Consider the following 106398-nt stretch of genomic DNA (forward strand, 5'->3'; position numbering starts at 1 on the left):
TGTCAGTGCCCACAGAGCAGTATTTTCTCTTTCTTATTCACTACAATGTCCCTAGCACCAAGAACGGTGCCTGGCACATAGAAGATACCCAGCACATATTCAGTGGATGGAAGAATGAATGAACAAATAAATGGATGACACAAGAAGCCAGCATTCAATATATATTCCAGACCAGGATAACATTTTGCACGGACAGTATCACCACACAATGGGTGGCATTTGGGTTCTCTATATCACTTCCCTGGGTATCATGGAGACCTCTAGGAAGCCACTGTTCTGAAATAAAATTACAGGGGAAAAATTAGTTCAAAAGTATTCATGATACTGAATAAAAATTCAATGTGAACAGAAAAAGCAGGGAGATAGCAGTCTACTGTCAGCACCCTTTTATTCTCTTAAGTTTTAAAAATTCATATCTCCTCGGTGCTTGTCTTGCCACTTTCTCCATCAGATTGAGAGCTCCCCAGAGGAAGAGGCTGGGGCAGAACTTAAATGAATTATAGGACATCCAGCTGGTGTCAGAATTGGTCCATGAGAGAAAAAAAGCTACACACCTGATCACAGAAGTGTTCTGTGTGAGTGGCAGAGGAGAAACACAAGTTTTTTCTCTTATACAACTAACTCAGGATGGCTGAAGCAGCAACTCTGGGCATGGGGCCCAACAGTCTGTGTTCTAACAAGCCCAAGAAGTCATAGTGGTGCAAGTTCAAGTTTGAGACCATTGCCTGCTTCCCTCTGGGAAGTCCCTGAAGTGTCTAACCCTCCTCCACACCTTCCCCCTCCACAGAATCATTCCATCTGAGCCCACAGTACCAATTTCCAACTAACCCCAATGCTCTATAGCTCTAAATAGCATGTTTATACCATTGTTTCCAGATTTAGGCGACATATATTGCCTCCCCCAGCAAGAGGAGTTAGCTCATAACTTCCCCTCTCCATTTCCACTTTTGATATTTATAGCCTGAGTTTTTAGTTCCTTTGTGATTCTTCAGAAATGCAGATGATATGCTGAACTCTCTATTTCTTGTTCCATCAACTTTCTGCAGGATCCCCTGACCCCCTGTCTTTGTAAGATACTCATTAGCTCCCATTCCCCTCTCTCAACTCCTCATCCCTCCCATTCATTTCACAATGTTTTGTCAAAACACCTTTGCTTTTCTGTTTCTAAACAGTTCTGATTTTCAGTTCCTTCTGACCTCTGAAAACAAAAGCTAAGTTTTTCATGCTTGGCCTAGGAATCCATTCTAAATGTTGAAAACCAAGAAAAAGCATTTATATTGTTATAGGATTGTGTGTGTAAAAAATTGTGGCACAGTGTTTAGCACATTGTAAGCCCTCTACTAATAGAAGTTATTACCGTTATGACAAGGTGAATGGTGTTCATGTGGTAGCCAGCCTCCAGGATGGTCTCCAGTGATACCTCCTAGTATTCACATTTTTGTGTAATCCCAAAATGCATCACAATGAATCATGTTGACCTATTTGGCCAATAGGTCAAATAGAATATTGTAGAAATTATACTGTGTGATTACCAAAGGTAGGTTACAAAGAACATTGTAACTTCTACTTGTTCTCTTGGGATTATTTGCTCTGGGGAAAGCCCGCTGCCATGTTGTGAGGACACTCAGGCTGCTCTATGGGGAGGCCCATGTGGGAAGGAACTGCAACAGTCAGTACCAACTGGCCTGCCATGCGGGGGAGTCATTTTGGAAATGGATCCTCCAGCCTCAATCAAACCTTCAGATGATGGTGGCCCACATGTTGACAGCAACCTCATGAAAAGTCTTGAGCCAGAACTACCCAATTGATTCTGAATTCCTGACTCACAGAAACTATAAACAATATGTTTATTGTTGTTTTAAGCCACTAAGTGTTGGGGTAATGTGTCATGCAGCAATAGAGAACTACTGCAGTTTACCACAGAGTCAGCCATCCTGTTGAAGAGCCATATTTCACAGTCCATGGCTAGTTCCAAATGGCAGTATTCCAAGTTAGATAAAGAGATGGATCTCTCTAAACCAGAGATCATCCTTTTAGCCTAAGTAAAGCTATGGTTTTAATTATCTGCAAAATTATCTCCTCATCCTAGTGGCAAAACCAAAGCCAATTCTCTGTATATTCTAGGCTATAGCCAGTATCTCACTGAGACCTTTAAGCATTGACATTTTAACAAAGAGGATGGCTTTCCAGAGCTCACTTTTGCACCACACTGCCTGCTGCCCTCCCCACATCTTAATGCACTGCCAAACACACACACACACACACACACACACACACACACACACCACAAACAACTAACTGGCTTTTTAAAACCATAGATCCCAGGTTGCTATTGGCAGGGATTCTTAACCAGTGTCTTTAATCTAGGCTCAGGAATCTGCTTTTTAAAGGAGGCATCCCCCAGGACATCTCAAATGTTGGTAAGGATGCAGAGAAAAGAGACCTCTTCTATACCATCGGTGAGAACGTAAATTGGTACAACCATTATGGAAAAGAGTATGGCAGTTCCCTCAAAAATTAAAAACTGAGCTACTGTATGATCCAGCAATGCTACTTCTGGGTATATATTGAAAGGAATTGAAATCGGATCCCATGCACTCCCATGTCCACTGCAGCACTATTCATAACAGCCAAGATGTGGAAAAAACCTAGTGTCCATAAATGGATGAATGGACAAAGAAGATGTGGCATTATACAATACCAGCCAACCACAAGAAAGAAGGAAACCTGCCATTTGTGACATGAATAGATCTCGAAGGCATTCTGCTAAGTGAGATAAGTCAGTGAAAGACAAATACTGTATGACTTCATTCATTTGTGGAATCTAAAAAAAAAAACTGAGATTGCAAAAATAGGAGTAGAATGGTGGTCACTGGGGGCTGGAGAGTAGGGAAATTGGGGACAAATTAGGGAATTTGTCTAAGGGGACAAACTTCCAACTTGTAGATACATAAGTTCTGGAGATCTAACATACAACACGAGGATTACAGTCAATAATACTGCATTATAAACTTCAAAGTTGTGAGGTGCCTGGGTGACTCAGCTAAGCGTCTGCCTTGGGCTTGGGTCATGATCTCAGGATCCTAGCATCAAGTTCTGCATTGGGCTCCCTGCTCAGTGGGGAGTCTGCTTGTCCCTCTCTCTCTCTACCCCTTCCCCTGCTCATGCTCTGTCTCCCACTCTACTCTCTAATAAATAAATAAAATCTTTTTTAAAAAATTTAAAATTAACTTCAAAGTTGCTGACAGACTAAATCTTAACCATTCTCAACACACAAACCCAATGATAAATATGTAACATGATAAAGATGTTACCTAATCCTACCATAGTGATCATATTGCAATATTTCAGCCTGTCAAACCAATGCACTGCACATCTCAAATTGACCCAATGTTATATGCCAATTATATCACAGTTTAAAAAGAAAGCCATCCTCCTACCCCCACTCAGGTGATCCTGACGTTGGTAGTCCTCATCCACACTCAGAGAAAAGATGCTCTACAGAATGGGGTCTCCTCTCCCCTCATCCATTAGCTGAAGTGATAGCAGCTTGTAAAGCAGGACTAACACTGAAAGTATTTGAACATAAAGGAACCAGACTTTCTCCAAGTCTGAAGGCAGAATGGCAAGCTGAGCTCCATTATGTAAAATATATACAATCGCAATCCTTTCTCAGCCTCATAAAAGATCCCCCAGTGAATAACTACGAGACAAATTCCCCTAAAAGACTCCAGGGCTATTCCTACCTGAAAAAGAGGCTTTTTCTTTTCTTCCCCACGTTTGCAAATCTGAGGGAATTATATCTGGTTCATTATATCAGGTGTTTAGGACCAAGACTGTTTTAATGGATCTTTAAAGTCTCACAGACAATGCAGGGAAAACAATTAGGAAGCCTTGAAAATCTTAAAGTTGAAGCAAGAGTCTGGTTCCTTCCCGCTGCCTCGCTTGGCTCTGCTCAGGGACACGGATTCAAAATACTCATTTCCTCCGCCTAGTCAATACCCTTGATTATTCGCCACTGAAGTTATTAAAGCAGATTGATGTGCAGAAGCTAAAGCTCTGCTGGTGCCCCGGCTCACTGCAGTGGGTAACAAGATTAGGACTTTGTGCCTTACTGAAGCATAAAGATTCTATTTTTAAACAGGACCAAGAGACAACCTTGAACAAAGAAAACTACAGAAACTAAAGTTGAAATTCCTTATCCCAAGAGGAGAGGCCACAGAGATGGGTGTCCTTGGAGAGTTGGCACAGTGATTGTCCTCCACACTACCATTCAAGTAGTATTTATGAACTCACTACGATTTACACGGGCAACATTACTGCGGTAGCAAACCAAGATTTATTTCTATTCCAGGGCTTGCCAACCGGGGATTCCTGGAGCCCCAACCTGGAACTCAGAAATATTTGGTTCAACTTCTAGAGGTTTGGTTTGATATGTTTGTTTGTTTTTAATTCATTGCCAGCATATAAAAATCAGGAGGTTTTACAGGTGCCTGGGTGGCTCAGTTGGCTAGGCATCCGACTCTTGATTTTGGCTCAGGTCATGATCTCTGGGCTCTGGGATCCAGCCCCACATTAGACTCGTGCTGAGCTTGGAGTCTGCTTGAGATTCTCTCTCTCCTCCCCCTGCACCTCCTCACCACTGCTTGCGTGCACACTCTCTCTCTCCCCCTTTCTAAAATAAATAATCTTTTTAAAAATTTTTAAATAAGAAAAATCAAGAGATTTTACATTCTTAAAATGCAGAGAGTAGGCTCGGGTCAGTTAGCATTTTCTGTGTAGCAACTACTTGCCGTCTCATGATTCTGGGGTTTGGCAATTTGGATTGGGCTCAGCCAGAAGGCTCTGCTGGTCCGGGCTGGCTTGGCTATTGTGGCTGGGTTTGTTCCTGTGTTTATGATCCACTGGAGCTCAGATGGGGCTGGCTGGTCTAGGATGGCCTTGGCTGGGATGACTCACTCTGTCCTACGTGGGCTCTTCTTCCAGCAGGCTAGGCCAGTTTTGTTCACAGAGTGATCACAGGTTTTAGGAGCAACAGCGGAATGTGCAAGGCCCCTTGAGGCTGGGCTCCAAACAGACACACCATCACTTCTGTGGCATTCTACTGGCCAAAGCAAGTCACAGGCCGGCCAGATTCCAAGCAGGGGAAATCATGCTTCACCTCCAAATGGGCAGGGCCGAATCTGTAGCCACCTTTCCAATTTACCTCACAGCTTATCTTAAGAATTGAATAGAAGGAAGCCAGATTGGCTCAGAGGTTGAGCACCTGCCTTCAGCCCAGGGTGTGATCCTGGAGTCCCAGGACCGAGTCCCACATCAGACTCCCTGCATGGAGCCTCCTTCTCCCTCTGCCTGTGTCTCTGCCTCTCTCTGTGTGTCTCTCATGAATAAATAAATAAAATCTTTAAAAAAAAAAAAAGAATTGAATAGATGTGGCCATGTTGGGCACACATGTGCTAGAGCACACAGCTGGCCCCTTAGATGGGTATGGCTGTGCCCTTGTCCACAAGCCTTGCCCCTGCTGACTCACTTATGCCCGGTCTGGCTCTGTGGGCCTGGAGGGTTTGCCATTCCTGATTCCAGAATGACCTCCCATCCCACAGATCCCAAAGATCTGTCCCCGAGTCATGAACACAGCTGCTGTGATCACTTTTCACTTCTCAGAAAACATCTCCTTTCTCTTTATCCTGTTTCTTCCCCACCCCCAACCTCCTCACCCCTATACCAATAAATATCCCATTTGCTTCTGGGAGAATCCATGAGGGGAGGGGGAATTGAGAAGTGGGAAACAGGATGATTACTCAACAGCTGGGAGACTTAGAGGAAGAAGGGCCCGGAGCCAGACCACCTGGGTTCCCCTCCAGGCTGGACTGCTCCATTCACGGAGTCTGTCCAAGCCTCTGTCCTCTCCCAGAAAACTGTACCTGCTGTGCTCACACACCTGTCCTGGAAGATATGATGTCAGTTACCTGTTCGTGTTACTTAAATGTGGATCCATTTGGTGTAGCAAAAAATTTAGACACAAAAGCACAACGACAACCCAAAAAGCACTCAGAGGAGTGAGCGGTAAGGTTACTTCCATGCTCACCTCTGAATCTAAGGCAGGTTTCCCACAAAAGGGAACTCGAGACTCAGCCTCGGAAGCATTTCTCTGAACGGTGGGGACTCGACTGCGGCGGGGAGGGGCGGGGGTGTTGACTTCAGTAGTTGCATTTGCACCATTTGCACCCCCTAACTCGCCCCACACCTGCGTCCGTGCAGGTGCCTCACCTCGGAGCCCTCGGCGCCCTCGGAGCCTCGGGAGGGCCTGCAGCGCCACCTGCTGGGCGAGGACGCCCAGAACAGGGTGAACAGTGCGCCGGGCCGCGCTGTGGAGGGTAAATCCGCGACGGTCTGAACCACCTGCACGCATCACCCAGCTGCAAGCCAGCGGGGCGCGGGGCCCCTGACCAAGCTGAGCTCTGCAATCCCAGCGACCTTCGGGGCTCAGGCCACCTTCGTGCGCGAGCGCGCAGTCCTCGCAGCCCCCACTCCGAGCATGCCCTAGATGCTGCGCGGGGAGGGCTTCAATGAGCTCGCATCTTGGGGGAAGGAGGCCCCCCAGCCCCCGCATCACGGAGGGGCCCTGCAGCCCCAGATCTCCCTCCCTGGACCTCCCTAAGTCTCAACTGCCTCATCTACAAAATGGAAAAGATAATGCCAACCCCAGGGGTTGAGGTTAACTGCAAACGTGACAATCCCTAAGAAGCACCCAGAAGCGGCAGCAGAGTGTGCAAGAAGGAGCAGCATTCACGTCAGGCCTGAACCTCCTCTGCATAACAGTTAATATAAAAAGAGGAATGAGAAGTCGTGGTCTTCTCATCCAGCAGCGGCAAAACAGCAGATACCGTGGATTTACTCTGTACCAGGCTCTATCTACTCCTTACCTGCACTGAAACTTGAACATTTTCCACAAAGACGATAACATTTATTCTCTTAACTCAGAGAGTTGTTAAGTAACTTGGCCAAGTCAGCTACCAAGCAACTGGCAGGACTAAAATTCAAATGCCAGCAGCCTGTGTCTGGAAATAATTTTAAAAATATAGATATAGGGCAGCCCCGGTGGCTCAGCGGTTTAGCACCTGCCTTCAGCCTGGGGTGTGATCTGGAGACCCAGGATCGAGTCCCACATTGGGCTCCCTGCATGGAGCTGCTTCTCTCCCTCTGCCTGTCTCTCTCTCTCTCTCTCTCTCTCTCTCTCTCTCTCTGTCATGAATAAATAAAATTTTTAAATATATAGATATATATATAGATATATCTTCCTGGATATTTATTGGCAAGCCAGCACCCTCCCCACCTCCCACCTGTTTTCCTCTAATCCATTAAAAAGGGGGAAACTAAGCAACCAAATGGCTTTGCCCCACCACCACCACCACCACCACCACCACCAGCACATTCCTCCAGGATGCTTTTGGGGCGGGCTGATTCCTCACTGGAATGGTAGGCAGCCCTGGATATTTGTTCCCCATCTCACAGGGAGAAAATGATGAGGATGTATGAGGCTAATGACTTCAAATCCCTCGCCTGTCACTCCCAGAAGCCAGTCAGTGAAGGTGCCAGCCTCGAGCCCAGCGTTCTGGGCCACACTGACCTGGGTCAAAATCTGCGTAGGCCGGCAGGCGAGGGCTGATGAGCAACACCTCCCTCCACACTGCGGGGAGACGAACGAGAGACCGGTGCGTGCACACACGCTCCCGGCCACCCACGTACAACATCACTTTGAAAGGTCCCTGCACGTCGAGGTCTGAGACCTGCCCCGCGTGGTTTCCAGGCCGAAGGGAACTCGGTTTGCCCCTGACACCTCGCGACCCTCGATAAGACCCTGGCAAAGGGGGAATCCCGACTTACCCCACAGGCCGCCTCTTCCTGGGCTTCCCCCCCCCACCCCCCGGGCGAGGGCCAGCCGCGCCCCCCCCCCCCCAGGTCGAGGTGAGGTCCTGCAGCCACCTGTCCGGGTTCCAGCGCCAGGGGCCCCCGAAACTGGCCCGCACGTCGAAGACAGGGAGGCCACCCATGGGCAGGGGGCAGTTTTAGCAGCAGGGGACCCTCGGGAGGGGTGGCTCTCCGCCCCCACCGCCAGAAGCCCGAAGCTTCTAGGGCGGCCCCCGCTGGCCTCGGTGGGTCCAGGTAGGCTCCCCAGGGGCCCCACCCTGAAAACGGCTCCCTCCCCAGGTCGGCGGGCGGGGGCGGGGGCTCTCGCGACCTCCTAGCCCCACCCCAGGCTTCCCCCGGGCCTCGATCCTCGCACGTGGCCCGCAAGTCCACGGGAGCCCAAGGCACGTCCTCCCTCCCAATGCCCCTCTCTCCCTCTGTCCCCCTCTCCTTTCCCCCTTCCCCCTCCTCCTCCCCTCCCCCACCATCCCTTACTCCTCCCCCTCCCTTCCTCCTCCTCCTCCCCTCCCCCTCCCCCTCTCTTCCTTCCCCCACCCCCTCCTTCCTTCCCCTCCCGCTCCCTCCCTCTCTCCTTCTCTCCCTTCCCTGCCCCCTCCCTCCTTCCCTTCCTTCCCTTCCTTCCCTCTCCCTTCCTCTTTCACTCTCCCTCTCTCCCCTCCCCCTCCCTCCCTTCCGCCTGCCCCCTCCCTCCTTCCCCTCCCAACTCTCCCTTCCTCTCTTTCCTTCTCTCCCTCTCTCCCCTCCTCTTCCCCCTCTCTCCCTTCCTCCCTGCCCCCTCCCCCTCCCTCCCTTCCCCCTGCCCCCCCCTCCTTTCCCCCTGTCCCCTCCCTCCTTCCCCTCCCAACCTCTCCCTTCCTCTCTTTCCTTCTCCCCCTCCCTCCCTCCCTCCCTCTCTCCCTCTCTCCCCTCCTCTTCCCCCTCCCCTCCTCTTCCCCCTCCCTCCCTTCCCCCCTCCCCCTCCCCCTCCCTCCCTCTCCCCCTCTCTCTCTTCCTCCCCCCTCTCTCCCTTCCTCCCTGCCCCTCCCTCTCTCCCTTCCCAGGCCCCTCCCTCCTTCCCCTCCCTCCCTCTCCCTCTTTCCCCTCTCTCCCTCCCTCTCTTTCCCTCTCCATCTCTCCATCTCCCTCTCCTACTCTCTCCCCCTCTCTCCCATTGGCTTGTCTCACACCTGGTATAAAAGCCCTTTAACTTTTACCCACTGCATCTAGAATGAAAGCGACTGTTCTGGCAACCCCCACCGCCCCGTAACTTTTTCCAGCGCTGCAGTCCCCCTCACTCCTTGTGCCTTGGCCACTCAGGCCTCCTCTGAGTTGCCTGCCCCCCAACACACCAAGCTCACCTCTTTGGAAATGCACCCGTGCCCTCCTGTCCTTCTGCTCGGCGGCCTCTGCTGCTTTGACCCTTCAGATGGCCGATGCCTCTTTCTTGAGGAGGTCCTTCTGATCACCCAACGCCCAGCACGCACAATTCTGGATGCTCTCCTCACTTGTTCACCGTCCATCAGCCTCACCCATCAATGCTCCATGAGAGTGAGGACCATGTTGAGCCATCCACCCATAAAACTGGCTCAATACTGGGCAGATCATAGATGCTCAACAAATATTTGAGAGAGGAGAGGGGCAGAGTGGAGGAGGGACAGAGGGAAGGAATGGGAAGATAGCTATACCCCTGTGGGAGAACAACCATTAACTTTTTAATATCATTCATAGTAATAATAGCTAACGCCAATATAGGGCTGCTCTGGGCCAGACAGTATTCTAAGCACTTTACCCTTGTTAATACATTTACTGCTCACAATTACCCTATCATGTACCTGCTGTGCATATCCCCATCTTGTATACGCAGAAACTGAGGCACAGGTTAAATCATTTCCCAGTGTCCTACAGGAAAAGCTTGAACCTGGACCTCACGCCAGACTTCTTACTCTCAACCTTCACCGCAAAGACCCTAAATGTCCACTACATGGGGAAAGGAGTAAACCATTTCTGGTGCAACCACCACAGGTAATACAATGTAGGCATTTCAAGAGAGATGAGGCTGCTCTGTATATTTACCGACACAGACAGATGTCCTTGACAGGATAGTGGCTGAAAAAAACAAACGAAGGACACATTATAATCCCATTTGGGGAAAAAAGAAAGTCAAATAAAATAACTAGATGCCATTGTTTATACATAGAAACCTTCCTGGAAGGACGCAAAAGTGCTAACGGCTGAGGCTAGGAGGTCCTTCCCTGGTTCTCTTGCTGCCAGCTCAGGGCACACGGAACCCTTCTGTGACAGCTACCAACTGGCCTATCTAAAGCCCCCCTGCCTGCCACCCCATTACTCCCCAATCTCTTACCTCACTTCCATGTGGTATTTACTGCTGCCTGACATCAGAGAGTATACTTACTTGTTTCATGCCTGTCTGTATAAGGGTGAAAACAAAATGAAAAAAGTGAATTTTCCATGGTGCTTCTTAAAGCACTTCCTTTAAAAAACTTGAAAATCCCTTTTCTGCCCCGGTGAAATGCCTGCAAACCTTTTTAAAGGTGAAGTAAGCTCTTGACAGTTTTACAACCCAGAAACATGTTTCTTAAAAAGCTGAGAGCTGTATCTTTGAAATGTAAACATGAAGAAAGATAGTATCCTGAACTCCCAGTCTAGGGGAGGGTCTCACTTAGGTGACTAGCTCCCTGTTACAATTACATGCTTGTCTTAGAGACATGACAAGTTTATTATTGTTCTCAGGAAGATAATTAGCAATCACAAATGGCCATCCCCATTACCAGGGGATTTAAGGCGAACTATGTGTGACAAATGGTTCTCTTACTTGAGAACTAGTTACCGTTTATCTTGAGGGCATGGATGCAATGCATTATATCTGCTGAGCTGCATAAAAGGGCAAGATTTCTGTCTTTGCCATCTCTTTAGTGACTCGCCTGCCACAGGTGTCACATTCCAGCTTAATGTTTACTCAACAAAACTGTTTTCTTTCTCTTTTCTTTCTGTGGAAAGATTTTCTGGATCGGCAGGAGATTTTGTTTTGAATTCTATTTCCCCAACATCTCTTCCTTAGAGGAGCATGAGCTCCGTGGGAATTTTTTTTTTTTTTTTTTTTTTTTTTTTTTTTTGTCTTCCTAGCTCAGGTGTCCACAGCACCTGGAATGGTCCCCAGCACCGAGTAGGCATTCCAAACATGTTTATTGAATGAATAAACAGATTAACCCTCCATCTTTTTTGAATTCTATTTCTTGCAATGAGCAAGTATTTGTTATAATCAAAAAAATCAATTGAGCTTTTAAACTCAGCACAATTGCCGATAGAACAGGTAGGCGCTGTTTGCTTTATGGATATTGATTTTATGTCCTGTGAGTCCTCATGCTTCTCAGACATGAGTTGTAGTCTTTAAATCATTACTAGGAACTACTTCAGACATTCTCATTAGCAGCCATTTCAGACAGCATACAAAAAAAAAAAAAAACACCAAAAACAGAAACAAAAAGCCTTTAGACCTCATAGTCCCAGTTAATCCAGATCCTTCCTGTGCACTGAGAATGATCTGTTTTTATCTCAAAGACAGTCAGGAGGAGATTCTTTGGTGCATCTCAACACCTCCATGCAGGGTCATGTTTTCCCCTCTGCCCTCCTTCTTTCGTTATGTCTCCCAAGGCCACTTGTGTCCAGATGGAGGGAAGGAGGTTGGGGGTGAAGCATATGGGGCTTGGATACCACATCTGTTGTGCACACATGGGATTCATTTCCATTATTCTAGGAAGCCATAGAGGACATGTTGTTATTCCCATATTACAGGAAAAAAAACCTGAGTTTCCAGGAGGTTGCATACCTTCCTCCGGGCCACACGGCTAATGGTCATGAACTTCAGAACCTACCTCTGACCTATTTGCCTCTGAAGACTCTGCCTCATGGAAGAAAAAGAACCAGTAGTCCTGGTGTAATGGAAGCAAACCTCACCACGTCATTAGTACCCAGTAAGTACACTCTGAGTAAGCCATTAAATGAATGGATGAGATTGTTTCAAGGAGAAGATTACTAACAGGATCTATTGCTGCAAGACAATACAAATAATGGGTATTAAAAAGAGGGCTAGAAGGATGCCTGGGTGACTCAATGAATGGTTGAGTGTCTGCCTTCAGCTCAGATCATGATCCCAGAGTCCCAGGATTGAGTCCTCCTGCAAGGATCCTGCTTCTCCCTCTGTCTCTGCCTCTCTGTGTGTCTCTCATGAATAAGTAATAAAATCTTTTATAAAAAGGAGGGGGGGAAGGGGCTGGGAGACTTGATCATTAAGTCCAAGTTATTTAAAAAAAAGAACAAAAACAAAAAAAGGAAATCACCTATATATATCCATTATAGTCTACATTAGTCAGCTTGGGCTCCCATAACAAAATACCACAGACAGGGAGACTGGGGAACTTAAACACCAGAAATTTATGTCTCACAGTTGTGGAGGCTGGAAGTTCCAGATAAGGGTGTCAGCATGAACAGGTTCTGGTGAAAGCCCTCTTCCCTGCTTGCTGACCGCCTTCCCACTGTGGCCTCACATGGCAGGCAGAGAGCGAGTTTGGACTCTCTTCCACTTCTTATAAGGGCAGTAATCCCATCATGAGAGCCCATGCTATAACCTCACCTAACCCTATGTACCTCCCAAAGTCCTCATCTCCAAAAACTATCATACTAAAGGTTAGTGCTTCAACATAGGCATTGGGGGTGGGGGTAGGGGGCTGGAGTGGAATACAAACATTTAGTCCATAACATCCAGTACTAGGAGACTGGATTAAATAACTCATGGTGCATCAACATTATAGAATGCTTTGTGACTTTTAAATAATATTCCACAATTGTGGTTTCAACAGACAAAGACATCAGTGACCTATGAAGTGAAAAGGTCACGTTATAATACAGTTATACAGCATGATCCCATTCTTATCAATACCAGAGGCAGTGAGGCCTTTGACAAGACCTGGGTCCTGTGGCCAGCCCCTGACCAGAGGGCAGGTGGAGCACTGAGATTTGACAGCCTCACCCAAACTACAACACGAAGAAAGGGGAGCTCTCTTCAAGACAAAGAGGGACTAGGCAAATGAAACAGGAAGAACTACCAGCCATGTTTTCATTTCTCGAATTCTTCTCCATGCCAGGCCCAGTTCTGTAAGCCCTGAAATATGTCATCACATTTAACCATCATGGTGCCCTCTGAGATGAGTCCTATTACTCCCACCTATAAGGGAAGAAGTAGAGACTTAGTTGGAGTCACGTAGCAAAGGTTCAGGCCAGAGCCAGGTTCTAAGCCAAGCCTGTAGTGCACCAAAGCCCTGAGGCCATCCACCAAATCTTGAGACAACAGGCCTTCCACTGTATCACTCGCTGCCAACACAGCACCTGGCATGCCCCGAGTCATCAGAATAATAAATGCTGATTGGAAATGAACAAAGAAGAAGAAAAAAAAAAAAAAAAGGAAATGAACAAAGAGAGTGCAAGAAGTGATGGATGGGCAGGAGTGATTGGGTTTGCCTTGGAAAAAGGGACAGAAACAGGGCAGAGGGAGGACTCCAGACAGGCCACAAACAGTCGCTGCATCTTCTAACAAAGTGAGAAAGAGAACAGGAATAAAAATGCTCTTGTCCACAGGAAGACTTAGGTATGTAGGTATGGTCAGAGAATATGCATTGCACAGCAATTGCTCCCAAACGCTGCCCACTTGCCAGTTGAACACTGCTTGTGCTCAGGAATCTATCCCCCACACTCCTATAGAAACAAGCCATATGAGTAATCACAGGCCCCCAACCCCAGAGCACTTTAATGACATGTTCCCTTGGAAACTGGGAAAAGGGGTTCCTCTGATGGAAGGGAGGAAACTTCTTGCTTCAGCACCTCACCCACTTCCTCCTCAACACTTCACACACACACAGACACACATGCTGGTTCCAACTTGCAAACATACATTCCCGTGTTATTCACTCTGCCACACATGCACACACCACCCTGTGGCACCATCTGTGGGTTACCACCTCCCACCACCTCTGCCAACAGAACCTCAACTCTGTTAGGAAGACAATATGCCTGCTCCAAAGCCAACTCTGCTTCCTTTTGCCAGATCCTTGAGTTTCAGACTCCCTTGCAGCTGAGAGTGATCACGTGGCACAGTTCTAGCCAATGAGACCTAAGGGGCTTCCCGTAGTAGGGGCGGGTGTGTTCCAGAAAAGGTTTTTATTTGCTGTCCTACTGAATTTAGGCATATTGATCTCATCTCTTTCCAGAACGTTCCTGGCAGAAAGGCTAAAGTTTCCCAGACTCCTTCACAGCTGGGCTTCTGGATACAAATTCGTTTCTGCCAATTGGATGCACTTGCACAATATTCTGAAGGCAGAAACTAGGCAGAGGCATCTTCCTAGGGCTTTGGCTTTTTGCTGCTGGTAAGCAGGTTTGCAGAGATTGGGGGTTTTCTGAAGAATTCAGGTGTCCAGTTGCCAAGCTATGGGTGTGGACAGGCAGTTGTGGCAGAGACAGCAGTCACACTGGACCAGTTTTGTGGGAGCTGGAAGGCAGGTGCAGTGGTGGCAGTTTCCTGAACCCTGGATCACAGCTATGGCAGCATGTTCTAGAATTCATTCATTCCACTGGCCAACTCCGGATGCCCACGTCCCCAGATGTGGCTGGCGGGTGTTGCTGTGTCCAGGGAGTCTTTTCTGGGGGCCCAGTCTAGTGCCACTCTGCCCTAGCTTTTCCAGTGGTTTTCCAAGCACTAATTCCCTGTGGTAAATTCTTTTCTGTCTAAAATAGCAAAGATTTAAAAAAATAAAATAAAGTAAAATAGCAAAGATTTAGAATCATTTAGAATCCTCTAGTTTCAACCAAAAAATGCTGAAGATGTCAGGCAATGGAAAGTGTATGAAGATAAGAGGCCTCGGGAAAGGCTCCGTTTCTTTGGGCCTCAGTTTCTTCTTCTGTGGAATGGAGACCAATGGAGTCACTATCATCATTATCATCAGTTAATAATTATTGAATACTGTGGCATACTGTATCTCTCAAAGATGGTCACACCAGTATTTCCCATCCCATAAGCCTTCCACCGGTGACCTCGTCCCTTCCCATCACGCAGGAGTCCAACTCCGTCACTCTTGCACCTGGGCTGCCCGCTGACTCTCCTGTAGCCACCAGAATACGGCCGAGTCCACGCAGCCTAAACTGCAAGGACAGGGACAGGCACGAATCTCCGGCCCCGCGAGCTGCGCGTGGGGGGCGCTCCGGGTCCCAGGCCGCCCACTGCGAGGGCTCGGGCTCCGGGGGCGGGGCGGGGCCGGGGGAGGGATCGCGCGGCTCCGGCTCCGCCCACTGCGAGGGCTCGGGCTCCGGGGGGCGGGGCCGGGGCGGGATCGCGCGGCTCCGGCTCCGCCCACTGCGAGGGCTCGGGCTCCGGGGGCGGGGCCGGGGAAGGATCGAGCGGCTCCGGCTCCGCCCACTCCGCGCGAGGCTCGGGCTCCTGGGGCGGGGCCGGGGAGGGGCCCGGAGGGATGGCGCGGCTCAGGCCCCACCCGCCCCGCGTGCGGCTGCGGAGGGGCGGGGCCGGGGGCGGGGCCCGCTCGGATCTCGGGCTCAGGCGGGCCCCGCCCCCCGGTGCTCGCTGCGCGTCCGGCCCGCTGCGCCCGCGGGAGCGCTTCTCGGCGCGCCATGGCCGGGCTGCTGGCGCTGCTGGGCCCCGCGGGCAGGGTGGGCGCCCGGGTCCGGCCTCGCGCCGCCTGGGTCCTGGGCGCCGCCGCCCCGTGCGCGCCGCCCCCCCTGTTCCTGCCGCCGCTCCGGCGCGGGCCCGACGCTCTGCTGCTGCGCGCGGTCCGCGGGGACAGCGGCGGCCGCCAGGTAAGCCTCCCCGCCCCCGCCCCCGCCCCCGCCCCCGCCCCGGCCCCAGGCTCCCTGATCCCGGATCCCGGATCCCGGTCCACCTCCGCCCAAGGAGACCTGCACTCGCCCAGCTGCCCAGACCGAGCGCCCCCAGGGTCCCCAAGGCCCCAACCCCTGCAAGCCAAGGAAGCGATCGTCCCAGTTAACGGCTGGAGAAACTGAGGCTCAGGGCGGTCTGGCGATCTGCCCAAGGTCACACAGCGTCTGGCCGAGCCCCAGGTTCCCCAGGCGTCGGCCGGTGGCCGAGAGGACGGTCGCCGGGGCCCGGACTGGCTGTCGGCGCCCTGTCACATGGTGTCGGGTTCTTCCCCCTCCCTCCGCCCGGGCCCCAGGGCGCAGGACCGCGGCCGCTCACGCTGCTGCTCCCTGTGTCTAAGCAGAGAGCAGGCCTCCCCGCCAGACTCCAGTGTTCCGTCCTGCTCCCTTTCTGTCGCTTTCTTCTATGGATGGGAACTGAAAACCGGCCTCCCCACAGAAGGGTAATACGGACTTTCCTAGAAAAAGAAAAATCTTTTCGTTTCTCTCTCTCTCTCTCCCCCGCTCATCTCCTTAAAGGAAAACAGTGGTAAGTAGCACAGTCTGGAGACACAGGGCTAACGAGGAGGGACACGCAGGACCGGGCCGCCTGCAGCCCCTTTGCCTGAGGATAGGATCCCTGCCCTCCGCGCCGCAGCCCGGTGACCTCACCCCAAGCAGGCTGAAGGCTCTGAGCCTGTTCGCTGACCTTTCCGAGGGCTAAAAATAGCACCTTCCCAACAAGAGTTTGGGGGACAATTCCGTGAGCTGAAGCGGGGCTGAGCGCTGTGCCAGTGGAGCTTCCGGAATGAACGTTCCTTAGGGATTTGACTCCCGCCCTCATCATGCCTCCTGCCTTCCGCTCCCCCATCTGACAGGCTGCAGGTCTTGTCTCTAAATCCCGAGCCCTCTGCACCCATCTGGCTGCCTCCTAGCGATTCTTTGTGGATCAGCCCACTTGTCCCTTCCTCCAGGAAGCCTTCCCTGACCATCTGTGATGCCTTGGGTGCCTCCACTGACCCCCTCCCCCCGCCCAGTCCCATGGATGTGGTTCCTCCCTACACTTATCATCTGGAATAGTCTCCTGACTTGCTTGTCTGTCCCATCAGCCACATCAGTTTTGTCCCTAGCCCAGGGCCTGGCACTGGCAGGTGTGTGGCACAAGAGCATGCATGAATATGAATGTGTATACAGAGGTGACGAGTGTGGTCAGACTCCCCATATTCCTGTCTCTACTCAGTAGTTCTGTGGCCTTGGTCAAATTCCCCCACTTCTCTTTTGGTTTCCTCGTCTGTAAAATAGGATGTCAGTAATTCACATTTCATGGAGCATGAATGTGAAATCTGGCATCAGGTACGTTCCCAGGGCCTCACGGGCTGTGCTTGTTTCTCCTGCTGCCTGGTAGATGGGCAGGATCCGGGTGGGATCAGAACCTGACAGGCTGCTAGGAGAGAAGATACTCATCACTCAAAGTGTCATCTCCCTGAGAAAATACATCCCTGGCAGCAGCTGCAGGGGTCTCCCCCATCAGCTGTTCCTGGCTACCCACAGGGCACCGTGTTTTTGGCCACTGGGAGGAGGGAGTGCTGTTCGGGTCTCCATCAGGTACCTGAGAGACCTACTCGCATCTGCCTTTGGTGGGGTCTCCACTCTAACCAGAGGGAGGTGAAGCCGCAGGACAATCCTGACTTTGTCACTTAACCTGATTCTCGTCTTGTCAGCTGGCAGCCCAGCCTGCCTACACCTACACTATGGGAGGGAAATCTTAGGCAAATGATTTGCTCTCAAAAGCCCCAGTGTCTTTTGTCAGTTCTTGCTCACATGCTGCCTTTTCAGGAAGCCCCTCCTTGGTGCCCTTATATAAATTGGCAGTGTCCCTCCCCACAGTCCTACCCGTCTACCTCTTCTCCTTGAGGTTTCTCCATAGCACTTGTCATATCTGGCAGTCCTGATGCTGTCCTTTACTGTTTCCTGTCCCCACCCTCCCCACTGGACCACAGGCTCCCTGAGGTAGAGTTTTGTCTGTCTCCTTCATCGCCCTTCCCCCCCGTACTAGGAGCAGTGCCCCGCACAAAGCAGGTATCCGTGAATAAGTGAGGAACATAGCATAGTTGTTTAGAGCAAAGCCTCGGAACCAGACTTGGCAGGTTTAGATCCGAGCTCTGACAAGTAATTCCTGTGTGACCCTCCGAAAGTTACTAAACCTCTCTGGGCTTCCAGGATCCTCTTCTGTTAAGGGAGGATGACGATAATACCTATCTCACAAGGTTGTTGTGAGGACTATATGAATTAATATTTTCAGAGTACTCAGAATAGTGGACTACACTGTAGTGTCATGTTTAGGATTATTATTATTTATTGAATGAATGAATAACAGGTGTCACTCCAAACATTGTGAGCAACAGCTTTGGCTCATTCCTCAAAACCTCCCTGCCTCTTCTAATTTAGCCTTTTATACTCTAGTAACTGTTTGGCTTGGGGGCGGGGAGGCAGTCACACACATACAAACACACAGACACACAACACATGCAGGATCTAAAAGCACTTTGACTAAGTACAGACATCAGGGGGCGTATGATGTTATGTGCACCCAGGGCAGTGCCTAACATAACATCACAGGCACTTAGGGTGGTATTTCACAAAGAAAGGAATGTCTGAAAAATAGCAAGCCACCCCCTCAAAAATTCCTTTATTTTAGCTTCTTCAGTCTCCTCTAGGGTTAGTTAGGAAGAAGACCAAATGGCTCACAATGTTTAAAGAAACTTCCCTTTACCACGATAAAAGGAAGAAAATTGTCCCAAGAGTCTAACTCTAGAAAGTTAACAACAGACTCTGCGGCTGGCTCACAGCAAATTGTCCATTGTGTCTGCATATTTTATCCCTCCCATTGTTTTGCAGTAGATGCTGGTTATTCTGTAGCTGGAAGTCTGGCCGCCTCTTTGTTTTTCTTTTTCTTTTCTTTTTTTTTTTTTTTTGGCCAAAAGGCCTTTTGCCAAAACAGAGGTTGTAAAGAAAAGAGCCCTCAACAGAGACAGGTCCCTCGGCTCTGGTGAATGGACAGATGGGGCATAATTAAGTCTGGTCGGGCCAAGTGTCAAGGGTGGGAAGTGAAAAGGGGTTTCTGTTCTCAGCCTCAGAACGTCGTTGGCACTTGGACTGGAGATTGTAGATTATTGCCCTATCAGCGCCCGACGCCTGGCAGCCAAAAGGCGGGTGGGGCCTTGCTTATCAGAATGAACCTGAGCTCTGAGCAGCCATTCTGGGTGCTGGGAGGCAAGCCAGTGAAAAGCTTTGGGGGGAAGAAGTCACGTGTGCTAGCCAACCTAAAGGAGACTGGTCTTCTTCTCCCCACCAAAGCCTTGAAATCCCGGGAAAGTGTTCCAGAACTTTAGGAGTGTTCAGCTCTGAACAGGACACAAAGGCCAGTCTGACTGCAGAAGCCGTGTGGCCTCCTAGTGGCCACTGCAGTGACTAGGCCGGGCACTGCCGCCCGCTCACCACCCCCACACCCTCACACCCCCACACCCTCGGTCTCCCGCCTGTCAAAGTGGGAGCCACAGAGGTGCCCACGTCATCGGGTTACCACAAGGGGTTTTATGAAATGACACCTTTAAAGCACTAAGCCCAGCACCTGGCTCAATAGAGGGAGCCTAACCTGAGGACACAGGTGGTTTCCTTTAAACCTTTCAAAAGAAGTTATGGGCTGCTGCCTACCTGAATGCAGTCTAGGAGGGGTGCCTGGCTGGCTGGGTCAGTGTAGCACTTGACTCTAGATCTCGGGGTTGTGAGTTCGAGCCCCACGTCGGGTGAAGAGATTAAAGATTAAAAAGTCTTTAATCAAAAAGAGGTGGGGGTGCCTGAGTGGCCCAGTTGGTTAAGCATCTGACTCTTGATTTTGGCTCAGGGTCGGGCTCTGTCCTCACGGGTGAGTCTACTTAAGATTCTTTCTCCCCACCTCCCCGCCCCCACCAATCCACATGTGCACACTCGCCCTTAAAAAAAACAAAAACAAAAACTGCACTCTCTGAGACCTGTGACCAGAGACTGGATCTCGAACAGCCCCTTCCCTTTTGTTAGGTCTCTGTTTTCATAACTCTGAAAGTGGCTTTAACATTGGATTCCCAGGAATGTGAGCAGCATTGAAAGAAATTGAGATGAATTAAATCAAATTTAATTTAACTAATTTAATTTCTGAATGAAATTGAGATGAGAAGCTTATGGGTAGGAGTCCCCAGTCAGCTGCTCAGCAGCTGTATCTGGAGAACATGCTGAGGGTGGGAAAGGGCAGGGCAAGGGGAGGCAGGATTGGTAAGCAGGGCTTTGCCTGGCAACTGATAACTAATCCCAGTGCCCAGGCCTCACCCCAGGGCACAAAATCAGACACTGGGCACCTGGACAGAAGTACGAATGGACCAGCCGCACGTAAGCCACCTGGGAGCTCCGAAAAGCCCCACATGCTGTCAGAGCTCAAGCCTGGGGGACAGGGGCTCCTGAAGCAAGGCAGGGCTGGGAGGTCCCCTGCAGCCCCCGGGAGGGGCCTCCCTAGATTTGGAGGTGCTGCTCTGGGCTCCAGTTGTTTCATTTTCATTCAGAGAGCCCTGCCCATACCTTCTGGGGACTCTGGGCTATTCTCTTCCATCTTGCCTTTGAAGTTGGCCCGGATGCAACCTACTCTAAAAATACTAAGAAAAAGTCTTCATTCTGCAAGGCAGTAACAGGAGCTAAATGACCCAGATACTGTGAGAGATAGGTCATTAGGATTCAAAAAAATCTTTCATAAAAAAGGCTCCATATTGAGAAGGAGCTTTTTTAAAAAAGAAATGCAGTGTTGTTGGGTCGTTTTTCCCAAACGTTCCAGGCCCTGTAGGTGCTCAATAAATGTTAAAAGATAGGGGCACCTAGGTGGCTCAGTTGGTTAAGTTGTCTGCCTTCAGCTCAGGTCATGATTCGGGGGTCCTGGGAATGAGCCCAGGGATCTGGCTCCCTGCTCAGTGGGGAGCCTGCTTCTTCCTCTCCCTCTGCCTACTGCTCCTCCGGCCTGGGGCCCTGGGCATGCATGCCCTCTCTTGCTCATGCATTCTCTGTGTCAAGATCTTTAAGAAAAAAATGTTGAGATGCTGGGTGCGGCGGTCTGTTTCTATGCAAATCCCAGCCGGTGCATTCATGGCCCAGGAATCGGCCATCCCTGGATCTGCTCAGTTGTCTGGGGTAAACCTCGATTCTGGTCATAAATACAGGTAGCTTCTGCTCTATTTTATTTTGCTTTCACTGTCCTTGATTTTGTAGTCTAGGATGGTTTTCATGTGCTCAGGCTGTGGACCCAGACGACCTGGATTCTAGTTTTGGTCACTTTGGGCCAATTGAAGCCTGTGTGGCTCCTCTGTAAAGTGGGAAGAAAACAGTATCTACCTAGAAAGTGGTTGTGAGGGTGAAAGCCAACAGCAGATGCAGAGAAACATCCAGCACTGCCTGGCTCAGGGACAGCGTCCCCAGGTGTGTGAGCCCGAAGGTCTTAGCTACTGTTGATGCTCTAACAACAGCTTACCAGAATTCCAGTGGCTTAAAACCACACATATGTATTACCTTACAGGTCTGGAGACCAGAAGTCCAAAATGGGTCTCACGGGGCTAAAGTCAAGGCATTGGCAGGGCCGGTTCCTTCTGGAGGCTCTGAGGGAGAGCCCATTTCCAGCAGACTTTTCCAGCATCTGGAGGCCATTCACACTCACTGGCCCCTGGCCCCTTCCTCTGTTCCCAACCAGCAGAGCAATGTCTTCAGATACCTGCTTCTGTGCTCACATCTTCCCTGGCCCTCCCGCCTCCCTCTCTTCACGTATAAGGACCCTTGTGACTACATCGGAAAATCCATGATGCCTGCCCATCTCGAGATCCTTAATCACATCTGCAGAATCCTTTTGCCATATTCACAGGTTCTGGAGATTGGGACCTGGAAACCCCTGGGGCCATCATCCCGCTGATCATACGCAAGCCCCAGCCTTCCAGTGCGCTCAGTGTTGAAGTGGGCGCTAGCCTCACCTGAGGAGGAAGAGTCACTGGCCCCTCAGTCACCTGAGGAGGAAGAGTCACTGGTCCCTCCCTGGGGAGGAAGGAGGATAGAACAGGGAGCAACAGGAAAGCTGCCGTCAGCTACTAACATCCTTGCTCCTGCCCCAGATCATCTCTCCTTCTTTGGTTTGTGCACAGGACCCCAGCAAAATCACTGCGACAACAGGCAGGGCTGTCAGCAGCGGACAGGAGGAAAAGCAAAGCAAGTCACAGCAGCTGAGAAAGGTCTTCCAAGAGTACGGCGCCGTTGCTGTGTCGCTGCACATTGGAATCTCGTTAGTCTCCTTGGGCATCTTTTACACGGTGGTTTCAAGGTAGGATCTCTGTTCTTTACTGCCATGCATGATTCTCTAAATGACAACATTTTTCCTATGAACTTTTATTCCTCTGACCACTTTTGTCACATTTTTTAAATACTTTAAATCTTAGAGCCAAATCAATTGTCTAACTTAACCCCTCGTGATGATTTTTTTTTATTTTTATTTTTTGGTCTCTTTCCCCAGTGGTGTGGACATGTCTGCAGTCCTGCTTAAACTCGGATTTAAAGAGTCACTGGTGCAGTCAAAAATGGCAGCAGGCACGAGTACCTTCGTGGTGGCCTATGCCATCCACAAGCTGTTTGCCCCGGTGAGAATCAGCATCACCTTAGTTTCTGTGCCCTTCATTGTCAGATATTTTCGCAAAGTGGGATTTTTTAAACCTCCAGCTGCAAAGCCTTGATGAACTCTCCAACTGTGGGCCTGAAAACCTGTTTCTTTTCAATAGAAATTTGGGGTTAGTTTTAGGATATAGCTTTTCTGGGGGAGGAGGGGACAGGAAGCTAATTGCTATATTCTCATGAATAAGGTTTACCTTTGCCAGCAAAAATTCAGGTTTTTTAATAATTGTAATTATTTTGCTTTACAAATGGTCTTAATGCTCTTCATCACAGGGCTTGTATCCATAATCTAAAATGTCAGCAAAATATCACAAACTGAGTTGTCATCTCAAACAAAACTGTTAGCCTACAAAATGTTCCTTCTGGAAGATCACTGGTGAGGTTCTAGTCTGCAGAAGCCCCAGGGGTTAATCTTTGCTCAGATTCTTAAAGGGCAACGATTCATTAAGCTAGTTTTTAAAATTCCCCTTCCTCCAATATCTGTTGTCAGGCTGCCTGCGGTTTAATATGCAATATTCTGCAAAACAGCTGCCAGTGTTACAATTAATGAATCAATTTAAGACTTAACAATATGTAACCAGGATCTAAATTAGCATCAACACTTGAATGTCCGTTACACATGTTTTGGGGGGAAGAATGACCAAGTGTTTCTGGTGTGTTTCATTGATCCTAAAACACCCTCAAATCTGGACATGATGGCTCCTACCTGGTGGTTCTCCTCAAACTGCATTAAAGTAGGTCAGGGTCATTTGTCTCTGTTTAGGGAAAATATGGAAACTTTATCCAGTAGCAGGGGTATCAGGTGGCTCCTGACGGCCTTATCCACAAGTGAACCTGGATACCACACACATGGAAAGCTAAGACAATCTTTGCTGAACCCTCTACATCAAACTTCAGACATTCCAGAACTTCGGTCACAATGTTTACATTATATCGCTACTTTGATTTTTTTTTAACTGAGTTAAAGTTATATAGAAAAAGATTTTGTTATATTGAAAAAGATTCTCCTTTTCAAAGTTATATTAAAAAAGATTCTCCTTTCTCTAAAAAGGAGAATTGGAGGCACTTGCTGTAAATGGGAGGCAACTGTGAAATAATGTGAACTAATATGAAATGATACAAGCCGGGGAGGGAGAGGGACAGGCAGGTATAATTACTTTCTGATGAGCTGGTTTTACCTGATACAGGGTGTTTGATATGAGCGCCCCCCCCCCCCCCCCGAACCGTTGCTCTTAGGGACATTATTAAGAACAGAAACTCAAGCACGCAGATCCAAATTGAGATTTTTGTCCCTGAAGCACCTAGAAGCAGGCAAACTGGAGGGAATTCCTTTCCGTGGGATTCCTGTAAAGCTACCCTCCAGGCCGCATCCACACACAGCACGGTCCACACCGGGACCCCGATTAACCAGTTCCACCCTGCCACCTTGGCCGAGGGAGTTCCAATTATTAATTACCTAGGTGACAATCAGAAAACTAAGGGAACTATAAATTGACCATCCTGGTTTTACCGCCTGGCTGCTAACTGCCCCCTGGCTAAGCCTTAGTAATCTACGTCCATCTTTCACAAGAAGCTTTGTGAGACAATTCTCCACTTGCAAGACTGTTAAAGTGGACCCCCCACCCCCCACCCCTCCTTAAAGCAATTAGCGCATTGCCAAAAGGCTTCACTGATTTCAAGTTGGAACTGCCTTTCTGGGATCTAATTGCAAGGACATCAACACAGCTGAGCCAGATGCCTGGCGAGAGCGCTTGGCAGTCCCTCCTGTGGTCAGGCTCTGTTCACCTAGCTGGCTTCCCACTCCTAAACACCTTCTGTACCAGTCTCCCTACCAGTCAGATCCCTAGTAATGTCTATGCAAGAAAAAGCTGACAGTCCTACAGGATTAAGGGCTGAAATCTTAAACTTTGATTCCATGTTTGGAGGAATGGAAGTGGACTGACAGGGCAAGCAATAAAAACAATCACCAAACCAAATAGCCATGGCCTCTCCTAAGCCCACCTCCACTCCACTCCTGCAGCCAGTGGTCCCAACAGAACCAAACCTGGAAGAGATCAGAGGACCAGGGAATATGTGACTTCACCAGCAAGATGTAGATTGCCTGTATTTACATTGTTTTTATGGAACTAGGGGAAATAAAACATCTATTTTAAAAATGTAAGCAATTGTTCATTCCTAATTTTGTATCTGACAAAATGAGCCGCTTAAGTTCCCTGAAACAAATAAACATCTTTGTAGTTTATGAAGAACTTTGGATTCCTCTTCTGGTTATGCCGTAACTGTTGCTGACTAGGAAGCAGCACTGTGTGTGACTAGTTTGTTAATGTTGTGCAACTACAATGAACTATTTTCTTTGCTCGTGTGGGATTCTGTTTGGGAAATGACAGTTTAGCTGGTGTCACTGGTGAAGTTGGCCACGTTATATTAACTATATCTTGGGTGGATGATGCATGAAATACTACTTTGGGAACGTAAAAATTGGTTTATTCAAGACTGAAAAGCTTCATCCCAAGGGAGCTAACTGGATGGATACCTGGAGCTTTACTCAGTTGTGTTCTGAAGCTTCTGTCACTGTGTCACCAAAGCTGACCTGGAAGTTTCTCCATGTTGGCCACTTCCTTGTATCATTTCTAGTTTCTTGCGTCGAAGTTGGCCATGAAAAGCATGGTTCTTAGTTCTCAGGAACTTCAACACTTCCAAGGTCAAGTTTACCCTCTCTGGTCGAGATGATGTCCACAGCCAGAAACAAATATGTAACTTTATGCATTAGAAGCACATAGTATAGATCAGAAAACGGATACACCTGCTTCTCTCATGGCACCTACTCATTTATTTTGCAGGCCAGTAGTGAACAGGTAGTGAACAGAATTACTCATGCAACTTAGATGTATTTGTGTCTCGATGTTTCAACTTTACATACATGGCATGGCTCCAGAGTAATAAGTACTAAAAACAACCTGCCAAGTGTCCCTTGGGATCCAGATAAGAAGGGGATCAAAGGAAGCCACCAACAGCTGTACTGAATGGGGCAGCAGGCTTGAACACAGGCTGTACCCAAATCTCCCCACGGCTGGGAGAGATTCCACTTACGCAGACATTCCTTTAGAGAATTAAGGGCCACACTTAGAAAATTATTTTTCAAAGATCTAGTTCACCCCACGTGTAGAGCTCTTTGCACCTTCTTGAAAACAATCAGAGCCCAGAGGTGGGAAGGTATGGACATAGATGAACAACTCTTTCAACCCTTTATCCTGACCACCTGCAGCTATAATGAACCCCCCAAAGGTCCCATGCCATGCCAGGTGCACCCACTTCTGTCAACTACTGCTGACTCATCAGGTATCTCCTCAGGATGAGGACCAACCAAGGATTCCAGCCCTATGAGCTGGGCTGCTGTCCTGTACTGCACTGAATGTCCAATGCCTACCTCAGAACTAACGCTGACTGGGCACAGGGCAGTCTGCAGGATAAAGAGAGGGCACTGGCTACCCCTTCCACCACCCAGTCACAGGGCCGTGTGCTTGCCACCTGTGGTGCCATGTTTTCTGCTGCTCCCTCCCTGGGCTATAGGGACCTCTCGCCATTCCTGCCTCCAACCTTTCCATCCTCCCTCTCCTTCCACCCTAGTTCAGATGCCATTCCCACTTAATTACCCATCACAATTTCCCAGCTCCCTGACTTGCCCCCCCTTCCCCCCACCCACCCCTCCCATTACCCTTGCCCCCAGTCAGTGGCTACCCTACTAAGTCGTGTCCCCAGACATCACAGGGTGGGTATGTTCACAGCCCAGGCCAGCTCCAGAACTGCAGCCCTGACAGTACCATGCAGGGGCCTTCCCACCCTCCCAGTGGGCCCACACTTAGCCCAGCATTTCTCAAAGGGTAGACTGAACTGGAAAATACATTATAATTTCAAGATCATACACATGAGAACTTTTAAGTATAATCATTTTATATATGTATATGACTTAATGTGCTTTACAAAAACTAAAACCTCAAAACCATGAAATAGTAAGCCCTGTAACATTTAGAAACAGCTGAGACTGGTGTCTAGCCAACCCCAAGGAGGTAGAGCACATGTTCCTACCTTGAGCAGTCTCAGAGGGGACCAGGAGGATTAGCTCACCAGGATACCGAATGCAGTCCTAAAGGGATACGCCGTGGAAGTAAAGATAGAAGTCTTTATAAAAATCTTTATTTTAACATTTAAAAGAAAGAATCACATGTTCATCCTGACAGCTTTACCAGATTTGGCCACCCAATAAGTTACACACACACGTAGGTACTTGGAAGGTTATTGCACGCCTCTTTCACTGATGGAGTCATGGCGAGGTGGCCACTCTCCCTGCAGTAGGACCTGGAGTGGGTCCTCCACAAGGAAGCCTGACTCGAAACAGGCTGTAGGGAGGTCCAGGTGAACCTCACCTCCAAATTGTGAAACTAGTGACACTGCCACAATTCCTGTGGCTACTTTCACTCCAGAGCGTACTGTTCACTTAAGTAGACTCAAGTGGGGAGGCCGAGGCGCCACCTGGCACAGTAGGCCTTTGTCTGCAGCGTCCTCCGTCACGGGCAGGCCGTCAGCAGTATCAGCAGCAGCTCTGCCTCTCAGATTTCTCCTCCTGCACAATCCTTAAGACTGTTTGCTAGTTGAGTCTTTGCTTTTTTGGCTACTTGATGGTTTTGATGAGTTAGCCATGATCCATGGGTGTTCAAGTACATCCTTGAGAGTTGGCCTTTGGCTGGGATTATGTTTCAACAGTCTTGAAATGAGATCCCTGGCTCCCTCCGGCACGAAGTCAGGGAATGTGAATTCAACCTGGAGTATAGGAAGTTCAGTCACAAAATGCAGCTTAGAGAAACAGTATGAATATTCAGCTCACAGCCAATGTTAAGGCTGATAAGCATTCTACAAGAAGCAACGGATCATTTCTCATTAGGTCTTACCCGTGATATTCTTTTGTAGGTCTCTTGGTATGTGCTTGCCTCAAAAGGAGGCTTCCCAACTAGAAATTCATAGCAAAGAACCCCAAGGCTCCAGAGATCCACCTTCTCATCATGCATTCGGCCTTCAATCATCTCTGGGGGCAAGTAATCCAGGGTGCCACACAGGGTGGTTCTCCTAAAAGCGGAAACAGGCTCAGGTTGATGTAATTCTCTTTGTGTTATCACAAGAGCTGCTAAATGTCACTAACAATTACGTTAACATTGAGTGCTTAGGCCAGATCCTGTGCTATGAAGCAGGTAAGATTAAAATCCCTGGTTTTAGGAGTGCCTGAGTGGCTCAGTCGGTTGAGTGTCCAACTCTTGATTTTGGCTCAGGTCAGGTCATGACCTCAGGGTTGTGAGATTGAGCCCCGCATCAGGCTCTGCACTCAGTGGGGAGTCTTGCTTGAGATTCTCCCCCTCTCCCTTTGTGCCTTCCCCACACTCGCACATGCACACACTAAAATAAATGAATTTAAAAAAAAATAATAAATCCCCAGTTTTAGGAAACAGCTTGAGAGAGATGTGCAACACCACACAACTAGCCATCAAGCCACACTTCAAATCTGTTCAACTCCAGAACCTCCTTAAATGATCTAAAATAGATGAAATTTTAAAGAATCACTACTATATCAAAGCAGCCATGAAAGCTCTTTGTAAATACAACCTGGAGTTCCTTATTTGTTTTTATATTACACAGATAGGCTAAGAAGCTTAACAGCCAGGTGACACTAGTAACAACTAAAACCTGTCCTACTGTGAAAGCTTCGGCATTACAGATACATGCTACCTCTGATACATCACGGGTACAAAAGACATACTTAAATTTGGGGGTGACCTATGATGTATTCTTGCCAAAAATACTATTTAGGCCCCTGGACCTACTTCGATTAAGAAGTAGCAATTACAGAGGATGATGGACCAAGTGACACCACAATCAGAAAAATCCATTTTAAATTGTGGGACAACTCGTCTTAATTTAGACCAAAAGAATACAATCAAATACAATACAGGGATGGACCTTGGTTGGACTCTAACTTAAAAGAACAGCTCTAAAGTTCTGTGGACAACTGGGGAAACTGGTACATGAACCAAAATGACACAAACAAGGCTGTTCATTTTCTGAGCAATAATGGTTGTGGTTTATAAGGACAATGTCCTTATTTTCAGGAGATAAATACTCAGGTGCTCAGAGAATGAAACATGATGACTACAATTTATTTTTGAGGGTTCATAAAAAAAAAAAAAACACAGCCAAATATGGCCAGTGTTTGACCATACTTATGGCAAATTGTTACCACCCACGGAATGCAGGCACTAGATAGGTGAGTAGCCAACCATCAATTCAGCATTTCTGCATGTCTGGAATTTTCAACAACACAGGCTGAAAACAAGCTGAGGATGACAAACATGGAAGTAGGAACAAACACCACGTAGGTTTCCAGGGCTTTATATCAGTTATTCTTTGCCATTGGTTCTTCTGCGGGGTAGGCTGAGGCTACGCTCACCATGCTGGCACCCAGAGAGCATCCCAAAATGCACTCAACTCAAAGGAGCCCTGCGGCCTGGGATGAAGGAGCTGCCTCCCTAACATCGAATCACTACTGAGGTCCTGGAAATGGACCGAGTCAGCAGGTTCTCAACCACCACACCTGGGAGCTCCTATGGTTACTCACACTGAGGAACTGTGGCAAGGGAGCATCAACATGTGCACAGCTTATCCTTTCTGGAAAGGACATTTACCTTTCCTATCACATGACCCACTGGACAGGTTAAGGTCCAGGTTAGCCCTGCAATTGCACAAAAGCCTACAATTCTTCATCACTGTTTGTTTCACCAGAAGTCAACAGCTTCCACTAGTGACAGACAACCAACTATCCATTAAAAAAAAAAAAAAAAACACACAAGGTTGAGGGGGCACTCCAACAGGAGAGTCAATGCATTGCTGCAATCAGTAGTGATCTAGCAAAAATAAAGCTACCTGCCCCCACCATGTCACTTATCTTAGGCTATAAAAATTTTTTTAACTGTCTTAAGTATTACAGCTGTAATTTCTTAAGTCCTACCCCAAAGTTGACAAACTTACAAGTAGGTGTATGTTTTTAATGCTCTACCTCCCATGAGGCTTAAAAAGCTTAAACCTTAAAACAGTATGTTAGCTCTTGTTTGCAAAATTAAGATTTAGGGATCCCTGGGTGGCGCAGCGGTTTGGCGCCTGCCTTTGGCCCAGGGCGCGATCCTGGAGACCCGGGATCGAATCCCACGTCGGGCTCCCGGTGCATGGAGCCTGCTTGTGTCTCTGCCTCTCTCTCTCTCTCTCTCTTTCTCTCTGTGTGTGTGACTATCATAAATTAAAAAAAAAAAAAAAAAAAAAAAGATTTAAATTGTTTCATTAGATTTCTCTCTGTGTTACCTTCAAGAGGAGACAAGAAAGGACTATGCTGTTGACAAAGGCAGACCCCAGAGAGTCTTCACTTGCACCCTGAAAGTTCTAGCCAAAACAGTTTGGGTTTTTAAATTCCCCAGAGAACTGTGCTCTGGGCTCTAGGTGTGTGTGTGTGTGTGTGTGTGTGTGTGTGTGCACGCGCGCGCACGCTGCCCTCAGAAACTGGTCTCCTGTCCAGGAAGCAGCTGAGTCTCCACCTCCCCACTGCTTCAGGCATTACCCCCTTCACACATCCTACACTTCCTTTGTCATATACTTGTCACATGTGTCCCCTTCATTAGTCTCTAGGGGCATTAAGTATCTTTAACCCAAGCCAAGGACACAATAAATAGCCCCAAGCAGTTGCAAAATAAAAAGTTCTCAACATTTCTATCAGGTCCAAGTTATTCCAAAGTATGTGCATCACTTACCTGCCTGGATTCCATACATCTGTGCTTAAGTACTTTTCTATTTAGTTCCTGAAATCCCTCAAGGCTTTTGCCAAACTAAGTAAGTTCCACTTCTAAAGTCACATACCTGGAGGATGGAGCATGTACTGACCACCCAAAATCTGCAATCTTAAGCTCTCCAGCTGATCCAAGGAGTAGGTTCTCTGGCTTAATGTCTCTGTGAATGACTCTCTTTGAGTGACAGTAAGACAGGGCATCTGCCAACTCTGTGATATACTATTAAAAAAATCAGAAGTGTGAAAAGTCTGTATCTTACATTTTACATAAAACAATTTTAGACATCTCTTGTGAAAGGAAACCCGACATAGATTTTAACATGTTTTGTAGATTTTAAGGCAAAAGCTAGAAACGATTGATGACTCCTACAATTTTTTTAAGCAAATTAGTGTTTAGCATAAAATACAAGTTATCTCATACTAAATTATTTATTTGCTAATACAGCAAATAGGATATTGAAGGAAGAGGGAAAAACCGATTAGCTAGAACTCATCACCACATGGCAATTTCTGGCCTAGTAGCAAGGAATTATGTAATATTGAGAAACTGGCACAAATTAGGGAGTCAGACTTGTAAACAATTTTTAAAAACTTAAGTACCATCAATTCCCATTTTTAAAACCAGGATGAGGGGTGCCTTATGTCCCTTTGGCTCAGGTCAGGATCCCAGGGTCCTGGGATGGAGCCCAGGGCCCAGCTCCCGGCTCAGCAGGGAGTCAGCTTCTCCTTCTTTCTCTGCTCCCGCCACCACCCCACCCCCAGCTCATTCTCTCTAGCTCACTCTCAAATAAAATCTTAAAAAAAAAAAATCAGTTTACAACAAAAGGATTTGAAGCTGAAAATTTAAAGGAACAAAATAATCCTGAACAAACAAAAACCCTAAAAACCGGTATATTTGCATGTGAAATACTGTGTTAAATTTAGGTACACTAATTCATTAGCTTAAAAAGGATACAGCAAGTCAGTCCTTTTGTTAGTTTTGTTTTCATTTCAACCAAAGAGAGATCTAGCAGGTCCAGAATCTGCTTCAGCATATAGATAAGAATTGCTTTAGTTCATATAAATTCCTGAGAAAACTGAGGAGACTCCTTGTTTTTCAATACTTCTTTGAATATTTTGGACATTATAAGGACTCAACATCTTGATAAATCACCAAGTTTCTTAAATTAGAAGTCTAATTGAAATTTTAAATAAAAATAAAGATTGTTATTAGTGTATCGAAAAAATATATTCAGCTCTGGCTAAAGTTTAAGGTGTCCCCCAAAGCAAACACTGGACTGAAAATTATTTTAGACTAAAAAGGCCTACTAACCAAATGGTTGTAGAAACCAAATGTGGCTATCAGAAAGAACATTCATTTTTTTTTTTCAGCCAAAAGCCAGAAAGACCAAAATTTAGACAATAATAAACTGAAAGTAAAGGCAAAGAAAGCTCCTTTACACCAAACTGAGTTGATGACACATCAAAATCATACAGTAGAGGGGCTTTCTCTGCTTAGATCAAGAAGCTAGTAGTTAGAGCTCTTAGCACCTACTTCCTTCACACCTCCTGTATCAGATTGTGGAGATGTGTAAAGGTCCCTAATATTTCTCTACAGTTAGTTTTATTTGAATTAATCAGAAAAAGGAAACAGGAGTGTGTATATATTCATTCTAACTACTAGGGAATCTAGAAAGAATCAAGCTTTTCTTTCCAATAACTATGTGCATACATCAATATAAATTCCATCTAAAGAAAACGTAGTAGTAGTACAAGTATTAATTGCCAATTAAATAAAGCAACTAATTAGGTTAGCTAATATTTAAAAAGTCAAATGAATCTATTTCTACTTATACAAAAATCAAACATTTAAGTTTAAAATGTCTTATTGCTGAGATGAGACCAAAGGGTCATTCACCAATAGTGCTGTGATTTCAAAAGCAGAACCACCTGAAAGTAATGCCATTTAAATCAATGCCAAAAAGCAAACGAGTGCACATACTACCCAGAAACAAAGCAAAGTAACCGGGCAGCCCAGGTGGCTCAGCGGTTTAGCACCGCCGTTAGCCCAGGGCCTGATCCTGGAGACCGAGATTGCGTCCCATGTCCCCCTCCCTGCATGGAGCCTGCTTCTCCCTCTGCCTGTGTCTCTGCCTCTCATAATTTTTTTTTTTAAAGATTTTATTTATTTATTCATGATAGTCACACAGAGAGAGACAGAGAGGCAGAGACACAGGCAGAGGGAGAAGCAGGCTTCATGCTGGGAGCCTGACATGGGATTTGATCCCGGGTCTCCAGGATTGCGCCCCGGGCCAAAGGCAGGCGCCAAACCGCTGCGCCACCCAGGGATCCCTGCCTCTCATAATTAAATAAAGTATTTAAAAAATAAAGAAAGAAAGCAACCAATCATCTGCCCATTCAACAACAACAACAAAACTGCCCAAAGACTCTTCTTCAAACAAATAATTTCATTCAGATAAAGAAGCACTATCCATAGGAGGGGGGGAAAACACAAAAACCTGATTATGTTGGACTTTTAGATACAGGAAATAGAATGAAAAGATAAGGCACAGGCAGGGAGCAAACCTTTATAAAACACATGCGATAAAAGACTTGTATCCAAAATATACAAGAACTCTTTAAAACTAGAGATGACCCAAATCCCAATTGAAAATGGGCAAAAAGCTGAACAGACACCACAAAGATGATATACACATGGCAAATAAGCACATGAAAAGATGCTCATCACATTGTCAGTAGAGAACTGCAAATTAAAACAATGAGGGAACCCTGGGTGGCGCAGCAGTTTAGCGCCTGCCTTTGGCCCAGGGCGCGATCCTGGAGACCCGGGATCGAATCCCACATCAGGCTCCCGGTGCATGGAGCCTGCTTCTCCCTCTGCCTGTGTCTCTGTCTCTCTCTCTCTCTGTGTGTGTGACTATCATAAATAAATAAAAATTTAAATAAAATAAAATAAAAAAATAAAAATAAAACAATGAGGTGCCGGGCGGGGCACCTGGTTGGTTCAGTGGCTGAGCATCTGCCTTTGGCCTTTGGCTCAGGTCATGATCCTGCGGTCCTAGGATTGAGTCCCACATCGGACTCCCCTCAGGGAGCCTGCTTCTCCCTCTGTCTATGTCTCTGTCTCTCTCAGTGCCTCTCATGAATAAATAAAATTAAAAAACAAAAAACAAAAAACGGAATGAGGTGCCATATACACCTATGAGAAAGACTAAAATCCAAAAAATTGACAATACCAATTGCTGGTGATGAGAAACACAAAGATGACACATCTACTTTGGAAAGACAGTGTACAGTTTCTTACAAAGCTACTACACCACACAAGCTAGTTTTCAAAGCTGTTGAAAACTTATGTCCCACAAAAACACGCATGCATGTTTAAAGCAGCTTTATTCATAATCACCAATAACCGGAAACAAGCAAGATGTATTCAATAGATGAAGGGATAAACTGAACTATATCTACGCTGCAGAATATTATTCAGTTATAAAAAACGAGCTGCCATGCTCACGCCCTGAAATGATACAGATGACCCTTAAATGCATAGTTGTTCCCCCACGGGGGGAACTGCTAATCATTCTAATACCCCTACACATGTACACTGGAACTGAATAATTAAATGGTTGGTAGATGCAGAATCCAGGTTTTTCAAGATTGGAATGGGAGGCTACAGATAAGCAATGAGCATATAGAACACCCAAATCTTGGTCTCTAGTATTCCAATTAAAGATACCAGGGCTCCTTGGAGACATGGCAGGTTCTAAAACTGGGATGGGATATATGCAAATCAAAGGTTTAGCAGCTTGTAGGGCCAGATCCAAGGACATGCTGCAGTACACACCACACCCCCCCCCAGTGATGAGATAGGTCAAAAAAACTAAAAGTGTGCCTGGGTGGCTCATTTAAGTGTCTGCATTCAGCTCAGGTCATGATCTCAGGGTCCTAGGATGGAGCCCCACATGGCACCGGGCTTCCTGCTCAGTGGGAAGCCTGCTTCTCCCTCTCCCTCAGGCCCTCCCCCTGCCTGTACGTCTAATAAATCTAAAAAAAAAAAACTAAAACAAGGACCATGTGAAAGGGATCCCAAGGACCAAAGCTGGAACAATTTGAGCAGGAAAATAAAGTAGTATTAGATTATAACTCAAAGCAAACTATCCATGAGTCCACAGTAATAAATGACTGAGTAAATAAGGGAGAACAGACAAATCTCTGATGCAGAAGAATTCTAAATGATGATGCAGACAGAGGCAGAGGTGGGACATAGCCCCCACTCCTCCTTCAGGATGGGCAGCAGTACAGAGCAATACACTTGAGAAGAGGGCAGTATGGAAAGAAAGAAAGGGTAACGTCCCAGTGGAGAAACCTAACAGGAGTGACCTCAGCCAGGTGACCTAGGCCAACACCACCAGTGACAAGCCAGGTTTATAGGAGGGACCACACTAATGGACAAAGAACAGGAGAAAAAACATCTGCACTATCTTCAGATTCTCTAAATCCAAAACAAAACAAAACAAAAGTTTATTTTAGAATAAAGAAGGCAACTATTCATATATATACATTTCCACAGAAAACAGCTGTGGAAACAAACCCGCCTGGTACCTTAGTTTACCTGGAGGTATGCTAGCAGTAGGGTATTCTGAGTCTTTCATTCAAATACCTGATCCCATTAAGCTGTCTTTCTTAAGACAAAACCCACTAGACTATGATGAAAGGTACACTGCTACATAGGACAGGAATAGAGGAAACAAAATTAGCCAGGACAATAAATGAAAACTTACAGTAGCAGTTCTCTGCTCATCAAACTTTGACAGTTTCTGAAGTTCTCTGTAGACAGCTCCAAGAGGTGCATATTCTAGAATTAGGTAAACTCTGGTGGCATCATGGAAATAACCATACAGCCTAAGAATATTTGGATGCCTGCAACAAAGGATCAATATTCTAATACTTGGTTTTGGAGAAGATACAATATGTACTACTGATGAAACCCCTCATGTAAAACTAGTGAAAACTGGTTCTGGTCACAGACCTCCCCACCACATCCACCCACCCAATTTGAGCATCTGAAACTCCAGACCTACTAGGAAAACTTAAATACAGCTGCACGTTAGTGCAGAGTATTAATGAACTTCAGGTTTGGTTAAGACTATTTCCTTCCCTTAGACCATCTTTATTCTTAGGGGTAAAAATTCAGCTAAATGTTAGTTCTCTGCACATTAGAGAAAGAGAAGCATGACATTCCCATAGCAGTATGATCCCCAAACACTAGGAGACACAACTTTAAAGCAGGGTTCAGCAACAGTGGGAAAGGTGGGCCGCCAAGAACTTCATGCAGCTGAGAACACAGCCAGCACAGCAGCCCTTCAGCCCCCACCAGCTGTTGCCAGGGAAGGATCTAAACCTGATGCAGACAGGTCTGTAAGTATTTATGACTGATTCAAACCTGAAAAAAACACGAAAGAAAGAGAGAGAGAGAGAGAGAGGAAGGAAGGAAGGAAGGAAGGAAGGGAGGGAGGGAGGGAGGGAGGGAGGAGGGAAGGATGGGAAGGATGGGAAGGATGGGAAGGAAGGGAAGGAAGAGAAGAAAAAGACCCACTGGCTAAAGTCAACCTGCAGAGGCTGCCAGTCTGCAACCTCTGCTTAGAACTCAGAAGTATCATTCCCCTTAATTATGTGCGCACATGCATGCACAGATGCACAGGCACACACACGTGCACACACACACAAACGGGCTCATGTACATATTTCATTAACAAAGCATAAACCTCCAAGGGACTTTTCAGGACCACAGCACTCATCTAGATAAATCTTTTTAAAAATGGTGAATTAAATCATTCTTCACAATACTACAGAGCAGGCCTTGCATCGTTTAACTCTTAGTAACTAAGTTCTGCACCACATTCTTTTGAACGTCAATCTAGAAACTTACCTAAGGTGGGACTGTATTTCTACTTCTCTTCTCAGCTGATGTTCAACTCCTGCTTTCTCCAGTTGAGCTTTAAATAATACTTTAATAGCCAGGATAAACTTGCTTTGTTTTTCCCTTGCCAAGTAAACATTACCAAACTTTCCTTTACCCAGTGGGCGACCAATTTCAAAATCTTCCAAAGCCCATTGCCTTCTAGGAAAAAAATTTGAACATTTTAAAATGTGAAAAAAGCAAATTTTTTCTAACAATTTATTATTAAGTTGTAGATATGTCTATAAATAATTTTATATTTGAAGTTATATTCAATACGTACCTTGGCAAGAACCAAGCCAATAACTACTATATGTGTCTCCAAAGACATTAAACCCTCCACTCCTCCACCTGCCAATAACTGTATGAGTCAGTGACCAGGAACAATCTGGACTTTTAGAGCTGAAGCACTAATGCTAAGTGTCCAAAGGCAGTACTGCACTCTGAATTACAGACCTATCACAACCACCACTGAAGACCACAGGAAAGGTTAGGGAAGTAATTCGAGGGAGAAGTCTTAAGAACTTCTGTGGGCCTCTTGCAAACGAGCCACAGCCTCTTCCTCCATCCCAGACATGCTAACTCTCTGGAGTGGAGAATCACTCTGATAAAGCAAGGGGGGTAGATCCTACAGGGCAGGTGGGGGGCGAGAACCACTGGATTTAGATTCTCAGAAACCTACTATGAAAGACAGCTAAAGCAAAACAGCATGTGGGTTCATTCCTGGCTCCTCCTGCTACATTCTAGACATTACATTCTACATTCTAGAGTCTAAGCAGTTCAGAAATTAAGAGCAGACTTTTAGAAAATATCTGGGGAATATATCATAAAGAATAATTGATACTGTTAAAATATCCATAGTCATATATACATGTGTCTAGTTTTACAACAGGACTGCCTTTTGATAACAAACTTGCACTTCTGTATAAGATTTGAACTAGGTAGAGAAACATACCCAAGCTGTATGTAGTGGTTACATCTGAGGGTAGAGAAGAGCTTATTTTACACATTTCTGTAACAGATTCATACAAGTTTTTCAAAATTTGGAAAGCAGTCGGAAAAGCTGGAGTCCCTAGTAAACATCGTTAAAATACTTTTTTTTAAAGGTTAGAATTTGTAAACATGTACATTTTCTAAGTGAAAATATAAAAACCTCTTTTTTAATAAGTTCCCATAATTAAACTTGCAGTGGTGTATTCTAATAGAATGATAACACAGGACTTTGTAAGTAAGATAAAGCTTACTTTTTTGATTCTTCATTTTTCTGTTTTGTTGCCAGTTCCTTTTCAGAATTATTTCCTATACAGAAGAAGTTAAAAAATCTGTTTTTAGAACAGCTGTAATTATTTCAGAATAACTATACAGAATAAGTTAAAAACCTATGAACAGAAATGAATCAAAGAAGGGCCACTAAAATATTAATGGTGTCTCCAGAATGGTAGATCTGGGCTATTTTTAGTTTTCTTTGTAGAAAAAAGAACACCATACCCTAACCCGACTCCAACCAGGTGAAGTCTTTATAGATTTCCAGAGTAAAGACAAGCAGATACATATACAGCTAGGCCATCTGATAATTTAAAGACTCAAGACTGTGAGATTCTCCCTGAAGCTTCTGTTTCCAAATGAAGAGCTTCTAAGGCAGAATTTCCAATCTCTCCATCCATAAGCTCCCACTCATCATCTTTCCCCCCACTAGGTGAGCGAGCCCATGTCCATCTGCTATCTGCTATGTGCAAATTACCAACAATGTGCAACAAAACATAGACCAACTACCTTCCTTCCACTAGATTAGTCGCCAAGGGGAAATATAAAAATAGAAGCCACCGAGTCAGTAAAATGTACAATAAACCAACTGCGCAACAGGGTGTTCATTAGCCAGAGGCTATATAGGACATTTCCACTTCAAATTCCAGCAGCAGCAGGGTACACTCTGCTCAGATACCTGAATGTGGGCCCTAACTGGTTTTCTCCCTCTATGTTTCACTACTTCCATTAATGCCATTAATAGGACCACCATCCCTAAGTCCAGTTTACTGCCCAGTTCTATCCAGTCTTCATCTTCAGTGAGCACTTGAATTTGTCTGCACTTGTCCATCCTGGCCTATCTGAGGGGAAGTTAATGCTTCTGAGTCTCCACTTCCTCCTCTGTAAACAGAGTTAATGACAGACTACCTTCACTGTGGTCCTGAGGATGGAATGAAGCAACGTGGATGAAGGAAGCTGGTCTCCTGAGCGTGAGCATGGCAAACTGTAAGTAACTATTAATATGTACCCTGCTCCACCCAGTTCAGGACGTGGCCATCTTTGACCTACCCCCAACAGCCTTCCTCCTGCCTACTACCCCAGGATGCAGCATTACTACTCACCACTTCATTCTACACATCCAGAGGAAGCCTCTTTCATAAAGGCCAGCTCCTCCTCTGCTCAAAAACCTTTCAGAAATTTCCCCACGTACAGGGGATGAAAGCCCCACTCCACGACACAGCCAGAGGGCCCACCATGACCTCACCTGGCCAGCCTCAGTTTATCCATGTCCATCCACTTCCCCGGCTGCTCTCCACACTCCCAACCCTGGAGCTTTTCACTATGCCCCACAAGCATACCACGAAGGTAGGAATCAGCATTCCATCCTGGGCCCAGGGCTGGCCCACAGGAGACACTGCTACTTCAACCTGAAATCACACTTTCTCCCCATCCTTAATAAAAAGGATGTAGAAGCAAGGGCTCCAAACAATAAATCCAAGTCTATCCGCTTGCTTGCAACTAGAAGGAATAACTATCCAGTATTAGTCTCAAGAAGTTGATTTACCAGGGGCTGATGACGAGGGTTGCTCACTCTTTTGGGTATTATTCAGTGACCTAGAGGCAGGACGAGGGACACCAGTTGCCTGCAATTGCTTCTGCTTCAGATTCTGAGCCGGTTTATGGCTGGAGACGAGCTTTTGGGTTTGTGGAGGAACTCGCTGGGAAGAATTTGAAGGACACAAGACCCGCTGGGCCTGGCCACTATTTGCAGATAATGGATTCTGTGAAGGAACTTGCTGAGTCACCAGAACACGTTTTGGACCATCACCAAGTGCAATTGCAGTCTAGATTGGGAGGGAAACATAAATTTCATGTCTTCGTAAACAAAAGCTGAGTGTTTTGAGAATTCCACAAAGTCTGTTTTCCTAGTATAGCAAAATACATATTCCATGATAATCCATGGAATGGGAAAGCTATTTTCATCAGCACTCCCAGAGGATATGGTTTGTATACAGCTGAAAGGAATACCTGAATGATACCTCCCACCCACCTCAAAAAAACCATGCCCCCAAAAACATTCATTAACTAAACTTCCATCTAAAAAGAGAGACATTAAACACTTTCTAAGAATTCTCAATGATTTGGGAATTACTACTTGGCAAAAAGCAACAATACCAAAATTTTATAACAAAATCCCAATTCCATTGAAATTTATTTGGCAGTACCATACATGTTTAGAAAAAAAGACAAATATGTCGAAATATTTAACAGTGGTTATCTGAGTCAAGATGTTTTAAAAGACTGAATTTTTGCATTTGCCAGATTTCCACAAAATACTTCTATTATTTATTAATGTTTCATTGTCCAAGTATTTACAAAATGGTTCTGAGCCAAAAGAACTATGGCAAAGAAGAAACAAATAGGATCTTCGAAAAGTTAGGTCAAAATACATTATTTACATGCCAATAAGTGGAGGATCACAAGCTTAAGAAAAAAGTTAATTCTAAGACCTTGAACCAGTCAAACTAAAATGGGGTAGAGGACTTCCTCCAACTACAATGGAGGAAATCTCCTCATAAACACGGAAACAATGCTAGGAAGGGAAGCCTCAGAGTTCATCACAAGCTCACTAGGTATGGGTGCTTCACAAGAGACAGGTATCCAATTTCCAAGTAAAAGTCAGTTACTTCTGAAATTAGTGACATCCACAGGCAGCGACAAATGTTTTAAACAGAGCAGCTTTTAAAAATGATCTTTATCATAGGAATTGAGAATCAGATACAATGACTCAAGTTAGCCTTTTTCTAATTGGTTATTGACTTTTAGCCAGTAAAAAAAAAAAAAAAAAAGTTAGGTATCCATTTACTTGAAAAACTTCTCACACCTATCAGAATGGCTAACACCAAAAACACAAGGAACAAGTTGTTGATGAAGACTTGGGGGAAAAGGAACCCTTGCACACTACTGGTGGGAATACAAACCAGTGCAGGTGAAGCAGTATGGAGGCTCCTGAAAAAGTCAAAAATAGGGGAGCCTGGGTGGCTCCGTAGGTTGGACATCTGACTCATGGTTTTGGCTGGGGTCGTGATCTCAGGAGGTCGTGAGATAGAGCCCAAGGTCAGGCTCAGCACCGAGTTTAGAACCTCCTTAACATTCTCTCCCTCTCCCTCTGCCACAGCCGCCGCCCCTCCACACACACACCCCACTCATGCATGCTCTCTCAAACAAACAAACAAAAAAAAAAAAAAAGAAAAGAAAAGGAAAACTTTTAGGGACGCCTGGGTGGCTTAGTGGCTGAGCATCTGCCTTTGGCTCAGGTCATGATCCTGGGGTCCTGGGGTCCTGGGATCAAGTCCCACATCAGGTTCCCTGCAAGGAGCCTGAGCCTGCTTCTCCCTCTGCCTGTGTCTCTGCTTTTCTCTGTGTCTCTCATGAATAAATAAATAAAACCTTAAAAAAAAAAAAAAAAAGTAAAGGAAAACTTCTAAAAACAACACATACATACAAAACAAGAAACAAGATTTGTATGTTTATGCTCTTTTCCTAGAAGGAAAAAAAAATCTGGGGAATATTTATATTAAAGGATCTTTATATAAAGACTCATTTAAATTCTAAGAGCCAGAGGTACTTCCTTGATGAAGCCTTTCTAGATTCCAACCTATCCCAATCTGAACATCCCTCTGCAGAATTACTCAGGTCATTTCATATACACATATTTTATGAAAGTGTGATACCAGCTCACATAACCCACCAAAGAGCTAATAAGCTCTTGGAAGTCAAAGACCATGTGCTTTTTTATCATTATAACCCCTGCATCTGACACAACCTGGCTCAAAGTGGGTTCCCAAGAAATGTTCACTAAAATGCAGCTTGACAGTCCTCTGAATCATGACCAGAACAGACTATTACAAAGCAATTTAACTTCTGGCAAGCAAGTAAGCACAAGCAAGTATTAGGCACCCATTGTGTACATTATCCCGCACACAATGGAGGAATATAGATACTTAAACAGCTAGCTAGAAGACAAAGCAGAACAAAATAATAGTTACAGTGACAATCAACAAAATGTCACTGAATGCAGAGAAAAAGTGACAGACATCCAGGAATGTAGTAGAGTTCTGAAGTTAAAATCCAAAGTAAAGGTAAAACGAAGTCCAGATATAAAAACCAATCTCCACTGGGTTTTATAAATGTGATCAAGATTACAGATTGGGACGCCTAGATGACTCAGCAGTTGTGCATCTGCCCTTGGCTCAGGGCATGATCCTGGAGTTCCAGGATCAAGTCCCACACCAGGCTCCCTGCATGGAGCCTGCTTCTCCCTCCGCCTTTGTCTCTGCCTCTCTGCCTGTGTTTCTCATGAATAAAATCTTAAAAAAAAAAAAAAAAAAATTTAAGATTATTCAACTTACCTTAACAGGCCCTGCAATGCAGTTTTCTTTAGATTTGTCCATAATGCCTGAAAAGAAAAGAGCCACCTTTAATTTATACAAATCCCTGTGCTTCAAAGTGCTACTATGCTAGATCAGGGTTATAGCTCCTGATGAAAAAGCCTCAACAACACAGAATTTCACACTTTTTCTTTGTCCAAACGAAGCTGGCAAGGGAGCCTTGCTTTCTCGGGTAACCTAAGGGACAGGTGTGGGGCCTCCCTCACCCCCCAACTTCACTCCCTGAGACCACCTGCTCCACCACCCCCTCTCTAGGGGATTAATTCCAACAGTGCAGGAGCCTGCTTCCAGCCCTGCTCCCTTTTAAAAAAAAGCAGCTTCTCTCTTCCCCATAACATACTCTAGATAGAACAGCATCTTTCCTCTCACTCTTCAACAGCAAAGCTCCAGAACAGTCATTACACTCCCTGCATCCACCATTTCTCTGGCTCTTCGCCCTCCCCCATCAGGATTTTGTCCCTACGGAGGAGTCAGCTCACGACTGACCTCTAATGTTAGCAAATTCAAAGGTCCAATCAGCACCCTGGGCTCCCTGGTGTCCCCAGCAGCATTTGACAGCGTCACTCTTTTTTCTACTCCCAGCCTCTGCTGGCTTGGAGGGTGGTCCCTGACCTTACCAGCTGTCCTGCTGTGACCTCCTTTGCTCCATCAGTCTGACTTTTGCCAACCTGAGAGTCTAGGGTAACCCATGAATGAGTCCTTGGACCCCACTTTCCATCCATTCCCTTCCTAGGGTCCCCCATCCAGAACCAGGGCTCTAAACATCTTTAAGATGACTTGAATTTACATCTTCTACCCTAACCTGTCCTGACTACCAGACTATTACCTACCTCCTGTTCATTATCCCCCACATCCAGACAGCTCTTTTCTCCTCCCGGCTTCTCTTCCCCTCTGCTCTCAGGAGCAGCCTGAGCTCAGGCCTAGAAACACTTCTACTGCTATACTCATTCCCTATTAAACTCATCCAGTGTCCTGGCTCTCAATAGCACTCACAAGCTGAGGACCTCCAAACTTCCATCTTCAGCCCAGACTTCTCCCCTGAACTCCTATCACCTATGAAACATCACCACCTGTAACCAGAGAGGCATCTCAAGTTTAAAATGTCTCAAATGAAATTCCTGCTCCCTCCCTACTCTATCTCCCCAACCCCGTTTTCACAGATGTCCCCATCTCAGTTACTGGCAAACCCATCTTGCCAGTTGCTTGGGTTAACTGATCTTTTACATGATTCTCCCTCAAACCCCATACCTAATCCATCAGCATATTTTGTAGGCTCTACCTTCAAAATCACTGCTCAAGACATTTAATACCACCACCTGATTAAACCAATGCTCTCTCCCCTCATTTCTTTGCCACAGGCTCCCGATGGTCACTCTGCTTCCACCCTTACCCCATGATGGTCCATTTGCAACACTGCACCCAGTGATCCCATTAACAAGTCAGCTAGGCCGGCCCTTAGTTCACAAGCCAAGCCCCTCCTGGTCCCTCAACTCCAATTCAAATTCAACTTGCACAGACAGACCTACAGTCTCTGGCCACCTATTGGACTGATCTCCTCTTGCCTTCTGCACACCAGCCATACAGGGCTTCTTTCTTTCCTCAAAGCAGTGCACTGCCTCAGGGCCTTTGTACTTCCTGTTCTCTCTACCCATTTGGCACTTCTCTCAAATACAAGTGTGGCTTGCTCCCCATGACATTCAGGTCTCTCCTCAGATGGCTCTCTAACCATCTCGTTTTTATTTTTCTGCATAGCCCTTACTTAACACCTTACATGACGTTACTTGTACTCGCTTACTTCTGCCTCCCAGCTCCCTAATCAGTATCTCCAAGGAAAGTAAGCTCCATGAGAGCAAGGGCTTAGACTCATTTTGTTTACTGTTGCCCCCTGCCAGAACTTGTCTGGCACATAGTATTTACACCAATGTTTGGGGGAATGAGTTAATCCGTTAAGAAAGCATATTAATAATGAAAATAGTTAACACTTGCTAAGCCCATACTGTGAGTCAGGCACAGTCTAGTAAATCAGAAGAACATAAACTCCAAGAAAGCAGAAACCTTTCTGTATTTTTCCTACCCAGGTGCTCTCCGAATTCTAGAATCCAATCAGAAAGTGCCTCCCATCCCCACGCTTTCACATCCACTTCACAAATAAGCAAAAAACTTCACCTTGAAGATAGAACCACAGCTAAAGAGAGAGGAGTCCTTATGTCCAACAGCAGGTTAGGAGAAACAGGAAGGAGAAAGGAGTTATAAGCTTGTGTTATGCAAACATTAATTTCACACACGCTCTAAGGCTTTCTTCACTTTCCCCAACAATCACAGGCAGCAGACCAATGAGATCACACAGGCCTAACATTTATTCAATCGTCTTCAACAGAAGCTAGATACTTGTTCCAATTGAATATACTTTTCCTTCTCAGAGAGATGAATAATAATAAACAGAATGAAATAAGATGATTCTGATCCAGAGATTCTGGAGAGAGCCCCAGGAAAACTGCCTTTCTAGTGATTCCAGTCCACAGCGAGATTCAGGAGTCCCATGACCCCATGACCCTCACAAGATCCCTGCGGCTCAAACCACATGTCCTACTACTCTGAACAGGAGATGTGCTAAGATTGTATAGCTCTGCACATTTAGACTTTTTCTCCATCAAAACTGCTTAGTGTCTGCACGGACTCAGAGGAGGGCAGCAATGAGTATGTTGCTGACAAGTATTTCATTCAGAGAACAAGGAGGATTAAGGAGCAGATGGAGCCGTTACAAATCAGGGGCAGTAGCTCCATCTACATCTGGAGGACACGTGTTAGAAATGGAGACTTTCGGGGATCCCTGGGTGGTGCAGCAGTTTGGCGCCTGCCTTTGGCCCAGGGCGCAATCCTGGAGACCCGGGATCGAATCCCACATCAGGCTCCCGGTGCATGGAGCCTGCTTCTCCCTCTGCCTGTGTCTCTGCCTCTCTCTCTCTCTCTCTGTGACTATCATAAATAAATAAATTTTTAAAATTAAAAAAAAAAAAAAAGAAAGAAAGAAATGGAGACTTTCGGAGATGCCTGGGTGGCTCAGCGGTTCAGTGCCTGCCTTCCGCCCAGGGCGTGACCCCGGGGTCCCAGGATCGAGTCCTGCCTCAGGCTCTCTGCATGGAGCCTGCTTCTCCCCCTGCCTGTGTCTCTCTATCATGAATAAACAAATAAAATATTTAAAAAAAAAAAAAGAAAGTAAGAAATGGAGACTTTCGAGCTTGACCGTAGACCCAACAAATCGGATTGTGCATTTTAACTTCCCCAGACGACTCGTGTGCGCTGGTCTAGATCACTGGATCCCCACAAACCATCAAGAGAAGCACCTGGAAAACCTGAAAAACTACAGATGCCTGAGCCCCTGTGCCCAAGCGCTTCTGGTTCACGAGGTGGGGGGGGGGGGGTCCCGCATTTTTAACAAGGACCCTCGGAAAATGCCCGATAAAGGCGGCCGGAGGTCTGCGGTTGGAGAAGCACAGGCCAAAAGAGAGAGAGCCTCTCTGCGGAAGCTTCCGTTTATCCATCCACCAAGGAGGGTCCTTCGTGGCTGTTGTAACCAAAGCAGCCCCCGCGGAAGCCACACTATCGTCGTGCGGGTCGGCGTGTTTGTTCGTTTGTTTTGAGAGTTCTCGGGCCCCCGCTCCGCGCCTGGCGCCCCACCCCCACGAGCACGCAGACTCTAGGGGAGCAAAAGCCCTCCCAGGTCTTCTCACCCAGGGGCTCCCCGAACACGAGAATCCCATTAGGAAGCGCCCCAGCTCGGCAAATTGAACTCCAATCAATCAATCAGTCAATGCACCCCGAGCCCCAATAGATGCCGCCCAACACCCCGCGTTCGGCACACACCAGGCGCTACCCCACGGGGCGCCCCGGGACCCGGGGGCAGACGGGAGGGCGCCGGGAAAGCACGAGGGGCCTAAGGAGAGGGGTGGGGGGGATGCAGGTGGGAGAGGAAGCCCGAGGAGGGCGGAGGGGGCCGCGGAGGGGGCCGCGGAGGGGACCGCGCACCCGGGCAGGGCAGGCCTCGCCGCCGCCCGCTCAGAGGCCACCCCGGCCCCGCCGCCCTCGCCCGCTCGCCCGCTCGCCTCCCAGAGCCGCCCCGCCGTCTACCAACCCGCCGGCTCCAGCCTCCGACCCAAGCCGCCGAGTCCCCCGGAGCGCTCAGCCGTTAAGATTCAAAGTCTTCATTTTAAACAAGAGTTAAACCCTCTGCTCTGGAAGCTGATTGGCCGGAGCTCGAGAGGTGCTGCCTTTTGATTGGTTCAGAGCCCACCGGACGCCGTGAGTCACGTAATCACGTCCAAGGCGGTGACAGCGCGCAGGCGCACTGCCTCCCCCGCCCCTCCCTCCCCGGTAAGGCCCCGGAAGTGGTGGAGCCAACGGCCCGCCAGACTTTGGCAGTTCTAGCCCCCGTGGTGCTCTCCGGAATCCGGGGCTTGTCGGCCAGACAGCATTTCCTTAGCGTCAACCAGCGTCGCCGCGCAAGAGGCAAAGTCGGAGGAGGTTAACGAACCACTCGAACGCGGCGGGGCGTGTTGGGGCGGGGTGGGGGGGGGTGGGGGCGATCGACAGCGCAGCGCTCGGCGCATCGCCCTGCGCGCGTGCGCAGTGAGCGTGCGCTCCTGCGCTCCGAGCGATCGATGGTGCAGAATTGGCGCCTCCATTTTTCTGGGGAGAAAGCGGGAGCCCGAGAGAGCCGGACTAGCGGGTACTGGGGGCGTGGGATGCATGGAGAACGGCTGGTGCGGTCCGCTGGGGTCGTTACGGGAGTACAGGGAAGACGAGCGCGGCGGGAGGCCCGATGGCGGGCGGGGTGGCTGGCATGCGCCCTGAGCGGCCGGGCTGGGCCTGCACAGCGCCTGCGCTTCCCGCGGTCGCCCCGGCCTTCGTTCGCTCCTGCGGCGGGATGGTGGCGTGTGCCTTCCCGCCCGGGCCCCCGTGCAGCTCCGTGTGGACGGTTGCTCGGGCCTCGGCGTCCTCACTTGCACTTGGGGGAGGTGGGGGGGTGATGAGGCCCTTCCTAGCCCAGCGAGCGGACCTCCTGGGAGGCCGGGGAGGCGGGGCCCGTCCCTGGTTCTCTGTCTCCATCTCCCTTACAGCCCGTGATGCTCCCGGCACGCGTGCAGAGACGGGAGAGGATCGTGGATGAGTTCCGGGCTCAGCCGCGGGCCGTCCTGGCGGCCCCCCGACGAGTCGCTCCGCCGCATATTTTATTTTCAGTTTCCTAAACCTCGGTCTCTGCCGGTGTTTGTTTTCTCTCTCTCTCTCTCTCTCTCTCTCTCTGTGTGTGTGTGTGTCCTAGAGTTCTACGCAAGCATAGATGTACATACAGCCGCTCCTGCACGTGCTTCAGCACACTTTGGGTGACTTCGTTCAGCGAGCTAAGGTTTGTCGAGTGCTTGGCACCGAGTCCGGCGAGCGCTTCATAAACGTTAGCTGCTGTCGTTGACACCCGGCGGCGCAGCGCAGTCAGGACTCCAGCTCCTTGGGCCTGGGTTAATTAATTAAATCAACCTCTCCGGGCTTTTGAGGTTGCCTGTCTCTAGATAGGACGGATGAGGATTCAAACGGGGTGATGCAGATTAGCTGCTTAGGCGGCGTGTGTCACACGCTACGCCGAAGGTCCCCGGAAGTCTAGCTGGTTTGTCACGGCGTTTTTAAGGGGCAGATCCAGGTAGTCATCAGGGAGAGCACAGTCCGCATGGCAGCCCTGGTTTCTCCAGGCACTGCTGGGACCTTGGAAAATGGTTTTCCCTTCTCTGTAAACCAGATTGCAGGGCCTTGCCTGCAGGGTGGTTTGAGGACTAAGTGAGATAAAACATGCTGAAAGCTCAGTAAATGTTGGCTCTTCTTACAATCAGAAGCTTCAGTTTCTCTCCAGAGGGGGTTAGAACACATGGTTCCCCACCCCTTTCCTATCGTCCTCCCCCCTCCGGGAATCTTTCCCTGTAAAGTACAGCAATCCAGGCAGTGCTGCTGTTACTGCTCGCTCCTTTCTTTTCTGGTATTCCTCTCTCCCCTATACTCTGACTTTCAGTTTCTCGTCTGCCTGCTATTTCTTTTCTTTATTACTGTTTCCCAGGCTCCTGTGGTCTTCCAAACATACATATATATACAGACATTGATTTTTTTTTAAGATTTTATTTATTCATGAGAGATACACATAGAGAAAGAGAGAAGCAGAGACACAGGCAGAGGGAGAAGGAGGCTCCATGCAGGGAGCCTGACGTGGGACTCAATCCCAGGTCTCCAGGATCAGGCCCTGGGCTGAAGGTGGCGCTAAACCGCTAAACTACCAGGGCTGCCCCAGACATTGATTTTTGAAAGTCACTTTATCCAGTCCTATCCACCAATTGAAGTTATTTTTTTGCATAGACCGGGAACCATCATCTACAGGTTTCATTTTATTGTCTAAGAGAGAACTTAAGCACTTGAGAACCGATCTAAGGACACAGTCTTTGAGATTTTCACACCCCCCTTTTTTTTTTCATTTTTTAATTATTGTTTTGGCCATATCTTAACTTGTCACCATTTTATTAAGCAATTCATCTTCGAATCTTTCCAAAGCACTCAACTTGATTTAGTTTTCATAGCATAGTGGCTTTTGTGCCCTCATGTAGTTATTTACTATCAAATTATGTAATTTAACAAAATACCTTAAAACACATTTAAAGAATGAACATAACTGACATCAGTAAACATACAGCACAGCTGATGGAAACAATGGTGTCTAAATATTCAACAATAGCAGCTGTCTTACCTATTGCAAAAACCAGTTGCTGTCTTACCATACGAGAAATAGAACATTCTGAGATAGCAATATAGAATAAAAATGGCAGGTGAGTTGTTTGACAGAGAAGAAAAGTTGATGAAAAGTTCTGTAAATACTCACTAACGCTATTTGAATGATATTTGTGTGCCACAGTGCTCAATGCCCTGCACTCACCGTCTTATTCAACCTTGGCTAACTTGCTTAACAGCTGATCTCAAATGAAGAAGGTCACTGACCAAAGATAATGCAAGTAGTAGAGCTGGGATTTACACCCCACGAGTCTGACCAGATTGTTGTGTTGCCTCTGTGACTTACTGGTGCCTCTGCCCTTCACCATCCCTGTTTTCTCATCTTGCAGGTGGCAAGGAAATTGTCTTCCTCTTTTCCAAGATGTACAGAACCAAAGTGGGCTTGAAAGATCGCCAGCAGCTCTACAAGCTGATCATTAGCCAGCTGCTGTATGATGGCTACATCAGCATTGCTAATGGCCTCATCAATGAAATCAAGCCTCAGTCTGTTTGTGCACCCTCGGAGCAGCTCCTACATCTCATCAAACTAGGTAGTTTTGAATGCAGATTATTGATTCCATGGCAAGGTTCCAGATGTTTTCACAATCAGAATTTTTCAAGATTATTTTTGTTTAGTTTTAATGCCTAGTATGTGTCAAGTACAAGCTAGATACTGAAGGAGGAAGCAAACCCCAGATTATGAAGATTTTGAGCTGGCTCTGGCCTCAGGCTGTGTATGAGAATTGTCTGAACTGTTCTTTCATTGTATTATTGACTTCAGATTTCGACTCAAATGGCATTTTAGAGTCCTCTTTACCTTTTTTCTAAAATAACCCACTATCTTCCGCATACTTACCCAGGTATTCTAAAACAACAGTGCCATTTCCTTCATGATAGACTCATGATCTAAAATTTTCTTCATTGTATGAAGTTGTTTCCCACACAGTCTGCACCTCCCCCCAAAAGACAGCAAGCTCAATAAAGATCAAGATCTTGTCTTGTTCAACAATATATCCTGGTGTTTGCCTGGATTGTAGAAAACACTCAATAAAATAAGAATTACCAACATGTTTCTATTCTACGCTTTGACTTAGTAATGCCAATTTTGAGAATTTGTGCTCAAATTTGAGGAAATAAAATGAATACAACTGAAATACCCAACAATAAGGAATCCGTTGTTAATGTTCTTTTTTTTTTTTTTTTTTTTTTTTTTTTTTTTTTTAAAGATTTTATTTATTCATTTGTGGTAGACACACAGAGGGAGAGAGGCAGAGACACAGGCAGAGGGAGAAGCAGGCTCCATGCACCGGGAGCCCGATGTGGGATTCGATCCGGGGTCTCCAGGATCACACCCTGGGCCAAAGGCAGGCACCAAACCGCTGCGCCACCCAGGGATCCCCCGTTGTTAATGTTCTTGTATCTATCAAATTGGGTCCAACAACATGATGTATATAAACATTACACTGGCCAGGTGTTTGTTCTGACTGAGTAAATGAACCAGTAAGTTACAACATATCCTATGGTGTGGTTCTGTTTTTGTTTTAAGAATTGTAACAACTGTGCATGGAAAAAGGTCCAGAAGAATTCTTTCCTCCATGTTCGCAGTAATCATCTCTGGATAATCTAATGGGAAGTCGTTGTTTTGTGTTCATCTGTATTCCTAGTTTTTTATACTAATAAACATACTGTTTACCTGGTATGTGAAGTTATTTTCAAACCTAAAAGGCATTTACTTGAGAAACTTTATCTAAATATCAACATTATTTCAAGTATGTTTCACTAGTATTGATATTAACAATGTATCTGACTTAATGGGCTTCAAAGCTGCTACTAACAGATCTCAGCACTAAAACATACTAAAATAGAGAATGGGAAAAAATGGACAACTTAACTACAGAACTGCTTTTAAGTTTATGTAGTTGTGATTAAAGTAGAAAATTTTGGAGACAAAAATCGAGGGAGCTGACTCTCCTACAGTGTCACAGTGCATGCTTCCAGGTCGATACACGTAATTTTGTGAATTGCTAAGTGTCAGGCAGCTCCAAGAAAGAGAAAGTTGATATTGGCAAACATCCTTCCTGGTTTTTTCTGTTTTTATTTTTTTAAGATATTTATTCATGAAAGACGAGAGAGGCAGAGACATAGGCAGAGGGAGAAGCAAGCTCCAGAGAGGGAGCCTGATGCAGGACTCGGTCCCGGAACCCAGGGATCATACCCTGAGCTGATGGCAGACAGACGCTCAACCGCTGAGCCACCCAGGCGTCCCTCCTTCCCAGTTCGGATCCAGAATTTTGTCTTGGCTTTTTAAAATAACATTTTTTTCATGCGCTTAATTTTTATTCCCTCAGGAATGGAAAATGATGATACTGCAGTTCAGTATGCAATTGGTCGTTCAGATACCGTTGCCCCAGGCACAGGAATTGACCTGGAATTTGATGCCGATGTCCAAACTATGTCCCCAGAGGCTTCAGAGTATGAAACATGCTATGTCACATCCCATAAAGGACCGTGCCGTGTCGCTACCTACAGTAGAGACGGGCAGTTAATAGCTACTGGATCTGCTGATGCTTCCATAAAGATACTCGACACAGAAAGAATGTTGGCCAAAAGTGCCATGCCAATAGAGGTAAAAATCACGGGAACATGTACTATCTGCCTGTTGTTGTTTGCGGGGAGAATGAAAGACTACTTTAGACCAGAGTTAACTCAGCATAGTTGGATACTTTGAGTCAGACAGATTTTGCATTTTGAGCATGTCTTTTCCCATTGGTCTAGGTCATGATGAATGAGACGGCGCAACAGAACATGGAAAACCACCCAGTGATTCGAACGCTTTACGACCACGTGGATGAAGTCACATGTCTCGCTTTCCACCCAACAGAACAGATCCTTGCCTCTGGTTCAAGGGATTATACTCTTAAATTATTTGATTATTCCAAACCGTCAGCCAAAAGAGCCTTCAAATACATTCAGGTTAGGGATGTTTGGAAAAGAGTTTTACATTGTTTTCTTAAAAACAAAGAGCTATTACTGTGTGACTATTCTTTTTTCTAAAGCAGTCTCAGCGATCATGCTTTAAAATGAGTTCACAAGGACACCTGCCCACAGGTGGCACAGGAATCAGATTGCACTGATACATGGTTCATATGCTGTCATGTGCCCACTTCCTCTGGCCAGTCAGGACTGCTGGCTGGCCACGATTTATGTAACAAGGGTTCAGAATCTCTATCGCTCTTTAAAGATCCCTATTTAAAGACAACCAACTTCGCTAAAGTATGATTTAATGGGAATCAGATTATTCAGCTGAAACTATCAGATGTATCCTGGAAAAGTGACATTTGGTACCATATCTTGAATACGCAGTTCAGAAATAACTAATGTTTTGATAGTGGCTTCCACCTTTTAATGATTTAACTTAGTTTTTTACTCAGTATTTGGAGACCTAGGACAAATTGAAGAAGGTGTTTGTGTATACAAGTTATATCTGTCGTAGTTCATTCATGTGTGAATGTATATCCTACATAGCCTAATAATATTCCATTCTGAGTTCGCCCAGTGCTCATTTGCAAATAATGAAGCTCGCTTCTGCAGTTTTTGGAATAAATAATGTCACTGGTATATAGTTTGTGAAATCTGTTCAGGTGATACTTTCACGTACTCTGGAAAGTTCATTGTTCCTCCTTATACATTGGTGTAATGACTGACCATTGTTTTATGTATTCTTTCCATCAACCAAATACTTTCCACATTTCCTCTGGATTTAATTGCTCACTAGTTGGTCACTTAACGTTAATGTCTCTGTCCTAACAGGAAGCTGAGATGTTACGCTCCATCTCTTTTCATCCTTCCGGAGACTTTATACTTGTTGGGACTCAGCATCCTACTCTTCGGCTTTATGATATCAACACGTTTCAGTGTTTTGTCTCTTGCAACCCTCAAGATCAACATACCGATGCTATATGCTCCGTGAATTACAATCCTAGTGCCAATATGTATGTAACTGGTAGCAAGGATGGCTGCATCAAGTTATGGGATGGTGTTTCAAACCGATGCATCACAACTTTTGAGAAAGCCCATGATGGTGCTGAAGTTTGTTCTGCCATTTTCTCCAAAAATTCTAAATACATTCTCTCCAGTGGAAAAGACTCTGTAGCTAAACTTTGGGAGATATCGACAGGACGAACACTGGTCAGATACACAGGTATGCGAGAAATTGCTATTACTTGACATTTCTATAGCATTTTATGGTTTCCTGAACTCTTAAATCCTCACAAAAGCCACACAGTAAGTATACTTTGAGCTAGGCAGATATTATTCCCTCTTTTAAATTAAAAAAAAAAAAAAAAACAACAACAACAAGGCTTGGAGTTTAGCCAAGGCTGCAGTTTGTAAGAAGAAGAGCTAAAATAGAATCACAATAGTTTCATAACTTTATTCTCTATACATTACTGCTTAAACTAGATCCGATTCCATGTGAGTAACATTTGAGCCTCTGGTGGTCCATCTGTAGACCAACGGTCTGCCGTTTTCCCATGGACATAAGAGCAGTCTAGAGAAAAACTTGAGTTGGTGCGTCTTGGTAAATAATATGCGTTATGGAAAGAAGGCTGAGAGGAAGATCCTGGCCTATTCCTAAGAGAGTGCAAGTAGCTGGGCTAGTCACTTGACAATGAGTGTTGTTAAAATATTGTATCTCGTTCTATGTTCCTTGAAGCTGCAAAGGCTGTTATTGGTAAAGAAAAAAAAAAAATCCTCCAGGAAACTAAAGCTAGTTTCCTCTGTTGTGAGATGTTTGTGTCATACGCTAAAATCACCAGAACCAGAACACTGAAAGCGATGCCATTGTAAGGGCTCAGCTGAGGTGGTAATTAGCATCTTAGAGAAGAAAAGTGAAGAGGCAAAGACTGAGACATCTGCACCGCTAGGGTGCAGCATAACCCCCTCAGATTTATCTCCTGGTAACCAGAGTTCCATTCCTGCCTTCCATCTGCCTGGCTTCTGACATTATAGATGGTGTAACTAACAAGTCCTGGGAAGAGTCATTTTTATCATAATTCTTGGTAACTTTCTTGAAACATTTTTGTATGGAGCTATTTTGAAGAATTTATCTAATTCTTATTGTTCAAGGACTGTGTGCTTATTGCAAAAAGAAGATACAAAAATGATCAGAGTAAAAGTGGGAAAGCCTCCTCCATCTTCAGAAGTAACAACCATTGTCTGTGATGCATCCAGAAGGGTGCACACTAGATTCTCACAAGATTTATTATATTTGTTTTTTCTTGTGAGCGTTAGGATGTTTCATGCTTCTCTGTGACTGATTGGTTTGTTTTGGATGGAGAATTGGGATTTTAAAGTGAGATTATACTGAATTTGTATGCAAATTCCATGATTTTCTAATTCACAGGTTAAGACTCCATGTTAGTGTGTTTAGATCTGAATTTCCAGTTTTAATGTTTAGTTAGAATTCAAAGGGTTCTTGAAATAAAGACAAGGAAAAGCTATCAAGCATTAGAAATTTCAGTGTTAAAAATTAATTCTGGGACGCCTGGGTGGCTCAGCGGTTGAACGTCTGCCTTTGGCTCAGGGCGTGATCCCAAAGTCCCAGGATCGAGTCCCACATTGGGCTCCCTGCAGGGAGCCTGCTTCTCCCTCTACCTGTGTCTCTGCCTCTCTCTCTCTCTCTGTCCCTCATAAGTAAATAATATATATGTATATATAAACACTAAAAATTAAAACCTTAAACTAGGGAAACAACATTTCTAGCATGTAAAGTAGACACATGTTAGACAGTGGTGAGTGAGCTCAAGGGGAGCTAGGTGACCCCCAGTAGGTACTGTAAACCTAAGAAATGAAAACGCAAGTGTCTTTTTGTAGTCATCAGACTGTAGGAATTTAAAAGATTGATTTTATCTTGTGTTGCTCACTATTTTAGGAAATTACATATTTTATTGTTAGGAGTGTCAACTGGTAAAATATTTCTAAAGGGCAGGTTGGTGTCCTGTATCAAGATTTTCAGTGTATGTCTATATTCTGGACCCACTGTGTGCACTCTTAGAAATTCAGCCTAAAAAAACTTGGCAAACATGCACATGCCCACATAGAAAAATGTCTATCCCAACGTTGTGTAGAGTAGGGGAAAGGTAGAGACAACAGAAATATCCACCAGAGGGGCACCTGGGCAGCTCAGTGATTGTCTGTCTTTGGCTCAGGTCATGATCCCGAGGTCCCGGGATCGAGTCCCACATCGGGCTCCCTGCAGGGAGCCTGCTTCTCCCTCTGCCTATGTCTCTGCCTCTCTGTGGCTCTCCTGAATAAATAAATAAAATCTTAAAAAAAAAAAAAAAAAAAAGAATATCCACCAGAAAGCATTGAGTAAATTGTTCCTCATCCTTTTCACGGTATACAAGCTTTAGAAATAAATACTCCCACTGCAAGGCTGTATGTGTGTTACACCTTATGCTGATCTTGTAGCCATCTTGTGGGTAGGTGCCATAATTATCCCCCATAGAAAAGAAAAGGTGTAAAGGAACTGTGTAATTGGTCTCTGTTCACATCACTAATAAGTGTCAAATCCAGATCTAACACCAACACTGTATTTTTATCCAATAAACCATATTCCATCTTTATGGATCTCTACTACAGACTGTTGAATAAAAGCATATGATGTATGCTCTGCTTTACAAATGATAGACAACATACAGAGGTATTGAGAAAGGGTATTCAACAAAGTCCTGACTCGGGGTAAAACTGTCAGGCAGTTTTTATTTTTATACTTTATACAGTATTCTAAACATACAATCTGTATTTTCATGGTCCTATAAAAAGCCTAAAGCTTCCTTTTGGAGAGCAGATGTTCATGCTTGCCAGCAATTCTGTTCTAGGAATTTAATCTTGAGGATATAGTGTGTTCTGGGTAAAGACTTTGTCACAGTGTTATTTGTGATCAGATACAAACTAAATGCCTAGCAGAAGAAAGAATTCTTAACTAGTAATAGTGCTTCCAAACAGTGATGCATTTTGCAGCCAGAAAAAAACATGGAGAAATGAACAACAAAGAGTTGATTTAAACAATGACAGAAAAAACCTGTAATATGACACCAATTTTGTTTGCTTGTTTGTTTGGTTTGGGGGCTTTTTTTGTCATTGTATTTACTTATTTGAGAGGGAGAGAGTGCAACAGAGGCAGAGGGAGAAGCAGGCTCCCCGCTGAGCAGGGAGCCCAACACAGGGCTGGATCCCAGGACCCCAGAATCATGACCTGAACTAAAGACATGCTCAACTGACTAAGCCACCCAGGTGCCCCTGTTTATTTTGTTTTTTAAAATATTTTTATTCCTAGAAATACATCCGAGCATTAACAGTTGCCTGAGGTGGCAGGCCAGGGGTGATTTTCTGTTGCATACTTCTTGGAGTGTCCCACATTGCACAAGACATGTATTCAATTTTAAAATGTCCTTTTGAAAAAATAAAATAAAATAAAATGCCCTCTTGAGGGCAGCCCTGATGGTCCAGCGGTTTGGCACCGCCTTCAGCCTGGGGTGTGATCCTGGAGACCCAGGATTGGGTCCCACATCGGGCTCCCTGCATGGGGCTTGCTTCTCCCTCTGCCTGTGTCTCTGCCTCTCTCTCTCTCTCTCTCTCTCTCTGTCATGAATAGATAAAATAAAATCTTTAAAAAAATAAATAAAATGCCCTTTTGACATTGACAGGATAATTAAGCAGAGCAGAGCAGTCTGAGGATCTAAAGTGTAAACGGGACAGCTGGGCCCAGCATTCAGACCCTTAACCTCTCATCTCTGCAGGTGCTGGCTTGAGCGGGCGGCAGGTACACCGGACGCAGGCCGTGTTCAACCACACTGAGGACTACGTGCTGCTGCCGGACGAGAGGACCATCAGTCTCTGCTGCTGGGACTCTCGCACAGCCGAGCGCCGAAACCTGCTCTCCCTAGGTCACAACAACATCGTGCGCTGCATAGTGCATTCGCCCACCAACCCCGGCTTCATGACGTGCAGTGATGACTTCCGAGCCCGGTTTTGGTACCGGCGATCAACCACGGACTAGCCCACCTTTGTTATATCCGGTTCTTTCCTTGAGGACTGTGCCCCTCCTGCCCCCGTGTCCCATCACCAGCTTCGGTAGTAAGTCACTGCACCATCTGGCAGTTGTGCTGCCACCTCTCCATCCTTCTTGGATTTGTACAAAAGGATCTTTTTTTACCTTGATGTAGAATCATGGTGGGAAAAGTTGGAAACGCAGATCTATGCGGTTGTTCTGCATTCACTGATTATTACAGTGTGATTTTCATCGGTTTTGTAAATATAAGACTTGCCATTTCTCTTGAATCTCTCGATCATTTGAAGAAGGATAGAGTATTAAAGTGCTTTCTAGATCTCAAGTGGATCTGTCATGAGGAATTGTCGTCTGGTGGTTTTGTCAGCTTGTATGCCTGTTCTACACCCTCTTTGTGTATATATCTCCTTGCAGAGTACATTTTGGCGGATAAGTAGGCATACAGCTCTGAGAATCAAGAGTCTTGTGCCATATTAAATACAATTTAGAGAATCCAGCAGTTCTCTCCTAAAATGACATCATTCTGATAATAAAGCTCGGATTTCCAACTTTACTGTTACACCTTTTTCACTTCAATAAAATTAGTGGCCAGATTTTCCTGAAGATTTATAGGAGATAGATCTTTCATCATACCTCCCACCTCTCCTCTCATTGCCTTCAGTGCTTATCTTCAGTAAATATTTCTGATAAGATTATGACCAGTTGATGGAAACCTAATTGTAGGTCTGTCCAATCTAACCAAAATAAGGTGAACCTGTTGCCACTCTTCGGGTGTCGCTTGTTTCACAAATGATTCATATTGACTGACTTGGGTCTTAGTTCATTTTAAATCTTATTTTTCATTTCTCTTCAGCCTGAATCGTAACTACTCATCGTGGATGCACATGGCAACCATGTTCTTGGAAGATTTTTGCAATTAACAAACTGACAGGTTTAGTTTTCTTTCTCTTAAGACTTTTTAGAAAGTGACGCTATGTCTCTGGATTCAGCTCAAGCTAGGTCAGGGAACCCTCAGCTCCACTCTAAAAGATAGACTTTGGTCTATATATTTATCCCCAAATACAAATACTTCATGATCTGGGTAGGAGTACCTAAAATTATAATCTAGGGTCATTTGATAAAAATAATAAATAGATTAAAGTAATTGTTTTATGTTCTACGAACTTTAAAATCTTCCGAAGTTTACTGCATAAAAATTCTGCATTAATCCTCCTTAAGGATCATTTCAACTCTTTCGGTCTGTGAAACCATTTTAAGGATCTTAATGTGTTAAATCAGAATTTTAGTTCAGATTTCCAAAGAGCTGTATTTTTTGGTCTATATAGTGAGTTTGGGTTTATTTTTATTTTGTGTCCTGATTGTTCAGTATTTGAACTTGGCCATCTGTGGGTGCTGTTTTTGTAAGATTACAAGGAACCTACTGAATAGGAACAAGAATAACCAGTTCCATAGAATTACCAACCAAAACTCGCTTCTTTTTCTGATGTTTCTTTTGCTTTCAACCCTATGAAACTACAGTAGAGATTGACCATTTCTGCGTTCTGCTCCAGCACATGCACTAGAGTGACCCCATTGCATTACCAATTTAAGTTCTGCTGGGTCTTTTTAACTGTTCATGAATTTAAATAATGATGCCTACTTTTTCCAGTTTCTGGAATTGTCTCAGCAGTCCATGTATAGTTTCAGGACTCCTACTTACAAGATCAAGATACTTTTGTGTTTCCAAAACAGACTTTTTTTTAAATTGCATTAATATTTTGGATGCCAGGAATATTGGCATATTGGACTTGGCATCAGCATGTGATTAACATGCACCACCCTGACTTTCCAACGGCAAATACAAAGTCAGGATAAGAGCTTATAACTTCTATGTTATTTTTTAAAGATATGTGATTTCTAAAATAAACTTTTTGTATATAATGATAATTTAAAGCTAGTTCTTTTTTTTTGTTGCTGTTCTTTTTTTTGGACCCTGCTTTGAATGTTGCCGTATTTGGACATGTGTTCTCAAAGGACAATTATGACTTCAGTACTTTTCTGTTTCTTTAGTGTTTTGTTCTAGAAGTCAGATTTTTATAGCCGAATCTCCTTTAGCTATGTATCTTACCTACTCTATGAATTTAAAAAACTAAAGTATAATTCCATTTCTTTTGATGATTCAGAGAATCATCTTAGACTTTGGTTTCTCTTAGGAAGGGTAATGTGGGGGAGGCATCTCACCTCTGTTACTGACTTGTTAAGTAGTAAAACAAACCAGTTCTCTTCAGGGCCACAGCTTTCTTTTCTGTGATTAAGGAGCTTAATCACAATCATCCCCACCATGCACTCAGTCAGTGAAACATGCTGCTTTTTTTTTTTTTTTAACGCAGCATGCTAGAAACCATAGAAACAGATCTGGGGGAGGGGAAGGCATTTATTTTTGCAAGGAGACTTCTGTTTCTGAAAATACAGTGAACCGAATACTCTGAGAGCCCTTTGGTACACACCTGTATAGAATTTATTTTAAATTTCTAAATAGCAGAGCACCTAAGTGGTTCGGTGGTTGAGTGTTGGCCTTTGGTTCAGGGTGTGATCCCAGGTCCTGGGATCAAGTCCCACAAAAGGCTTCCCCTTGCTTCTCCCTCTACCTATGTCTCTGCCTCTCTGAGTCTCTCATGAATAAATATATAACATCTTTTTTAAAAATAATAATAAATTTCTAAATAGCTGAGCTATTAAAAAATTCTCAGGGAATTCCTGAGAGGCAAAAACAACCAGAAAGCACAAATCCAGATGGCCAGGAGCTATGGGGTGGCTGGTTGCACCAAGGACACTTGTCAGTCCTCCAGAGCTTAATGATTTCTGAGCTCTGATTTCACATGGTGGGAGCCTTGGTCAAGACCTAGAAAGAAAGCCCAGAAGCCAGAAGTTGTCCCTCCCTCCCCCAAAAGGGTGAACTTGCCAAAAACCTGCCTCCAGGAACGAGGACCTTCCTGACTGGGTGCTGGCTCAGGTTTAGGGGGAGGGTCTTCCCCAACAGTCCCGTCTACACACTATTTGTCCAAGTAACATGAGAACAACTCGCACTACCTGTATAGCTTGAAGAAAAGGAGCCAGCACAAGTGAAGGAAGAACACGTCTTCACCCCAGGCCCCAGTTCTCCCAGATAAGCTCTGAAAATCATGACTCCATAATCAAGTATTTAAGGAAACCGCCCCCATGATGAGAAGCAGTAGAAACTAGAAAGGAGCATCCGGCTGGAAGACGTGGAATTGATCAAATGCACAATATGTGAGTGCATCGAATATGAAGACCTAAAACAGGATCGAGGACCAAGAGACTTAAAAGTGACCAAGTGGATTTGAACAACGCCGACAGGAACCTTTTAAACACAGTCAACGTTTCTATAGCTTTCACTCCTCATTCTTTTGGTCTTGATGGAGCTTTTCCCCTCTGCCTTCTGACTCCCTTGGTGGGCGTTCTGATCTGAGAAGCGTCTTTCCCACTCACCGTTTGGCCAATTTGCTCTTCACAGCCTGGCTACCTACCCAACACTGACCCCTTGCCTGTGGCCCCACATCCTTCCCCAGGGTTTTCTCGTGCTCTCTGCTAACACTCAGCCCTGTCCTCCAGCCTCCCCCATGCCCATGCCCACAGCGTTTCCTTTGCATCCTGTTTTCTCAAGTCTTGCTTCCTTTTCCCTCTCCACATTGGCATCAAAAGTCAGGCTATGAAATGGAGTCATCGCTTACTATTAGAGGACCTGTAAAATCCCTGTCCTCCCTGTTTCATCCATGCGTTAGGGAATTTAAGTGAATTTGTTGACAATTCAGGAAATTCTGCTGTGACTGAAAGAGCTGTATTTATCTGTTATCTTCATGAGGTTAAAACCTGCCAGGTCATCAGATGATCTTACAGCCACGCAGTCTGACATTTCCTGCCGAGCCTTTAATGTTTTGGACATTCTTCACCTGATGTCCAGCTGCACTTTAAAAACTCAGGCATTGAGTGCCCCGTGTTCAAAGACTACCCCTGGGGGAGCTTGGTAGCTAAAAGTCCACGTGAAAACCGTATAAAGCATACCTAAAAACAGTCCCACATAAAAAAGCAGTCTAACTTCCTGCACATTTATGAGGAGCTGAAGAAGGGATGTGATCAGACACCCTGGATCTTGAAAATTCATCCAAGATACTGTTCTCAGTAGTGTTTGTCAAGAGAAGGGAGAGAATTACCTCACTAGCATCGCGAACTTAGTTCCCTTGAAGTCTAGCTGTTTCAACCTCTGGTCAGCGAGATGTTACAAAAGCCACCTGATTTCCTGGAATAGCAAACTCCTCAATATTTGTGCACACAAGGACCCACTTGCCTAAATAAGTAAATACGAATGGATTGCAGCAAAATGTCTAAGAGCTTTCATTCAGACAAATGGCAGGGCCAAATAGCGGACTGAGAAACCCAGCCCCTCATTCCCACAATAGGACACTAGGTATCCACTTAAGGGTGAGTCTGTTTGATTTCAGGGCCAAATCTATGGCTTTTGTGTCTTTAATTCTTTTTAATTTGGGTTGTCTTCCCTTAAATAAACAAAATAAATTAGGAAGACCCGCAAGTTACAGCATTCTGACCTCAGTATTGGGAACTCCAGGGTCAGCCCTTCGGTATTGGGAAGAATCACTCTCTGGAGTTTGCCAAGATGACAGGAACTGTCCAAACTGGACCTGGAGTAAAGGTAGCCTTTTTCTGAGAGGCTCGGGCCTGGACTCTACCTCAGCTTAATCACTGTGACCTTGAGCCAGTTTGTCCATTCTTTCCTTTTACTTTTTTTTCCAAATTATATGCAAAAGTCAATTACACAACAAAAACAATGGTTGCCAGGGACTGGGGTAATGAGGAGTGACCGCTAACGTGTATGAGTTTTCTTTCTAGGGTGACGAAATATTCTCAAATTACATAGTGCTGATGATTACACAACTCTGCGTATACAAAACATGGAACTGTGCTCTTTAAAAGGATGGGTTTTGTGATATGTGAACTATATCTTAATAAAGCTGTTTTTTTTTTTTTTAATTCAGTGTGGGCAGTGCCGTACAATGCATTTCCATGTAGCCATCACTCAAGCTCTGCAGTTTGCTACTCGTAGCCAATCCTACTTACCTATCCCCCCAGCCACTTTCCCCTCTCTTGGATGATTCTGAAGCAAATCTCATATCTTTATCTGTAAATCTTTCAGTATGTGCATTTGAGAGGTAAGGGCATTTTAAAAAACAAAATCATAACATAATTACATCTAAATCTACACGGAAGCATCAAATTGAAGTTAATAGACTCCCACCCTGGAAACATGAACCTCGGCCTCAGCTCCGTAATGCCTGCCTCTTCCTCATGGAAGATCGCAGACAACCCACGCCCACCAACGTGGAGGCACCAGTGGGGCCAGAAGAAAGCAGCAGCCAGGAGGCACACCCACGAAAGATGTCCAGATTCACTTTCAACAACATGGAAATCACCTGCCGGGTGGTAGAGGCCTTTACCTTACAAGTATCACTGGCTATGTGCCTTGCAGAAGTACCTGCTTTAATGATTCGTCTTATCTGTAAAGACTAATAGGATAAAATCCTCCTGCTAGTCCAGGCTGTCATTCATAACCTCAGCCCTTATGACTCATTGCTCTTTCATCTGAATCTGCTTGGTTTCCTTAAATGGAACTTGCTAATTCTATCCTTTTTTTTTTTTTTTTTTTTTGCACGTTCACAGTGCTGCAGCTAGGAACAAGCTCTGCCTCTCTACCGATCAGCCCCTGCTTCTCCTATCTTGCCTTCCTCGTGAAGCCCTCCCTAAATACCTCCCCATTCTCCCATCTCTGTCCGCTTCTCTGTGGACCTCCACTTTGAACTTGTTGCTAAGTCAGCTTGGGTTCATTCTGTGGGGTCATTGTTCCCTCCCTGTTATGCGCTCCCATCTGCAGCACGTCCATTACTTGGCCCGGAAGTTAAATTCCAACAATGCTAACAATTTAAAATATGGATCGTCTCAGCCAGAAATCAGTCAGCTATTTACACCAGTAAATCCTTCCTGGTGTCCTGACTGGTGAGGCCTTCCTACACGGGGATGGATGCCCAGCAGACCCGAAGGCGAGTGGGCGAGTGCTATCACGGCAGGAAGGTAGCAATGGGAGAGGCCACCTGCTGGAGACTCGAACCAAGCCAGGCTCGGAAGAATGGGTGCCAGTTCGTTTGAATGAAATAAAACTGTGAATGTGCCTCACGAGAAGTGTTCTTCCCTATAGGTTCCCACTGAGTGTTTAGTCTGAATTTAGTGAAAGTAAAAAAGACTTAGCAAGTAATGCTGAGCTGCAATGAGCTAGTGTTGTGGCTTTCAAGTTCAGACGGTGGATGGGAGAGATTTAAGAGATAATTTAATCGAAACGAAAGGTGCTCAGTAGAGCCCTGGTACAGAGTCAGAACTCAGAAAATGGTCATCTTAAAGTTTTGTGAGCAAAGAGCAGGAGGTGGGCGTGGGGTCAGAGCAAGGAGCAGTGTGCTTCAGAGGACAGATGAGCTGGGACTAGGTCCTTTAGGGCATTACCCTCGACTTGTTTTCTCCCGGCCGTTTGCGGGGCAAGTTTAGGAAGCAGGAAGGAAGAGTCGTTGACCATGATCACAAATTTGGCCTAGTGGCTTCTAATCAGGAGAACGAGCTCGGTCTGTGTAGTGGCAGTCGTTCAGAGTCTTTGTGGGGAGGAGAATGTGGAGCGTTCGTAACGCCGAGCTTTCAAAGTAGGAACTTCACCCTATAAAGCAGAAGAGCATTTTTTTTTATTCTTTTGTGGTTTCACATAGCAAATGTGTGACAATCTCTACTTATAGACCAAGTGACATGCCAGGCATCGAGGAGTGAGCGCGGCCTGGATTTCTTTTGCGTCTCCATCAGCCTTTTATTTTACTCTCATCGCGCTTTCCAGAAAGTTTGTCTGCTGGGAGAATCGTTTTGACAATTTCCCCTGTTGTCAGCTCCATAGAATCCAGTTTCTGAGAAGCGGCCAGAGGCATGCAGTGACATTGCATAATCCTCCTGTGAAGCCGGAGATATCAGGCGGAGAGCTCACGGGAGCCGGTTCACACCAAGATGAAAGGAGCAGGCGTCATGGATGGTGCGCCCAAGGTGAGTGCGGGGCCCTTTGGAGGGGCAGGGGGCAAAAACAGCCCGCTATGGTTAAGGACAGTGACGGATTTTTAGCCCCAAGCTTCTAAGGAAGTCAAAAAAGTCAATAGTAATGAACACTAGTAACATGGGAGTTAGAGATGGAAAAGTTTCATGTAAGTCTAAGTGCGGAGAAGATACGTGCTCTAACGCCCCTACCAGTGAGGCTTGATTCAGAGGTGGATGAAAATGACTTCCCAGCAGAAGCCAGTTTATGGGGTTGATAACACAACCCAACCATCCCTTTGGGCCCACTCACCTTCTAACAAACTTCTCGAGCAAGATGCGAGTCTCAGCCTCAGCCCACCCCGACCTCTCTTCCCTCTGGACCCCGCAGGCCCTTAGTGTCACTCCCAGGGGGCCTGGGTGATTCTGTGTCCCTTTCCAGGAGCAGAGTCCAGATCTGGCTTCAGCCTCCCGTGCTGAGTCCATAGGGGGCATTCTACAGGCTATTTCCCGGGAACTTCTGTACTGATACGTGTGAGTGGGGCTCAGGTCTGTGGCACGCATCGAAAAAGATTCGCCACTTAGAAAGTCGCAACGGCTGCTTGAAAGGAAAAACAGCTAGGACACAAGGAAAATGAAGTCTGAGGATTATCTTGCTATACCTTTATAAAATCTGAATCAGAACAGGAAAAAAAATTACTAAAGAGGAAGCTTGCTTATGAATTACATATATGTTTCTTATTATTCAAATAATAACAATGGATGTCTCTTGATGGCTAACAAGCCCATGACAGCCTCTCTTATATGGATTGTCTGTAAATATCTAAGCTACCCTAGAATTTTGTACTCAACTATTTTCTTTGAAAAATGTTTAAACTATTGGAAAAATGTTTAAACCATGGAAAACTGGGGGTCAGTTAATTCAGGTAACCCCTGTATAGCCTTTACGTAGATTCACTGTTCGTGGCGCTTTGTCACATTCGTCTGCATCCATTTGTATTTATTTGGACCCACATGTGCACACAGTTTGTTGTGATTATTGTTAAACGATTTGAAAACAAACTGTAGGCATAATGACACCTCACCCCTAAATGACACTTCACCTCAATAGGTGTCTCCTAAAAACAAGGACATTCTTCTACACAACTCCAATATGATGACAGGCAAGAAAATTTAACATTGAATGCATAACGTCCTTCTCATACTCAGTCCACATAATGGCAGTACGTCTTCAGCTCCTCGTCCAGATGTAACCTCAGCTCAGGGTTTTGTGGTTCCCCTACAAAACTGCCAATGCACATATGATTTGTGTTTTAAAAGGCTTTCTATAAAAAAAAAATAAAATAAAAGGCTTTCTATAAATAGGAGCACTAACTGAGCACTAACTGTTGAGCTTCTCACTTTTTACAATTATGTATTAGAGTTCCTTTTATTTTAGCACAACTGAGCTCCTTGATTATTGTTCATTGATTGGTTTTTATTAGATGGTGACACAAGGCAGTCAGGGGTCATACTACGTAAAGCAGTTCTCCGCTTTGGTGCATTTGGCTCTGAAGCACTCTCGCGTTCATCAGGGGCACCCCAGAACACCTCTCATACCCTGAAGGTGGCCCGTGGCCAGTAGATCGTGACCAGTGATTACCCCGTCGCACTGTCCCCTGGTGCTGCTGCTCGCCACACAGCAGTTCTGTGCCAGTAGAGTCTTCACCTTAGTTCCCAGCAGCTGTTGTGTAGTTAGTTGTCTGACTCTCATTAGGTTTTTTCCTAATTATCTTGTAAAATTCAAGAGAAAACCGGAAAATAAATATTATGATATTAGTGGTAGGAAACGCTGGGCTCAAGCGGTACATTTGCAGCAGAGAGGGGAACCTGTCGTGTGTGGCAAGGTGGTCCTTCTAACATGTCCTTCGTTGGCTTACTGGACTGTAGCTGGTTGACTCTGTGTTCAACTCCATTCAAGAAATGATGGAGAGTTTGGTCTAACAGGGTGAAGAAGTGATTTTATTATAGGTAAGCCCTTATTTGGGATTTTGGGTAGTTTCAAAAGTGCCTTATTTATGAAAATGGAGTCTGCATGTACTTTATTGGTGGAGTCCCATGTGTTACAAATTGTGTTCACATCTGAGTATGCCTGGGTTTATGTGTGTGTACACGTGTGCCCATGAGTACAGGCCATTAGAGGTGACATTGAAATTAGCATCTTTGGGCACAGGCAGCTTTGTCTCATTGAGGTAAATGTCCAGGAATTGAAGGAGAACTACAGAGCAGATAAGCACGGTGTTTGTCTTCCTTCACTTTCTGAGAATTTCTGAAACTCGATTCTACTCTAAACCGGCTTTATCACAGTGTTTTCTCTACACGCTGTACTTTCTTCTGTCAATATGGCTGTTTGCGCACTTGGTTTTCTGAAGGGAGTTTTCAAACAGATGTCTTTCTCCTGTTGCTGAAGGATGGATGTCCAGAGAACTGATCAAAATAATATTTATGTTTTACGCACATTTAAATGTTCTTAGATGTCCTTAACATTTCAGAGTCAGCCTCGAGCAAAGAGCAAATATCCTTTAGCCCTCTTTCCTCCCAATCCTGGGTGGAGTGGTCCGAGAGCCCCTCAAGAAGAGTCACAGGAAAGATATAGAATTTTTTTTAAGATTTTATTTATTTATTCATGAGAGACAGAGAGAGAGAGAGAGAGAGAGAGGCAGAGACACAGGCAGAGGGAGAAGCAGGCTCCAGGCAGGGAGCCCGATGTGAGACTCGATCCCAGGATCCCAGGATGTAGTTGTTGTCTACATCACGCCCTGGGCCAAAAGCAGGCGCTCAACCGCTGAGCCACCCAGGCATCCCAAAGATGTAGAATTAAAATCGCCAACATCCCCAGGGCTGGTGTAGACAACAACAGACCCAAATGCGAAGTGTCTGCCACTTGCCAGACCCAACTGCTTCAGTGCTTCCAGGCAAGAGCAGTGGGGATGTCATTTGTGGATGGGGGACAATGCAGGCTCTCCTTGTGCCTTAGAACCTCTGAGGTGGGCAGCAACACATTTAACTCAGGCTTTGTTGAGGAGCAGCAAGTAGGAATGTATGCAGAGAACTTACTACGGCCACAAGCCCAGCCTGACCCCTCCCCCCCACCACACCCCCTCATCTCACTTCCTCCCCTTCCTCTGCCTTGGGATGTTTGGGGACTGGATCACATGGATCCCCACAAGCATCTTCCACACTTGCTCACTCGATTGCTCAACTCCTCTCTGGACCACCCCATCCAAGTCACCTCCCCACCCACACCCTCCCTGGTCATTTTCATCCTCCACCTCCTCTTCATTAATCAACATCTGAAATCATCCCTCCCAATTGTTTCTCCCTTTGTTCATCATCTGTCTTCCCCTCTGAAGTGTCGCTCCATGAGGGACAGAGCTGGGCTTTTTTTTTTTTTTTTTTTAAGATTTTTAAAATTTATTCACAAGAGACAGAGAGAGAGGCAGAGACACAGGCAGAGGGAGAAGCAGGCTCCAGGCAAGGAGCTGGATGCGGGACTCGATCCCAGGACCCTGGGATCACGCCCTGAGACAAAGGCAGACTCTCAACTACTGAGCCAAACAGGCATCCCAGAGCCGGGCTTTCTTGTTCAGAGCTGCGTCTCTAGCAGCTACAGCAGTACCTGCTCATAATAGGTGTCCAATAAACACTTCGCATATGTGCGTGTGAATGAATGGGAGGTTACAGAGAGTGAGAGCCCTTGCCACACAGCCCTGCCCTGCCACAAGGTCAAAGATAGCACTTCCTAGTTGTCAGACATCTGGGAACTGAGGCCTCCCCTGACTCTAACTCCCTAACCTCAACCTGGCCCCAGCCTGACCCACTCAGTGTAGTCTCTTGAGAACTGGCCCCCACTGCTCCCATGGTCAGTTGTTGCCTTAGATCTGAGCTTTCACAAGAACCTGTGACCTCCCTGTGACCTGGTCAAGCAGCTCCAGCCCTTCACTTGCCTCACAAGGCAAAAGAGCCCAGATACAACAGCCAGCTTCAAAATACAATTCACTGTCCCTCGTTTAGCCTTCTACCTAGAGTGTAGTTATCAGGTTGTGGCCTTCGGATGATCAACAGAGCCGATGTTCCAGTGAGGTCAGAGAGTCAGTAAATGAGTCAACGGACGCAAGGATTTCAGGTGGTGATAACGGCCACACAGAAAATGAAACAAGGTAATCTGATAGAAGTCACGGACAGAAAAGGACCTCTCTGCAGACCTCAGTGATGACAGAAGCATTCTAGACAGAGGAGACAGCAAATGCAAAGGCCCTGTGGTGGGAATGAATGCGGCCTAATGAAGGATCCTTTAAAAAGCCAGTGTCAATAAATAAGTAAGTAAGTAAGTAAATAAATAAATAAATAAATATTAAAAATTAAATTAAATTAAATTAAATTAAATTAAATTTTAAAAAAGCCAGTGTCGTTGGGACAGGAGGACAAGGAGAGAGAGTGGGCACAAATGAGATCAGAAGGGTCAGCAGGGTCCTGTTCACAGAGGACCTTGTGGGTCCTGTGAGAACTTTGAGGTGCATTCTAACTGCAAAGGAAGCCACTGGCCTATTTAAAGCAGGAGATGACATGGTCTGATTTATGTTTCTAAGACATCCCTCAGGCTGCTATCCAACAACTAATGGACTGTTGGCCAGGAAGAGCAGAGCAAAGGGAAGGGTGAGGAGACAAGGGTGGGTGGTCTCTCTTTCCATTCTGGAGACTGCTGTGGGGTCCTCAGGGGATGCGGACAAAAATTGCTTGCCCTGCCTTCTGGAAAAAAACTTTTGACATTTGAAATTGTCAGAGGATATGAACAGAAAGAATAGTAAATAAAGATATAAATAGCTTTTATTGAACTACATGTGCTACACACCTCTTTTTTTTTGAAACCAGTGTTTTTCTTTTTTACCAACATTATTTCCAGACAATATACCTTTCATCCATTCGCCAAATATCAAGTGCTTTGCCCCGTGCCACACACTGTTCTAAATGCCACAAAGGACAAAAGCATCTAGGCCCCTTTTCTGCATATAATAAACCGTCGTTTTAGTAGTAAAAAGTTGTCCCATGATATGATCACTCCTGTTTAAGAACTTGTATTCTCGTAACATTATATTTGCCAGAGAGCTCACTATATTTAAAAAAAAAAAAGAAGAAGAAGAAAAAAAGTTAAACAGAACACCCTCACGAGCCCAAAAGTTACCAGACTATTCAAAGGAAAGTGGCCTGCACGATAATCAAATGGGGAAGCAGCCGTAGAAACAGAACATGGTCATTTTGGAACTAGGATGACTAAGGGAGGAAATGACAAGTGCCTAGAGGGGAAATAACTTCAAAGGATGGAGGTAGGAGGCGGGTAGAAAATATGCTACACAAGTGATATTCGGACACTCCAAAATGAGTTGCAAAAAGGGGAAATAAATATTTTAGGAACCATTTCCAACTGTATTGCTCAGAAGCCATTTGTGGATTGGAATGGAAGAGGACTCTTGTGTCCACACCATGGGAGCCGAGTTAATGCCAAGAAGGCAGCGCATCCTGCACCCGGGACAGCATCCGGGGCTCCTGCATAAGGGCTTGGCAGCCTCTGCAAACCCCTCTGGGGAACGCATGAGAACCTCTGAAAAGTTATCCATGGGCCAGTCTGGGCTATCCCTGTGGCCACTCACTCCACAGAGAATGTCTCCGTGCGTTTAGAAGTTACCGAACGTACAGCATTGTTCTTTTCCTTAAAGGGTTGCTTCTCCTTAGAATCAAAAGCAGCCTTGGCTACACATGTGTTACAGGCGGTCCGTCATCTGGGGAGAAGAAAACAGAAGAAATGAGATAAGAACGCACTAGGGTCTTTCTCCCTTGGAGATGTTTGCCCCCTGGTTAGCAAAAAGTAAAAAGAGCTTTGTGGGATAGTCACTCCAGGTTCAGAATTCAAACCTGCCCGAGGTAGAAAGGGCAGGAGAGTCGGTTATAGATAGTGAGCCCTTTAAATTGCTTTTTTCCTACATGAATGTTGCCCAAAGTGAGGAGATAATCAGCAAGCACGGTGAGATCAACGCACAGCCGTCTCCAATCTTCCATGTGGTCTCCCCTGTAAGACCTGCGATGGGTTTATCTGTAGCCCGTTACTGATGACAAAATGAATAAGGCCAGGGACTGGAATAAATCCACACCCACAGACTGGGAGACCCACACCTTAAATAATAGGGCAGCTCCTTGCTTTCCTAACACCCCATAAAAACGACCCTGGGGGGGATGGAGAACTTGGTGAATAGGCATGAACCTTCCCTTATTTTTCTGTGATCCATTAAATGGCTTGGGCCAGCTTTGATATCTCCTTGATCAGACAGAAAAAAAATAAAATCACACCCCGCGGGGACCTTGATTGTTGTCACACAAGATGATTTTAGGTGCAGGATACAGATAGAACCTTTTTGTAATGTCAGTTATGTATTCTGATGTGCGTTAGAAAACACTGAAACCAGAGGTCCCTGGGTGGCTCAGTGATTGAGCCTCTGTCTTCAGCTCAGGTCGGGGTCCCGGAGTCCCGGGATCGAGTCCCGCATCGGGCTCCCTGCAGAGAGCCCTGCTTCTCCCTCTGCCTGTGTCTCTGCCTCTCTCTGTGTCTCTCATAAATAAATAAATAAAATCTTAAAAAAAAACACCTTAAACTAGCTCATCAAAGTGTAATTTTATAGGTAACGTTGCTTAGGGAGAGTTGCTTTTAATTGGCTTCAAGTAACATTTCACTTTAAGTTAAAAAAAACCCTCCAGACAGCAGGTGGAGGTGGGGAGAAGCAAGCTGTCGGTAGACACAGGATGTTGAAGCTCAGTCTCAGGCAAAGTGTCCTCCTCATCCGAGGCGGTAAGATCACACAGAACACTTTGCTGGATCTCCCCTGCCTTTCATCTTCTTTTCCCCTTAAAAAAAAAACAAAAACAAAAACAAAAAAAAAACAAAAAAAACAGAGAGAGAAAGAAAGAAAGAAGAGAGGAAAGGGAGCTAAGAAGGGAAAGAACCTACCTGCAGAGGCCCCGAGAAGTTCCCAGTTACTCGCCCTCCTCCCTCCATGAGCTCAAGAGCGAGGGCGGAACCTCAACCACCTCCAGAAGTTCCTTCCAACTTCTCTTTTGCCCAAACGAGGTACCTTCATCAATGACCCAGGGATGTGGCTGGCAAAGGGTGAACATGAAGGGGGACAGAGAGGAACAGATGCGGATGCTGGATCTCCAGGGCATACGGGCTGTCGAACACGGTTTGCTAGAACATGGACCCGTCCTGGGCCGTAGCTTTACCGAATCAGTTGCTGGAAGGCCTGGTCTCTGTTGCGTCCTTTCAATCCCGGGGCTAGATCAAGCGGACCTGGTGCCGCTCGCTCCCCCCAGCACACGTTGCCAGACATACAGTAGGTGCTTAATGTGTAGCTGTCAAACCAACGAAGCGCTGCAAGTGCCTTCTAGTGAGGTTCTCAGGAGTCGGGGAGGCATATTCAAACGAGTCCATCTGGTCAAGACCCAAACTTATTGGAAAACCACCGTATTCAGGCATCAGGGAAGAAAACATTTCCTTTCCATGGGGGTGGCTTTGGAATTTTTTTCTGGCCAGTCACTTCCCCAAAGTCCTTCTGCCGCTACGGAAGTCCTGCGACGAGGGGCTTTCTCCTCTGAACCGTCAGGAAGAACTTAAAGTTGGAGACACCAGAGTCCGACGTTACGGTGGAGAAAGCACATCCAGCTGGTGCTTTTTCACAGACGATGCCATCAGCCAGGGCCGTTTTTACAGGTGTTAGGAAGACAAGGAATCACTCTTAAGTTTTTCTTTTTCTCTTCTATTATCTTCACATTGCTGAGCCCACCAGGGTTATTCCCCCCACAAGGCTACTTGAACCCAGATGGGGGGGGGTAGTCAGGGAGCAGGTGGAGGGGATGCATGGTGTGGCCAGATCCATCCTTCCCGGGCCCCTGGGCGCAGCCCACACCTGCTGACGGGAACAGCTGCAGAGCTGCACGCGTCCACGCCCCAGCGTGAGGCCCCCGCGTCCGTGCCCACGCGTCCCTGCACTCCGGCACAAACTGCCCCCGGAGAACTTCCCTCCCCACGCGCTTCCCGGCCGTGCTTTCCAGATATGGAATGATCACCTTTACAAATCATCTCTGTAAGGGACCAAGATGAAGGTGAATGTGAGTATCTGAGTTTCTCTCTCCGGATATCCATGTCTTGCAACTATCCAAGTGTTTGGGACTCTAACCTTGTAAAGGGATCCGTGACTTGTTATTTCAAGTTTTTCCCCCATGTTAAGGGAGGAGGTAATGCTGTTCCTCAAATAACTGTCACCCCAGTGGAAGTAACTGAAAGTTACTCATGGCCCATGTTTTGAAACCAAAAAGAGAATTTATGTTTTGTTTAAAAAGCTATATTCTACTAGGTTAAAAAAAATTTTTTTTAAGCTTAAGTGTGACGCTAGACGTAAAGGTAATTGGGGCAAGGGTGGGGTGGGGAGGGAGATGTTCCAGTATGTCACCTCCAGTTCAATGACTTCGGGTGACTCTCTCCATATTCTGGAGCCTTCCATTGCAGAACTCGTCCACTTTTTCAGAGGGGCTGCTGGAGCCGAAGCTCCCCGGCCTCCCCGGCCTCCCTGGCCGACAACAGCAGCTTTTCCTCAGAGTCTCTCCTTTACCCACTTTGCTGAGTCTTTAAAAATTCACTCCAAGAGAAGCAGCTCTTCTGTATGTGTAGGATGATGCAAGAAGTTGCATGGCTGTCACCTCATTAAAAAACAAAAAAAAAAAACACAGAAACAAAAAAACCCCAAGTATTTCCGAGGCGAACATGCAGATTATCGAGCGGAGCTGTCCCGAGCGCCACAGCGCAGCAAACTAATCCTGTCACCACATCGGGCGTGACAAATGGGACGACAGTAATTGAATACGGTCCAGCTCCCAGGGCGAGTTCTGAGTATGAACTAGACCGTCTTGCTCTCTGCCATGATGCTTAGTTCCCTATACCTAGTGGAGTTGTGCTCTTTGATGTAAGTGTCGCTGTGGAAAGCTACTGAAACCCGCGGGGGGAACCAGAAGTTAGGGCACCAGCTTCTTCCTTGGACGCTTGTTCCAAAGGGAGATGCTTAAAGGGGAGAGAGGGGGCGCCCAGGGTGGCCCAGTCAGTTTAGCATCTGCCTTCGGCTCAGGTTGTGATCCTGGGGTCCTGGGATTGAGTCCCATGTTGGCCCTGGGATCGAGTCCCAGGTCATGATCTCAAGGTCCTAGGACCAAGTCCCCTATTGGTCCTGGGATGGAATCCCAGGTCATGATCTCAAGGTCCTGGGATCGAGTCCCAGATCATGATCTCAGGGCCCTGGGATCGAGTCCCAGGTCATGATCTCAGGGTTCTAGGAACGAGTCCCCCATTGGTCCTGGGATGGAATCCCAGGTCATAATCTCAGGGTTCTAGGACCAAGTCCCCCATTGGTCCTGGGACAGAATCCCAGGTCATGATTTCAGGGTCCTGGGATCAAGTCCCAGATCATGATCTCAGGGTCCTGGGATAGAGTCCCAGATCATGATCTCAGGGTCCTGGGACCAAGTCCCCCATTGGTCCTGGGATCGAATCCCAGGTCATGATTTCAGGGCCCTGGGATCAAGTCCCAGGTCATGATCTCAGGGTCCTGGGATCAAGTCCTCTCTCTCTTAGATAAATAATAAATAAAATCTTAAAAAAAAAAAAAAGAGGTAAGAAGGAAGGAGGGACAAATGGAAAACAGGAAATGGGGTGAAGGGCAAGGAAAGGAAGAGGAGGTGATCCCATCTCAACTGCAGACCTCAGGACACAGCCCCAGGAGAAGGAAGCAGGCCATCTCGCCCCGTCCCCCGTGTTACAGGTGCCACAGCAGCGCTGCTCTCTTGCAGCGGCTCCTCCTGGGTTTCGCTGTCGATGGCATGACTCTGCGTGGAAAACTGCTTTCAGCCAAGATGAGGTTGACTTGGAGGCCAGGCTCCTATCCACTCGGGGCAGAAGGGACAGAAATGATGGACAGTGACCAATCATTCGGGTCTACCAACCTACAGCCATTCTCTTCCAATAGAACCAAAGCCTTTTTTAAAAACTGAAACACATACACGTGGTTTACAAAATTCTAACTGTACCAATGAGCATGGATGGAAGGAACGTCTTCCTTTCACCCCGCATCTCTATAGTTTCCTGGGCTCTGGTTCCCCCGGCCAGAGCGAAAGCCGCAACCAAAACCTTATGTTGTCTTCCAGAAAGATGCTATCCTCCCAACAGCATAAGTGGGTGCATACCATGCACGATTTATCATCCCATTTTTTTTAAATTAATACTGTGTTTTTGGAGAATGTTTCATTTCAACTCATATAAATACCACCTCATTCTGATGGCTGTATGATACCCTGTTATAAAAATGTTTCATTATTTACCAATAATTACATGGAAGCTATTTTACAAATTCTTAGGGCAGGATCTAATTCTGGTTACTGGCCATGCAATGTACACCCCTGAGTTAAAACAGTATTAGCTGACCATCCCTCTCTCCGAGGCATATTTGGTCACTCGCTTGTCTATCGAAATGCGCGTGTCATCTTGCAGTGGAGTCTATGCCGAGCACTGTGATTTGTAGGCCAAAAACTCAGACTCCAGGCTGAAAACTGCCTGTGTTCCGTTCAGTCCTGTGCCTTGCTCACTGAGCATCCTTAGGCTACTTAATCCCCCCCTCTGTGCCTTAGTTTTCTCATCTCTCAAACAGGCTATTAGTAAGTAACTGCTTCATGGGATTGTGTAGACCAAAGGAGATAATCTGGGCGAATTATCGAATTATGGCCTGGCACAGAAGTTGAAACACTGTGAGCTATCCTCACCCAGGAGGCATTGGTTAAATAGTTAACAAAGAAAGTAAAGTGATGCCTGACTCCATATGCAGCCAAAAGATTAGCAGGGATTTTTCTTTCACTTTGATTAATTACAGGAAGTTAGTAGTAGCGGACACACAGCATGTGTAAGAAGAAGGCTGCATTGTTTTGTGGGGTTTGCAAACCAGGAATCCTTTCCAGGCAATCTTTGCCATGACTGCTTAAAACCCTGTCAACCCTGGCATCTCACCTCACGGGATGTTGTTACCCATCAAAACCTCTTACTGAACGAGTGTCATGTAGATACTTGGTCTCTTCCTCAGGGTTGTCCTTCTTCCTCTGTCTTTCTTCCCTTTTTGGAGAATGTGGATGGGAAAACGGAGGTGGTTGAGGGGATTTTGCTTCTGCTCTTGGAAACTTATATTTTCTTTTTAACATAATGTGCTTTTACAAATGATGGAAAGTAAACATGCGCAAACCAAGCAATAGCACCATTCTCTCTGCTTTCGTCTTCCCAAGCCTATCTGCATATTTACGGAGCATGAAATACTTCCAGTGAATTCTTCTAGTGCGTTTGAGGGGAGATGATTGTCCTTAGCGACAATCAAAGGGCTTTCTCAGCCCTGCGTCTACTCCTGGGCATCTGATTCTGGATTCAGCCGCCCCATAGAAGTATATGAGAGAAGCTTTCACTGATCTCAAAGTCAAGGCTCCTACAGCCAGGGGAAGCCCTTTATTAACCTCAACGATTCATACTTGCCATATGTCAAAGGCTTTGAAATATTTACAGCGTATGCTTTAAAAAAAATTGTGGTTTATGTGTTACTATTCTCTCATGATCCTCAGAGGGGAAGTATGAACAATTTTGCCACCTTCTCCTGAAACTCAGATTCTTGGAAACAAGTCATGGATTCTGTGAGAAAGAAGCTAAAATGATAAACATGGACATCTCTCAAAGAAGGAGTTTAGTAGAAGACAGGTGGCCATTTAGTCAACAATGAGGTTCTATGACGTTGTAAGAGCAGGGATCCAACCACCACTTGTCACTCATGGTCCTTGCCCCATGGACCATCTCCTCTTGTCTTATTCAGGGCACTTCTTATTTACTATTTCCTGCCCTGAGCTGGTCACTTTGTAGTAGGATTTATGTCCCCAAGGAAATGATGATATTCTGGCTACTTTGAAGGAAACCATCTCAGGGTCTATCCTATCCCCTGGCTACTAACTTTTTACTGTTAGGAATACAAGAGGATGGAGGTGGGGATAGCACTTGTATCAGCTGTGATGCTGATCTGACCCCTGTGAAAGGGAGGACAGAAGAGCAGATCACCTGTTAAGAGAAGCCCTGCACTGAGCAAAAATGCTCCAGCCTCCTGCCCATTAACTTTGGGTTTGCCAAGGAAAACAGCCTGAGGGCCTCTAAGACCCTAGGTGTGGGCTGGACTCAGCAGCAGAGCACTTCACTTAGCCCAAGAAGTTATATTTTAAAATCTGTATGAGCATGCCACAGCCTCCAGCACTCCCAAATGCCTTATACCTGGCCTGCCTCAATATCCTTTCTGCCCAGATCCTATAATCATGTGAGATTGCTGCTCCTTCCTATGGATGTCTTTAAAGCCACTTCTTCTAAAAGCACTTGCATTTAGACTTTAGCAGATCAGAGCAAGATGTTAACCTGGACTTGGAGAGGCCGTGCATGAGGCTGGCAAAGCAGACTTTGGAATCAGACAGACTCAAATCTGAATCCCTACACAACTGTCTGCTGCTGTGTGTCCTTAGGCAGGCCATGTAACCTCTCCTGGTCTCAGGCACATAAAGCTCTCAAATGAGGCAAACCCAGAAGACAGCATCCAGGGTCCCCGTCCTGCCCTAATGCTCTGAGTTTCTGCAGCTTCGTTCTTTCAAGTGAAGTAGAGAAAATAAAAATGGAAAGTAAAGCCAGAAGGCAAGCAGAGCTCTTGCAGTTTCCAAGGAGCTGTGCCCACCCTCCTGGTCTAGAGGGTGATGAGTGAAGAAGCACAGAACTGAAGCTTCTGCAGGTGGCATCTCCATGGGCTCGTTCCATCTGGTTCTGCTTAGAACTGTAGCTGCTGCGGAAGACAGAAAGGACGAGAACCAATTCTCTCTCTCCATTTCTTGCTCTCCCTGGTCCATACCACGTCCCTCCTCCCTTCTCTGGTAATCATAACCCTGCCCTTCTTTCAAGATTTGCCTCAAAGACTGCATGCCATCACCACCTGCTCCCTACGGCTAACTTAAATCCAACCTGTACCCTCATCTCAGCGACGGGCATCCCCCACCTGGACTGGGGTATTGGCTTTGACGAGCCTCTTTGGCCTCACAGTAGCCCCACTCCGATCCCTTTCACCCAGCAACCAGATAAAGAATCAAGCTCCAGATCCTCTGTTTGCTTGTCTTCAGCCAGCCTGGTCACTTTTCAGTTCCTTTAGCTTGCTACCCACTGCACACACACGCACACACACACACTCCGTCTCCTCCCTCAGCCCTCAGACATTTCTCTTCCTCCGCCTGGATGCTCTCTCCCCCAACTCTTGCTCTGACTCCTACTCACCCCCAGAGCACAACCTTCACAGCTCCTTTCTCGCTACACCCATATTTCTCACAACTTCCATATTCTCCTTCATTGCCCGAAGAGGGGTGGAAACCTGTATTGCTTTCCATGAAAATCTGATTGGACTTTGCCTCCTCTACTGGAACGTAGATTGGCATGAGATCAGGAACTGTTTTGTTCGCTGCTGTGTCTCCAGCAGAGCACTGGGCTTATACAATCTTCGTGAATGAATGAATGAATGAATGAATGAATGAATGAATAAATGAATGATGTAACAACATCCCAGATTTCTCTAATTGTAGCTAATTATTCCCATAGCTCATTGCTGATTCAACATAGACGAACACATTGCATCTGGCAGTTGTGCAAAGGTCTCTCCAGAATGAGAACATTATTCTTCGCCTTCGTCTCTTTCTTCCAGCTCCATATTCATTTTCCTTTTCCCTCCTCTAGCTGCTGTATGGAGATGGGCATTTGAGGGAAATGCCGTTTTTGGAAATTAGTTAGGAATATTTCTTTTTTTTTTTTAATTTTTATTTATTTATTTATGATAGTCACAGAGAGAGAGAGAGGCAGAGACATAGGCAGAGGGAGAAGCAGGCTCCATGCACCAGGAGCCTGATGTGGGATTTGATCCCAGGTCTCCAGGATCGCGCCCTGGGCCAAAGGCAGGCACCAAACCGCTGCGCCACCCAGGGATCCCCAGGAATATTTCTTTCACTGCTCATAGAAGTTAGCTGCCAGTGTGCCCGCAGGGAACAAAACTATAAACACATATCTTCCTTCATCTCTTAAATATCTGCACAGATGTTTCCAAATTAACACCCTATTAAAAAAAATACCTTGTGAGTGGTCTCAGAGATTATTGCAGTTGTTGTTAGGTTCTCTCGTGGTGGGCTGACAGTTGCTTCCAAGTATTGTCTATAAAAGCTGAGGACAGTGCCAGGAACATAGGTGCACGATGAGTGTTTGCTGCTGCTGTTTCTTCTCTTCCTCCCCACACCACCAGTCAGCCCAAAAGAGTCTGGCTTGCCTTGACTGGGTTCGTTCCTCAGCATGCCCACAGGCTCAGCATCTCAGGCCTGTGTGGATCCAGAGGAGGAGACTAGCCTTAAGTGGGGGTCAGGGACACCTCTGCAAGAGGTGATTTTCATTCAGGGAAAGCCTCTGCAGGAAATGACCTTTGAGCTGAGATCCGAAGGAGGTGCCAAGTGATGCAAGGTCTGGTGTAAGAGGGCTCTGGGCAGGAGGAATAGCAAGGGCAACGGTCCTGAGGTGGAAACAGGCTTAGTGCATCTGGGAAGAGTGAGAAAACAATGGGGCTGAAGAAAAATTAGCAGGCAGAGTGGTGGGCCAGGAGGGTGACCAGACAGGGAGCGCAGGTTTTGTTCTAAGTGTATTTCTAAGTCATTGGAGGTTTTTAAATAACAGATCAATATGATCTGGTTTATGGATATAAATACTTATGTGTATAAATGTCTGGAAAATGAATTGTAAGGGAATGGTGCACTAATGGATATGGGGAGAGCAGTTAGGGTCCAAGTGACCTTTAGACAAGTCATTTGACCTCTCTGACCCTCAGTCTCTTCCTCTGTAAAATGAGGATAAGAAAACCCACCTCTGAGGCTTCTGAGAGTTAAATGATAATAATGACTGCAGTGCCCCCAACACCAAATAGGGCCCCCTTCAACATGGTCCTCTGTTTTCTAGATGAAGAGCCCCCAAGACACCTCACTTGTGCTAAATTCTTTTGGAACAGAAACTTTGATGGGCTTTGTTATTAAAACTCTGAGACACTGACTGCATGAGGTGTCCAGAAACATCCCTGCCAGTTATAACGATGGGAATTAGTGATAGCAACAGACGCAGGATTTTCCTTTGCTGGGAGTTTATGGCCTGTAAGGTAGGCGTGGTTGTACCCCCAGGCTGCAGGCCGGAAGCCCGGAGTAAACCTTGCCTCCCAAATAAGACTGGGGTTGTCCATCTTGGACAGCTGTGGGTGCCCAGGGGCGTGGGTGACCAGACAAACCCACTATTCTCTGGGAAATAGTCCCTGCCTCTCGCAATAGGCAAATCCACCGACGAAGCTGTTGCCAATCTGGACGCTTCCGAGCAGCTGCCACGCTGCAGCAACTGCTTTGTCTGGACATACACATGATCTTGTTTCTAGACAAATGCAAGCACAACTCAGATGATCGGCTTTTTCTTTTATGGATGTGTCAAGTGTCTTTCATAAGATGGAAGATGAAATGGTGATTGGCTGGAGACTGTTTTTGTTTTCTTGCCTGTGTGGACAGTTGAAGTGTAATGTTCAAGACAGTAAAATCATGACTCTCAGGAGAATTTAAAATGACCTCACGTCAAAGATTTTATTAAACTCATCAATGAATGGGAGAAACAGTAAGATGTTCAAACTAAGTCAAAGAGCATTTGAGAACCTAGGTAGTTGTAGGCAATTTTTTTTAAAGGTCTTATTTATTTATTGAGAGAGCATGAGAGAAAGAGAGAGAGACAGAGAGACAGAGAGAGAGCATGAGCAGGGGAAGGGGCAGAGGGAGAGGGAGAAGCAGACTCTGCTGAGCGGGGAGCCCGACATGGATTCTAGGACCCTGGGATCATGGCCTGAGCCGAAGGCAGACGTTTAACCAACTGAGTGCCCCCGTTGTAGATAATTTAATAAAAGATTATTAAGAGACGATTGCAAGGCTAGTTATACATCTGGTTAAAGTCTGACAAAGTAGTAAACTATAAACTTTCAGGTTCGTTTCTTACTATACAGAGATTATTATTATTTAACTAGAAAAAAATCTACAAAGTAGCATGGAACTTCACTGAATCCTGGCCTTTAATCCGTACTCTTTATAAGATTCTAAAACTCTGTTCCCTCTAAATGCTTCATCTTTGCTGGATTCTCCAAGCTGGAAAGGCGCTCACACCACATTGACGGGACAGTCACTGAGTGGGCAGATTAGCCAGGTCCTGAGCCCACCTTCTGGAACGTCTTGATGGTCATTCTCACCATCAAGAGATGGTGATGGCCACCTAAGGAGATGGGCAGAGAGTCACAGAGAGCCTCCATCTACTCTACTCTAGAAGGAAACAGGGGCTCTCACCTTGGTGCTGTGTGTCTCTTTATCTCCCAAAGACTTGAACGCAGGGGCATTACATTGTGCGTCCATATCCACCCATTAACTCAAAAAGTGGCCAACGAGCAGCTCCTATACCGGAAGCTGGAGATGCTGTTAGAGCAAGGAAGGTGTGCTCTCCAGAGCCAGTGCTCTAGCCTGGACATAGACACCACATAGACAATCATCACCTACTTAGTGAATTATATGTGATTATCATCAGCACCGATATGGAAAAGCATTGAGCAAAAGAATTGGAGAGGCCTAGTGTAGTCTAGGGGAGTCTGAGCATCAGGGAATCTTTTGCAGGGAAGGGACATCTATATGGAGCCTGGAAAGATGAGTGGGTCTGACCAGGCACCCAGCTGCTCACTCTTTCAGGTAGAGGGAACAGCCTGTGTGAAGGACTCAAACCCCCACAAAGGGTGGTGCTCTTGTGGGGCTGATGAGGAAGTTGATACCACGAGCCTGGAAATGTAGGCGGGGGTGGGATCTCTTAGGGCCTGAAGGTTTGGGCAGAGTAAAGGCTCCGAGGGAGCCATCGAAAGCTCAGAGTGGACCATCACATGATCAAAATTGGTGGCCCCACACAAGCACAGGGGACAGTGCCATACCTCACACACATTCAGCCAAGGTCGGCTTCCCTTACAAAGGAATATGTGGCTGGCCAAGGGGACACTTCATGGGGTCCCTCACACCCAGAAGGCAGTCGGTGTCTTATTAGCCCTAACTTGGCTTTCTGCTTTTCAGTGCAACCCCCCAAACATGCACACTCTGCCTCCAACCAGTGAGATCTGCGCCATCCCTCTCAGGGAGGGTTTCTGGTTCCCCAGGGATGGGAGAGGAGATGCCCACAGGCAGGCATGTCCTTCGCAACACACATGCCTCTAACACTTCAGGAACATGTTCCTTTTTAAAAATGAGTTAATTTCCAAAAATGTATTTAAAAAAAAACAGTTCAAGTTTCCACGACAAAGATTTTTAAACAAATGCACCATCCAACCAAGATCATGACAAGGGTCATGGGGTGTGAGGAAATGAGCAGTCTTGTTCCACTGTTGGGACGGAAGTGTACACAGGTCAACTGTGCCTGAGGGCAATGAGGGAGGGGAGCTCTAAGGATTTTACCCACCTGGAAATTTATTTTCAGGAAATTCTCTGTGAAAATAAATGAGACTTGCAAATATTTGACTATAAAGATGATCATCTTTGCACTGTTTGGAATAACTGAAAACTGGAATTAGCTAGCATGACGCAGAAGCAGGAAGAACAAGCATGGTTCACCCTTAAAACAGAAAACAGTGCCACTGTTTAAAAGGATACTGAGTCATGTGTCTTTGGGGGCACAGAAATATATTCATAACCTATCATTAAGCAGGGGGAAACAGCAGATTGTAAAACTGTATGTAGCATATGATCCCATGAGGTTTTTAAAATACAACTGACTCTGGGTATATAAATGGACAAATAAAAAATAAAATAAAATAAAATAAAATAAATGACAAATATGCACAAGATCCAAGAGGTCATGAACAAAAGGAGTGACAGTGGTTTTCTGTGGTAGGCATTTCTGTTTTCTTCTACCTGCTTCTCATTATTTTATGGTCTCTCTGTTGTGAACTTTTATTGCTTTTGTAGTAAGAAGAAGGTTCCATGGATGAAACTTGTTCATGGTCTCTGAGGATCTCAACTGCAGTAGATTTTATGTGGGATTTTCAGTGTCTGCATGGAGAATTTGATTCCACTTATGCTTCTCAGATACACGTGTAACAATGCTTCTCTAAATACCTATAGACCTGACTGTGGTTTAAGGTGATACTTTTCAATAGTTGGACATCCAATTCCATTTTTGTTTGTTTGTTTGTTTTTTGTTTTGTTTTGTTTTTTGTTTTTTTTTTCAATTCCATTTTTGTAACAGAAGAACTTTATGCAGAAAATAAATAAAAAGCAACACTTCTTAACAAACGTAATGGGGTGGTTGAACATTTTTGCTTCATTTTATTTATAAACTGTATGTACTAGGAGCTAGTGAGTATAAAAAGTATAATTAACTAAACTTAGTTAAAGAAAGAAAAAAGCAACCAGAAGGATAAATACCAAAATGGTATGAAAAGGTACCTCTGAGTGGTGGGTTTATGGGTAATTTTCACTTACCTCTTTTTGCTTCCATATATTTCCTAATTTTTCTGTGATAAGTGTGCACTGATATAGTAACAAGTGATTATGTTAAAACCCAGAGAAACAAACTGCCTTTGTTTAATTATAGCAGAAAATCCATATAAGAAGGATGCTTACCCATGGCTGCCCCTGCGACAGGGTGATTTACCTTTGAGGATCATGTGGCTTATGGAAAGACAATGAGTCTGAGAATTATGGAGACTGACTGGATTTTTTAAAAGAATTTTATTTCTAGTATTTTATTTCTTTATTTGAGAGAGAGAGAGAGAGAGAATGAGCATAGGCAGGGGGAAGGATAGAGGGAGAAGGACAAGCTGACTCCCTGCTGAGCATGGAGACCGACTTGGGGCTTGATCCCAGGACCCCAAGAACATAAGCTGAGCTAAAGGCAGATGCTTAATCAGCTGAGCCACCCAGGCGCCCCTGACTGGGTTTTGATCCTGGCTATGTGACCATAGACTAGTCACTAACCCCCATATCTCTGCTTCATAGTTAATGAACATTCACTGAACATCTCCTATGCACCTGAGTCTGTGCTGGGGCCAGAGCAGCACATAAGTGAGATATGGTCCCAGGCAGTCATGGAGCTTCCAATCCAATTCAGGAGAAAAATAACAAGCAGAGAAAGAGCACCACGATCATTATGACAGTAACAGCCAACCTTTACGGAGCACCTACTAAATGCCAGGCATTGTTCAGTGAGCTTTATGTACATAACAACCCTTTTCATTCTCACCCCCTGAGGGAGGTATTATCATTAGTCCCATTTTACAGACCAGGAAATGGAGGCCCAGAGAGAGTGGCTCATTTGCTCAAAGGCACACAGTTAGGAAGTCATCAAGCCAGGATTTCAATTCGACTACATGCTATGCTGCACTCACCCGTGCAGGTCATGGTCATCACAAATTGAAACAGTGCCGTGGGGGTACATTCAGGAGACTTGCCAAATTAGACTGGCCTGAAGAGATGACATTTCACCAGAGACCCCAAGGATGGGTAGAAAACAATCAGGCAAAGAGTAGGAACAAGAGCCTGTGGGTCAAGGAAACATATGACTGTCCTCTAGTGTTTCTAAGCCAGTGGTGTAGGTGGAGTGGTTGTCAGCAACAGTAATAACAATGAATGCTTTCTCCTCCCGCCCCCAGACACTCTTGGCCAGAGCACTTTACGACAACCACCCAGATTGTTCCTATGAGCTGGCTTTCTGCAGAGGAGACATCTTGACCATCCTGGAACAAGACGTGCCAGAAAGCGAGGGCTGGTGGAAGTGTTTGCTCCACGGGAGGCAAGGTCTGGCTCCTGCCAACCGCCTCCAAATCCTCCCTGAGGCCCCTGCAGACAGGCCCTGTCCCCCTTTCCTGAGAGGCCTGGAAGAAGGTCTTGCCAGCTCCAAGGAGACCTACCAGGTGCCCACCCTGCTCAAGCCCCTGACTCCAGGCCCCGTGTACGAGCACATGAAGAGTTGGGTGGAGGGGCCTCCACCTGCCACCGCCGAAATCTACGAATTCCCCGACCCACCTGCCAGTGCCAGAATCATCTGTGAAAAGACTCTAACCTTTCCAAAACAGGTATGCATGTTTCCAAATAAAACAGATGGGTCAAGGAGTATGTGAGACACCCAGGGGCTTACCTCTGCCTTGAATTCTTGGTGTCTATCAGGAGGATCAAATGTGCTAAGTGGGAACCTGGACTCCTCTGACTCGGTGATGATTTCCTTGGCAGGAAATTGGATGCTTAGTGGGGCTGGTCATGAAAGTATTAAGAACTTTCGCGGTGGCCTCTTGGTGCACTAGGACTTCTAGTGATGGGTTCAAAGGCAAGGAATCACCCAACAGATTTAATATCTATATTCCCTTCAACCCAAGAGACTTTACTTCCAGTATTGCTACAGAAACACACAAGAAGGCAAACATCTGGGTGAGGAGGCCATGGCCATAATAGCATTTTTTTTTTTTGTCACAGGGTAAAATAGTAGATGACTAAATGGTTGTTAATGAGGGGGATTGGTTACCTAACTTTTTATTATCCCTACAACATACTAGGCACTTGTCAAAAAAAAAAAAAAAAAGATGAAGTAATTCTAGGGGACATGTATCAGGGCGAAAAAACAATCATTTAAATAAAAACCAAACAAAGACTAAAAAAAAAAAGAAAAAAGAAATAGAAAGAAAAAAAAGAAAAGAAAAATCTGTGTTTGTATATGTGTGCATGCCCATCCAGAAGAGATCACACACCAATAGTGGCTCCCCTTAAGAAGCGGAGTTGATCATTTTTATGTTCCTGGGACTGTGCCTGGCTGGGGTGGGTACTCAGTAAATACATGATGAGCAGAGAGATAAGGAAGCTGATTTGTGTGTTATATGCAGTATGTATTGCATCTGCAATTTTTTAAAATAGCCATTTAAAAAGCAGAGGGAAAGAAGCACCAGGTAAATGCAGAATGAACACTTTTTTTTTTTTTTTTTTAAGAAGGAAAGAAATTTAAAGAACAGAGGAGAAAAATCAAGTGTTGTTTTCCCCAGGCCCAGGCCTTCACGAGGTGTTAAGCATGCAGAAAAGATCTGCGTGGTCTCCGGTCACTGTGGGCATTTCCTGCACACTCTGCCTCCAGCTCAAAGGACACATCCCACCTGGCTCGAGCTCCAGGCAGGGGGGTCCTGGCCAGGTCTATGTCCAGGAAGGCTGCTCCCCCTGATGTACATGCTGGGGGCCCTGGGAAGGTCCTGCTAACCATGCATGCCTTCTCCACACCACTTCCGACCAGAGAAAGGTGTTGATTTCTTAGAATATTTTAAACACTTCAGATTTTCTAACCCCCCGGGCTGCCAGGTGGAGAACCAGACATTTGTTACGCAGAACAGCTGCCATTCAGAGGCGCTGGCTACAAACACCAAAATGAAGCTGGTCAAGCCTTCTACAGCTGCCCCCAAGGTGGACCCTAAGGCACTTTTCTGGAACAGCTGGCCAGTCGAGGCCTGGCATGCTCAGCTGCTGTCTGAGCAGCTGACTCCAGGCAGGGCCTTGGTGGCGGTTTCTCCAAGAACAAGTGGCCTTTTCTGAAGTGACTTTGAGTTTCCTCCTCTCCCTAAAAGGCAAACAGGTGCCATGTCTGCGGTCCACCAGGTATCCCTAGCACCCCAGCCAGCGCAGGCTCCTACAACTTTAACATTTTTGTTTTTAAAGGTTTTACTTATTTATTCATGAGAGACACCGAGAGAGGCAGAGACGCAGGCAGAGGGAGAAGTAGGCTCCATGCGGGACTCGATCCCAGGACCCCGGGGATCACACCCTGAGCCAAAGGCAGAGGCTCAACCACTGAGCCACCCAGGCGTCCCCAACGTTAACACTTGCTAAGTAAATGAAGTGACTGTGGACTCCAAGTTCTAGACTGGCATCATGATAAAGACGAGTTTACTTTCTAAACCTAACTCAGAAAAGGGTCAGAGCATGGGCTGTGCGAGTCGCCTCGACACGAAGCGTGTCTGTGATTGGAGCCCTCCTACATGTGAGGCTGCGGCCGTGCACACAAACCACAGCCACCCGAGGGGAATTCAGAAACCAGGGGCTCTTGGCCACTCAAGGAAGCTGCTTGACGTGGCCCCAGTAAAACACCTGGGGAAGTTTCCTGCCTGTTTCCTCTGTGGCTGCTCCATCTGCATTTTTGCTTCCTCCTTCCCCACTTTTTTTGTATCGCCTTCTCTCTGCTTTGGGGGCGGGGGGTTGTCTCAGAGCAAGAGGTGCCACCTGTGGCTTGGAAATCAGCAGGGCTGGCTGATGGGGCTGATGGGGCCATGCTGGGAGAGGGGACACGTCCCAACGCTCCCCTGTAACTCTGTGTCTTACTCTGCCATTTCGAAGTCTTGAAGTTTTACTTCTGGCTATTCTAAATAATTCCACTGTTTCCTCTGCTACGAGAAGGAAGGAGCTAGAAGAGGTGGATCAGTTCAGGGGCACCTGGGTGGTCCAGTGGTTGAGCATCTGCCTTTGGCTCAGGGTGTGATCCCAGGGTCCTGGGATCGAGTCCCACATGGGGGTCCCCGTGGGGAGCCTGTCTCTCCCTCTGTGTCTCTGCTCCTCTGTGTGTGTGTGTCTCAGGAATAAAGAAATTTTAAAAATCTTTCAAAAGAAAACCGGTTCAGAATCTTCTGATCTGCGGAAGAGGAGCCCTCGCCACCCCGCTCGTGTAGTCTGGGGGTCGGCCCTGACTCTGTGGTGGTGGAGGGAGTGCATACTAAGTAGAAGCACTTGATGGGACGAGCCAAGTCCAGCCACAAGCTTGGAGCTGTTTTCCAACGGGCAGTTCATGGGCTTGGAACCGGCCCATGCGACCAGATGACCCATTTCACAGACCCCCCTCCTTATCCCCTGCTTTGACTCTCACTCAAGTAAGATGGCCAAAAATTAAAAACCAAGAAAGGTGAAAAGATATCACTTTTTTTCGAGTTGTCTGATCAAGGGACCCCCGTATCAGAAGCAGACATCTCTGGAAGAGACCTATGTGGGTCTTGAGGACAACTCTTCACTTTCCAAACAGGGAACTAATTCCCAGAGAGGTGGGGTGGCCCATCCAGGGTCACAGGGTGACGGATGCCCAGGACCGAAGCTTCTGTGAGTCTGCCCACAGCTGTCCCTGCACCTAGCCTCTGCATGCCCCTGCCCTTGGCTGTCCTGACTCCACGGCTGACACTGTCCATTCTTTGCAATGAGCTTTTCACTGAGACGTAACCTCCAGATCCTAAGGGTGTAGCTTAGTCACTAGCATCCAGATCAAGGGACTGAACAAAACTAGCACCCCAGGAGCCCCCTCACACTTTCTCCTGGTCACTTAACTTCCTCTGGGGTGGCCACTATCTTGAGATTTGTTTTACTTTTTATTTCAACTTCCTTAATAGGATAGGACTGGCCTGACTTTTTTTTTAATCACCATACAGAGAACATATTTGATGCTGGTTTGAATTCAGGAAGGAGAATCTTTAGTATTTCAAGTAAAAGGGGTTCCAACTTCCCAGTGGGGTTACTTTCAGACCCACTAGTTCTTTTCTTTCTTTCTTTCTTTTATTTGAGAAACAGATAGAGAGGCAGAGTCACAGGCAGAGGGAGAAGCAGGCTCCATGCAGGGAGCCCGACGTGGGACTCGATCCCGGGTCTCCAGGATCACACCCTGGGCTGAAGGCGGCACTAAACCACTGAGCCACCCGGGCTGCCCGGACCCACTAGTTCTTGAACAGGAGTTCCCTCCTATCCTCCTAAACCTTTGAAACCGTGGTGCCCAAACATTGTTCCTTAATTTCTTTTCCAAGAAAACACTGGGCATTTTCGAGCCAGCTTCCTCTACCTGAAATTCCCACCGGAAAGTCCCTCTGTCCTCTGCAGGTGGTCTACCCACAAAGCCAGCTACAAAAGAAAAGGAGCCTCGGGTCCTAGGGGGTAATAGGCAATGGAAGTGCATTTGGAAAAGCTCTGTGGTAGGAGAGAGCTTGGGATGTTGGAATAAGCCCGGACTGGAGGTGATGGCCCTTGGCCTAGCCCGAGACACACCATGCACGGTCACTGCGATTGGACAGGGCAGGCCTGTCGGGAGCTTGGATTTAACCCCGAGTGGGGTGGAAAACCACTGTCATAGCCTAAGAGCAGCAGGGACGAAGTCAGGTTTCCTGCCCCACCGCAGGGAGAGCATTCATAGAGCAGAGGAACCGTGGGGCGTCTCACAAACACAGGCTCCCTTGAGCACAGTTAGTTATCGGGTTGGGAAAAGGTGGGGTTTAGGTGACGGGTACGCAGAGGCTCTATGCAAAATGGGGCGGCGTGTAAAGGGTTGGCATCAGCCCAGGCTGCAAAGCAGGCTCCTCTCTCCTTGGGACCCTCCAGGTTAGGGTAGACGTGGAATGTCCCATCTGATGCCGCCTGCCTGGAGCTCTGTGTCAGGGGTGGAAAGCGAGCCTACTTCTCTGACAAGAGTGGGATGTTTCCTTTTCCCTAATAGAACTTCAGGCTGCAATGCTCCTGAGAGCCTAGGACTTTAGAGAACCAGGTTTCTCTGTAAGAAAGCAGTTAGCATTCAGAGGGACCTTATTTTGACACGTGACAGCTGACTGTGTCCTGGGGGAAAGGGGGCTGTCTGTCCTGTTTGCTTTGCAGCTGCTTTACCTGCACCAGTTATTCCAGCCCAATCGGTGGTGGGACCCACTGGTCTGCTACCACTGCCTCAAGGGGTACCAGTTCTTTCACCCCAAACAAACAAATCAATAAGTAGGTTCTAGCATTTCCTTCATGCCAGGCACAGAGGTGGGTTGCCCTCCTGAACAAAGGGACTCTGCTCTAGTCATCAACTGCTCCTCTATCTGGACCGCCCACCCATCTGCACCTCTTCAGGTCCTAACCATCCTCGCGATCCAATTCAGAAAGCCCTGGGTGCCCAGTGGGAAATGCATCTCCCTCTGCCAGACTCTCTGGACTTGACCCTTTCCTCTCCTCAAGGGCCTGTCTTGCTTTCCAGCCCACATCCTGGCTGTGTCCACACCTTGTTTCTCCCTTTAGACCTTAACCATGGCAGACAGTATCCATTCACCGATAAAATCATCCCTCCTGGAGACATCCTTGCTTGAAAGGTCTGATATGGAGCCCTGGCAACTGCATTATTTTAAAGTTCGCCTGGTGGTTGTTTCCCTGGCCAGGTCTGGGTGCTGCCGCCCTGGAGCAGACAGTGTGGTACTCCGTGGAGAACGGATATTCATAAACTCTGGAGGATTAACTGGAATCCAGTCATAGGCACAGCCTCCAAGGCTGAGGGCCACCACGGGTCTGCTCACCTCCTGCTGCCCCATGGGACCCTCATCCCCAGTGGCATGTCCTGCGACAGGACCCTGCTCCCTCCCCACCCCCATAATCCCTTCACTTGACACCCTTCCAGCCTCTCTGCCTGTCTGGCTCACTGCTGCATCCCCAGCATCATCGGATGAACACATTAACCACCCAGATTCAAATCACAGCCCCAGATCCCTAGAGAACTTCAGAATCGCCTGGGAGGCTCGCTGATAGTGCAGATTCCCAGGGTCCCCGGCAGGACTCAGAGACCGCAGTATAACTGACACGGGGCCTGGGAATCTGCGTTCTAACCTGCTTCCCCATCCCGTGTTGGGGGTCTGAGTGAAGGGCTGCCATTTAGGGGTGCAGGGGGATTGCCTGCATGCTGTGGGGGCAGCCTTTGTTGTGTGAGGGTAACCTGCAACGTGACATGTGGACTCCGCGGTGACATTTCCTTCCCTTGGCTCTTCCTTTTCCCCTCCAAGGCCCTCTTCACGATTCCCAGACCAGCTCGGGCCTCATTGCCAACCCTGCCTTCCCAGGTGTATGACGTGCCGGCCCAGAGCCGGGGCCCCCCAGCTCTGAAGGTGAGTGTGGCCTTCCCAGCATCACACAGATTGCTCTTCTGCTTCCTGCCTCTCCTTCCACCTGTCACTGAGCATCTCTTAGGGGGCAGGTTCCCAGGTGGCTCCTCCCTGGGCTCTGGGGACAGGCCGGTAGGTCATCTCTAACCTTGGCTTCCTGTGATGCTCTCACCCCCTCCCACACTTCCGGCCTGGCTTTTGCTCCAGGGCAGGTGTGACCCTCATCTGGCCCATGGATGAGCACACTTGCTCCCTTTGTCATGACAGATGCCGGAAGCACAGGCTGCCCCCACACAGGACAAGCAGAGTTGAGGCACTGGCTTCGGGCACCAAAGTCTTAAATAAAGACACACATGCTGGACTCATATCACTCACCTCACTCACCTCACCCTCATCCTGGGCCTCTCACCCTTGTCTTTTTTTTTTTTTTAAAGATTTTTTTAATTTTTATTTATTTATGATAGTCACAGAGAGAGAGAGAGAGAGGCAGAGACACAGGCAGAGGGAGAAGCAGGCTCCATGCACCGGGAGCCTGACGTGGGATTCGATCCCGGGTCTCCAGGATCGCGCCCTGGGCCAAAGGCAGGCGCTAAACCACTGCGCCACCCAGGGATCCCTCACCCTTGTCTTTATTGAAAATAGTGAGGTTTTGTTCATCGTGATTTTTTTGCATTAATTGTGATTTTTTTTAATGTTGCATCACATTGTTATTTACCTTAATGATTGAGAATTTTGGTGCTCTCTCAACTGCTGTGGCCAAGGCAGCTGCTTCTCTTCCTTCTCCCTGGTCCCCACCCGAGAAGACGCCATCTCTAGTACAGCCACCCCCTGTGCTTGGCCATCAGATTCCCACCCTTAGCTTTCCCTGAGCTGGAGTTGGCCCCTGTGCACTAGGACACTATGCTCAGGTGGCATGATTCGTCCCTGAAGGTCCTGCTGGGGCACTCTCCATTCTGCTTGAGGGGGATGAAGTACACCCCACCCTTCCCAGTGAGGAGGAGTTGGTAGGAAACCCACATTTCAGCTCTCTCCAAAGCAACCCCCTCTCCAGAGTCCAGCTCTTTCTTTGCAGAACCCTGTTTCCTACTTTCTTTCCCCTCACTTTGGAACACGGCACCTACTTTTCACATCCTGATATATGTATTTTCTAATTGCTGTACAAAAAAAAAAAAAAAGCACATCATCTGTCCAGAACCATGTCTTATGCTCCTTACTGGGTGTCTATATGTCATATGGCCCAGTGTCCTGGTGGTTATTCTGTGAATATTTGCAGGATGATGACACAACCTACAAGCACCAGGAAAATTTCTGCTGAGAAAAACAAACAAAAAAGATGGAAGCATATTAAGTCACAGTTTCATGTATTCCTTTTTAAGTCCATGCTAAGGCTAACCTACAGATGCAAATGAGCCACCCTATAGTTTGTCCCCAGCTTCCGTCAAGAGGGCATCTTCTTTTTTTTTTTTTTAAGATTTTATTTATTTATTTATTTATGAGAGACAGAGAGAGAAAGAGGCAGAGGGAGAAGCAGGCTCCCCACAGGGAGCCCGATGTGGGACTCGGTCCCAGGACCCCAGGATCACAACCTGAGCCGAAGGCAGATGCTCAACCACTGAGCCACCCAGGCATCCCAAGAAGGTATCTTTTTAAAGCACAAAGTCTGTTGTTGAAAACAACCACATAAACTTCCACCATGTGAGCATCATGACCGAGAGCCCCACAAACCTTTGGTGTTCTGTATTCTCTTTTGGAAAGAACGCTTGCAGTGGGTAGTTTGTGATGTGTATCCATCAGGAAGGAAAACTCCAAGTTATCCTTTTCCATCTTTCCCCAGGAGCCAGAGAAGCAGCAGTTATATGATATACCCGCCAGCCCCAAAAGGGCAGCACTTGGCTCCATGACCAGCCCACCAGGTGTAAGTATGATGAGGCCCAGAGATTCGATACTAGGAAAATGTGAGCATCCTCCAGGATGTTTTATTAACATGGCCAAAACTGGGAATGCAAATTCCTCATAACAGAGCTTATTTCCTTTGAACCCCCTGCTGGCCGTGGTGTTCAGGAACAGGGCGAGCAATGTGCTTTGGGCAAGTCCTCTTACCTTCTCCGTGCCTCAGTTTCTTATAACAAACTAATTGTGAGGACTGAGATCATTCCTGCAGAGGACCTAGTACAGATACAGTGCTTGGCACAGAGCAAAAGCTCAGTAGATCTTAGGTAAATGCTTCTTCTTCCTCGCCTTCCACACACCCCAGAGATGGGTTGTGTTAAAATGGGTTTTTATCTGTTTATAGAGGACATGTCTTAATTTGAAAATCTGGAATCCATGTTCATTATCGAATGCATTTAAAAATACATATACCTATGCCCAAGGTCATTGGGGAAGGCCTTTAGAAAGTGATGGCATCTCTGCAGCATCGTGAGGGATGCATAGAGGTTTGTTAGAGGGAAAGGAAGGGGTCGGGAGGGCAGGTAGAACAGAAGGACTGGTTTGGGCAAAATGAACTATAATGGGCTAAGTGAGCATTTGGAGTTCAGGGGATGGTGAACAGCCAGGGTGACTGAGCCCACAGGGAGGCTGGTGGCAGGTGTGGTGGGGAGGCTTAAAGGCGGATACAACCAGATTATGAAGGGCCTTGAGCGATGATGGCAATGGGGAGCTGCTGAAGACACTTGAGTGGGGGAGTGACCATCAGATTTGTAAGAAGCACGCAACCCAGCACTTAGTAGGTCCTCAGCGTAATGCACATTTGTCAGACGAGTCGCTCGAACCCTCTTTTTATTGCTGCTGACCTGGGCATCTTTGTGGGGCTCTTCGCAGAGGCAGAGCGCTGCCGCGATGTCGGCGATCGCCACGAGGCAAGGCAGCTACAGCACGTTGCCGAGCCCCCAGAAGTCGGAATGGATCTATGACACGCCAGTGTCTCCAGAAAAAGCTGATGGCAGAAATGCATCTCTAGGCAGCTTTGTGGAAGAATCAGAGCCCCACACTCCCCCCAGGTATATGTCCAGCTTCCAGAATCCTCCAAATAGCAGAGCAAGGTCCCTCAATCCACACCTGCATAAAAACGTGCCCATGCAGAAAAAACTCAGCCTTCCAGAAATTCCTTGCTACAAATTTCTGGCTCCCAGGGACACGATCCCCTTGGACGAGAGTGCAGGCTACAAGGTCCCTTCGAGCTTTCTGATTCCCCGGGTGGAACAGCAGAACACCAAGCCAAACATTTATGACACCCCGAAAGTGGTGGCCGGGGGCCGACGGGCCGCGACCGAGCTGGGGACAGTGAACGGGCCTTCGGAGAACACGGACCGCAAATCCGCGTGGCCCTCAGGACAGGCACCATCGCTGTCCCCGGACCCCGACAGGCTGTCCGTTTCCAGCTGTGACAGCAGAGCCAGCGTTGTGTCCTCGTGCTCAGTCCACGTCCACGGACTCCTCGTCCAGCTCCTGCTCGGAGGACTCAGGCAAGGAGCTCTCGTTGGACCCAGACCTGGCCAGGGAGACGGTAGCGGCACTTCAGCAGCAGGTGGCCGGCTCGGTCGCCGGCCTGATGCTCTTTGTCAGCAGGAAGTGGAGGTTCCGAGACTACCTGGAGGCCAACCTCGGCGCCATCCGCACGGCTGCCCACCGCGTGGAGGAGTCTCTGAGAGCATTCCTGGAGTTCGCCCGCGGCGTCCAGGGGAGCGCCTGTAACCTCAGCGACACCACCCTGCAGGCCAGGATCCGGGACCAGCTACAGACCATCTCCAACTCCTACCAGATCCTGCTCGGGACAAAGGAAAGCCTGGACAGCTGCAACTGGTCTCTGGAAGTCCTTGTGACCGACAAGGTCCAAAACAACCCGGATGACCTCGAGCGCTTTGTCATGGTGGCACGGATGGTTCCAGAAGACATCAAGAGGTTTGCCTCCATCGTCATTGCCAATGGGAAGCTCCTTTTCAAGCAGAACTGCGAGAAGGAAGATACCTTGCCCATGACCCCCCATGCACCATTGAAGCTTGCAAAATGCCTCCAGCTTCCCCAAAGGGAGATTGAATCATATCAGAGCAGCGTTCCTGTTCACAAACAAAAGGAAAGTGTACACTCCCCAGAGCTACTGAAGAAAAACGGGACAATTATCCGCGAACCGGTGAGTTCAGCGTGGTGTTATAAGGATGCTTTCAAATTTTATCTGGAGTGGTCACCCATCAGTTAGATGCTAAGAATATTTCACTGATTAATTATTAGATAGTTCAATAATTGGATTATTGTCTTCCAATAATTGTTGAGAGATGTTGGTTCCATTTAAAAAAAAATAAAATTCATGAAAGTAATGTTCCAGATGAAATCTTATTAAGAAGTAAGATAAACACTTTAATATATTTTTTAAAGATTTTATTTATTTATTCATGAGAGACACACAGAGAGAGGCAGAGACGTAGGCAGAGGAAGAAGCAGGCTCCATGCAGGGAGCCCGATGTGGGACTTGATCCCGGGACTCCGGGATCACACCCTGAGCTGAAGGCAGATGCTCAACCCACTGAGCCACCCAGGCATCCCTAAACACTTTAATATTAAGGCACAACGGATGTCTTCAGGAAACTTGGTGTCTTGGGATTTGTCTCTAATACTGGGGTTAGGGAGGACTTTGAAAACCTTTTGAAATCTGTTCTTTGAGCACCTTTTTTAATCTCACCAATGAGTTTCCTTGCATTTTTGAAAGTTTCAGATTTAATCATTTTCTTTGTGTTTCTTAGAAACAGAAGAGGAAGTGTAAACACTCTTCCAAGTTGTGCATGATCTTAGCAGCCTCCAGACTGCAGTTACTGTTAGAAATTCTTTGCTGCATGAGTTCAGATGCTATAGAAAGAGAACCTCTGGGATCCCTGGGTGGCGCAGCGGTTTGGCGCCTGCCTTTGGCCCGGGGCACGATCCTGGAGACCCGGGATCGAATCCCATGTCGGGCTCCCGGTGCATGGAGCCTGCTTCTCCCTCTGCCTGTGTCTCTGCCTCTCTCTCTCTCTGTGACTATCATAAATAAATAAAAGTTAAAAAAATTTTAAAAAAAAAAAAAAAAAAAAAAAAAAAAAAAAAAAAAAAAAAAGAAAGAGAACCTCTGGTTCAAGGATTTCGAGGATCAAGGATCAAGAGGCACAGCACATACTGAGAGGGCTGTCTCAACATGACTTGGCCCTTTACCCCCAATCTTGCATGGTATTCTGACAAAATGCCTGGTAGTCGGTGTAACAGCTTCTACACATTCTCAGAGAAGCTAGAAACTTGGATAATTTTTAATTATCCAAGTTTAATTATAATTTAAAAATATAGATATAAAGAGATATAGTACACATTAATATAAATATATGTATACTTTTTTAAAAACCCATGTGTCCTTATATGAAGCCATATTGGTAGGAAAAATTCAGCCCTTGGTCTTGCAAAGTCTCCTTTGCTAAGAAAAGGCATCAGACCTCTGAAACTAATAATATACTATATGTCAATTGATTGATTTTAAATTTTAAAAGGGAAGGGCATCTGGAGGCAGAACCATTGGCAAAACTATAAAGAGAATTGTTGAGGCACCCCAGGTGGGTTTAGCGCCACCTTCAGCCTAGGGCGTGATCCTGGAGACCTGGGATCGAGTCCCATGTCAGGTTCCCTGCATGGAGCCTGCTTTCTCCCTCTGCCTGTATCTATGCCTGTGTGTGTGTGTGTGTGTGTGTGTGTGTCTCATGAATAAATAAATAAAATCCTTAAAAAAGAGAGAGAATTGTTCAGGTTTTAAAGTGGACATAAATACCTCTATACCGTGTAAAAACCATTCAAGTTGGTAATCAGGAGGGATTTTATTTTTCAGAAGTTGCCTAACCTAGAAAAGACAGAAAAATCCATCTCAGAAGGAAGGTTGGATGAAAACAAAAACTTTGAAGCACAGGTAAGTGATGGTGCTGAGTCTGCCTGGTACTTGTGACTCACACGCTTTGTCCCTAGAGATGTCTTCTGCTCTGAACAAGTCAGCATGAGAGCCACGACCCACTTGGGAGTAGATGTTTTTATGATAGTTTTTCCCATTTGCAGTAGAAGGACCCCTGGAGATGAGCAGGCCCGATGCACCCCAGTAGGGTGGAGCATGATTTTCTAACCATTAGGGACATAGTTCTCGGTGGCCTGCAGGTTTATCATGGGTGGGACTGACATGGCTTTCAATAGCATGTACTCACATTTCCTTTTTGTATTCTCTTTTAATGCTTCTGATCACAATAGAAAAACCATTTTGGTTTGGGGCTTGTTTATCATCAACTCTTTGACACTTAATGTACCTTCCTTTTTTTTTTTTTTTTTTTTTAGTTAAAGATGTTATCATTGTGCTTATTTTTATTGGTTACCTTCTACTGGTGGCAAGTGACAATGACTTTCCAGTTACCAATTTGAAAAGTTTCCATTAAACTAATATATATAAAACCAGTGGATTATGTTAAAGACGCAAATGAAGCAAGTCAAGGTCAAGAGGGAGGCAAATAGGGCCTAACTTGTGAAGGTCATCTGAGTACCTGAAGCCTGAGGACCAGTGAACCAGATTAGCTCCCTGGCTAGGGGTGCATGGGGGTGGAAGAGGCAAGAACAGAGATGTCTGATAACATGGGAAGACCATTTGTCTTCTCAGGGGGTAAAATGGACCAAGAACTCTAGGCTGGAAGCCCTAGGTCAGGGTGCCAGCATGGTCAGATCCTGGTGATCTATCTTCTCGTTGTGTCTTCTCAAGGCAGAAAGCAGAGAAGGTAAGCGAGCTCTGGCGAGGGCACTCATTCCATCACGGGGCCACATCCAAATGACCTCATCCAATCCCAGTGAACTCCCAAGGGCTCATCTCCTACTACCTTCATGTTAGGGGATGGAGTTTCAACATATGAAGTGGAGGAAGCGTGAAAAATCAGACCTTAACACCATCTGAGTGCTTTGAGGCTGCAAGTTTTGAGACGGCAGGTGGATGAGAGAGCATGCAGATTAATGAAAAGATTAAGACATTCAGACCTAACTGACTCAGTTCAGAACTCCAGCTCTTCTTTTCACTGAAGGAATGACCATGGGCAGCCCCCTCACTTCAGAGAGTGCCCATCGCCCCACCTGTAACCTAACAAAGGAGCTTTGGATCATTACCTGGAGTGGTTGCCACTAAGTTAGATACTGAGAATCTTTCAACAATGCCTAGGCTTTGGGAAGACACTGGCTCCATATTTTAGAAAATGAAACTCAAGAGAGTAAAATTCTAGATGAAAACTTTTTTTAAAGATTTTATTTATTTATTTAGAAGAGAGAGAGAGAGAGAGAGGCAGAGACACAGGCAGAGGGAGAAGCAGCCTCCCTGCAGGGAGCTGATGAGGGACTCGATCCCAGGACCCCGGGATCACGCCCTGAGCCGAAGGCAGATGCTCAAACACTGAGCCACCCAGGCGTCTCTCATTTTATTTTATTTTTTAAGTTATAGATTGAGTCATTGTCAATGTGCTTCTTAGAAGGGGCTGCTAATGGTTTGTTGAGGGTATTGAATAGGATTTTATATATTTAACATGTGAGGTTATATATACAATGCAATAGATAAGACTGTATATATAAATACTATAATTTGGCAGCCCTGGTGGCCTAGCTCCTTGCATGGAGCCTGCTTCTCCCTCTGCCTGTGTCTCTGCCTCTCTCTCTCTCTGTGTCTCTCATGAATAAATAAATAAAATCTTTTTAAAAAAAAGAAAAGTAAATACTATAATTTACATGTAAGTGCTTTGAAAACATTGATTTGTTAGGCAAATGGTGCACTGTGGGGCTTCCCAAGCAAAACTATATTTTTTCTTATAAAAAGCCTAGGAAGTTGAGCACACCAGAAGAAGGGAGACAACCACAGCCTGGTGACCAGACGTGTCTCTTATCAATTGTTTTCCTCCCTTCTCCAGAATCCGAGCTCCCTCTCCTTGAGTCAGCAGAATCCTGAGAAGAGATTCCACCTCTCTGAACACTGCCGCCTCTACTTCGGGGCGCTCTTCAAAGCCATCGGCGTGTTTAACAGCACCCTCAGCAACAGCCAGCCCCCCGAGATCTTCATCACGCAGAGCAAGCTCGTCATCATGGTGGGCCAGAAGCTGGTGGACACGCTGTGCAAGGAGACCCAGGAGAGGGACGTGCGCAACGAGATCCTCTGCGGCAGCAGTCACCTCTGCAGCCTGCTCAAGAACCTTGCCCTGGCCACCAAGCATGCCGTGCTCAAGTACCCCAGCCCTGCAGCCCTGGGGCATCTCCAGGCAGAGGCCCAGAAGCTGGAGCAACACACTCGCCAATTCAGAGGGATGTTGGAATGAGCCTCCTTCTCTCTCTTTCTCCCTGCTGAGCCCCCAGCCCCAACCTGTGCCTATGGGAAAAGCCAGCCGGGGAGGGTGCAGTGATGAAGCTGGTATTACCAAGTGGCTAAACAACCCCAGGACATTGACTTATCCCATGGACAGCCAGGTAGTAAATAAGGACCTTGCTAAGGTTTTAGCATGGCATGTGGGGTCAGTGTATGAAGTGACGTTGTAGAAACCAGTGTTACATTGGTTGAATGTATACCTGTTTTAAATTCATTCATTCTATGCTTATTTATTGGGCACCTACTATGTGTCAGGTTCTAGGTGGTGGGCATATAGTAGGGAATTAGAGGCCTTGCCTTCAGGAAGCTTACAATCTAGTGGAGAGACAGAAGATAAGTGATGAAGAATTACATGCACGATATGTCAGGTGCTAGGAAGACAGTAAAGGAGGAAAGACTTATTTTCAAATGATGAATTTCTGTTGCATCCGTTAGCAAATGTAAGTTTTTTATTTTGGACTTAATTAATTCTGTAAGATTTGGTACAAATTATGTATCTGCATCTTACACTATATATATAGAATATATATATCCTATTCTATATACATATAGAATAGGATATATATATTCTATTTTATCTTAACCAAGTTAAAGATTCATGCTATATTTAAAACATAACATGTTCTGTTGGGTTCCTCATTAATTTATTTTGTATATAATAGTCTATGTTGATAAATTCAGTATGTTTACTCGTAAAAGGCTTGTAGTTCAACAGTCTCAGATCTGTGACCTTTTATAACGTTATGTAAATATAATCATGAATCGAAACATCCTTTGTAGCAATCCTTTCTTTGGAAGAGTTGGTGATCCATGCCACCCAGGTTCTGGCACCAAAGCAAAGCCACCAGTGTTTACTTTTCTTATTCAAATGCTTCTCCCCAAGGTGCACAAGGAGATGTAGTAGAGGCCAAGCGCTCATGCACAAGGCTAGTACAGCAAAAGCAAAGCCATCACCCGTGGTGGTGCAACCAAGAGGTGTAATGTGGACAGGATACTCACTGCTGGGCATGGATCTGAAAGTGGTGCAGAGCTCCCCTCACGTCAAACCACCTCCTCTTCCTCTCCTTGCAGCTGGGTCTTCAGCTCATGTTGCTATGGTTGCACCATCTCTACTTCACCTCAAGTGAAGGCCCGCGTCTCCTTTACGCATCGGCCACTAAACACCTTGGTAGCCTGGAAACAGCATCCTCAGGCCGGAAGGCATCTAAAATGTCACCAGCTCCTGCTCCTGCCAGCTATTCTGCACTTGGCAGGCACTTCGAAATGGTTGACTCTTAGATGACTGGTTGTTTTCACCGAGTTACTCCTAGGATCTCAAAAGAAGGACCACCATCTTTGTGAGGCTTGTTTGGTTCTCTACACTAGAACAGAGAGGCCACATTCTTTGAACAGCTGTGATCTGTATCGGTTGGGACTCCTTCTAAGTCCTATCCAATCTTTCTTAAGCAATAAAGGAAATGTATTGACTCAAGTATCTAAAAATAACCCAGGGGCAGACTGGCTTCAAGGCCAGCTGATATGGGTGCCCAGTTTCTCAGCCCCACTTTCTCTGTGTTAAGTCTCATGATTGCAAGGTGGCTTCCCCAAGCTATGCCCTTGGATTGTGGCCAGAAGAAAAGAAAGAGCCTTGATTCTGCTTGGAGTGGCTGCTTGCCCCTGAAAGCCCCACAACAAACAGGGCTTGTAGTACCCAGATTGACCTACACTTGGGATTCACCCCTGTGCTCTCTTGCGCACGCTCTCACTCTCTCTCTCCCCACTGTGTCCTAAGAGAAGGAAAAGAATAGCCCTGCCAAGAACTATGATATGCCCTAGATCCCTCTGCTTTAAATGAACAAGTTTACCTGCCAGTTTCATGGATGTTGAGAGAAGACACAAGATTCTGGGATCAGAGATCATGTCTGAGGTCCCCAGGATGACCCCTAGGTCCAATGATTTGAAAGGAGGAATCCTAAGACTCAACATTATGTTCATACTCATGGCTATGATCTATTGCAATGAAAGGAAACAGCAAAGGGAAAAGAAAAACTCAAAAAGTGCAGGGCGAAGGAATACCAGGTTCAAAAGGCCAAGCGTCCTCTCTCCATGGTCACACAGGACCATTTTAATTCCCTCAGCAACAAATTGTGACAGCACCCGTGAGATGTTGCCAGCTGGGGCAGCTCACAAGAGCCTCACATCCAGGGTTTCCATGGAGCTGATCACATAAGCAGCCTCTACATGGCACATTCTCAAATTCCAGACTCTCAGAAGGAAAGCAAGTGTCCAGCATGAACCACATTGTTCGTACAGTTTAGGCATGCTGACCCCTTCTCAGTCAACTCTGGGGAGGGTGAGAACCCTCCCCAAATCCAAGTTTTCATAAACAACAAGAGGCCAACCTTGCAAGCCAGCCTTTCTAAGGATACTATTCAGGCCTGCGATGTCAACTCTTCTGCCCTGAGGCAAAGGATTTTCCTTACCGCCTTGCCAGCAGCTTATGCTTCATCTTTACATCATGTCCCCCTCACCTCAAGTCCCAGGGCAGAGCAAAGGAAGGCACAGGTGATGCTGTGCACACTCTGGGTTTGTGTCAAAGCCAAAGAACTCTGAGCAGAGGCAATCCCAGTCTTTCATAATGGTCTCTGCACAGACCTGGCCCAGCTTTGCCTCAGAAAAAACATTATCGTTATTATTCTAGACGGCAAACAAACCTGCCTTTCTGCTCTGGAGGGAGACATTATCTCTATCTTCCAAGGGTGTTCGCTAAAAACCACCTTGAAGAGGTAATTCAGAACAAAATGGCATCGATGCATCTGTTCAGAGGACACACAAAAATGCAAGAGACCCCAGAGAACTGTGTCTCAACAGAGACCCCAACCCAAGTTGGGAGTATTTTTGGAAGAAGGGAAGGGGTGGCTGCAGGAAGGCACCAATACATGTTTACTCTGGATGGCAAGATTATTTTTGCACCATAGGAATAGCAACAGTACATATTTATTAAGTGATTACTACATTCCAGACCCTGTCCTAATTCTTTAGATGTTTTAACTCATTCAGAGCTTCATCCGTGAGGGGCTCTAACAGGTAATCAACAGCTCCCCATTGCCCTCAAAACACTATAGATGTAGGTATGTAGATAGGTAGGTAGAAAAACATATATGGAGATATATCTGCCTATCTGTACTTTTTTTCTGTATATATATGTATTTTTTAAGATTTTGTTTATTCACGAGAGACACAGAGAGAGAGAGGTAGAGACACAAGCAGAGAGAGAAGCAGGCTCCGTGTAGGGAGCCTGATGTGGGACTTGATCCTGGGACTCCAGGATCGCACCCCGAACCAAAGGCAGATGCTCAACTACTGAGTCCACCCAAGTGTTCCTTTTCTGGATATATTTTGAGATGATTGTTGACAAAGTACAAAGCCATTGGGTTGAAAATATTGAAAGTTGCTGCTTTTAGCTAAATTTGTTTCCTTCCCTTTTTTTTTTTTTTTTTTTGAAAGAGGGCAGTTATGGGATGAGTTTCCACTACCTTGATAGGATAATTGCTCCTGAAAAATATTTAAAAGTAAAATAATATCACATTTTTTTAACTTTTAGCACAGTTTTGCTCGGCAGTTTTCTATAATGCCCAGAATTCTGTGCTGCTTCGTCTCAAGGTAGGAAGAGGAAATGGTGGGTGGTGTGGTGGTGCTGGTGGTAGCAACTTGACCTCAATTAAGTTAAATTTCATCAGGAGGATGGAAGTGGTGACGAACCTAGTTGAGAGATCTTCCAGTGTGACAAGTAGTAGAGAGCCATGTTTCTGGTTTGGGGGCAACTATCTTTTTTTTTATATATATATAAAACATGTTTTTAAAATTTTATATTCTCTCCAAGTATGCACCCAGGTCTCCAAAAGCTGCCCATTTACAAAAGTTGCCCATTTGTGTAGAGGACTTGCTAATGCCTTTTTCCTTTCATTCGTTCACTGAACAAATATTTATTGAGCATCTCCTATCTACCTGGCCTCTGCTGATCACTAGAGATGCTGCAGGGGACAAAACAAAGGTTCTGCAACTTGCAGCCTTCATTCCAGCTGAGGGGGATGGGAAACCAGGGCCAGGAAAAGGTGAAGTGAGAGGCACTCGCCTTGAATAAAAAATGTAGAGGGGCACCCAAACGCTTAGTAATCAAGATAAATTGTATTTTACCTTTTAAAATGCAATCTTTTAAAAATCACAATCAATACAAAGAAGTCCATGATGAACAAGACATCAAAATTTAAATTTATAATATGAGGTCAGTGGTGGTAAGTGACCATCCCTGAGCAGATGCTGAGTCACTCAGGGAGCCAACCTGGCAAACTACAGGAAAAGAGAGTTCCTGGAGAGGGAACAGCAGGGCAAGGCCCAGAAGTGGAAGCGTACCTGCAGCTCTCAAGGGACAGAAGGGGCCAGTGTGGCTGGAACCAAGAGAGGAAGGGAAAGTGGGTGACATGAGATGAAATGGGTAGCCTGAGGCCAAATCATGCAAGGCCTGTCTATTCCTGGAATGTGTTTAACATTTCCCTAAAACTGCAAATTAAAAGTTATTTTGCGGGGAGGGGCGGGGAACAGCCTGGGTGGCTCAGTGGTTTAGCACTGCCTTCAACCCAGGGCCTGATCCCGGAGACCCAGGATTGAGTCCCATGTCAGGCTCCCTGCAGGGAGCCTGCTTCTCCCTCTGCCTATGCCTCTGCCCCCCCCCCTCTTTCTCTCCCTCTGTATTGCTCATGAATAAATAAATACAATCTTTAAAAAAATTAAATTAATAAAAACTGATATCAAGTACTAACAAGGATGCAGAGCGACCGAAACTCTCATAACTGCTGATGAAAATGCAGAATTGGGACACCTGGGTGGCTCAGTGGTTGAGCATCTGCCTTGGGCTCAGGGCGTGATCCCGGGGTCCTGGGATCCAGTCTGCATTGGGCTCCCTGCATGGAGCCTGCTTCTCTCTCTGCCTGTGTCTCTGCCTCTGTGTGTGTGTGTGTCTCTCATGAATAAATAAATAAAATATTTTTTAAAGTTATTTTGGGGGGGCATCTGGATGGCTCAGTCACCATCCAGGGTCCTGAGATCAAGCCCCACATTGGGAAATCCCTGCTCAGTAGGGAGTCTGCTTCTCCCTCTCCCTGCTGCTTCCCCCTGCTCATGTTCTCGTTCTCTCTCTCTCTCTCTCAAATAAATAAAATCTTTAAAAAAATAAAAGTAATTTGTTGGACTTGAATTATGTCAATTACTTCAGTTTTCCACTTTATTTTACTGTACCCTCTTTGGGACATCCTCAGAAATGCAACATTACATGATGCCGTGAACCTCTTGAAGAATCCTAACACATAACTGTCTGGTGTCGTTTTTCCATGCTAACCCTTAAAATGAGTCGCTTTGTCTGTCTGCCTTGTCTGGGCAGAATTGTAAACCACAGCTTCGGAAGAGCACGGGACTGGAAATCAGACCCTCACCGGTCAGAAGGCCGACACGTTTGAGAAAGATTGTAGCAGGCAGTAGCAGTGTACGGGTTCTTAGCTTGGGCCTCACAGGGTGATGAATGAAATACACAGATGTGTAAACTGCAGCAAAATTTTCTATGTACTACTGGCTATTTTTCAGGGGAATAAGTTTTCAGTAAATTCTCTATCAGGTCCCATGACCCCACAGAGGTTAAGAAACACTGGTTTTGCTAAGGGGTGATGGTTTTCTCTTTCCTGGTTTTATTTCTCTCCCAGCCTTTAAATTCACGGTTTGACTGGGGCAAAGTTGTCACCAAAGATCCTTGTAAGGAGGGGCACCTGGGGGCTCAGTGGTTGAATGTCTGCCTTCGGCTAAGGGAGCGATCTGGGGATCCTAGGATCGAGTCCCGCATCGGGCTCCCTGCAGGGAGCCTGCTTCTCCCTCTGCCTGTGTCTCTGCCTCTCTCTGTGCCTCTCATGAGTAAATAAATAAAATCTTTTTTTTTTACAAAAAGATCCTTGTAAGGAAATAACCTGTTACCAGTTCATTCAGCAAAGGCAGTGGAAATAGCAGCTAAGGACACCAGTGTGTCTACTGTGCCCACAACAAAATGTCTCAAATCGTGTAAAGCCCTGAATATAGCATCTGATACTCAGCCAACCCTCAATACAAATTACTTGTTATTGATGATTTTAACTCTACAAAAGCTTAAGCTGTGCATAGGGACAGACTTTATAGACACAGAGTAGCCTAAAAAAAAAAAAAACAAAAACAAAAAAACAATATTCTAAATGAGGAAACCAGGGAGGAAGAGAGAAAAAAAATTCAGCTGCCCAAGCTTCAATGCCCACCCAGTTGGCACTGCTGGGTGTTGCAGCAGCTTTCAGGGAGAAGTTAAGGAACGTGGCATTGGTAGTCACATGGGCCTCATTTGAGAAAGCCTCTCATCTTGTACTCCTTTTACTCAACCGCTGTGTGCCCCTGACCCGAGACACCTTGTACACCTCAATCGCAGTTTTGTCATTTGGAAGATGGAAGGCATGATATCCCCAACCTCCTAAATTGTGAAGACAGAGGAAACCATGCCTCCAAATCTCCCGGGCACAGTCATGGTTTAATAAAGAATGGTTATTTTTATTTTAATTTCTCCAAACGAAGTCGGTGAGGGGCATATTTAGTAGCCAGAAAAGAGCACTGGTTTGAGAGTCTGTCTAAAGGCCTTCACGTTCATGCTACTCTGTTCCTGGTTTTCTGTCGTTTTGGGGAGAAAACTAATCTTGCAATCCAGTTCCAGCTCTCCCTCTTACTAGCTGTGGGACCTTGGGCGAGTCCTTTGATCTTTCCAGGCTTCTGGTTCCTTACTTGCAAATGGATTTTCATGGCACTTATCAGTTTTAGGGGCTGCCCAAACTGGACATGAATGTGTCTGCACTTCCTTTTTGGTTCATTGAGGAAATGACCATTGAGTGTGCCAAAGGCTCTTCCGTGCACTGAGGATATAATAGAGATGAAAATGAAGCCCCCACCTCACAGAGTCAACAATTTCTTTAGCTGGCATAAAAATACATCCCAAGGCCGTAAGAGACCAACCGATTAAAGGACTTACTTTCTTTTAATTCCCATTAATTGCAGGAACAGATAATCCAATGTTACAATCTATGAAGTTTTCATAGCCACATATTTTCTGTTCCCAACTGGGGAATGTTTTCAGGGTTGTTTTTTTTTTTTTTTTTTTTTTTTTTTTGTCTTTGGGGGTTTTTTGTTTTTCCGTCTCACTTTGGGTCAGCAAGGTAGCATCCACTTAGGTAGGCCCACCTTACTCCCTGTGGTTGACCTTCCCCTAATGGCTATAATAATTAAAGGAACAAGTAGAAAGAAGGTCAAGAGCATGAAAGTAGACAGTCATGGATGTTAGCAGGGGGGCTGCAAGGGATCTGTGCTGTCGTTCCGAAGTAATACAACCCGTGTCTTGGAAAAGGCAGGTTGACATCAGTGCGGCTCTCATACCTGCCTCTCTTCACTCACTATACTTGCTTTTAAATAACTCAAATAAATAAATAAATAAATAAATAAATAAATTCCATAAAAGAGGAGGCTGTGACTCCAATGCATGCAGGCACAGCATGCATTTGCTTTGCAGCATTTCCTCCGTGGACCGGACCGCGGCATTGCCAAAGTTGCAGGCCCTACCCAGACAGAGGTACTTCCCCTGCACCTCCTGCAACAGCCTTCACAGGATTGTCGTGAGCTCCGAAGTCACGGGGGTGCTCCCTAACAAGTTCTCGAGTAAACACCTAATCGTTAGCGGAAATAACAGGCGCCGTCACATGCATCG

The 106398-nt window shown here is 46.2% G+C and overlaps 4 protein-coding genes and 1 long non-coding RNA gene across 11 annotated transcripts; 4 read left to right on the forward strand and 1 right to left on the reverse strand.

Moving 5' to 3' along the window:
* The first annotated feature begins 9751 nt into the window (after positions 1-9751).
* On the forward strand, positions 9752-14734 carry LOC112673417 (uncharacterized). Its single transcript, XR_003144787.3, has 3 exons — positions 9752-9933; positions 11725-11903; positions 14193-14734. It is a non-coding gene; the product is annotated as an uncharacterized LOC112673417 (long non-coding RNA).
* Positions 14735-15547: 813 nt separating this feature from the next.
* Positions 15548-24818, forward strand: FAM210B (family with sequence similarity 210 member B). The gene is made up of 3 exons (XM_025470451.3): positions 15548-15789; positions 22050-22225; positions 22415-24818. The coding sequence occupies exons 1-3, from the start codon at positions 15604-15606 to the stop codon at positions 22629-22631; spliced, it is 579 nt and encodes a 192-aa protein (XP_025326236.1). The 5' UTR covers positions 15548-15603; the 3' UTR covers positions 22632-24818.
* Positions 24819-26741: 1923 nt separating this feature from the next.
* On the reverse strand, positions 26742-46432 carry AURKA (aurora kinase A). 3 transcript variants are annotated; one of them, XM_049100256.1, is made up of 10 exons: positions 46230-46432; positions 44264-44299; positions 42059-42105; positions 39211-39490; positions 37646-37700; positions 36372-36563; positions 35224-35362; positions 30517-30665; positions 27516-27690; positions 26742-27387 (listed from the first exon to the last, which is right to left on the reverse strand). In XM_049100256.1, exons 3-10 carry the CDS (start codon positions 42098-42100, stop codon positions 27202-27204), a joined length of 1218 nt encoding a protein of 405 aa, XP_048956213.1. In that variant the 5' UTR covers positions 42101-42105; positions 44264-44299; positions 46230-46432; the 3' UTR covers positions 26742-27201. The 3 variants fall into 3 exon arrangements, with proteins under 3 accessions (XP_048956213.1, XP_025326243.1, XP_048956212.1); XM_025470458.3 differs by lacking the exon at positions 44264-44299; XM_049100255.1 differs by lacking the exons at positions 44264-44299; positions 46230-46432 and having other exon boundaries at positions 36372-36560.
* Positions 46433-46445: 13 nt separating this feature from the next.
* CSTF1 (cleavage stimulation factor subunit 1) lies at positions 46446-57519 on the forward strand. Of its 5 annotated transcripts, none has more exons than XM_035705506.2 (7): positions 46446-46618; positions 47215-47501; positions 49246-49446; positions 51244-51521; positions 51671-51868; positions 52706-53096; positions 56698-57519. In XM_035705506.2, exons 3-7 carry the CDS (start codon positions 49278-49280, stop codon positions 56955-56957), a joined length of 1296 nt encoding a protein of 431 aa, XP_035561399.1. In that variant the 5' UTR covers positions 46446-46618; positions 47215-47501; positions 49246-49277; the 3' UTR covers positions 56958-57519. The 5 variants fall into 5 exon arrangements, with proteins under 5 accessions (XP_035561399.1, XP_025326238.1, XP_035561397.1 ...); XM_035705504.2 differs by lacking the exon at positions 46446-46618 and adding an exon at positions 46679-46823; XM_025470455.3 differs by lacking the exon at positions 46446-46618 and adding an exon at positions 46679-46823 and having other exon boundaries at positions 47215-47349.
* A 5074-nt stretch (positions 57520-62593) lies between these two features.
* On the forward strand, positions 62594-99374 carry CASS4 (Cas scaffold protein family member 4). Its single transcript, XM_025470459.3, is given in 8 exon segments — positions 62594-64106; positions 83990-84412; positions 90134-90235; positions 92067-92147; positions 93053-93649; positions 93651-94361; positions 96069-96146; positions 98158-99374. Coding segments are annotated over 8 exon segments (2430 nt in total). The 5' UTR covers positions 62594-64070; the 3' UTR covers positions 98560-99374.
* Positions 99375-106398: the final 7024 nt, after the last annotated feature.

The sequence above is a fragment of the Canis lupus genome, chromosome 24, assembly GCF_003254725.2.
Source record: "Canis lupus dingo isolate Sandy chromosome 24, ASM325472v2, whole genome shotgun sequence".
NCBI classification, from domain to species: Eukaryota; Metazoa; Chordata; class Mammalia; order Carnivora; family Canidae; genus Canis; species Canis lupus.

Coding starts and splice junctions, on each gene's coding strand:
- FAM210B (XM_025470451.3), top strand. CDS start 15,604: ATGGCCGGGCTGCTGGCGCTGCTGGGCCCCGCGGGCAGGGTGGGCGCC. Junction 15,790..22,049: donor GGGACAGCGGCGGCCGCCAG/GTAAGCCTCCCC, acceptor GTTTGTGCACAG/GACCCCAGCAAAATCACTGC. Junction 22,226..22,414: donor TTTTACACGGTGGTTTCAAG/GTAGGATCTCTG, acceptor CTCTTTCCCCAG/TGGTGTGGACATGTCTGCAG.
- AURKA (XM_025470458.3), bottom strand. CDS start 42,100: ATGGACAAATCTAAAGAAAACTGCATTGCAGGGCCTGTTAAG. Junction 35,363..36,371: donor GAAATACAGTCCCACCTTAG/GTAAGTTTCTAG, acceptor CCTTTGTTGCAG/GCATCCAAATATTCTTAGGC. Junction 30,666..35,223: donor ATGAGCAGAGAACTGCTACT/GTAAGTTTTCAT, acceptor TTTTTTTAATAG/TATATCACAGAGTTGGCAGA.
- CSTF1 (XM_035705506.2), top strand. CDS start 49,278: ATGTACAGAACCAAAGTGGGCTTGAAAGATCGCCAGCAGCTCTACAAG. Junction 51,869..52,705: donor GAGCCTTCAAATACATTCAG/GTTAGGGATGTT, acceptor CTGTCCTAACAG/GAAGCTGAGATGTTACGCTC. Junction 53,097..56,697: donor AACACTGGTCAGATACACAG/GTATGCGAGAAA, acceptor TCATCTCTGCAG/GTGCTGGCTTGAGCGGGCGG.